Source organism: Cyrtonyx montezumae, unplaced genomic scaffold (genome assembly GCF_038088225.1).
Source record: "Cyrtonyx montezumae isolate F1298 unplaced genomic scaffold, pur_monq_1.0 scaffold_6, whole genome shotgun sequence".
Lineage (NCBI taxonomy): Eukaryota > Metazoa > Chordata > Aves > Galliformes > Odontophoridae > Cyrtonyx > Cyrtonyx montezumae.
This window is the reverse complement of record NW_027072067.1, coordinates 6,847,450-6,991,628: the sequence shown is the minus strand read 5'-3', so window position 1 is coordinate 6,991,628 and position 144,179 is coordinate 6,847,450. Positions and strand designations below refer to the sequence as shown.

The window sequence follows — 144,179 nt, the reverse complement described above, 5'->3', positions numbered from 1 at the left end:
AGCCCTGCAAGCCTGCTGTGAAGGCTGTGTGAAGATGGAGTAATGTGTACCCCGAGCAGCCAGGGAGAGGATGGTGCTTCGGCAAAGCAATCGCTACACCAGCAGAACAGCAAAACATGAAACTTGAGGTTGTGCTTAGAGACAAACCTGCTGGGGACAGACATCCAGCAAACCATAATATCACTGCAGCAAACCTGTGGGGCAAGCCAATGACTGGCAGCAAGTCCCCAGAGTGTATGGGAAAGGCGGCCGCACAGGGAGGGGGCATGGGACGCCGGCTGGAAGAATTCCTCCTTTCAGAGAACAAGCAGTGCTTTCACATCCATGGCGCACGCTATACAGATTACATCAGGTCCATTTGCCTGCTTTAATTATTTTAAAAACAAAAGCATGAACATTTTCAGGTCTAAATTTGAATTTTCAAGAGTAAAAGTATAAATAATAAAGGCGTTGTAGAGCCGGCAACAGGAGCTGGTGGAGAGCAATAGTATTAGTTCTTAGAAAACCTGGAACAGTAGCATGCTGTTCCCTTGGTATTAATGACTACTTGTGTGAGACACACAAAAAGCCAGTATTTGAAGTATATTCTACAGTGCTTTATGCAGGGGAATCAGTAGCACAGCTACTAACACGTTACTATAGCTAGATACTACAAGAAATACGATACCTTTGCAAGTGGTGTAATCAGAAGAGATTGTAGAAGCTAAAAATATATACTTCGACCATTTCAGAAGAGCAACTCTAACACTTCAAAACATGTCTTTTCTGATGACGTTTATGCAATTAACACAAGTATATAAAGCACGTGAGTGACAGATTTCGCTACCTAAACATGAGGTAAGGATGCTAGGTTCAGGAACACCATCCAAGCCAGACCTTGTTTTTCAGTCTGCTACAGTACTTCAATTCTTCATCTTACCCAGACCAGTCAATGAAGCCTTCCAGTGTGCCATCCCTTCCACCGAGGGATGCAGCTGGCTTAGCTATTGGCTTCACCACATACTGCCCTTAGATTCCAGAGTGTCACCCCTGAGATCCTTGCCACAGAAGCTTCGCTGCTGCAAAAAGCCAAGTGCTCTATAAGTCGAGCAAAAAAAAAGAATTAAAAAAGAAAAAATATTTTGAATCATGGAGTATAAAGTGGTGGAGCAGTGTGTGCTCCGATCTGCATGCACACTCCCAGCAGCTCTCAGAAATCCCCACGTTCTGACACGATAGGCAGGACACAAGGGGTGCTTTGTGCCCTGCCCTCAGCCAAGCTCCATGCAGGGCCACAGCGGGCACGGGCTGAGGAGAGGCAGCACTGTCCCCCTGCTGCCCTGCAGCCCCATTAGCTTGCTCTGAGCTGCAGCACACCGATCAGAGGGCTGCTAATTGTGTCCTAATGACAGCCTAAATGACACTGCTGATCATTTCAGAAACATCCAGATCACTAATCACTAGCGGTCTATGTGGTGCTTTAAGCACTAGGAGCACTGTGAAAACATCAAGTGCCATAATTAACATCCACGGTGGCCCTCAGCACCTTCCAGGTTCCAAGCCTGTGACCCCATACTCCTCACCCAACCTCTTCCCTGTCTGCAGTCTGCTACCACAGGTGTTCTGCAGCACCCGAGCAAGACAAGAAAGAGCAGTGATTAAAGATCTGACATTTGTTAACCAAAACCCTACGAATATTAATAAAATCTGCTAGTAACAAAAATAAACTAAAATCCTCAAGACGTACCCAACGTAGAGTATTTTACTATAAATGCAAGACCAGACTGGGTCTCAAACAAACCTCAGTCAGCAGTGCCAACAGCATCCAGGTGCGTGCCTGTCACAGTGGGCATAATTTCTGCCCCAGCTCTGTGGGACCCACGGGTACCCAGTTTCAGTTCCCCAGGCTGGCATGTCGGCACCCGCCAGCAGCATGCTGCTCCTCCTGGAATGCTCACTGGAATTCCCTACAAGATGCCCACAGTCTGTTGAGGAAGCCATTCTCCAGAAAAAATATTTAAAGTGCACGTTGCAGTTTTCCCCTTCAGAAATTCAGCCAAAACACACTGAATCTGCTAACCGCTGACAACACAGTGCTGGTCAAGATGTTTATACATAAAACAGTGTATCAGTGAGAGGAAAGTACGCATCTCGCCCCTGTAACAGATATCCAGTAATGAAATGGAAAGGCTGGCTAAGCTCTTTTCTGAAATACGTGCTTTTAGCTTTTTATTTGAGCTCAAGAATATAGGTTAACTGTAGTGCAGGGATTTCAAATGCAAAACCAAAGTCATTAGAATTTTGAAAAGACTTTTACTGTTGCAAGAGAAAAGGAGGCTTGTTTTCTCCTCGAAATTTAAAATGGATGTAAATAAATACTTTTCTTTTTTTTTTTTTTTGAAGATTTATGTGAGATTAATCCCTTTACAGTCCTAGAGCGTATTAGGTTTCTCTAATCTACCCTCAGTTTATGTGAGATTGCAGGCACAGCAGGGAGCAAGGAGCAGGCTCTGCTCGGTGAGCAGGCACGTTGCATGGATGACGTGGGTACATGTTGCACCCGGAGCCAGAGAGTTTATGCCTGCAGTTGGTGAATGAGCCCTGAAACTGCTTTAGAAGAGACAGTTGGCTATGTGGGTAAGGTGGCTGGTCACAAAACAAGATTGGCACTGGGAAATAATTTTGCATGTAATTTTTAAGGTACCTTTTTTCAGTCCTGGCAGTTTTGCTTGCCATTCAAATGATCTGTCTGGCCTGCTCAGGTAGTGCTGTCAGCACGTTATTTGGGCTCTTTTCCCTTCTCTGTAAGGCTGTGTAATCATGGTGTCTTCAGAAATGAGAGTCTTGCACATTGGTGCTCAGTGCTTGTTGGCTTTTTCTTGGTTTGTTTGTCTTTTGTTTTTTTTTCCCCTTTTTACCACATTGATGATTTTTCAACCTGAAAAGATACAAGACCAAGCCATTCCTGCCTTTTCTGTTTCACAAAGTGCTTACAGAGCTGCCAGTATGCTCCTAGAGACTCCACAGCCTGTTCAGAGCAGCAGAGCCAAGCAGGTGCCAGGTAAGTGCTGCTCTGGCAAGTGGTAACATTTACACCTATATGTACACCCACATTTTTTAATTAATGATTTTTCTTTATTATTATTATTATTATTTTTATAGAAGGGCCTGAAATATCTGTGCCCTGGCTTTTCTGCCTGACAGAAGGAATAGTGATTTACACAGATGATTTTCTTTTCATTTATCCCTTTAAAGATGTATCCCTTTAAAGATGTATCCCAGCGTTTACCCCGTGATTTCCTCAACTGTAATGTAAGTCAGAAAAACAACTGAAATGTATAAATTAAGTATTTACTTAAGAATACAAGAAATGAAGACTTATCAAGTTTTTTCCCTGGATTACAGAAAACCCCACTTATGAAACTTGTACAAATTTGTATCTTAGTTTTGAAACAAAAAAACCCAAAAAAAGTAAATATTACATAGTAATAGTAATATAATAGTAATCTCATAGTAATGAGAGCATTTGTACTTTCCAGAAGGCAGTTTAATTCCCTCTGCATATAGAGTGACTTTTGATCTCCCCTGTACAATTCAGCACGGGAGAGTGCCTCTGTAAGTTCCCCGGCGGTTCAGGGCTGTGTGTGCCTTTGATGTGCTCCTCTCCCTGCACAGGGGTGAGTGGATGTGGTAGCAGTGTGGACAGGATGGTGGTCCAGGCCAGGCTGACTTGCCAGCACGTGGCTGCTGAGCTGCTTGCCCAACTTGCCGACCGCACCCCCAACTTCTGCTCTATTAATAGCTGTGTTACAGCCACATCAGAATGTAAGTTCTGGGATGGGCAGCGCGTGCTGAAATAGCTTCAGGACTGGGCTGCAGTCAAAGGGAGTCTGTGGTTTTATTTTTAAACCAGTTAAGCGTATTTTAAATGGAATAAGCATTGTCAGAACTAATGATATCTCATACCCAACGTTCCTCTGAACACTTCAAATATATTTCTCATAGAGTCTCAACCCGGCCTGCAGCTGAGTGGCTTTTGTGCCACTGCGCTGACCGACTCAGTGAGGGCCACCCGCTTACCTGCTGGGGAGAAAAAGCCTGTATCTGCCTGAGTGATTACCAGGCTCTGGTAACCAGGTAACAGCTTAGCAACTTCGAAAAAAAATATCAGCAGAGTAACTTTGCATGGAAGTAGACAAGCAGTGCTCAGACAGCCTCCCCCATCCCCCAGCCATACACCCAAAGGAGGAGCTGCAGGGGTACAGCTCACCCACCACAGCCATGAGTCCGACCAGGCCTGTCCCAGGGCAGCCCTCCTGCTTCTGTTCCCTTTGTACCGTATAACACCAAACCCCGCAGCGTGTCTGCAGAGCATCGTGCCCACCCGCTGACCGAACAAGGACCAGAGCTGAAAGTCAGCACCAGTGTGATGTGCCATCCACTGCGAGGAGCAGCACCAGGCAGCGTGCTCCACAGAGGGCTGCTCTGCCTGCGGGAAGGGGACTGCTGCACAGAGCTGCTGTGCCTGAGAACGGTGGCATTGGTGTAAGTGCTGTTCACTTCATTTCATTGCACACAGCTGAAAAATACTTCAGTTTAATTGTTTTGCTTAGGTCTTATATTAGCATTCTTAAAGATTATTATTATTTAATTTTTATGCCACTTCTTTGTCCACACAACCTGTGCCTTACTGCTGAACCATATCACTGTGCAGTTAAGGAGCCCCTAAGTGCCAACGGCACGCAATGCTCCCTGAACTCTTTACAGGCAGTTCTCAAATTGTGCAGCAAAGCTGCAGATTATTAGAACAAATGCCTACCTTCACAGACTATCTGAACCAGCATCTATTGTGTACTCCAGCAATTACAAACATACTTGAAACTAGACATGTTTGAAATCTGAAGGAAGATTTATCTAGTCACAAAAGTAAGAAATGACAGCCTGGAGCTCATTAAAATAAAAGTTTTTTAAACTAATGTACCTAAGGTCCTGTGTACTGAATAACAAACTGATTTTTAATACCAGTATATAGAAAGAAGTACAGAGTGAAGAGTAAAATGCTGCCTCCAGTGAGTGCTGTAGTAATTATGTAGTAAGAGTATAGTAATTTCACTAGTTAGTGCAGGGGCACCTGGACTCTACCCACACTCTCTGAAAGGGTGCTTTTTGTATTGGCTAATGTAATATGTTTCTCTGGCAAAGTTTAATTAAAGAGAAATGTGTAAAGCACTTGGCATGAAGCGGTCAAAGTTTGTTAACGTGCACTATTTAGAAGGAAATCTAACTTGGAAGTAAGTAACGCTAACTGAACTATGTGCATTTCAGTAAGAACCGCTTCGTGGAGAAGCATTTTCACTTTTAACAAGTATTTTCTATAAGATTTCTTTTTTAAGATCCTAACCAATTTAAAGGCTTTATTTAAAATGTTGCAAGCTGAAGCAAACTTCATTGACTTGACTTTATCTTCGCTCTCAATTATACTAGAGTCAACAATTCTTTACTGTAACTTAATACTGAGTAAGTGTTCTTGCTGACTGCTGAGATCGAGTGGGAGGAGGAGTCCGGCAACAGTGGGACTCTGTTACTCGTGCTTTGATTTACAGCAGCAGTTCATATACTCAGTGGTTTTTATTTTTAGGCAGGAGAAATATAAAATATCCGTGAGGGTAAGATTATTGCGTTTCAAGATTTTGGGTCTAAAAAGCTCTGTGATTCCTCTCACAGAGAGCATCTGCTTCTCAAACAAGGCCGCAGACTTTCTGAGGCGGATAGTTTTAAGGCACGTGTTTTGGACTGCGCTAACTTAAAAACATGTACAATTAACATAGCTTTCTTGTTATGGCATTCGAGTTAGCAGATCAGGATGATACATTAAAAAAGCATGCAGATAAGGCATCATTTGCCCAAACATGTCATCAGGAACTGCCTTTCTGAAGGTATGTCTCAAGCAGAAGAAGGAAAACAGATATATGATATGTCTGTGTTTCAGAGCAGTTGTAATACCACTGTGATGCAGACTGCCTTCTTGACTTCCTAAACTCAGTACTGACAGAAGGAGACTAATCTGAGCTCTCAGAAGTATCATACTGAACTCTGAGTTTAGCACAAAAAATCTTGAAAATATTTTTGGTGGAGAACTGAGCCCAACTGACATTACTGGGGATAATAAGGTTTTCTTTGGCATGGGACACTGCACCGTGACAGCCGCTGTTCTTTGGAAATGTCTCTACAATATATCAGATTATTTCTCTCCATTATAATCTCTTTCTAAATAAAAATAGAATTATTCAGCTTCTTCACAATGCCCAGAAAAAAAATGAAGTTAAAAATAAATCTCAGCTGTCTTTTTACCTTTAAGGATAAAGCACGCTGGTCCCATTGCCCTCTTCAAAGCAGTAGGATCATCACAGGAAGTTTTTTTGCTGTTGGAGGGGCAGTTCCTAATCATCAGGACTTACAGCAAGGAGAACTGCAGCAGTGGCAGTGAAGCTGGGCATCTTTGCTGCTTGCAGGACTACCACAGCATGTCTGACTCCATCACCAGAGAGTTGGCATATAAATGGAATGAAAAATTCACTGAAATGCTTTGATGTTGCTTATGAATCTGAAAGGAATAGGAGAGTTTGTTTTTAAAAGGAAATTAATGAAAGACATAAAAATATGCAAAACAGTGGGTGGTATAAAGGAAGATTGGGGAATTCTTGTTTTGCTCTCAAGGTAAGGAACATGGGCATTCACAAACGGAGGGATATTTTGCTAAAAACAAAGCAAAACACAAAAGAACTCATTCCCTGTTTGATTTCATGTTGTTCTGTTGCTGCCAAGCCACCTGACTGGGCACAGCTGCGTTAGGGACACCAGACCAGCTCTGCTCGCTGCTGCCTGCTCTCAGTCACCACAGGTCTCATCCATGAGATGTTGCAGTGCTGAAAGCTCACGACTAGAAGTGAAGGATTTTGCGGGAGATAAAGAAAACAGTGCAGAGAGGTCCTTGTCATCAGGAAGCCTGCTGAAACCGTACCATTTTCCTTGGAGAAAGTCCTGCGTGCATGAGGAATTTACACCCACCAATGGCCATGGCAGAATATTTCTGAGGAAGCCCCTTGATAATATTTCGGCAGCATGAGAGTGTTTTGTTTTGCTTTGTGTTTTCCTGATTGCAAACACTGCTCCTTCTGCCACAAAGCCAACGGTTCCAGCAGCCTGTCTGTGGGTCCCAGGGCACCGCGTAGCATGGTGTGTGGTGCTGGGGTGATCACCTTCCATTCCAGGCACAAATCAAACCTACCCACTGTGCCCCTGGGGGCGAGCAGCTGGGTGAGCCCTAGTGCCATCCTGTCTCCCCGCCTTGGTTCAGCTCCTCTGCACAGCTGATTTTTCTTTTCCGTTCTTTTTACCTTTTATTTTCTTTTGTAATCCATTGCAAGTACAAGAGAAAAGAAACACGGTTCCTTAAAACCAAAAGATGCAACCAGTGGAAAAAAACAAATTCAATTCTAAAATGACTATTCCAGCGATGACTTGTAATCTGTGCAGTTTCATCTATTTGATAATACCCAGCTTAGCGTTAGATCTAAAAAAAGAATGAAATGAGAAAATCATTCCTTTGATATGCATTAAATTATTCAGTTAGGAAATTAGTGAATCTTATTCTGAGTGTTATTAGCTATTAGCATGTTACACTTCTTGATGTTGTTTATGAAGAATGCATATGAAAATGAGGAAAAGATTTCCCTTTTGAAGTTGCTGGCACTTGAGTTGTTGACATTTCTCTTAATTGGTGGCTGTCCTCTTCAATGCAGTATTCTGCTGTCTGTTTTTGTGAGATTCCTAATTTTTAATTTCTCCTCTCATTGAGTATACTTCTTTTTTTTTTTTCTTTTTGAATGAGTAACTATCAAAATAATTAGTCTTTTTCAAGGGAACCATGTTCTCCTAAGATATTCATTAATGAGTGTTTTCCCCACTTGGTATACTTAGGCTTTTTTCATGAGGAGAATTCCAAGGTCACATCTGGGCTGGTCACACCACACCTGGTACCACTGCAGGCAGTGGGAACCTTGCTGTAGATTTTCAGGATGAAATAAATTAGCCTATAGAAATTAAAAAAGAGCTTGGCCTTAAGTTTGTATTAGAAATACCAGGAAAACCTACAAACATTTCTTCAGGCTCCAGTGTAGGGTTGAGGAGAAAGTGAAAGTTGGGGAAGGACAGCAAGGTAAATCCATCTGAACGAGGACACCATCCTCAAAGGAGCTACTGATTTCAGCCAGAGGGCCAGTGAGTCCCCATCACACTGCTGGCTCTCCAGCACTAGAGATGTGTGCCTCTCTTTTATTTAAAGTCAGTGCAGATTAGATAAAATTGAATCCACTCAGAATATCATTCTGCACATGAAGTTGTTTTCCACTTTAGAACTAAAGAACTTCAATAACAATATATTTTGTTTTAGAAATTACTGACCATCTTACACTTGCAATTAAGGAACACAGCAGATAATAATGCTCTCTAGCATGTTATATGTTGCTGCAGTGATCTAATCCCACTCTGTTCCTGTTTGGCTTCTATAAACCTTCTTTCCTCTCTCCTTGCTTATCTTTAACCTCAAAATCTGCCTTGCACACAGCTGTTCTCTTCCTGCTGAAATGCAATCTCATTTTGCCATGTTAGACTCTCTCCTGTCTAGTTGCTCTTTCAGAACAGACTGAACATCATCACCCTTTTGCTTCCCCTGCCTCCTCCTGGCCTCTCTCCCTGTTTCCTTGACCATTCATCTCTAAGGAGCCTCCAACATGAATGTGAATTCATCCACCATTCCTAGACAGATTTGTCTTCTATCACAACTAAAACCTCAGCTCATGTCCTAGCATTTCTTCTTGCTACTCTCTTCAACCTTCTTTTGGTTTGTACTCCTCTGTCACCTGAACAAATTCCATTTTTTGCTTTTCCAGCAAGACCAGGCTCCTCCAGCTCCCTCTTGCCCTGGTAGCAGTTCGCACTATTTCCAGCCTGAGAGCTCATATCAGCCATGAAGCTGCCTCCTGGTCTTCCTCAAACACATCAGCATCACCTTTCAGACTGAAAATCAATATGAAAATAAGAAAAAAAGAGGAAAAAACGGCACCGAGCCAACCAACCAATAAATAAAACAAACAAACAAGCAAACAAACAAAAAAGAAACAAAAAACATACATACAAACAAACAAACAAAAAAGCAAGGTGATCCAGCATGGGTGGTAATATATAGAGTCGTTCTTACAGGGAAGCTTCACTTGGGTGAGGAGCAATGTTTGTAAAGAATAATTGCATTTTATATGATACTATTAAGGTACCCATTAAAACTTATATGTTGTAGTCTAAAGTACTGCAGTGCGGCTCACAGAAGAGCCAGCACGGACTGTGAAGTGGCCTTACATGGTGATCTATTTCTGCCAGAATATAATATAAGCTATTTCAAGAACCCATTTACAAGAAAGCTGCCTGGGTAGAGCCCTGCCTCACTGAAATCAATAGGAGTTTTGCCAGTGACATCAGTGGAATGAGGTTTTCCTCTCAGTTTTAGCTTGTGCAAAATTAAATGTTGGGTCAGGAAAACAGCGATAGTTCTGTTGCATGCAAATGCCAGTGATTTTAAATGCAGCATTTGCTTAGGAGGATTACTGAATGGAATTTGCAAAGTGATTTGTTAATGGAAATTATTTTGTTAATTCATCCAGATTCCCTCCTTGGTTGAAGTGCTTCAGCATACCTCTGCTGTGCCAGTAAGAGCTGTGTGCTCCAACTGCTGGCCTGCAGCTGAGAGAGTGCCATGCTTCCCTTCCGAATGGAAAAGCAACAAAAGTGGCCATTAGCAGTACGAATTCATGGCTTAGGAGGTTTGCAAGCATCTAAGTGCTGCATGTGCTATGTTAATTTATCTTTGAACTTGTTAGTAACAATGCATAATTAACAAGTAAGCTGTAGGAACATGCAATTGCTGTGTATTTACATGGTATGTGCCAGGCATTGTGCTGTAATTAGAGTTTTTACCTGCTCTTTAGAACGAGGTACATGGTGCACAGTGTGCTCTATGTTATCTCCCACACCCAGCCCAGTGAAGCAGAGCACAGCATAGTGAGGTTTAACAACACGCATTGCTCCAGTGGAGGCAATCCATGAGGACAGAGCTACACAGACCTGCACCCAGCACTGGCATTTCGGCGTCACCACATGTCCTGCTCACTTGGGTGGCAATGCACGTGGAGTTCAGGTTACTTATGCTTTGGATTGCTGCCCTTTTGGTGATATAAATGGAGTTGGCTACACCATGAATTTTTTGCATATAATATGATGCATCTCTGTAGTAATTACAGGTAAAAGAATGCGTGAAAAGAAACTATTTTCTATGAAGTTAAAAAAAAACCCACACATAGCAGCAGGTGACAGCTGCTTTGCCCTAAAATTCATTAGGATCAGAATACCAAATGTGAAATTGCATATCATAGGCACCAGGGGAAAAGAAGAAAAAACATCTAGTGGTGAAAAGTGCAAAGAAATCTGATGCATCGCCAAGCTAGTCATCTTGACATTGATTCAGCATAAACTACTTGTAAAAATAAATTAAAATATTACAGTTGAGATTCACTTTTGTCAGGAAAAGGAATACTGTGCTTGTCAAAGTGACACAAGAATTTCTGTGCCCAGTTTCTAAAATGGTGTCATCATAAGTTCATAAGTTCATAAGGTTGGAAAGGACCTATAAGATCATCTAGTCCAACCATCCTCCTAGAACTCAGACATGAAGTATTACCCATTCTGAGCAGAAAATAGAGACCGTGGTGGGCAGTAAACACAACACTACTCTGGATATAGAGCGGGCTTGATAGAAACGTCGATGTACCTGTTGATGCTTATGAAATAAAATTTAACTTCAGCATACAAGGAGGCAACTTACGAGTGGCCTAGTCTCCTCCGAGTGGAAGAAAAAGCTTCTGTCAGCAGCAGACCAAGTAATCCAGAATAAATGAGTCCTAAGTCACTTATCAGCACCAAGAGTTAAAATTTCAGTCCATCTCAGATTATATAGTTCAGGAACAGTGGTAAGGTGCACTAAGTCCTTCCTACACTGATGGATTTGAAGATAATTTCAGAAGAAGCTGGTTTGGAAGGAAAACGCAACCTCCTTTCGGAAAATTTGTATCTGGAAAAAATGTTAATTGTTTTATGACTTGCATTCCTCAGTATCTCTAGACAGTTGTTGTTTTTTTTTTAGTAATTATTTTTCAAGATTTTCATAAAGTGTACCTTTTGCAAAAGATCAGGGAAGAGATGTGAACACATGTCCTAGGTACAAACGCAGACATCAAGATTTCATGACTTTTTAATTTCCACTTCTCCTATGTAAAATCATGAAGTGCCTGGGTGACAGTTGCAGCAACTGTTTACATTATCTAAAATACCAGCACAGTGTTTTCACTGCATACCAACAAGAGTCGAGGCCCATATTCTATGAACGTTTTCAAAGGAAATATTTGAGGCAGGCTGCCAGCCTTGAGTTTGAAATTCTCACTGTGGTTAAAGGTGGCACGCAGGGTTGGGGTTGACTTTTACCTACTTTTCAATATTGCATATGCATTCCAGTACTTTCTTTGTATGAGGACACACAGTAAATACTCAAATCCCTCCAAACAGTGAATTCTTTTGAACTTTTATCTGAAAAGATGCTATTTTTCAAGCTGAGAAGGGCAGATTCCTCCATCTGTTCAGTGTCAGATAATTTCAAAATGAGTTCTTTCCACTGGCTTCAGTAGGGTCTGGATCAGACACCTCAGCCAGCGCTTTGATAGAGTTATTTTTCATTAAGGTGCAACAATAGCCAGAAGAATCCCATCATTATTTCTGGAGAATTAATAAATATTTTTCTCTGTGGTGAAATTGTGCACACTCTCAGTCATTGTTTGGAGCCCAACCACTCTGTATGCCATTGAAGGCCTCGTTTCACACAGGGGATGCTTTGTGAGACAAATTGGAATGATGCCATTCAAAAACTCTGGCTAGGAGCAGATCCTGGTTGTGAAGTGTGCAAATTATGTTCTCATCAGGGCTAGAAAAGCTATCTGCCAGCCGGTGTGAAAATTACAGATGCTGATAGACTGTGAGCCTCTCGGTGAATGTGTGTGCCTAAGACTGAAATAATTTTCTTTAATTTCTGCTTTTTGGACAAGTTTTTTAGGGAGGAGCATCAAAAGTGAGATTTTTCCCAAGGGAAGTACTCAGTGGAAACCTGGCTCTTTGATGTGGCCATGGATCTGAGGAGTGGACACCATGAGATGCAAGTTCATGGAGGGTGAGCAGAATTAGGGTGAGTGTTTGAACGGTTCTCAGCAAATCACTCACACATGATTTATGGAGGGAATTACTTGCAGAAGGATTACAGCACATGTTTTTCCAAAAACATAAATCTGGGAAAAATCAATCTGCTCATGGACAAATAATGAAAAGAAGAAAGTATTCTCAAACAAATCTGAAGCTGGAAATTATTCACTCAGCTCAGTTTACAGTGACCAATTTTTTATGGTAGTAGGAGCTTGTGGAGTAGGAGGTAACTGCAAGAAGACTGATTGATTCAGTGTCTTATATTGCAATTCTGGAAGGGGTTCAACATCTAATTTAAAAGCCATTTTCTTGCTGTTACCCAGTAAAGAAATCAAAATAATAGTCAGTGACTGTGAGTTTTGGGCAGATAGCATCTATTTTGTGTCCCTGCCGTCCTGTGGTCACTGACACGGGCTGGTTCATAACAAAGAGCAGTTACTTATTATGAAAGGCCTCTCTTGCCTGAAAATAAACCTGCTCGAGGACAGATATTTCTGTCATAATCCCCTTCACATCTTCCCATTAGAGAGGAAAATGCTTGCCCTTCCAGAAGGGACTCAGAATCGTTTACAAACTAGGTGCTTTTCTTCAGAACTGCATCTTCTCCAGCACATATTCGTTCCTTCACAGTAATTAAGAGAGCAGTGATTTATTTCCCCCTAGGCAGAAGACAAAGCACACTTTGGGCATTGCTCTCCCCCGGCCTAGCGACACTCACCTGGCACAGAGGTAGCTCGAAGTGTCCTGCTTATGCCAGGGGCACGGTGAGTGTGCAGCCAGCAGTAGATCTCCTTAACTCCTTGCTCTTTCTTCCTGATTCCATATTTGATTCCTGATTTAATTCCTGAGCAGGCAGTGCTATCTTTCACAGGGATAGCAGATAGGAAGGAGTCTGCTTGAGCCCTACAACTCAATACTGCTAATATGTCAACTTCAACAATTTATCTACACAAGAGCTTTAACTCTGACAACAATCTGAATGCAAACAGATTGCAGCCTCTGTAGGATGTTTGAATCACATCAAAGCCTACCTCTACCCTTTGCCTTTACCCTTCCCAGAATCCCCCAATCCATTTGCATTTGGGAAGCTGGGCTAGAGAGGGTAATGAAGATATTCTGCCGCTGCAGCCCCCCAGTCCTGCTAGCTTTTTTGGCTATTGTTTAATTTGCTACACATGATTAACTCCTCTGTGTTTCTGCCTGGCAGAATCCGTGACTAAAAATATCCTGTGAGTATACGGTGCATGCTGCAACACTGGCAGAAAGTAAATAAGACCATAGCCCTCATAATCACTGTTTTTGCTAAGAACTACTGCTCCCAGCAGACTGGCTATTTTAGACTGTAAATGGAAAGCTGAAAATGAGATTTGCTTTCCCTGCCAGTTCTTCTGCTGGGAATTCTATTGCTTTCTGCTCTGCACCTACTCTGGATGTTGATGGCAGCACACTGCTAACACTAATCTCACAGGGGGTGGATCGCTGGAGCTGGTTCTGAGGTATACCAGTGAACACAGGAAATAATTTCCACTAATATCATCATATCATTTGAATGAAGTGTTTGATCAAAAGTGGACGGGGATATTCTGATTTACTTCATGAGTCAGGTGGTAGTTCACTCAGATTCAGTTTGCCAAGTCAGAAAGGCATCCTTTAGCTGTCTGCACTTTCTGTTCCAATACTGGTAAATGTATTTGCCTCTCTCTCAGTTTTGCAGACCGCCTTTTAACCTCTTATTTGATGATCTAAACACGGACACTCTTGATTTGATACCAGTGATGCCTAGCCTTGTCTCCATGACATAGCACCTAGAGCATACATATCATACAGATCTAATGAAAGATCTTTGCACGGTGTGCAAATCTGAGAAGCACTAATTATCATTCTTAGACTTCATGCATTATGCATTTTCTGCTGGAAAAAAATCTTTGCATTTTTAGGAATTCAAAAGGTTAGGCTTTGCTACAGCAACATGCAAATCTAAGAACTTGAGAACAAGTCATAATCTTTAGCATTAGCTGTACCTTTCTGATGGCTCAAATGTTGTTTAGAAGGATTTTCTAGGAAGGATTTTCCTGGAAACACCCTAGCTATTTCATGGCATGGACACTGCTATTGTTTCAGGTCTGTATTTTCCCATTTGTGGAATACCACTCAAGAGCATCCTTTGAGTTGCTGAGTAGCTGCTGATTTCTCTTAATCAGTTGCAGTACTACTGTGATACTGTGAGGTAGTCTCTGCATATATACAAAAAAAAAAACCCACAACAAACAAAAACCCAGAAACTTTCAACTGTAGAAAAGCATCAGCCAAGCTATTTTCTGCACTGAGGGAGGAGTGGGTTTTTCTGGGAGCAAACCTATGGAATGAAAGAGTACCTCTGTCAACAAGGGCCAGCCCTGGCACGGAGCAGATGAAGGAATTTTAGACAACATCAGAAAAATAACCAACAGGCAATAGAATGTTTTAAAGAAATAAATAGAAAAAAAAACCAACACTTTGCGTTGTGCCCAGACATCACATGTGATAATCAGACATCACTAATTGTTGTCATAACTATGATCTGTTCTCATGCTATTCTGTTTTGCTTTGTCATTTTCAGCGATCAAGTGCTTGTCTTCAAGCAGCCTGATACTGTTGACTGCTTGGTTTGTTAGACCTTAAAAACATCATTAACTTTTCAAAACATTTGGAAAGTTGGAGAACTATTACCCAAGGAAAATTCTTTGAGCACAAAAGATGACAAGTGATTGAACAAACTACTCTTGATTTACTCTGTTTGAAAAGGCCCCGGCTCTCTGCATTTCCTTACACAACACAAGTAGCTGCCTTTTCTAATGCTGATGCTTCTCTACTTTTTTTGTCAGGCTCTTTCACCCTTAAACAACTGCTTCAGTCATTGCCTTCAGCCTCATCTGTTTCTAGTTTTTCTTCCAAAACAACACCCACCTCCTGCTTGCTGCCCTCTCTTTTGCCCGATTGTCAGCTCCAGACTTCCTCTAGAATGTGAGTCGTAGTTACTCTTGTCACTTGTTCTTTCCTCGCCTGACACAGGAGAGGGCACCACCCTTTTGGTCCCAGGGATGCTCAAGGCACCTTTCCCTTCCAGGACCTTGCCTCTCACGCTGCAGACTCACCTTTTTGCCTCCTTCCTTTGCAGCCTCTGTCGGAGGAAAGAGGAGAATAGCGTCCCTGTTATTGCCAGTTCTGACAATAACTATTGAAGTAAAGAGACTGTAGAATAGGGAGTCACAAAATAAAAGAGGAAATAGTTCATTTGCTGGGAAACAACAAAAAATAAAACCAAAGGCTTGTTCTTTCTGCTCAAAATTATAACAGAAAAAGAAGGGCTGAATTCGAGACAAGTAGATGAATCAGAATCTACCAAATTCAAGAATTAGGAGTTTCCTTTTCATAGAAATATCTAACATGGAAGAACAATTCTGGTGGTAAAGTGCAAACAAAAGTTGGGGCTTTACAAAATCAAGCGGTGAAAAGGTGACAGTCAATACAGTAGGAATAAAAGAATATAGTATTTCACAAAAGGATTTCCAAGAGAGCTGGATGTGTGCAGTTTGTTACAAATCAAATCCAAAGGATGCAGTTGCCTTTCAGTTTACTGTTTTCTCAGCCAATATAAAAAGTCTTTCAAATAGATTTTTTTCCCCACAATAGGAGGCACCAATTTGCAACATGAAGATGTAATTAAATAGCTTGACAAATTGCTTTAGGTTCCTTCAGTTCTTTCGAGGATTTCATATCACTCATCTTCTGCCTGGACTGTGAACTGCAATTTTACTCACATTGCACAAGTAAAGAATTGCTGTCCATGAAATAGGAGATGCTCAGCTGGGTATATCATAATGGTACACCTTAAACTGACCTCCAGGTTGAGCACCCTAAAAACGTGTGATCCAAAACAGATACCCACAAAAGCTTTCCATCCCACACAAATATCAGCCAGCAGCATTCTGACATTCAGTAAAGTCTGCAGTTCTAAGAGTTACTGAAACTTTTCAAAGTTACACCTAAGTAGAGGCAATTATATGTCCATACCTGTATTTGCAGCATTCTTACAGCGTTCTATTTTTTTCAAGATCCTATTGACTTTTCAGTTCATGTGGCATGATATAGCAAAAGATCACTGAGCACAGAGCTGGACTACCAGCAGGCATTCTGCTCTGCCTGCTGTACTTATGTGGCATGAAGTCCCAGAGAAACGAGGTTGTGGTCACAGTGAGGCTCCTGCAACTCCCTTTCACCAGGTGAGGGATCATAGGATGGCTTGTATTGGAAGGGTTCCTTCATGTCCATTCATTTCCAACCCCTCTGCTGTGGGCTGGGACATCTCCCACTAGATCACATTGCCTGATGACCCATTCAGCCTTGTCTAGAATGCCTCCAGGGATTGGGCATCCACAACCTCTCAGGGCAACCTGAGCCTGTGCCTCACCACCTTCTGAGAAAAGAATTTCTTCCTAATGTCTAACCCAAATCTCATGTCTTTTAGTTTGAAACCATTCCCCTTTGTTCTATTACTATCTTGTGTAAAAAGTTGGTCTCAATCTAGCTTATAGCCCTCTCTAAGTACCAGCAGGCCACAACAAGGTCTCCCTGGAGCCTCCTCCAAGCAAAACAAGCCCAACTCCCTCAGCCTTTCTTCATAGTTGAAGTGCTCCAGTTCTGTGATCATCTTAGTGTCCCTTCCTCTGAACTTGCCTACACAAGAGCTCCACAACCTTCTTGTGCTGGGTGCCCCAGACCTGGACACAGTCAGATGGGAAGCAGTAGTCAGCACTACAAATTCCCAAGGATGCCCCACCTGTAAGTGATATTCTGCCCTCAGGGATATCTGTTGGGTGGCACAACCCTTCTGTGGGTTCCTCAGGTCTTTCCCAGTTGCAGACTTTTGCTCCTCATGTTACTGTGAACAGTCTTCTCATCTTCAGTCTGCACTTATTCATGACTAATTCATACCCACATGATCCTAGGCTAACATTAACCTTTAACTCCAGCAGTTCTTCCTGCTTGATATTCACCCCTTAGGGTATTTATAAATAGTTACAGTCTCATGCTTAATTTGCTGTGCTAAAAAAGATGTACTGATGTTTATCAGCAATGGAATCCTTCCTTCAGAATCATAAGTGTGTTCCTTCATCCTGAAGATTAGCTCCAAACAAGCCCCTGCTTAGCAAAAACACAGCATTCCCAGTCACATGTAGAAGCTGATCACATTTTGCTGGCAGTGAGATCTCCCCTGTATCCCCATCAATGGTGAATCAACATGGCTCCTGGCTTGTCACACCTGAGTGAGGCCTGGTGGCACCACACTGTTCCCAGCATCCGTTCCACCTCAGGCTGCTCAGAAATGAGGTGGCAGCCTCCAAAACACTTATAACTGATCCCAAATGATCCCAAAGCGTGTCTGAGAGCAGCCCCCTGGCATGGTGCGCTCCTGCTGGCAGCACCGGGCTGCTGAGGTTGGCCCAGCCTCAGCTGAGCATCTGAGGCATGCTGTGTGAACAGCCCCTTGACAAAAGAAAATTATTAACTGCCCTAATTGGCACCTCCTTTGTTAGCAAATTGTTACTCGGAAAAGAAAAAAGAAAGTGTTATCCTGGCAGAAGGTGTCTACCAAAGTGCTGAACTTTGGTGTAGGCTACGCCGTGTCACCACCTGCATCTTCCCCACAGGCCACACACTCCTTGTCACCTTTTCCTCTTCCTTTCCTTCCCCCAGTTCCCTCTCTCCCAGCACCTGCCCCTCACTGATGCATGGCATGGCTGCCAAGAGGAGAGGCTCCCTTACAGAGCAGGGGATGCCCCACATGGCGGCACGGTGCTGCCCTTCCCCATGCACACCACCTTGGAGGGCACTTTTCACAGGTAAAACCTTCCCCTGTGCTGAGCTGCACCATCTGGAGGAAACGTTTCTACAAAGTGTCTACTGACCTGTTACAGAGCGATGCTCTTCTTCCATTTTTGCTGCATTTGTGTTCTGCAATACAATCCCGTAGGTTGAGCTCAGAAGTGCCTGGACCTGGTGCTTCACATGCCTAGCAAATGGCAAGGTGAAGATGTTCCTGAAGTGCTTACTGTCTCATTTTTTATAGTTAAAGCCCATAGTGTTACTGGCCTTCCAAGCATGCAGAATGGCAAACATCAGTGCAATCAGGCTCCTATAAAAGAAACAAGCACTCTGACCAAATATTGAGCTCTGTGAAGGAGTGGCAAAAAATTATTCAGAAACTCTTGACATCTCCTGAAGGTAAGCTCCCTGCTACAGAGCTGCTTTTTAGATCATCATGCTGAAAATAGTAGTGATGAGAGTGTTTCTAGCCATCATTTACAGAAAGGAAAAAGAGTCTTCACTCTGAGGTATTTATAGCAGCATATTTGAATACAGGGGATTTAGTAAATTCAGAATTTTCAGTGCTGAACTTTACTGAGAAACTGGCTTTGCAGAGATGAAGTTATACCTCATCAGGCTGCCTTCCTTTGATGATTAACTTACTTAAAGCGCAGCATTGAAAAAATTATCTGCTTTGAGATGAAATATTTCACGTGGTCACTGCTCTCATCAGGCAGGAGCTCAGAGGTTACAGACTGGCTGCCTCTTGGAGGGCATCACCCAGCATACAGCACCTCGGTGTGCGAGGTGGCTGTTGTCACTGCTTCACTGCCAGCCTGCAGGCATGGCCTGGTGCAGGGCAGGAGATCCATCTCTGCTCGTGCAAAAGGAAAAGCAGGCATTGCAGGATGAGGCTGCACACTCAGGGCACAACAAGCTGCAGCAACAAGGCACTGCAACACCACTTTACTGAATTAAAAAAATAAGCATCAGAAGAAACGGTCAATAATACAACCGTGGCAGTGATGCAGACCGGGCTAGGTGAACCTGCATTCCCAGCTGTACTGATGCTGCTGTTACAATGGCTCCCACTGCTCCGTGCACAGGGCAGGGATGGCACTCATGGAAATGCTCCCATGCTTTCCACTGTGGAAACCTCATGCAAGGGCTGGCCTTGTCCTGAGGCAGCGAGAGGCAAAGGGATAGGTTTTATTTATTGATGTTTTTGCTTTGCATTCAAGCAGCCAGCCTCAGCAGTGTCCACCTAGGGGCTGGGGTACACAGGGGCAGATTTTGGTACAGCCTATCAGTGCTGCCCAGGGCAGCAGAGCCCCAGCACCCACCAGCCCCCGTCCCATGCTCCCCTGTATAGTAGGATGAGCTGCTCAGCACAGTGTCCCCAGCACAGCGTAACTGCAGGACAGGAAACAATTCCCACTGCGTGCTGAGGACGAGGTCTGGAGGAAAGAAGGGTGACCCCACAACAGCACTGTTCTCCAGGGATGAGATGCCAGAGCAAGTGCATCATCACGGAGAGATACCCAGCGAACGCAGAAACACAGCTAATTTTAGCAGGAAATAGGTTTCTGTTCTGTTTCAATTTATCCTTAAATTCCCCCTTGCCCAGAGCTCACAAGGATGACTGCCAAGGGCAGAGCAGCAGCTGATCAGCAAACAGGGCACCAATCCGGGACACTAAATCTTCCAACTCATTCCCTGACAAAGGCAAATGCCAGAGCAACCGTTCCCATCTCACGCAGAAACCACCGCCGTTCCCCTCATTGCTCTCAGGGGTTGCAAATGGACTCCGTGCTTACATGACCATAACAAAAACATGATTGCAAGAGACCCTGTTTGCAGCCACGGAGGGCATTTTGTGCACAGCCCACCCTGCCACCCCTGGGCAGAACTCCCCCAAATCATTCTGCCAGCAGAACACAGTACACAGCAAAGCATGAACTCAGAAACCAAACATTTTGATTGGGTTTCTGCCACGAGCAGAGCAGCGATAAGGAATGCAGCTCGGTTGGAACACGCCGGCTCCCATCTCCGGCCTCGCTGCTCAAAAGAGGTTTTCAGAGACCCTCGCAGCTTTGAGAGAATGCTTCTGGGTGATTCAATGATCAGTGAACTCTGCCCACCTCTAAATTCATCCGAGGAGACGAAGCACTAGTCAGGTTTTTGATATTTGGAAGGATGGCAAAAATAGAGCCCATCTGATGCTGAGTATTACAAAAACAAGGCTCAGGGAAGAGGCTGCTGCTCTCAGTTTACTTAATTAGTTTATACACTGAAACTATGAATAAAAGGGCTGTGCAATTGCTTTGGCTTCAGTAGTAGCCCCGCAACCATGACAACGGTGAAGCATTACTGAATCACCATGACAAAGAGCTGAGACAAGGCTGCTGCTGCAGGAAAGGAACTCGGGCCAATCAGAAGTGGCGCCCGCGTGGAAAACGCGGCCCGCACGAGTGGAACTTCAACGCTCGGTTCTTAGCTCCGTACGGAAATAAAGAGCTGGGAGTGGCTCTCGGGCAGCTCGAAGCATCCATGGGGTTCACCACAGACTGGCCCCACCGAGCTGCCCCATGCTGCTGCCAGAGCCCACCCCTTGGGGCAGCAGGCACGGCCCCAGCAGCGCACCTCTCGCGGGGGCAGGGGCCTGGGGAGCTGCTCAGGCCTGCTCGAGGCGGGAGGCAGAGGGGCTTTTAAAACTCCACATCCTTAGGTTCTCTGCTCACGGTGTTATTATGCTCTTTCACGGAGTCATCACTCCTGCTGATGGTCCACTTACCTCAGGGGACTCATCCGGTCCTTACACAGCAAAAGGGGAAAGTCTGTTTGGAAAGCAGTGATGATGCCTCCGCACCAGCACAGAGATGTCAAACCACACCGGCTTTCACAGCCTGCACGGCCATCCCAGAGCGCACAGGGCAGGCGGAGCTGTGCTGAGGCTGCTGCCCCTGCTGCAGATGGTGTCGGCATTACAGCGAGGTGCGCTGAGCTTTTTTTAGAGGGCTGAAACAATAGGAGGCATCACCCAAAAATAGCCGAGGGAGGTCAGGAGCCGAGCTCGGTGGCGGGAAGGCTTCCCTGTCTGCAAGCATTGAGCTGGGGTGCGGGCACTGGCTGCTTGGAGGGCCTCAGCCCCATGGGGCAGCTGAGGGCTGAGTGCCCAGAGCAGCAGCCAGGACAGGGGAGCTGCCGCCTGCTCTGTGCTCGCTCAGGGAAGCTGAGCTCTGTGCAGCCTCTCGAAATAAACAGCGCTGCCTCAGATTAAAAAGGACAACAAAGACATGCGGCCAATCCATCTTCCCTGCAGAAAGAGCTCTGCAAAGGTGGGCGAGGCGCTCGAGTCAAGGGAGGTAACCAAACAGTGCTGCTGCTCATTGAGCAGCTACGGGGCACTGCCCCACAGAGGGCCTGCTCCTGCTCCTTGTGTCAGAACACACCGCGGGACTGCGGGAACCTGGCTGCATTGGCACTGGGGTCACACTGGGGTCTCAGGGGAACCTGCAGCACCCCCACACAGCACCCACACCTCCTGAGGGCTCCAAAAGCCTCTGGGCAGGTGGTGGAGCTCCTCCTGTGCTTGTGCCTCTCTCACCTTCCTTGTGCTGCCAGCATGCTCAGCATCATTACCTCTGGGCTGGAGATGGGACCCCTGTTAACAGCCACAGCTCTAACTGAAAGAGAGCATTCAGTTTTGATTTTCTAGCACTCACATTTTTCCATTGAAGAACCACCCAGAGAGTTAATCTTCAAATAGTTTTCCTTGCCTAGTTTTATAATAACTGATGTTAGAAAGCAGTGAAGAATAATAGCAGGCAGGAGCACAAAGAAAGAGCTCTGAGCAGTTGGCTCTACCAGACTTGTATCCCTTGTGTCAGCAAACAGGAACATTTTACACATCACAGTGCTAATTGCATTCTTCCTTTCATATCGTCCCTCAGTGATGAATGTTCATCAGAAAAAATACGTGGAAATACATGCCTATATTCCTACTGCAGTGCAACCACTGACTGACCTTGCACCAGCATGAGCCGATGGTTTTGGTGCACTAGAAGAAGGATGTCCTCCTCCCCTCCCTGCTCCCCCAGTACCAGGCAGCACCGCCAGGTACACAAAAACGAAGGTTCATTCTGCCACCAATTGGCAGGCACAGCGCTGCTGAGCTTTCACCACTCATGTTTATGGGTTTTCTTTTTTAAACCAACGCAGACCTCAGATTAAAAAGGACAACAAAGCCAGGTGAAGCTGGACAATAACTCCTCCAAGCATCACATTTCAGGCTGTGAAGTCTCCAAACACACACCTACGTCCCAAGCACTCCCCACGTCAGCTGCTGCCAAAGCCCTGGCAGCCCGAGTTCTCACATGCAACAGCAAATATTTGAGAACTATTTTGCTATGTTTGATGTTTTTAGCTGACTCTCGATTCCTGTGACTATGCTAACAGCCCTTGGAATCCTCGTTAAACACCTCATAGCCTCACATATCTCCATGTGTCCCCAGCATCAGATCAGCATCTCGCCAAATTTATTCCTCCCTTTTTCTTTCCAGAGATTCAGCTCCAAGTGCTGAAGTGCCAAGAAACCGAGGACAGAAAATAAACCGTTCACACATGCTCTCAAATCTCACTGCAACTGTTAGATGCCGGGGAGGATTTGAAAACTTTTCAACATTTTTTCCCGGAGTCATTAGCAGTTAGAATACTTTTCTGCTTCAAAAATCACCGTTGCAGGAAGTTAAGCTGCATTTTTAACATTTTGCAATTATTTCCTTCAGTCGCTGTAATCGTATTTCTTTTTGTCCAAATTAAACTGTGTTTCCTAGGTGCACAGTCATGCTGACATACCGAGCATTTGCACTCTGTGCTCCGACAGCAGCAAGGCTGTCAGGGAGAAATGCAGCATCTTCCACAGCTCCTGTTGCTAAGCACCCTTGTCTACCAGCACTGCGTGCTTCTCCGGGCTCTCCTGCCTTGGAGTGCTGCCCAAGCCCTGGCAACACCACTGCCCTATGGGTCGCATTGGTCTGGCTGGGGGGAGGTGGGCACAGGCCCCATCAGCTGCATGTAGGATCCCTAGAGCCATGCAAGCACTGACCATTCCCTGCACCAGGCCAGGCAAGGCAGCAGCAGGAGGCCCAGGCCCAAGGCTGCCAGTCCGTGGGGGCCTTGCAGCAACCTACACCTTGCTATGCTTTACCCAGCGTGCCCAAGAGGAGATGAGCTGCTGTCAGCGCAGCCAAATAACACCCTGGTACTTAACTCTGCACCTTCTGAGCGGATCTGAGAGGAGTCTGACATAAATCCCATCGTCTTTCTGCATGATTTAGCTAGGGTACAGAAGTGTGATTCTCTGTCGTACCTGCTCCGTTAGGTTTTGGGAAGCCTCATCTCTTCAGCCAATCAGCCCCAAAGCCAGGCTACTTTGGCCATCATTTCATCTCAGCTAAGTAATCACCACGCTCCCTGCAGTTACGAGGCAGCCCAGCTGCCATCTGTGCTCAAGTCTTCGCTGAGAGAGCCTTCCTGAAGCCCGACTAGCTGACACCTCCAGCCTGCCCTCCCTGGTGGTGATCAACTTCACATTGATTAACATCTCTTAGGATGTTCCCAGGGACAGACTGAGCATCACCAGATGCCCCCACAATAATCCAGAAATCACTGCAAATTATTCCGAGACCTGAGCAGGTGACAGGGACGGAAGCAGCAGGAAGAACAACCTCTGGGAGCCTGCCTACAATGGAGCTAACTAGAAAGCAAATTTTACCTTAACTCTTGTACACCCCAAACCTCACAGCTACATGACCAGTAGTGAGATTGCAAGAAGTAGTTCACTTATTCTTAAACCCTTGTTTTACACTTAAAGGGATTTCAGAATAACTGACAAACACTGAGGAGTCCCATAACATTGAGCATGGCTATGCCTACAGCAGAAGTGTTAGATTGCTTTCATAGCACCCAGCACCAAACGGAAGGATTTGTTTCTCTGTTCTAAGAGCTGTTTTCCCAGGAGGCAGCACAGGCCTGTATGAGCTGGAGGGACTGAGAGGTGGCATGGAAGAATACTTCCCAAGGGTCAGCATCAGGCAGCAGCTTGCTGGCACGTGGCAACGCCAGAATGGAGCCCTGGGGCTGCCCACAAAGCCAGGCCAAGCCCATAGGAAGCATCAGGAGTGCTGCAAGCTCTCAAGTAACATAGGCATGCGGGATGCATGGCAAGGACCAAGCGTCAGGGTCCCAGGGCAGTGAGGATTCAGCCTCCTGCTCACACCACACATAGGACTGCCCGTGTGGGGGTTCCAGCCCCACCAAGAGAGAGCTTTGCTGTCCCAGTCCTTGCTCGCACTTTCACACATCATAGAGCTCCTGTTACTGCCTCTTTGAGGCTGCTTCTTCCAAGTTCTACTAATACACAGTGCTGCACCTCACAGTGGCTTCTTCCCTTGCAGCCCCAAAGTCATCAGCTGAGATCTAACACTTCAGCACAGTCAGCAGAAGGTAATTCTGATTTAACTCTAAACCGTAACACTAGCTTTGCACTAAGCTGACAGGAGCACACTTGTTACTGCCCTGAGGAACAGGGGCTGGAGGCAGTAGGGATGGAGCAGCACCTGAGGCTATGCTGAGCAATACAAGCACCTCAGTGCACTTTGGGCTGAGCTCAGAGTGCAGCACAAGCAGTAAAGTACACGGGCTGCAGCCAGGAACTGAGCAGAGGAGCTGGATTAAAGGTGACTACCCTTTACAGAAGTGGGGGCAACGAACATCCTACATGCTACAGCTTTCAGTCCTGATACTAACACCTATATTTATTCTGAATACTCACAGATGGTTTTTAAAATACTTATCTGGAGATGGGAGGCCTTCAGCTTCTTGAAGTCGTGGCCATGAAGGAGCCCAAGGGTTTGCATGAGCATCAGTAGGAATGGGCATCAGAAAGGCAGGGCAAGGCCATGAGAGGCAGCAGGCAGTGCCTGCAGCAAGCAGCCTACAGGGCTGCTTGGGAGCAAAACGCCAGGTAGTGGCAGAGCACGGTGTTGCTGTGCTTGATGGCACAGTGCTCATCCCCAGAGAAGACAACAGGGCCATGGCACTGCTGTCCCCACACAGAGCTGTGGGACAGGGAGCACTCCAAGCAGACTGGAGAGACCAGCAATGTGAGGGGAAGGAGCACTGTGCAGTGGGTCCCCGGGCATCCTCTGCTCCAAAGGGAATGGAACACTCCTGCAGTGGGAGCAAGCAATACTTTACCAACAGCCCTCAGCACCTGCCCTCTGCCAGGAGGTTATTTCCATTTCCTTAGACATGAGCAGGACAGGAGGCGACAAAGAGAAGCACAGAGTTAGTGCAAACATCTATTTCACTACTGGGGCTTCCATTTTGGATTTCCTGGGCGTTTATCAGCACCTTGCTTCAGACCCCCAAGACCCAGCTGGCTCTGGGTCAGACTCACAGGCAGATCAGAGGTGCAGTGGTAAGGAAATAGTGACCAGCGGCATCAAAATAAGATTTATTGTTTTGAACTGAGAGCTGGATGAGACAAACATGGCAGACAACAACGAACAATATGCCAGGCTCCGGATGCGAGAAGGGATGATATGGAAAGGCTATGGGCAACTAGAAACTTATATTTCCCTGGTACCAGAAAAAGAGTGAACAGAACGTGGGGTCTGACCCTGCCGAGGGGAAGCCACTGAAGTCTGAGTGCATGGCAGTGGGCTGGAAGAGTTTGGGGCCAGAATGCAACAGCAAAAACAGCACTCATACTCCTTGGGAACTGCACTAAAACCCACTGCTCTAAAAAAAATGCCAAAAAGGAGTAGTCCTTTGTAATAAATGATTACTCGTGAGATTATTGCTACAAATGGCTCTGCACATCGCCCCAGCCCAGCAGACAGCTGAAGCCTATTGTCAGTGAATCAAGGAAAGAAATCTCCCACCACCATAATTTCAGCTTGTTGAAGGCACTTGAAAGTCTTTTAAAATTTGCTCCAATTACTGACTCGTCTGCAGGAGGATTTCAGGCTCACATTTAAAATTAGAAGTTACTTGAGAACTGTATTTAACTCCAGCAAGAAAATGTGGCCAGTCTCAGAGAAAGAGCTAAAAAAAAGGAAGCGACAAGTACAGTTACTCTCAGTGAGGTCACCGTCGGTTCCTTCTCTTGATTTGACCAGATTTTAAATATTCTCTTTACAAAAGAACAGCTCTGACTGCGAGAAATTCAAACAGACTTGGAACTTCTGTATTTTTTAGTGGAACCTGAATGCATGTGCCTAGCTTATCTCTTGGATAATTACTTAAATTACAATTAACTGCGTGAAACAAAAAGCATTTGAAAGAATGCCTCCTCCTCCTCCTCCTCCCTCTCCTTCAGAAGCTGCTCACAGGAACCTGGCTCACAACAGAAGGGAACGATTTGGAACAAAGTCCTTTTTCCCCCAAAATAATTTTGCTTTATTTTTTGCATAACATTTTTGTATTTCCAACTATAAATTAAAAAAAAAAAAAAAGGATTAGAAAGAAGTTACAAAATTGTGTAGGATGGACCAGAACGGCACAGAATTTCTCACACACGACAAATCATTTCCCATCTTCCTCTTCCTCCTCTTTAGCTGCAGCGGGACCTGGCGCTTGGCACCGTAGCTGTGGGGGCCACGTGTCAGTCGCTGGCGGTCGCATTTTCAGAATCTAAAAGACAAAATGGCCACGTGAGATCACAGACCGCAGCGTGCCGAAGGCGCTTCCACGAGAGCCAGCTCAGGCACTGCACAAGAACAGAACCCAGAATCTTCACAGAGTACCACGTGTGTCATTCTGAGAACGTGGTGGCAGAAACACTCCTAAAACCCGATGCCAGGGGCTGCTGCGGCAGAACCAGAGCTCCTCACCCATTCCTTCAGAGAGAGGTCCCTATCTGGGGGCAAGATGCAACACAGACTCCAGGGCTCGTAATGGAGTTGGAAGGGAATGCACTGAGCACTGGCTGTGAGCAGCAGCACAGGGCAGGCACACGGCCTGCTGGTGTGCACCCACTGCACCATGACATGCACCGAGGTCCCTTGGGCCCTTCACTACAAGAAGGACATTGAGGCCCTGGAGCGTGTTCAGAGAAGGGCAACGAAACTGGTGAGGGGTCTGGAGCACAAGTCTTATGAGGAGCGGCTGAGGGAGCTGGGATTGTTTAGTCTGGAGAAGAGGAGGCTCAGAGGAGACCTTATTGCAGTCTATCACTTCCTGAAGGGGGGTTGTGGTGAGGAGGGGGTGGGCCTCTTCTCCCTGATAAATAACAACAGGATGAGAGGGAATGGCCACAAGTTGCACCGGGGAAGATTTAGATTAGATTTGAGGAAAAATTTTTTCTCTGAAAGAGTGGTCAGGCACTGGGATGGCCTGCCTAGGGAGGTGGTTGAGGCACCATCCCTAGCGCTGATCAAGAAGCATTTAGATGAGGTCCTAAGGGATTTGATTTAGTAGTTCAGTGGGTAGGGATGGTGATAGGAGGATGGTTGGTCTAGATGATCTTGTAGGTCCTTTCCAACCTAATGAACCTATGAACCTATGAGGTCCTTCACCCTACATCCCAGCAACATGCACACCATGTATGTTTTTATACAGCATAAAGCTTGCTAGATTGATAAAAAAAATTAATAAATGCAGTGAGTACTTCAGGGCAGAAGGGAATACATGGGATATGGGAGAAAAGTGTGCTATGCAAACAGACGATGTGTTTGGCATAGCTCCTGGGGGGATTCCCTGGTTTGGGCTTTGCTCTCATTTGCAGTCCCAGTTTTCTCCCTCCCATCTTTCTCGCTCTGTCTGTTCACAGGAAGAATTGCTTCAGTAATACTCTGTCTTGGTTGTTCCGCAAGTTTCTGCTCAACATCAGTTCTACAGATCCACTTGGACCTACCACAGTTCTCACCATTTGCCCACTAATAACAACTAGAGCATGAAGTTCATCCAGGAAAAACAGACAAAATTAATGATCTCCAGGGAATTGGGAAAAACCTGAAGACAGCAACAGGATGTACCTCAGCCTATGCAGATGACTCAGTTACAGGTAATCTATTTAGTGACAAAGCTAACGTCAGCACCGCAGTACATCCAAGTCAATTTGAGCAAGAAATTCTTTCATAATGCAGAATTTGTAACCTGACAGCTCCTAAAATCCATTTTATTACGGTGCACTTCTGCAGCTTATCTGCCTTAACGAAGGAATGCGGAGCCAGGGTCAGAACACTGCCTTCCTGCTGTACATGCAGGGACAGCTCCACAAACAGACCTTGGGAAAAAGCAAGTCCTGCTCAGGTAAACATCACCAACACGTCAGCCACAGCACAGTCCACATCTGCTCAGCAGGTAGTTTCAGCAATATAGACAGGAAGATAACTGTATTTACCAGGTTCATTCAAGAGAAACAACAATCAGCACAGCAGTCAGCCTGCACAAATACCCAGCTGAATCTCAGCTCACATCTGCATTGGTACGGCTGCATAAGTACAAGTCAGTCCCACTAAAACACACACACAGAAAAAGAAAAAAAAAATGACAAAAAAAACCCTCTCATTCAAGGATTCAGTGAATAACCATGTCAAGAGATTCCACGTGATCACGTCATTGCTCTTTCATAAATTCAATCCTATAGCAAGATAGTCATCTGTCTGTGACCACAGCTCTCAACTTGTGATATTCTATGATTCTGTAATTCTAATGAAGCACCAGCCAGTGAACTCTGCAGAGATCTTGCCCCCATTCAGCAGGCCCACCTCTTCAGCACAGCCATCCTTTCCCACAAACAGCACCAAAAATCAGGGATTGACAACAGCAGAAGAGGAACCAGAATACAAAAAACTTCACAAAGGTATCAAACAGACACAAACTATTGCATCTCCAAGCCAACACCCTCAGTAACTTTACAGAAAGTCAGGTTTGGGGTCCTCGTCAGCAATGCAGAACACTAAGCAGGTTTTTCCCATATTGGCTGACTTGTGAGATGCCAACCTTGCCCACAAGTCTTGAAATCTTTGCCATTTTTTCAGGCAGGATGAGGAAAGCAATGCTGAGGTCAAGTAATTTCAGAATAGAGACTCTGGATAAAAACTCTCCACAGCTGTCTTTCAAAGAATGTAGAAGGATGTATTTACCACTTAAATGATGCCCACAACAAACTCTTGCTTATTTAGAGCATTGAATACTCTGAATGCTAAGTCTTCTCTGAACTGCACGAGGGCCACAGAAATGCTTCAAGAGAAGCAGCAACTACTGAAAAAGCCAAGTTAACTTAAGGAGTGACACAGAGGTATTAGTGATTTTCTTCCCTAAATACCAAATGGCAAAACCCTCATCTTGATTAAGAAGTCCGTTTCAGAAATAGTGGCATTCAGCACTACCACCTCTTTCCAAACAGGAATCAATTTTCAGAAGTGCACAGGCTGCCACGCTTGGTCGGACAACCGGCCCGTTCCATTCATCAGATTGTTTTTGATAACCACCAGTGTCAGAGAAATAACTCAGAGAATAACTCAGAGAAAAATGACAGAAGCTGCATCAGACAGCAGAGGGATAGGTGTAGAGTAACAGCTAAATAACATTTACTCTAAGTTATAGAACGAAGACCAGAGTTATGCCAGGCAAATTTTTGCATCACTCATTGAACACACGTGCCACAGAGGTCAAGCCAGGATATGCAAGTGTGCCTTGAAGTGTGCAGGGTCCCCTCCTATGCTGCCCTGCTGATGGATGCACTCCCAACACAAGGCTGGTCCCACTCCATTTCCTTACCACCAGGTGTGTGACTTAGCAGCTGGAAGCCCTCTTTCAATATCTTGCCCCCCACCAACACTGCAGCACCAGCCCCACGGTGCCTTCAGTGCCAGGCTCAGGCTGGATGACAGCACTCAGCACAAGCTGGTTAAATCCAGCAAAATGCACAGGTCACCAGGAGCCAGCCCACAGCACGCCAGGCAGCGCTGATGCCTGCTAGCACACATCTGGTGCTTTTAGAAGGCTTCGTATAAAGCACAGGCGCATAGCTAACAGTCAAGTACCTGCCCACTGGCCCTGTTTAAGTGGACTTCCTAGAAATAGTTCAGCTTTGAAGAAACAAAAATTGTTTCTTAAAACACAAAAACATCCAATGACCAGCAGCCCCCTGGAGCAGAGCATTTTCTCCTTCCAAAGATGCAGGCAGAGCACTTTTGCTCACATTTTTCTTAAGAAGTTGCCCCATTTGTTCCATTGCAAATCATTTGCTTAATTACTATCAAAGGTCAAAGCATCCTTTAGCATGATCAAGGACAACAAAACGTAGCAGGAAGTTTGCGGCCAGATGAACTGAAGCCAAGATGGCTATCGCAAAATTCAAGTCACAAACACTGCAAGGAAAGCATCAACCTCTGGCCCCACCTCTAGCTTAAGATGCCCAGCTTAGGAAAGCAGACACTAAAAAGCTGAAAACTTCATTTCAAAAGACAAAATGAACATGGTTAGCTCTGGACCAAACCCGGCGCCAGGCAGCCCTGTGTGCTCCCACAGCTTTGGCTGTGCCTGGGTGGAAGGAGGGATGGCTCCAGCAAGCAGCAATGCAGGGCCGGCACCTGACACGCACGCAAGCACCCACAGCAAAGCTGCACATGTCAGATATACGAGAGTGCAGAAGCAGAAGTACCAGACCTCTTCCTGCACATCCCTTCCTCATTTCTACTGCAGCCTACACCAACATCAGCAACTGCCAAGAGCGTGCACACACCACAAACTTGTACTGGGGCCAAGTTTCTTAGATACCCCTCCCTCACATTTAAATCATGCCAGGATCACGCTAATGGGGCTTCCCTGGTGCTTGCAGTGTGAGATATGCACGGTCCAAACGCCTCATTTACCACCTACCCAACTGCAGTATCACTGGCAGTACAAATGAGATGCTAAAGATACCATCTCCTAAAATAACCCATGTAATGTTCCAGCCCGGCCTGCTTTGCAGCAGCGGAGCACCAGAAATGCTGCAGCAGCAGTGAGGTTCTGTGGGGTGGCACTACATTGCTTCTGGAGCACCACTTCACATCTGCAGCTGCAAGAGGTGAGACGCAGCTCCGGGCAGGCACCGAGGTGCAGTGGAGGCACGGCATCTAATCCTTCACACAGAAGGCTGCAAAACAGGCGCAGAGTTACCCAGGAGAGTGGGGAATTGACACGCTTCTGTTTTCAGAAAAACGCTGGGTTTTTCACACAGTTTTCAAGCACAAAATGTTTATTTTTTCTTCTTTTTAATCTATACAATTTCTTGGGGCTTTTAGTGTCACTGACTCTGTCAGTATACAAGGGATGGACTATACAACAGGCAATAGCGACAAACTGTAGGATTCAGTGCAAGCTGAAGGAAAACTGGTGTGAGAACATATTTTCCATGTTTGCTCATGAAGCATACAGACATGAATCTAAAAAACCCAAACAAATTAAAGACACATGTTACAGAGAACAGAAATCTCTTACTGCAGTAAGTATTTTGCCCAGGCAGAAGACTCTGCGTAATTGTCTATAAAATTCAATTCTAACTGAATTGATGGAATAATATATTCAAAGGGTACAAACGAAATAATTTAGACAGGATAATGTTCAAAGTACAATAGAACTATACAATTCACAGCTTGGCAGCACAAGACATCTCTGCCCATCAGCAGACAGTATAGAATGTCACTGCAATACAGAGCAACGCGCCTTCGGGTCTGACCGCTCGCTTGGTTCCCTGTGCCTGTAGGGGTGGCCCTTACTATAGAAATGGAACTTACCATCAGCAAATCAGTGTCAGTGGTTACCTTGTGCCTTGAGACTGAGAGGTGCAGATGCAGACTCTAAGCACAGTAAAAGAGGCAAAAAGCAACTCGCAAACGGGAGGGAGGTGTCCGTGCCACCTACGGTGCTAACTTGATTAAAAAAAAAAGAAAAAAAGAGGGAAAAAAATTCAAGTGAAAGGTGGTGAGATTCCAAAGCTTTTCATTGCTCACAGAGAAAAAAAACAAAAGTAAGAGCTTCACATTTTCATTTCATTTCAACGTGAACACCGTTAGCACTTGAGTGGCAGAACATGTTCTCAGCCTGTGCTGCGGAACTGAAGGCGGAGCACACGCATGCGTGGACTGACACGGCTCTGACACCGACCTGCGGACGTGCTCCCGCGACCAAGACTTGCATTGCACTTTTCACTTACGGAACACGCATGGGTTTGTAATTTAACTAAATTATAAAAGCCCGGTAGGGAAAGAAAATGTAATCCAATTTGCTGCTGTGATCATGAAGAAAGCAGTACTCGCGTGCCCACGCCGGCAGCAGGCTGCCATCTGCAGCAGCTCTACCAAAGGCTGGAAGGAATGAATTGCACTGCCCGAAGCTATTACCTGTTCTGATAAACAACCTACTAGGATCGCTCTGTAAATGCTCCTGTTTTAAAATGTGCATTTCACTACTTACACGAACACATTAAGTTTCAATCAGTATCTCAAACAAACTTCACCTCACTTTTTTTTTTAAAGCCTCAGAAATGAAAATTCAACACATCAATTAAAATTAAAGCATTTACAGCAGAATGAAACCAGTAACGAGCTTCGACTGTAAACCTTCAATATCTTTGCAAAGGAAAAGAACTCTACTCACAAGCAAATCATAAATAAAATACACCTTTCAAATATTTTTACATCTCTTTCCAGCTGGAACTGAAAAGCTGATATTCAAGGCACTGTACTCCTGCAGGTTAGTACAATTTCTAGTCATCAATTCAAGTACATCAACTTCAAGGATTGCAAGTGTAAAAACATCAGAACACAACATAATAAAGTGTCTTTAGCAGTGACATAGATGCAGATATTGCCATAACAAACAATCCACCTCTTGTGAAACCCTTCACAGTGATTGCTGGATGCGGTGTATGGCTGTGTAGGCTGGCAGGCCTGCTGCGGGCCGGCGGCAGACCCGCACCTCTCCGACACGTATGGCATCTACAGATCGACACGAGGTCGCTATCACCGTCACCTACTGGAGCACACCAAGCTATGTCATCCTCATGTGCGGGCCGGGCGGGTCGGCCGTGGGCTGCTGCAACGGCACAGGGTACATCTGCAAGCAAGCTTTGCCAAGAGCTGAGAAATGAGCAATGCTCTGCCCTCCTACCAGCCCTGGCCGCGCTGCCGGCCCCGACCACTGCACTCCATAAAGCGGCGTAGGGAAAACTCCTCCGTACTGACAGAGAGGCATCACACAGGGCGTTACTGAGCCAGAAAGGGTAGTACCTGGCATAGGCACTGGCATGGATGGTGAAACTCCAGGAGTTAGTGCAGCTGACATGGGACAAGACACTGGAACAATGCACCTTTTCCCCAATCCTGTTCTTACTGAATTAACCTACAAAAAGAAAAATAAAAAAGCATGGCTATTAAGTGTCTATCTTCCCACTGGTGGGACGCAGGGCGGCATGCACAGGAGGATGGCCCAGCTCTCGGCCTCCTCACACCTTTTACTTCGTATTCTTTTTTGGAAATTAGTAGCAAAGTTGACACAGGGAAGGGGGGAAGGGATGTCTCAATATAATCTTACTGTTTAAGGAGCCAGGAAACATTACAGAATAGGTAAGAATGCAATGCCACAAAATCCCTGGAAAACCTCCATCATGCAAAGTAAGCCTGTTGTCCCCCATTGCTTCCAGATCTTGTGCACAGAAGTAAATAAATTAAGCCAAATGCAGAATGAAAACACTGCACTTCTTATCACAGAATCACAGAACTGTAGGGGTTGGAAGGGACCTCCAGAGATCATCAAGTCCAACCCCCTGCCAAAGCAGCTCCCAGCCCAGGTTGCACAGGTAGGCATCCAGGAGGGTCTTCAACATCTCCAGAGAAGGAGACCCCACCACCTCTCTGTGCAGCTCCAGTGCTCTGTCACTGCACTGTGAAGAAGTTCCCAGGCACATTTGTGTGGAACTTCCTATGCTTCAGTTTGTGGTCATAATAGCCATAATAACGTATAGCCCTTCACAAAAGCAGGTTTTCAAAGCTTCAGCTGTTACTGCCATAGAAAGGTATTGGTGCTGGGCCATTTGCCCAAACCGAACCATGGGGGACAAAGAAGGGAAGACTTTGTGTGGAGGTTTGCTACCCAGCACTGGGGCTGTGGGATCAGGTCAGGTAAACCAGAAAGACACAGCAGGAGCTGATCCTGCCCAGGGGCTGCTGGAGTCAGTCCCGCTGTTTTGCTGAGATTCAATTAGCATTCACTTCAATTACTCTGTTTTTGCATGCTAAGCTCAGAGAAAGAGCTCGTCTTCCTAAACACGGGGATGGCAGGGCTATCCAAATTACATGCTTCATAATGCACAATGCCACAGAAACAATAATTATACAAAAAAACTGCCTGGTCTCTCTCTGGATGAGATGTACAGTGTTTCTTTTTAGATTTCACATAATTTACAGCTCCCTGCCATGGCTCCTATCAAGACAGCACCTATGCATGACATGAGAAAAAACAATACTCTACCAGTTTGAGAGCGTCCCATTAATGTCAAAATATTTCACACTAAACTGATAGAATTAGTGTGAAGCTGAAAATTCAGAGGAAACAAATGTATGTATAGAACTGCATGGAACACTTACTCTAGTCTCTGGTTTTAGACTTCCCTCAGCTAAAAATAAAATCAGCAATGACACTCTGATGCACTGCTCTGGGGCACTCACCAGTGCTCCAAAGCAAATTTTAGAAGCGCACAAGCATCCGATACCTTCCACTGCTTCACCATCTCCCGTTCTAATCTGAAACGTGACCACGAACACCAAACTAAGAAATAGTTGCTTTGGTAGAATGAATTTAAAATCACTCATCCATAAGGATGCACCAAAACTCACAGCAGAGAGCAAAGGACAACAAACGAAGCGACTGGGGACGTATACATTTACACAACATGAAGACTTCTTATGGCTGTTATTAGAGCCACGCTTGGCATCCTCAGAACGATGGCTTCCACCTCACTGCATGGCTGTGGGTGAAGTGGTTGACAAAGAGTGCTGGTGGAGGTACCTAACCAATACAGGGAATTTCTTCTAAAAGTGATAGATTTTCTCAAGTGGCACTGAAAATGCAATGTGACATTTTAGCAAGTTTAAAACTTATAACTGAAAAAAACCACCTTATTTTCAGATCTTTTCAAATGCTAAGCAATCTACTTTACCCGATTTATGCAGCTTTACCTTTTCTTTCTAAACGACTCAGTGAAGTAGCAGCTATATTTGAAGCTATGCATGTCAGCCAGGAATAAATACCATCATGCTGCAAACCCAAACGATCCACATACACATTGACACCTGTTTGTGTGGTGACAAAAACACGTTTACAATGTAAGGTTGTGTCCTCTGCCTTGTCACATGCTTCAAACAAGCAAAGCCCATGCTGTTAGCAGCAAAAACAGCCAGCTCGTGACTCCTCCTGTATTACACATCTTAGACAAACTCATCTACTAAACCACAATCTTTGGACAACCTATAATGAATCAACACCAATGAAGGCTGAAACAATCCTTCCTCCAGCACGCAAAAACTGAAACGTTGAGATGAGCAAGCAGAGGTACAGTCCTCAAAACAGCTTTAGCAAAGCCACAGAGACTGCAAGGCACCTTGCTGACAACATTCACAATGAGGTTATCTTGGGGACTGAAAGCAGGCGGCACAAGATGCAAATCCCATACCAACTCAAGGAGCCCACATTTAGAGCATGCTGAAAACAGATCTAACAACAGCCCGCACTCAAACAGGACAAGAGGCTTCTGCTTGTTTGTTTTTAAGCCTCTAGTTCTCTAGTTGGTTTTTATCCCTCCTTTATCAGTGTACTGAAAACCCAAAGTTAAGAGGTGCTACTGAAGGTCTGTGTTTGTGTTCTTTAAGATCTTGGAAAGCTGTTCTGACATTCAGAACGAGCAGGCAGTGCTGAACAGCTTCAGCGAAGCACAGACACATCAAATTTGTAACATTCTTCCAATCCAAAAGACATGGAAAACACAGTAAAAGGTGTTAATAATCCTTCTGTTCCATTCTTGCATCTGCAGCTATCTCCAGAGTGCATGCTTCCCAGGCAAGTGGCTCATTAAAATGAGGATGCTCTGAATGCAAACAGATGTGCAGCGATTACTAATAGTGCCTACACCACCACACACGTCACCGACTGACACGGACTGGCACACCTCACAGATACAACCATAGCACGGATTCAGAGCATATTTACAGCTTTTCTTTTTTGGTAATAGTTTTTCTTTAACACTCATACAGTCATGTAACAGTACAAAGGGACAAAATGTCTTCAGTACACTCTTTATTCCCAGACATCTTCCCAGACACCTGTAGCCACACAACATCCAGTGCTTTGCACACAGAAAGCAGCTCAGGTTCTGAGATCTATTCCCCTGCTGGTAGTAACCACAATTACCTGTTACAAAGGATTACTTCATCATGCCTTCAAAAATGGATGGATAAGCATGAGAGAAATAGTGATTTTCAGGCAGTCTGACTTAATTCTGCCTAGTATCTCCTACTCCCTTTCATATTACTGACAGTAAGAATTCATGCATACTTCTCTGTTCAAATAAAAACCTCTGAAAAGGAACACTTCACTGCTCTAGTAATGCAACTGGAAGCCTACAGGTCTCCTCACAAGCTTCTAATATGCATTAACTGAGATCTGCAGCCAAACCAACAGGCAACTTTTTTTGCTGGTGGAATTGTCACTTTCATGGAAACGAAGCAGAATTTTAAGTCCTCCTTTGCACCCAAACTATTGCTTTCTGTGCTTGTAACGATAGAAAGGAAGAAAATAAAACCCCCAAACTCTTTAGGCAGCTTATTAAACAATTCACAGATTTCTCTTCTGAGCTAATTTCCACCTTAAAGAGTAGCTTTCACTTAATTAAACAAAAATACATCGATAACATATTGTATTCACGTAGCAAACAAATTTGCTGCCGTTGGTTAGAAGCATCTTACAGTAATAGAATCATTAGGGTTAGAAAAGATCTCCAAGATCACCAGAAGTCCAACCGTTAAGCCATCACCAACACATCCACTGAAAGGGCATCTTGAAGGGGAGTGGGGGGAAAACTAATGCCAGGGTGAAAGAGAAGACTTGAAATGAGCCACACTAGCTTATATATAAATGGCAGTATGCGGACAGGAAGAGAGAATTAAAATAATGGTACCCCCACCAATGACTTACTGCAGTTTTACTTTGGGAAAAAATAGACATAGATTAGAAGGGGGCCATCTGGTTTGATGTCTTCTTTGCATACCTCATGTGACACGTGCCCTAGACTTGCACCCCTGGAGGATGCTCACTGGCTGCATGGAAGAGCTCTGCCTGGTGCTGATCCCTGGGGCTGACCTTACAGCCAACAAAACACCACAGGACAACTCACACAGCTCCTACTCCTGTCTAAGAACTCTTTAAGGAGACACCTTCCTTTCCCATAAACTCCAAAGGAAATTTAGAAATGCCCTGCCCTGCATTTCCAATTGTCACAATGGGCCAATGTTAGTTCCTCCCACAACAAAATACTCAGTTGGACTACATGAGACAGCTAGCTTGATCACTTTCCTTCTGGTTTGTTCCAATGTTTCATCATTGGCACCATCAAAGATAAAAAGAATGATAATCATCACCGTGCTTCCAATTTATCTAGCTTTTATTTCCAACATCAAACCTTATTAAAAATTTCTCTGATGAGCTGGGTATCTGTTTAGTGCTCCTAAGTTCTTTTATTGCAAAGGTAATTTTGCATTTAATCAAAAAAGACAAAAAGATAGTGCTAACAGATGGCTGGAAGAAGTACAGCCTGAACTTTACATGCTCCCTGTTAGAAAGCTATTTTTTTTCAGCCCTTTGTGATTTCTTGAGTGCTTTTTGTCTCATATAGTTTTGAAGTTTGGACTCTACACTGATTTACTGCAAGTAGAGCATCTCCCCAAATAACTCCAAGAACGAGTGTCACTGGTTCACACGCCTGGCTGCCCAGGCTAAGAATCCTCTCTGCTTCCTCCCTCATCTCCTGGCAGTTTTTTCTCCCAACATCACAAAGTGTTTTTCTCCCTTCACTTCAGATCCCCTTTAAGTTGAATCTGAAAAGGTACTCAACTTCTACATCTGCCCCCGGACTGCTTAAAAAGGTTCTTTCATCACATTTGTGCTCCTATTTTCTGCTTCCTCTGGCCCAGGAGGGCGGGCGGATGCAGCGCAGTGGCAGCTCCTGCTCCCGGCTCAGAAATGCAATTCAGCATTGCTGTGCCATATTGGAAGGTCTGAAGTAGTCTGTGGCATGCTGTGCCACTCCTGCAAACAAAACACCTTAAGGACGACCCTAACAGATGAGCCATCCACATTTACATCCCTTCTGCAGCTCACACTCCTGCTAGGACTGGTGCATGAAGTCACCTGCCACCAACTGGCACAGAGCTCACAGCCCCCAGCTACGAGTGTTCCAAGCAGCAAGTGACTATGTGAACCAAAGAGCAGGGAATCTCAACCTTTCTACCCTCTTTGTAAATAATCTGAGTTACTTCAGCCTCGTTAAATCCTTGGAACAGACATACTCTATAAAAGCAAACCCTCTAAAATCACCACGTTAAGACAGCACATAGCAGAAGGCAAAGATCAATCCTAAATTGATGTTTACATCATTAAGATAAGAAGACTTCCCCCCACATCTCTTTTCCAGAGTTGTAAGCAGGCAGAGAATCCCACCAGATACTTCCATCTAGCACAGGAGTCCCTTGGAAAAGACAACAAGCTGCAAAAAGCACATCAAAAAGAGTACGTGACAACAAAGGAACAGAGCCTGTACCCTCACCATCACTTCCTAGAGCATCTCCAGAGACGTTCTATTTGTGTTTACTGGCACCTTCATGACTTGTTTTCTGAGAACTAACAGGGTCTTGACGTCACTTCTACTCCAGAACATGTTTACGCTGTTTAAACCATCGCTATGGAGAGAGATTATTTACTCTCCAGTTTTTGTTCATTAACGTCCACCAGGAATCGATGCAAAACTGCTTAATAAGCTTACACAAGTGCTTTTCCCTGGGAAATCAGTGATCTCCTGAGACCAGCAGGTAGCAAAACACACACATCAGCAAGTTCCTGCTTCAGCAGGTCCCACCTGAACAGCTACCGGGCTGCCACTGCTGCATCCAAGCTTCTTCCCCTCTACATACCGAAAAGGCAATGGTTTCGTACCCAAGTCCAATTATCTTGTTTTTAAGGGATTACTATGAAATCCTTCACTAGTTCTACTCTCATAATTTCTTTGCCTTTATAAATAATCTATTTTCCTCTATTTGGTTCTATTTCCGCTCCTCCAAAATAATATATCCAGCAAAAATAATCAGTTGAGGAACCATCTGCCTGATGGTTCTCATCTGAGGATGAGAAAGGGATCAGGAAAACCAGACCTGGGTGGGAGAGAATTCTGAATTGGGATTCTGGCTGTATCCTCAACACCGTCATGCAGTGACAGAAACAAGCACCGAACACAGACACAAACACACGGTACTGTTTGCCTGCTACGGAAATTAAGAGAGGACAAATGGGCACCACCAGTTCCTGCTCAGTTGTACTTCACTTAGATGGAATTCCTGAGGATGGTGTTTCCACGAGACAGAGGGCCTTACAGATGCACGAGATCAGTGCTGCACAGTGCGGGACATGAAACAAGGGTCAGAACAACATTGAGCAGTGCCCTGTCTCAGTGCAGTACCAAACATTGCTTTTGCTAAGACAAAAGCTTGCTGCCAGCAGGCTGCTAGCACAGGCACTGCCTGCCTGAGGAAGATCTGTGTTAAATGTCAAAAAGAAGAAAATGTTAGCAATAGTAAAAACTTAAGTCAAAGAACATACAGTTAGTGATATAAGTACTGCTGCATATTACTATTAATGAGCAGCCTGCAATTTAAAAATATAAATTTTTAAATATATATATTTTGCAGCCCATATATCTCCCAAGATTATTCCAAAAGACAATTAAAAAAATGAAGTTTTAGTATTTAATGAATAGAGTTGGACATTTATACGAAGCAGCAGTCTGAAGTAATTTAGTTTATTTCCTCCTCCAAATCTGAGTTCTGCAAAGGCTGTCAGAAACATAGCAAAAGGTACGTTCTTCAAGGAGTGCCACTTACTCCACATGTCTCATTCTGCGTTTGCATGGGATTTGCCTTTGGCTCCATGTCCTGCCTTTTTTGGTTCTGCTTCAGTTGGTTTAAAGAGGGTTTTGCCTGTGCAGCTCCAACAGTTTTGCTTGTCCACTGGTCAACCAGCTTGTGAAGATCATCGGTGAATGTTCCCTTCTTGTTGTTACTGTTGTTGGCCTGAACCTGCAGAGTTGATTGCGGGAGGGGCTCAGGACACGTTACGAGACTGTTGGTGGAGGATCCTGGAAAATCACACACAAAGAAAGTTGACAATGGCATCTCCATTTCACCACCTAGCTGTTCACATAGCTTCCCACACACTGCAATTCAAACAGTGGCTTTCCTGACTTTGCCCTCCCCCATCTTTCCACAGAACTCCTTTGCTTAAAGAAATGGTCCAAGTCCAACGCATCCAGATTACATCTCATAGTGTTCCCTGCCCAGAACTGCTCTCAACTGAAATTTGCAACCAAGAGAGAAGGAATAAATGCACAGATGCATTCCCAGTGCCACCGATGCTGCCAGGCTTGCAAAGTCTCTCTACAGAAGACTGCCATGGGCATGTGAGGCACAGCTTCATGCATTTTAAAAGCATATTTCACTTGCAAAAGTGCACTGCCCTCCTGGAAAAAAATTAATTAGCACGTATGTTAAGAGTTGGCCTCAGTGTCTCAAAGGCTCCGGGACCCACAGCCTCCCTCTGCCACCTTCATATTTTGGGAGAAAAAAAATAACATTGAAACCTTGAATGTACAGAAGAAAAAGGAGAAAGGAGGACACAAGTGAGCATGTGAGTTTCTGACACAGAGGTACAGAACTTCTGGGAAAGATTAATGTAGATGGGAAGAGCACTAACAGAAATTTAATTTTATAGGCTCATATGTCTCTAGGAAGAGATCTGACCTATTTATTGGTTGGTAACTACAAGTCTGACACAGCAAGACCAGCAGCAAACTGGAAGAAACTTACTACAAACAGATTTACTCTCTAAATATTTTAAATAAAGACCATCTCTCCAAGCAAAAAGTTCACAGAACAGCAGTAAAATTATTACATAAGCAAACACAAACATTCAGTTTTCCATTTCCTGTTATCAGCTACCAGTCAATGAAACTGAATAGACTTAGCACTCCTATGGTTACATAAAATAAATTAATAACCTTTAAATGATCATGCATTCAACCTGCAACACAACTTGTAAGTGAACACTGCTCATTTCCTTTTCCTTTTCTCGAGTGAAAGGGACCAGTGAGAAAATAAGTATTTGGACAGGAAAGCTCTTCAATTAGTGTTTAACATTTCATGCATCTCCACAGGAACAAGAGAGTTTAAGCTATAAAGTCCTCCAGCAGAAAACTGCAGTCATACAGAGGTGTGTATTTAAGGAAAACAAACACACAATCCAGTTTTCTGGCTGCATGCGTGCACAATCTCACACACAAAGAATACCACGACTGTCTTGCAGCATGCGTAGTTCCCAAACATCACAGCACATGCATTACTAGGAAAGTATCACAATAAATATAGTCTAATTGCATACCAGTATAAGTGCATCAGCTCTATTCATTAAACAACTAGCTTTTAGTAAAAATAAGGAACAAAACTCAAAGAAAAAGCATCCCATGCCATGAAGGAAATACTGAGAAACAAAAATGGGATAGTTACTACTACTGTGATCTTTGCCTAGACATAGTCGTTTCAAGGTGGACCCTACAAGGTAAAACAATACAAGACATACAGAATTAGGTAAGACTAAACATAGCAAATCTGACGGACAAGCTTCTGTACTTTTAAGCAATCAGAGAGTAGTTATTATGCAAGAAAGGACAGACAAAGTCAGCAGTTCAGGTGAGTAAAGGAAGTCTAAGTAACTGGACAGCTCAAACCTTTATTAATGTGCAGCCATTCAGAAGCTTTGAGAAGTACGACAGCATGCCAAAAGCAAGGTCCCATGACTTAAAGATGCATTTTTTTTTTTGTTTCAAATTGCCTTGGCTTCCTAATAGGAGATTTTGATTCCTATTTATGCAGGAAATGATGTCAATTCAGTTTGTGATAGGAGGCCAAAAATGCTTTCAGGAACAAGTAACGCTAGTCTGGCTGCAAAGACGAACTGTACAATAACCCTAAAACATCCCGTTTTACAAGTCCAAAAAGATACATTGTTCTGCAGGTCTGAGGCCAATTTTCTCAAATATTTATTAGTATGATTGGTGTTTAAATGTGAGATTCTGAACTTTTAATTAAAAGTAACTGTAAATGAGTTTCCCTTATGTCTTGTCCAAGTGCAGAAAAACAATCCAGCTGTGTAGCTGAGTTCTCATTTAACCAAACTGCATGGTTTTTCATTATTATATCTTGTTAGAGCCTTCATTATTTTACATATTCTGTTGGACATTTATCTACAGTGCCAGATGTGTTTAGAGAACCCTATTTGACAGTTAGATCTCGCCAGACATTGGCACCATTTCCATTAGAGTGCCAAATTTCCTGAAAGGTATTTTGGACATGATAAGAAGAATATCATTATGGTATGGGAGGAGATGAATATCTGATATGGGGCATGGTAAGTTTATTGTGAAGAAGCACTTGAACACATGAGTAAAATCAGAAGGCTGGGCAGAAAGCAAGATACAGAACGTATGTGCTCTTCTTTGTGGTAAACTGGTGCCACTGTTTTATTTTACTGTGCAAGAAATGCAGCTTTAAACTCAGAGATTGCAGGTCCAGGTTGACATGGGCTCTGAATGAGTCTTCAAAGGAGAAAGGAGAGACATCACTCAGAGACTGGAGAAGAGAAAATAAAGAAAAGAGGGAGGAAAAAAGGGAGAAGAAATGTTTGTGTTCTGATATGGGTGGCATGAGGAGGAACAGAACGATTGGCTTGAAACTTGCTTGTTATTTCCTATAGTTTAATGAAGTTTCTATTCCAGGAAAATCAGAAGGGTATGACTACAGTAATGTCTTATGCAAGCATGACCAAAAGCTTAGTTTCTCAACTCAAAGCTTGGATGAAAAGTACAAGTCACATTCACAATTGAACACGGTGTTGCATTTTTTCCCTCTTTTCCCTCATGTTTTACAATGCCTATCTTTTAAAGTGGGATAGCAGTCCCCATTATAGAAACATCAGCGGTAGTAACATAATAATATAATGTTAATTTCTTAACTATCAGGTAGAAGTTGGCATAATCTGTATGCAAATGAAAAATGCCCACAATAACTAGAAGTGGGCAGCGGACTGCAGTACATGCTCAAATGCATATAAAAATGCTTAATCACCAACCCTGCTGCTTCCTGAGCACCAAGTCATGAGCTCACGTGCACCCTGGGTGCCAACGCAAACCTGCGGCTCCAAAACACGTGGGGAAGTGACAGATAGCACTGATACCAGGCACGTGCACGAGGTACCCACACGAAGGGAGCCTGCTTTAAGAGAAGTGCTACAAAAAGGTGAATCACCAAAAAGAGCTGCTTCTTCCCAACTGCACCATTCCAGCACTCTGCCTGGGAGATGGGAACGTTACCTAGCAGGGAGCGATGATCATCAGCTAAGATTTGATTTAAATTCAAATTCAATTAAAAGTGCACTTGGTAAACCTAATTCACCAGATTAATTGTATTACTTCCACAATAAAGGTGTTTAATGGCTGGAAGAAAAGGAGATGAACCCTAATTAATTGAGATTTAATCTTAGACTGTAAAAGTTAAGCTAAGTGCTTTATTTCCAATTCCAGAGGTAACATATGAGAAATTAAGGAGCTATTGTATCTTACAGGACAAAAAAAAACAAAACACTACTGCCCTATATTTGTACTGTAACAGCTGCCAAAAAGCTTGAAAGCTACAACAAAATTGAAGTGGCAGTAAGTTGTCAGATCATTTCCATAATCCCATTCAAATACAATATATTAATTGCTACAGACCTGACAAAAATAGCTTTGCATGAGATTACAAGTCTAAGCTAAGTGGAGCTTTTGAAAACCCCACTCACAATCAGTGCAAACTCCTCTCTGTGATGCCCTTGCAATTTAACCCACAGAAGAATCTTGGGCTAAAACTATGCTGGAGACCATCAAAAACATTTCACTCCATGAGAAGTTGAAGGAAAAGGCAATACTGGACAAGAGGACAGATCAAAAAGCAGTTCTGGGAGAACCCAAAAGGGTTCAAGCTTGATAGGTGTAGCCAGGTACCTGTAAGCCTGGTAAAACTGTCTTTAAAGCACCTGAACACTCCTTTATGGAAGCATGCTGCTAATGTATTTACTAATACAATACATGCCTCGCTCCAGAACATGTGAGCTCCCCAGAGTGCTGTTATTCCTAAGTCAAATGTGTAGATGCAGAGCATCTGCAGCACAGATCCTCCCAGCAGTTCTCGAATAACAAAACAAAGCCTTGATTTGTGGGACAGATCCAGCTGAACTGCCAAGTCCCACCAAACAGCTACCTGCATCCAAAGGTCACAGCTCAGGCCCACATGCATGCTCCCAGTGTTTCAAACCCACTCTTGGTGCTCCTGCATGCAGAGATGCTCACACAGAGCACACACAGGAGCTGCTGCAAACCCTCAGGTCTCCTTTGCACCATGCAGCCCATCTCCCTGGCAGAGAAGAAGGGCCACGAGCCAGCTGACCCTCTTCTTACCATCACCATCACTTCACACGGTTCCCTGAGGCCCACAGCTGCTCTGGACACCCACTAGATGGAACCACCAGACCCGTCTGCAGGCTCTGGCTGCTTAGCCCCAGCTTCCTCACAGATCCCCAGTTCAGTTCTGCTATGACTCAGAAACAGGGGAGTGCACATCTCTGAATACTTTGCCCAAAGAAACAGAGAAGATAACATATGGGCTGAGAACATAAACCAATTTGTAGTGCTGCTGATTGTTTAAAGTTATTGGGAAGCTTGATAATTTGAAGAATTCACATATTCCCTCGGTTTCATTCACAATATCCATGCACCCAAGCTTCTTTAATACGCTGTTTGTGAATCACCACCTCCCAGTCTTTTTGCAACCTCCTGAATGGTGGTTTTGTGAAAGATAAATTAAACCACTCCCAAGATTTACGCATGCAGAAGAAGAAGCTACTACATCCATTATAACACCAAATGGCAAAAATCACTAACAGAATTTCCCTCAGGTACTTGGAAAATTGTCTCAGAGCTTCAACAGTTGTTAAAAACTGATGTGAAAACAAACGCAGTGTGCTTAAGCACTAAACATCAGTTTTCAAGAACCTGAATGCCTAGATTTTAGGGACCTCAAACAAAATCAAGGTTATTCTTAAAGTTATTGTTTATTCATAGTATTAGAGGGAGTGTTTTTGAGTGGTCTTGTGCCTTGGATCTATACTGCGTGGGTAATGATGAGCAACATTGCACTCCAGCGGGAGCCTTGGTATCAATGCAAACAAACACTGGGTTAACCAAATGTTTTCTCCAGAACATTATCAGCCTTCCTAATTTTATATGTAAGTGGCCTATAGTACCTGGTCAGCCCAACATATCTTTATTGTACAAGCAAAATCTGTTTGCCTAAAGGGCAGCAAATACTGTTAGGTAAAAAAGGTTTGCACTTTTTAATTAAATAGCTTGATATCGTTTGGTTGAATTGCCAATTACTTTCAAAGTCATACAAATAAGGTATAAATAGTAGGTGCACAATTATCTGAATTGAGAAATACTGGATCCTAGCAATCCATTTCAGAGTATCATATAAAAATCTGATACTGCTTTTTACTTATTTCTGCTTTGATGAACTGCTAATTGACTTCATCTCAGAGGTCACATAAGGTCATAAGAAAATAAACTGAGCGCAGTGCTTCAGCCAGATCAGTTTACACAAAAAGTCAACGGCACTCTCCTTTGGAGTAACTGGATCTTCCCGCCACTTAGGAGTATATAAAAATTGCTCACTTAAACAAATTGAAGTGAAAACATGGGGAAAAGCCCACCTAGAAAAGACATTTTGAAAGAACTAGCTGGAGCACTATCGTCTCAGCATTTCCACATGCAAAGAGCGGGGGGAAAAAAATTAAAGAAAATAGAGTGGATATAAACAGTACTGTAGGTCGTGTTAATACAGCCCTTGTATGGAAGTTATACCCTTCAGTGACCTTCTAGTATTGTATCAGCTTGCTACATGCATGTCTTCATAGTCCAAACATGTGTGAAAGAGACCATTCGTCTACAGAAGGATGGATTTCTTTTTGTTGTCGCTGGAACCGGGACAGCAGACATATATATTTGCCACATTGCAAATAAAAAAATTACTTCAACATAAATCACATAAAGTACAAAAGCTTTGATAAGTCCAGGATAAAATTTACCATTAAGCTATATCATAAATGATGAGATCTTCCACACATGCTTTTGGTGCCCAGGCATGAGCCAAAAGCAGTGCAAAAAAAGCTTTCATATGAAAAATTAATATAAATAAGGTGTGTTCACGATGATTACTTAAAAGAAAGATAAAAAAGAAAGATAAGATGGCTCAGAAAAAGGGGCATCCTGCCAAACATATTAGAGATATAAAACATGAAATTGGAAAAAGGGGTAAAAGAAAGATGGACTGTGATAAAATACAAAAGAACAAATACAAACAGATGGACAAAGACACAGGTCCACTGAGGAATCTGGTACGAGGTTTGCTACTAGATTTATAGGTCACTCTCTCAGACGTTTGGTGGAAAACCGTCCAGCCTGTAAATGAATATAAAGGGAAGAAAACAAAGACACTTATAAAGTACAAGTAGCTGTGATCAGATGTCCTATACCATCAGTCAAATCAGCTTTGTTAAACATCCACATCTCCATTTTAACTTTGCCAAAGAGGATTAAGTTAATTGACCATACACAAAGGATGCAATAACAGTAAAAGAGAACAGATAGATATTTTGTAGATTAGTTTGGCAGGATGTGCAATGAGAGGAAGGTATTTTAATCATCATTATAACTTCCACTATGCATGGCAACAAGATCAGTCAAAGCCTACAGAGGTATGCACTACACAGAAGTACCAGAAGTCAGGACTGGGGAACAGCCAATCTGCTCTACAGTCATTCAGGTGGGATTGAGAAGCATGCACAACCTTAACCCCTTAGATAAAGGGAACATAACTTGGTTCTATTTTTTTTCCACACCTGAGAAGGATTAGTACTTTATAATGAGAATCTCCAGGTCTACCCACATCAAGGGGCTAAAACAGAAGCCCAACATGAACCAAGGGAAACAATCTCCTATCCATCTTCATATGTTACTATTTTTTTCTTCTCTTTTTTTTTTTTCACTCTAAGAAATCCATAAGGCAGACTCCAGAAAAAAAGTGTCAGTACAAAGCCACTGCTGGCAAAGGTAAAAGGCATTTCCTTCCTAAAAATCTAGCGTGCCTTCTTGAGCGTTGACTCTTAATACTTTGTGAGATACTTTATTTTTGTTCTCCTGACAATACTGCAGTGATATTTTTAAAGATAAGCCTGTAATTTGGATTGCCAATCCACTCCTAAAGGTTCAAGCGTAAGGGAAACAAATTGATTTTAGCACGTGCTGGAGCTTTTAGCACTGAACAGCTGGTATAAAAAAAATCACCTTGGCCAGAGCTTGTGTTCACATCGCCTCCTTCGGGGCCTAAGCCAGAGCAGATGTCAGAAGACAAAGAGGCTTTGACAGAGCACGGCTGCTGTGTCTGAACAGACTTCCCAAATGTGGCTGACACAGAGGAAGTTACTCCTGTTGTTTCGGGAGATCCAGGCTGAGCTTTAGTTGTTTCTTTGTGGGGTGAGTCCTTAGGATCTGAAACATTACCTGAAAGAACAAACACAAAATACAAGCAACGGCAAATGCTGCGAAACTACTGAAGAAATGCTGAAAAAAAAATGACTTTTCATTTGCCACCAAGAACAGCAGTCTACAATTCTGAAGTACTACAGGAAGCACAGACTACATCCAGCACCACAAAAAAAAAAAATCTACACACACTATAACCACTCCTGATTCTCCAAGAAGTTTGTGGGGCAATTTTGATTTATACTTTCTTCTCTGCGTTTTTCAGAAGGACTGGAGTCAAGAACTCAAAGAGCACTGTTTAGAGTTGCAGGAGTGCCTCATTAGGACAACAGAAGCATAAGATGACTGAGCAGAATAAGCAGGTTTGCACTCAAACCTGAGCTGAAAGCAACTAAGTGGAGAAAAATAAAAGGTTGCTGAAAGGACATGATGATTTTTTTCTTTATAACTGTATATATAGATATAAATTTTTGTATAGAGGTGTATATATCTGTATACCTATCAATATAGGTATCTCAGGCAAAGAAACCTTCAGCAACAGAGTAGCTTTGTAATCATTTGTGATATGGATTTAACAGCAAAAGCAACTAACAGAGGCAATGCTAAATAGCATACATTCATAACTGCATGGGACTGCCTGCCCTTCATCCCTGAGAAATGACCTTGGAAAGCCCCAGAAATGAGGAGAGTAACTAGGCGAGGGTGAGGAGACTCAGGCGTGAATGCAGGTTCTCAGAGTAATAAGAACTTCACGCAGTGCCTCAGAATAGTAAACAAATAAATAAATGCACAAAGGAAGGCATGCACCAAAGAAGTAACAAAACTGAGCAGATCGCTGTTCTCTAATTTAAAGTGGTGGCGAATATGCAGAAATAGACTGAAACTCTTTGCGCTACAGTAACATGCTGATATCAGCCAAAGTCCACGAGCAGAGGCAGAGATATGGGTTCTCTGTGTAGACAGCAAATGGCTTCAGACAACAAACTGGCACATGGATGGACAAAGATCACAGGCATTCACAGCATCTCGCCACAAGGAATGGAGGCTAAACCTACACAGATTAGCCAAGAAGCAGCAAAATAATTATGAAAGATTGAACGCTGCTTCAGATCCTGGATGTGAAAATACTCAGATTCAAGATGGATCGTAGAATGTCTTACCTCTGAATCTGTCTTACATCTGAAGAAAAACAGTCTTATAATAATTTTTTTGCATCAATCTTGCTGTAACAGTGACCCTGAAAACACGGCCTACCAGATTTGAAATACAGAATCAACTCTGGATGTGAAGGACTAGACTACGTAGGACTGTAACAGAAGATGTGACCATTGGGGTAGGATGAAGGTCAGAAGACATCAGGGGAGACAGCAGCTGGGAGTCTGGATGAACGGAGAAGGGTTGGACGGATGAGAAGGAACAAGGAAGAGTGAAGCAATCATTCAGAAGCAGCCACTTAGCTGACATGGCCCAATCTGAAGTTGTTTATCACAAGAGTTGTCCATATATACTGTTCGTGTTTGGAATGAAGTGTCTTCATATTATGGCCATTGTTTTCTTCCTGCAATCGGTGACCCCAACATGATTGGAGGTGGGTGCGGGAAAAGCCCCGATTGGAGATACTGACCTGGTGGGACTGAAGGCAGGGAGGTACTGTCTGAAGGGACAGGGAAAGTCGCTGTGTGGCATAAGAGTCACCCAGAGAGGTGAGGAGTTGGGGCAGGATGGGGGCGAATGCATCTGCAGAAGCAGCAGCAATTGGCGAACCCCTCCTGCGTACTCTAAGAGAGCGCATATGCCCTCAACAAGAGGGCAAAAAACTAATGACGCTACATGAAAACAACTTCTACAGTGGTGTAAAAGTCAAGGGTTTCAAGTTGATGTGGTTAACACCTTTGATCCAGAAGCGTGGACCAGAGTGGGTACAGCTCTGTGGGATGCAATAACTGATGGTGATCAGCATGCATATGAACTCATCAGTACCTGGCGGGTGGTACACTAGTGTATTCAGTCAGAGGGAAGAGAGGAAAGTTGTAAACAAAGCAATTTATACTTTGTCCACAGAGCGACCACAGTCGAAATTTAAGCCCGTGGGGGATGTAGGAGTAGAAGCAGTTTGTTCTAGTGAGGATTCTGACTCCTCTGAGGAAGTTTCTGAGCTTAATCTAGTCCCTCCTGAACGAGACAATTCACAGAGGTGATGCCTTTAAAACCATCTGCACCACCACTTCACCACCACTTGTTCCTTGCTACTCTGGAAGTATGCTACTCTTCCACACAACAGTATGAACTAACCTGAAGGAAAATTACTCTATTCTACATTCTGCTGAAGAAATAGGCACCAGAGTATACTACATTAGTTATCTGTAATGTCATCTTCCTACTTTCCAAAGAGATAATGAATCAAGACTGTCATATTGTTTGAGAGCATTTGAGAAAATCTCAAAGTACTTCAGATGGTCAAAGCATCCATCACAGCTTTTATTAACTATTTTCTTATCCCCTGCCCTTGGGGGAGCAAATATAAACCCATCTTATTTATATACCATCTTGTAGGAAAAAATAAGCAACAAGATACAGCACCCAATCAATAGAGGAAAACAGCTCCTAAGAAGTAAATACAAACATCAATAAATCACATTTGGAGAAAAGATGAGAAAATGTAACCAGGCTGTATTCCAAATTCAAGTAGGATAATGTTTCTCTGCAAAGCACTGTCAACAGTGCAGAGAAGGTACAGCTCAGCATGGGGCACTGTAACAAGACTGTCTCAAGGGAAGTCCACCTCAAAAATGGTTCACAGCATGCAAGCTTAAGACACTGTATTAAGAAAAAAAAAATCAGCATCTTCTATCCAGTCCATGCAATTATACAGCAAAACCATAACAGCTAAAAACAACAAGGAAATGGGAAGTAATCTAGTGCACCTACTTGTGCTTGATGTTTCACTCCTGAGCTGCTGAACTAGAGGGTTTAATAGCTTTCCACCTTTCAATTTATTCTTGCTGGTTCTTCGGCGACGGCCGCTTGGCGGGGCTGAGTGAAGGAAGCCCATGTTGGGAGGAAGGGGCTTCCCTAACCGAATGTACAGCGCCTCTATCTCATTCTTCTGCTGAGTCTGAAGTTCAGCAATTTCTTTCATATGCCTAAATACAAAAACAAAAGTCTGCTAGCATGTGTTTGACAAAGTACTGGATGTTGGCAGCAGGGCTAGTTGTAAGATGAAACAAAACAACCTTCAGTCACAAAAGCAGCACATGAAGACTAAACCATCTACCTAGCAAAGGCGGTGGCTGACTTCTCATACAATGATATGACAAAGAAGGAAAATCAAAAGCACCTCCCGTATAATAAGAGCACACGAACCACTACCTTATTCATGCAGATTTAACAATGCCACATAGTCAGATTTAAAGTATTTGTATTAGTGTAGTTCTATATCAAAAATGTGTAGCCTTGACATTCAGACTACTGAGTCTCTGCCAGACTTCCCTGAGAAGAGTGGGCAGATGGCAGAGGTTTAGCTATGGTGAAGCAAGGGTTTTAATCCAGTATCTGTTAGCAGATATCTATTGTAAGAGTGAGGTCAGGAACAGTGATGGCTCTGTAAGTCTGCTAGTCTGAAGTGCTCTTGCAGAGAAGGACATGAAGAGAACACCTTACAGCTCTCTATGCACACATCCATTTTACATTTATGTGGCCCTGCACAGCAAATACACCGGAACCTTGCACACAAACACATTACAAATGCTATTGCTTGCTACCAAATCAGTGCAGTTTTTAACCAGGGAAACTGATATCACAGCAGAAATTCTCTGACATTAAAAAAAAAAGTTTTTATTCTACTTATTATTCTACTTCCAAATGGAATTGGGAAATCAAAGTGTGGCATAAAATGATGCAGTATGACATACAAGGGGAGGTCTCAGCGATGCCTAATTTGCTCAGGAGCAGTTTACTCACTGCAGCTACGCAAGAAACATTTGCTTAGCACGAGCAGAGATGCTGCCCGGGTATCTGAACGCATTCTACCCCAGCCCTGTTTGCAAACCCAACATACTTTTCTCTCAAGTTCTGCAACTCTTTCTTCATATCTGCATCTTCAAACTCGGAGTCGTTGTCACTGCTCATGTACGATGACTGCGAGTGGAAGGACGTTATGTTGATGGTAGGAATCTTTGTTCCTTGCCCATTTGGGGAATCGGGGCCTTGGGAGCCCGCTTTGCCAGTCCTCTGCAGAAAAGCTGCTGCTTTTTTAATCAAGTCGGAGGCTGCACTGCTGCTCGGAGAGAACAGCTGAGCTGCAGCAGCCTGCCGATGGAGGGGTTCCTCGGCAGAATCACTCGAGCCCTGCTCACAAAGGACATCCACAGAGGAGGCCGTCTGCACCCGCCGGACAGCTGCCTTCTGGTCGGGGCTGGAAGGGAACTCATCCAAATAGACGTCCGGGGGCGCGGAGAATCTTAAGCAATGCGGTGCTGCTGGAGTTAATTCATCTTGTACGATCCTTACTGAAAACCTGCCAATGGTTTTGGATGGTGTACCGCTATCATGAGCTCCAGCCTGTTTTCCATAGGAACCCAAGTCTAGAGAGTCATCCCTTTGAAGGTTATTTATCACCCCATCTGCTGTCGATAGATGCGTTACATTATCTGTGTGCGTGGATGAAGTTGTAGCCTTTGCCTTCTCGTTCATTCTAGAAGTTTCCATCTGTTTAGCTATGCTCGATGATGTAGGTGCAACCTGGAGAAAATAACAGAGTTATAATAAGTAAAATATCTTGAAAGTAAAGGTAACATTCAAATACAGAACTACACGTGGTTTCTGGTTACCTGAAGGAGGCCCTTTGCTGGAGTCACAGGAGCTGCAGTGATGCTTGCAGCTGATCCTGTTTTACAATTTGGGGAAACAAAAAAACACAAATTAATGGCCAGAACGATTTTACATAAAGCAAGCCAATGGTAAACTCAAGTGTGACAGCACAGCACTGAAGAACGATATAAATACCAATTCCTTGTAATACAGGGCCTAGGATTTCTTTTCTTTACTTTTTTATTTTTATAAATGCGGGAGACTTAATGATACCAGTACAACTTATCTGCAGGTGGACACTACCTTCAGTCTATTCATTTGGGGAATTCAAATAATAAAAAGAGTGTGAAATTTTGTAAGCCAACTGGAAAATTTTAGAGAGGAAGTAGAGTGAAATTTGCATGGTACACTGAACCTGTATGACCAAGGTATTCTTCATGTCTCGGAAAAATAAATAATTGCTCTCAGATATTCATGAACATAAAATGCTGCAGTTGACCACAAACGGACCATTACTTCACACCTTTCATTTGACAGATACCTATGGCTGAAATGAAGTTAAACACCACATTGCTGAAAGCAAAAATTACCAGCTCAGAAAATGACCACTTAGACCACAAAAATATGTGAGAAGTGGAATGTCATTGGAATAATCTAGACAACACTATTGTACCCCTGGACCACTGCTTTTGAAGTTAAAGCAGTGTACACAGGCTTTTTAGAAAGCTGCTTTCTCATGGCACACTGCACAGAGTGAACACAGAGTGAACACAAGGTAGGAAACTGTCACTTTCAAACTCCTGAAGTGGTGAAATATATTCTTGCTTTATGATAATCAGGATACATTAATTCTACCACACAGTGCTACATTTCACCTGCACATGCTCTTCTCTGCCTTTAATGAGACAAATTAACACATGAGACCCAGAGCTCCCCTCTTGCACTGACCTATGCAGTGGATTCCAATGAGCCACAAACATTTTTGGCAATTTATATGACTTGAGGTCCCTCTTACTTAATTCTGGGAGAAATGTACTTCCATACATCTTGAAGAGGCAGCGCATGAGCTGCAGCTCTGAACCAGCCAGAGGTGCTGCAGGTGGCTCCAGGTGTGTCACCAAAGAACTGTCACTCATCACACAAACCTGGCACCACTTTGCCATGACAGTCCCGGAAAAGAAATCACTACCCCTCCCTGACCCCCCTACCTGTGACAGGGGTAGGAGTTTCAGGCTCCTCAATGCTTTTAAGACTTCCTATGACTTACAAGACAGGTAAATGGAGCATTACAACTGCTCAGTTTCTTACTGGCTCAACTGTTTTATTATGGAAATTGCCATTATATCTGCAAATACTTAATGAAAAGAACTTCTTCCTAGCTCTCCATGGGACTCTCAAACATCTTACAAGCTTCTCCCCAGAGATGCTACATTCAACCACAGGATTTTCATCAACTCCTATTTATGCAGCCCCAGAAATCCAAGGGACTTCCTGCTCAAGCATTTTAATTGTACCAGAAATTTACTGTTGAGATCGTAGACTTCCACATGAACACCTTATACCACAGGCATACATTACCTACTTAAGGTTTAAAATAAATCTGCCTGCAAGGCAGTTTATTTCTAGGAAGCTTGACAGGAGTGAGCTATTTAATACTGGTTATATTACAGCAGGGTCAGCAACGTGCTGGGTACTGCTGGGCAGTTAACCAAGAGCTAGCAGCAAGGAGACACGGGAGAGGACCAGGCTGTACAGATCAAGTACAGATCCACTGCTGCAGTTCAGCACTGAAAGGAGCATTACCTCTTTTGCTTGCTGACCCACCTCTTGCTTCCAAGGACTCAGCCCCGACGCCAGTGACCTCAGACTTTTCAAGCTTTCAGTGAAAAGAAAAAAGAGAAGCATTTCAGTCACTAGCAGAAAGCCAAAGCATTCTCATTCTCTCTCCCACTATCCATCTATACTCACACTATTGTGGAGTACAAAACTATTTTATACTGCTTGTGGAGGTGGCCTCCTAGCTTTTCCTTTAACTCCTCCATTTTTTCTCCCTTGAAAGACAAAGAGGTAGCAGTGTCACAGAGGAGACTGCAACCTATGTTATGATAACACAGGCACTGAATTATATATGAATTTTGGTTTTGTTCTGTTTTGTTTTTCCTGCCAAACCACATATTTTGCATGAAATGTGGTGTCTCTCCAGTAGAGAGCAGACAGAGCATTGTAACTGCAGCAGGTGGTCATTTATCACCAAAAAGTTGGAACCAGTTGCTCAAGTACAGCCATATTTCCATGAAATACAGCATCTCTCCAACAGTTCATCCATCTGACACTGTATGGAACAGCCTCATTCTTGGTAGTGGTGATGTGATTATCTCCAGAAGCCTTTTCAAAGAAGGTATACATCGATCTTCTAGCCAAAAAAGCTGCAAGTCTTTTCAATTTCATGACCTCAGCATTTCATTTGAGAGACTGCAACACACAGCCACAGAGTGAATAATGATCCAAGGCACCTACTACAGTAAACAAAGTAAAATTAAAAACACAACAAAACCAAAACACAAAAGCTCAGCTTTCCTCACCTGCTTCCCAGGGAAGTCTTACTCTGCTAAGTTCAGAGCAAGTCAAAAGAGATTGCTCCTGAAAACTGAGCAATCATCTACCCATGGAGTCCTCTCCCAGCTGTAGCGTTTGTGCAAAGGGTCCTGTGCTTATTTTATTCTGACTGACTTAGAAAACAGGTATTGTAATCCCTGCCAATAACTTACAACAACAATAATAATAAAACCCATAAATATTTAATGCTCAGTGCTACTGTATTTCATTTTCAAAGAAGCAGAGATAAGGCTGTGTTTGGAGTCTATGCTATTTCAGTAACTTACTACATATTCTAAAAATGGTCATAAATGAATAGTATGCAAATTAAACATTTATTACTAACATTGTGATAACAATACAAAGCAAAACTCAGACCATAATAATTCTTTAGAGGAGGTCTGTGAAATGGTTCTGATTCCACCTCATCCACAAGTGGGACACTCTCTACCACCTCCCTGCTGCTATGTGCATTTGCTGTGGTGTGAGGCAAGGGTGAAGGAGAACATCCCCATGTAACCAACTATACGTGCAAATAAGGCACAGACAACACCATGTCAGAGCCAGCTGACCAAACACTATCTTCCTCTTCAGAACTTAATGAATATACCCATGATGCACGTTATCTTAAACTACAAAAATTCACATTTCTGCCTGCTTTAGAAAAAAAAAAAGACACACTGAGAAGACTGAAATAAGATATCACTTAAAAGCCCAAAGGAATAATTTGTCTTTCACTAATAAATGTTCGTGTAAAGTGACTGAAGTTCTAACTTCATGAGATGCACTCTAAGAGAACATTCACAATGGAAAGCAGGCAGGACGAAAGGTAATCAGCAAGGAGCAGATGTAAAATGTTTAGAGAAGCAAGAAGCCCATACACATATTACACTACAGACTGTTTCTGAGCTCTATTCCGTGCTGTCCATGTCAGCTGGATTTAGAGATAAGAAGGGCGAAATAACCGCTGCACTAACCAGTACTGGGTAAGGTGTGATCTCAGGTGGTACAGCTGGTACAAACTGAGCCTCAGCAGCTTTCACCTCCTGGCAGGTATCTGTGGCATTGTGGCCTGGTTCTCTCAAATCCAACACCATCTTGGGAACTTGATCTTCGGTAAACGGTGGTGAGTTGAACTCACTGTCAGCCTGTTCCAATGGCACAAAAGCATCTGGAGTTCCTGCGGATGCTGAAGAAGTTGGGACATATTCCTGGTAAAGTAAGTTGCGCAGCTTCTCATCGAGGCTTTTTATTGTGTTGTCAACAAAATCCACCCGGGGTGGCCCCTCTCCATCAGACTCCACCGTGCATGGCTGCTGCTGCTGCTGCAGCAGGCTGATCCCCACGCTGGCACAGGGCTGTGTCTGGGACATCATCATGTGCTGCTGGGATGCGGCCATGGACACGTGAGTGGGGCTCTGAAGTTGAGATCCTGCCAGACTGAGAGACTCAGATGCAACAGACGCAGGAAACACTTGGTTCACAAAGGAGTGCTGCACCACACCGGGCTGGCCGGCCTCTGGCAGGTGAGGGATCTGGGCCGCAGGCTGCCGCTCCAAAACAACAGCATCTGAGAGCACAGGGAGCGGGCAGAGCTCCGCTGCCTTGGCAGGAGCTGGTGGGACTGCTTTGGGAGGCCCGACACTGCAACATGCTATCTCCACGTCAGGGATACACATGGACTCATCTGCCTGCTGCTGCACGTGCTGAGTAGGCTGAGCAGCCAGGGGAGCATCAGAGGGCTCCTCCGGCAGGGCAGCACCTGGGGCTGGAGTGCCAGGCGTGGTGGGCAATGCTGCTATCAGTAGAGGACATTCCGGCTGGCCTCCATTAGCAGCTGCCTGCTCCAGGATGTTTGGAGCAGGTCCCGTTGGTGCTGGGGCTGAGAGCTCTGCCTGGCTTGGCAAGCCAGCTGAAGATGCTGCAGCAGGAATTTGTGCCAAAGATGGAGTGGCCCCAATGGGGCTGTCACAGACACTTGCTTGTAGAGGAAGTTGCTGACAAGCTACGACACCAGGCCCATCCGGCACTGCAGAGTTTGCTTGCTGATCATCTGACTGCTCCAGGTCTAGGAAGGACATAAACAGCATTTGAACTTCTGATGGGCTGTACAGAGTGAAACAAAGCCACTGCAGAGCTTTCTGGATAGCTACAGTGACAACCACACCTCGCCTGAACCGATCTGTGCTGCCTAACAGAAAAAATTAAGGCTGCAGTGACCCATCTGGATGCTTTCCTGTACAACCTACTCTAGGGAACCTGCTTTAGCAGGGGGATGATCTCCAGAGGTACTTCCCAACCCCTATGATCCTGTGATTACAATCTCAGCCATACTATAGCGTAAGGCAGACACTTAAAAAACTGGAACATCCCCCCAAACTCAGATAAACATTTCTAATTTGGTTCAGTATTATAAACACACTAAAAATGCATGACTTAATGAAGGCTCTTCATTAAAAAAGATGTGCACTAATTTTGTGTGATAACTGTTTCCTAATCAACAGGAACGTTACTCTGAAATATTTCACTTCAGCACTTGAACAAGGACAGGATGGCACAGGTTGTTCAAACTATGTGATGTCTCTAGCATGTAGAAGTGTCTTCAACTTCGATTGTTAAACAAAGACAATGAGGCCTAGGCTTCATAAAGTACACATTCTAAAGGGTAAGGAAGCAGAGCCCTTCTAGAGCTCAGGAACTTTTCTTTATCATCTTGGAACAAGAGACTGGTGAGTACAGCTCTAAGCCAAGGCAGACATACATGAGGGTCCATTCCTCCCTCCTTGCCTTCCCAAAGCCCCCAGAGTTTCCTGAGGGACTGGGGTACTGAGGATCAAAGCCAAGGGACTTCTTTCCCTTCTGAGACAACATTTTCTAAAAAAATCTAAGGTTTGTAAATACCTGGACCTTCAGATTGTTGTGCACTCTGAGGAACTGGTGGAGAAAATTCTGGTGCATCAGTAGTAGGGTTTTCCACCACAGGACATATAATAAACCACCTTTTTCCAGTATGCAAAACTAGATAAGAAGATAAAAAGTAAAGCAATAGTTTTGATTTATTCCAGATCACACACCATAAGTTAGTTTTAATTTTTATATTTAGATAGAAAATCTGAATTCCTGTAGTAATAACCAAGATTAAAAACAGGGGCTCCTATCTGATTCTCACCCTTGAGAAGCCAGTTTCTGCAAGGGAGACTGACACCTTCTGATTCTGCCACACGTTTATAGTAAGTTTATTTTCAAGTGCTCATTATCCTTAGAATGTTAATAATTACATACATAACAGATTTATTAATGGTTTTGCAAATAGTCATCTTACTATGGAAAAAAAAAATCAGTTTTGTAACGTTTATCCACTTTAACTTTTCTAAGTAGGAAGTATTACAGCTAACATTTCAAGTCTCATCTCAAGGTCTGACATATGTAAGTGGCAAGCCAGAATTATACGCACTCAGTAACATCCAGCATAAGTATAAATGTTATGTTAAAAAGTGTTTAAAAAATGAGATTACTTTTACAGGCAAAAATAAACCAGATATTTTGAGCAGAAAATCTAATTAGTGAAGATCATCCAGTTTCTGCACTTGTTAAAGAAGTTCTATTTTATCCTTCCTTCCCTGCAATTAAGAATTTTGTAAACAACGCTTCCTCCATTGCAGATTTTGCTTTTTTTCCACCACAGTACACTTACATAGAGAAAATAGGACCATTTCCTTCCCTTCCACTTGGCTAAAAAACCCATGAGATGCAGTGACATTCAGAAGCCCAACACTCCCCTCAATAATATTGAGGAAGCTGAAAATGTATGGTTTGCAAATGTCAATTAAATGGCCAGTGCAAACACATCTTTTAACTATTCCCTGCAAATGTAGTTATGAAAAGAGTGCGTGCCTTGACTTTTGCACCACTGATTATCAGTAATTCAGGGCTTCTCTAGATGTCCCAGGTGTCAGCCAGCTCAGACATATGACTGTCAAGGTTGCTAACAGCAGGGATCACTGATATACCGTTCTTTCTAGTCACAACCATCAGTAGAACTGTTGACGACTTCCTGAACCTAGCAAACTTCTGCATAAGCTAATGACCAACTTAAAGCTAAAGATTAACTTCATACTCAAAGGCACTTTTACCGTTTTGTTGATACACGGGTGTCTTCACTTGAGATTGCCGCTTCTCCTATTAAAAGGAACAAAACAAAAAAAACAGTCTTAGCATCAATGCAAAAGCAGCATTATCCCAAGGAATATTTATATTGTAAGTTTTAACTGAGTAAATTTAGTGTGGAATGTGAAACTTACAGTAACTGTATGTTAACAAAAACTATCAACCAAGATCTCGAACATCTCTTACCTCATTCATTTCTGTCCCATCAGTATCCTGCTGGGGACTTGTTCCCTGATCAGAACTTCGCTCTCCTTCTGTATCTTCACTGAGCATATCTTCTGCTTTATCGATAATATCTTTCATTTGTTCAATAAATGTCTCTTTCTCGCTCTGCAATATGAATTCATTCTCTACCTACAAAGTCACATCAAAACAAAGAAAACAACAGTAACTTTCTGGCTAGTGTGCTATTCCACTTGCAGCAAGCACACATGAGAATAAACTGGTTAAGGCAACTAGTCGGATCAAGAGACTGTGCGCAGCTCCATCACCAAGTCTTACCATGTAAGTAGCAATTTCCTCTGGTGCATCACCATCCAAATCGAACTTAAAAGTCACCATTTTGTGATTGTGTGTTTCAAGCTGGCACTCCACCATCTTATCCCCTGTGTTACAAACCTGCAAACAAAGATGAACAACAATTATTTCTGGCACAACCAAACTAACCCTGAATTTACACTTAAATAAAGTGCACTTGCATTTAATATGGTCAGCTTGGGTCTGTTGGTCTTCTCCTGGCGGGAACGAGCACGTGTGGATTTCTTATGTTTCTTTGAAGACTTTCCTTCTTGTTTCCCACTTCCTATTGCTCCTTCAAAGCTGTCACTCATTTCTTTACCTGAAGCAACATCTGGATTCATGTAGCTTTGCAGGAGAAAGGAAGAACCCCCCCCAAAAGCGAAACTGTCATCACACACAGTTATGTATAGATAAGATAGAGGAAAAACAGGCTATAAAAAAACATATATTCTGGCCCAAATTGAGCCAGCTCCTGAGGGAGTAAGTGAAAGGAGCTTCTCCAAGTAGTCAGGCAAGTACTCTGCCTATCACACCTAACAAGAAATGACCTATCAAGGTTTCTGACAGTATCAGAAGGAAGTGCTACCATTACTTCTGTAATCAGTGCATTACTAGGTTTGAGTTTAAACTTGTGCACTGTAAAACCACAGAACAAGTTCTGGCTACGTGTTTTAATTTTTGTTATATTGACACATTTGAGTGGCTTAATATACGACTCTCACCAATACACCATCCCAGTGTTACACCTGGGGATGGATCATTACAAAAGGTGTTATAGATACACCCATTCCAAAGGGAAAATAAGCTACATACCCAACTATACTAACATGAGATGTCTTTGTACAGATTCAACAGCATCAAAACCAGGGATCATACCACTTATTTTAACAAAAATAAATTACTTGCTGAACTGAAATTGTTGTACACACATCAAGGTTAGGATGCAATACCCAATAAAAGCTTGAAAAGGGATGGGAGAACCAAAACAGACACTCTGCACACAGAATAGCTGTGTCTTTCTCCCTGCATTTGCACCCTTACACCATCTTCCCACTCAGCTCCCACTGCTCCCTCATAGGCATTTGATTTAGCCTTGTAAAGATAGAAAAATCACCCTCCAGAAAGAAAACATTTCTTTTGCCGAAATGATTGCAATGATACCTTTCACAGCTCTGTGACATAGTTTGAAGTTTGTCCTGCATTGCCTGCTCCTAAAACATAAGAAAAAGTCATTTAAGTAAATGTATTGCACTGTTAGACAAAAAAACCCTTAAGAAAGGTTTGTTGTTGATACACTAACAATATACTAAATCAAAATTCTGTTTAACCTATCCATTGATTCTGAAAATGCCCCACTTCACCCTCCCATCATCATTTGCACCCAGCCGTTCTTAGGACAGAGCCACCAATCTGCCAGCCCCCATCCCTGCTGCTGTTGCTAAAGCAGGAGAGGCAGTGAAAGAAATAAGCACTCCTCACCACAATGGAAATTTTGACTGAAGAACAAATCCACATCAGCACCCGATTTTATATTTTTGAAAGAGCATGTTATACACTAACATGTTTTATTGCTTTGTATAGTTTCCTGAAATATGTTAAGTATTTCCAGCGTGCTTGGCTTGCTGTGAGAATTTCTGATGAACTTCCAAATAAAAGTCAAAAGTTCCTTTCTTAAAAATACAGTCCTCATACGATGTCCTCTTGGTCTCGGCACAACAGAAATCGTCCCTACAAGCTTCCCTCTTCCCTGATCCAATGCTAGCCCAGGCAACTGTGGTCTTTCACCATGCACAGACCTGACAGGATGATGCCATTACTGCCATATTATTACGGCCTCATTACATGTGTAGTTAACAGACACACACACACCTGTGTTTGTACATAGCAGTACATGTATATACACACATCAAGTTTTTAATAAATATATATTGTTATATATATTTATTAACATATATAAAACTCTTCCATAGACACAGTTACAAACAATCCCCTGGACTGTCGTCGCTATGTCTTCATACCAGAAGAGTTTGTAGACTGTAGTTAAAAGCTTCAAGGTTAACCAGTCCACATCCCTCATTGCATGTAACACCACTCATTGTCATGACAAAATTGACCACAGTTTCTATAAAACTGCAAAAATAATGAGCAGTGAGAACACAGACATAACATATCTAGATTTTAGTAATGCACTTCATCAAGTGCCTCACAAAATCTCATTTGCCTGATCAATCCAAATTGGATTGAATATGAGTACTGCAACACAATTCAATGAAAGACAGATAAAAGCATCACAGCAGAGCAGCAACAAAACACGATGTTTTGAGTATCTACAGATATGAAACTCCTCTTACACCTAAGAAAACTTTAGAAAAATATGTCATAAAATCAGCATGGGGAGTACTTGGAATATTGTGACTTTTGCACGGAGAGTCACAATGTGATGTTCATGTGCTTTGCACAGGAGCTGGCTGCGATGTTCAGCACTTCCAGCTCATTACAGCAGCAAGATTCCAGTGTCCCACATAAAGAAGAGCACCAGAGGCCAGCACCTGCACTCTGAACTTGGCTCTGACTGGAGATTTCACAGGCATGAGTGGAGGGAGGGAAGCTTCAAAATAAAAAAATACATCTGGATATCATTTGCTGCTTGCAATTTTATTATTATTTTTAAATCACACCTACTCAGTGCCTTTTCTGCACTCCAGGAAAGGACAAAATTGTGACATTGGATTGATTTCTCAAACTGCACAAGGGACTTAATTTACAGGTGAAACACGAGAATTAAGTTAACAAAACAGCTGTTAATTGTTCCTAAGGAACAAATGTCAGGACAGACATGTGCCCTTGAGGGCACTGATTTCTCAGCTAACATGGGACAACTTGCATCCCCCTGTATCGTACTGAACCACAGCAATAAAATCTGCTCATTATTTCCAGAAGCTCATAACAGGACGGGTCCTGCATTCAAGGCTGCAGCTTTGGCTTCAGCATGGATTCTGACAAGACCTGTGCACAGAGATAATAGGTGGGTTGGAGGAGAAACAGCTGGAGTAAGGGATGTAAGGAATAAGGCCAGACACAGCCAGGTTTTACTCAGAGACTGTGCATGTGAAGTGTCCCAGGATAGTCCTGCTGATTCTGCTATTGATATCTAACCTACAGAATTTCACCAAGAAATGTTAGAAATTGTGCATGCTGTGCTGTCGGACAAGAACTAGACTGTTACTGCATAGAAGGGCGGGCAAGATGAGGAACTGGAATCCCGTCCTAGAATAAGCCTCATTCATACTCAACAATTTTGGGAAGATCTAATAGAATTGTTAGGCTGTACTGTGGAGGAAAGGGTTGCAACAAATGCACTGGCTAAAAAATAAAAATAGTTTGAACAGTTGGAAATGGTTATTTTGGGAGGAAAAGCCTCAGAATAGAGCCTCAAGAGAAAGCAGAGACAGGAGAGCAGAATTGTTGAGGGACACTTCCATTCAGAAGTGGAGAACTTATTCACTAAAACCTTAAATGCCTGAACCTTTGTTTTGCTTTACTTATGGGTATCTATTAAAGAACTGAAGAGAAGGGAATGTTCTGTGACATTCTGTCAAGACTGAAGCTAAAACAATCATGGGAATGGGAAGAAAAGCCAAGAGTCAGACAGGGCGAGCTGACAGTTTCAAAAGAAAACATAAAATCTATCTTGCTTATATGACCATTGAGAATTGATAATGTCTGTGAGTACTTGGAAAAAAAAATCCCAGGGCCAGGCTAGAACTAAGGCAATACAGGAATGTAAATTACTAGACAAAATACAAATAAGACTCAAGTTGAGGACCATGAAGGATGAAGAATTGGGTTATGAAATAATTTCTTAAGGCAAATGATGACTGGTTGCACAATTGCTTGAGACATTTAAAACAAGACTGGACAAAACATGGATTAAACTCTATAGAACAGCTTCTTACTGACCCACAGCTCTTAAAGAGAGTCATTTAAATTCTGCTTGTGCCCAACTACTGACTAAGAGGTGTTTTGTAGCTGACTTGTCCTACTGCCTGATCACTTCAAGATGTTTCACAAGCAGTTAGGGTGCAGCACACAGTTGGAAATGGCCTATTATTTGCTGAATTAGCATCTAGAGCTGTCTCTCTATCATGAGAGTGGAGAAACTCCCTCATGAACTAAGCCCACGGCCATCCAGGAGGTTAAGGGCAGGCTGGTGAGTTACAGAGGAGGAGACGTCTCTACCTCTTGCGATGTCTCTGCCACTGCCTGCACGACTGAGCCAGGAGCGGGGAGCTGCTGAGCCAGGGGCTGGGAAAGGTCTGGCTGAAGCTGCAGAACACCCGAAGGCTGGAGAGGCAGACAGTGATCTACGGGCACTGGTGGACTAGCTGTAGCAAGGCTGCCATGAATCTGTGAAATGCTTTCTGGAGCGACGCGGGGAGGCAAGAGTTCAGGTTGCAACTGCAAAGGCGGTGACATGACTAGCGAAGGCTGCACTGGGAGTACCGGCACCTGGGCTCCAGTTTCCAAACCATACTGAGTATGTCCAGTAACCTGCTGCAACACAACAGACACCTAATTAGAACACAGCTCTACTTAGAGTGCTCCTGACTTATATATCAAAGTGCTAAAGACGCTAGTTTATGGAAAAAGGATTTTAATTCTGCGCTGAGAATGCCTATGGGTGGTCTCCAACTGAAAGGGCAACTATTAAAACAATCAAATGAAATCAAAGGATTCTTCCTAAATAATCATGACAGTGTGTGTACAAGAGCTAGTTAATGCACAGAAACAAAACCAGCTCTTTCTATGAAAGTAAAATCTTAAGTTATGAATTGATTGCCGTTTGCTGTTTCCAATACCACAACATCCTTGCAGAGAAATATATACTCTATCCATAATTTAAATCAGCACTTTTAAAATCTGTTATATATAAACCACCAGTGGACAGAGGCAACGTGATTAACTCTTTTTACACCAAGTATCTGCCAGAGTCTTGCAGAACTCATTGTCTTCCACTTAAACATTTCAGACAGAATTTCAATCTTGGCACATTAAACACTAAGGCCCTGATCCTGCAAACACTTCCTTGTGTAACTTTGCACAGAGGAAGTCACATTTATCTCAGTGGATTTCTTCAGTGCATTAAAATAACTTGTGTGCGTAAGCGCTTTGTGGGAACAGGACCGACACAACTAGATGCCAACTACCTTAGAGACCATATTGTTATTCTGCATAACAGTTCTTTGAGTTGTATATTTAAGAACAGAACATTCTCCTTTTAGGAATGTTATGTATTTTTCCAAGGGGACCAAGCTTGTAGGAGGAGGAAAAATGAAAGAAAAAATAGGGAAGAAAGAAAGCTTTTCAAGTACTAGGTAAAACTGCATAATTTTTATTTGCTTGTGAGGTATCTGTCATCACCAAGAGATTCAGAGCATCGGATAATAGAAATAAATAAGTAAATCGAGACTCAGATGAGAAGTAGGGCACACAATTTCATCACCGCCTGCTCTGTGCAGAACATAGATAGGAGCTCACATTACGATCCCAGGTTTTAAGTGGATAAAAATAAGATGCAGTGTGCCTTGCAACTCACAGCAGTTACAAGACTGTCTAAGTGGAGGTTGTTAGAACAGTAACTGCGGTGCTGGAGCAGAAAAACAGTGACAATTTTCTTTCCATCTTTACATAACTAGAACAATTCACAATGTCTCCAAGTATCATTTACCTGTGTAAAACTGAACATAGAGACACTTGGCATCAACTGCAAATATAGCTCTGCATTGGAGTGCCTTTGTTTACAGAAGTACTTCTCTATTCAAAGCGTTTCAGAAGATAGAACAATGTATTTTTGAACGTCCCTATGTTCTTGTTCGTATTTTTGGTACTATTTCCTAAATCCTAAAAAGCTTAACGGAAGCCTTGTGCTTATGTGTTTGGTCAGCACTGACAGCACTCTGAGAATACTGCTTGTTTGGTTTTGGTGTTTGCTGTGCCCAATTCAGCTCTTTCTAAAGCCTCTGGAAAAGCTGTGGCTAATGAGTTCAGTGGGAACCACCTCGGGCTCCACATTGCCTACGTTTCCACAAACAATATTACTGTGCCAAATATATGGCTAAAGAAATTTTAAAATGATGTAGTGCTTTGAAGATGCCGTGACACGGCAGGTTGAAATGGGATGTTATGAATATGAATCAGTATGTTACAGCAAAGTGATGTAGTAGAACAGAAATTTTCAAGAACGCTATTATTAACTGATTTACTGCTCTCTCCTGCTTGGGTCGGGCTGCATTTCATGTTGTCGTATCACTGATGTGGCAATGAACGTGTTTACAGACTCTTAACAAATCCTGAATCAGCTCACTTGTAAGCAGTGCTATCATCAGAAGCTTCATGTTATGCTTCATTTCCTCTAAGGGGGAGAAAGGGTCTGCAGCTTGTGTTTGTTCCCATCTGATAAACCTCTTCCATGGAGTTTTCTGGAGTTCTTATCAAATGGACATTTCTCTTGGCTTTACAAAGCAAACTTTTAAAGCAGTTCTTGATCAAAACACCTCTCAGTTCACTCGCTTCCGCCAGCTCATCTGTATAAAACATCTCTGCACCGTGAGCATACCAGCAGAAAGACATCAGCATCAGCAGTGCCATGTAGCTACTGCCCGGGCTTAGTCACTCCTCCCACCCAGGAGAACAGCTCACGCTTCCCTGCCACTCCATTATAGCTGAGATGGGAGAAGGAAGGGGGAGTTCAGAAGCGAGCACTTCTCTGCCCACTTTTCAGTCCTTAAACCCACAACATTCATCTGCCATCACATAAAGACCTCAAACCAAGCAGAAGGAATTAACAAAACACCTTGATACAGAAAACCAATTCCCCAGTTGCATTTAGAGTGGAACGAGTCTCCAGCATGTTCAAGAACCACCCTACAGCCTAGCACCCACACAGCCCAGCGCCGGGCGGATTACCTGGCTTCCAGCCCCAGGGGCAGACAGCGCCGGCTCTGAAGGATGAATTACACCTGGCTGAAGTGACTGAGGAGGTGGAGGCTGCTGCGGCTGGGAAACGGCTTGTGTGCTCTGAGTGTGATGGGGAGAGGGAGCTTCGCTCTGGATTATCTGCTGGAAGGTGGTCGGGTACATCTGCTGCTGGGGCAGCTGGGACACCGCGTGGTGCGGCGGCAGCGCTGGCACTCCCGGCGGAGCCACAGCAAGCAGTGGTATTGTAGCAGCTGACATATTTGGCACTATTGTTTGGCAGGGCAAGACCAGAGAAGCCACAGTCGTATGAGGAAGGTTCACTGCCTGCATGGGGAGGGCAGGGGAGTTTGGTGCCATGGGCAAAGTGGGGTTCATGGGGAGGCTCGGTAAAATCACAGCTGGAGCAAAATACTGAGAAGGAGCAGGTATGGGGGGCACGTTTGCAGCAGGTATATCAGAGAGGTTTGGAGGAAGGTTGTCAAGTCCTGCCAGAGGAGTAATTGCAGGAATGACAGGAAACTGAGGAATCTGAAAGAAATATAACATCACGTAAATTGCAAGAGCTTTCATTGGTGGTATAAAGCAGTTTCATTTGCCATAAAAGTGCATACAGGTCACCTGTGCCATGATAATTATGTCTGTTTGTTAATCACTTCCATTTATTTCCCGAGGTTTATGAACAGTAATAAAAATTTAATTATTAAACCATTTGGGGGAAAAAAAATAAAGTTTCATTTTAAAAGGATATTTTTGGGAGTTTAAAACGATTTCTCATGATAGTTCGAAGCCTCCAAGCAAGATCCTAGTTAACAAACAATTTGTTTCCATATTAACATAAATGAAATGGAATCAGACCAGATAAAATACTATACTCTTTCATGCAAAATATAAAGCAGAGACTATAAGTCGTTGTCTTCATAAGGTCTGTCTGCAACATAGGCAGCAGTGGAAATGCTGTAAAATGGTTTTTAAACCCCAAACCTCCCAGTGACATGGCCGTTGTGATAACTACCCCATTAACATGGAGGCAGCTTGCTTCTTCCCCTTGAGGTAAGATGTTTCACATCACAATGGCTACCACCAGCAAACAGGCCACAGGAAGGCTTCGTCCCTGACACTGAACCTGGAAACAGAGCTGGGAGGGAGGTAGGGATGGTGGGGAAGCCAAGAGCTCTAAAACAAAAAAAGGGCAACTTCTCATGCACTAAAGCCTAGAATGGGGAAGAGTATGCTATGGGAAAAGGTGCAAAAAAAGCAGTTATTGCAATTTTGTAATTATCTGGACTACACAGGCATGGCACAGGATTATTCCCAGAGTATATTTTTGATTCCCCAAATAAAAACAAATAATAAAGAAAAATAAAGGGATTTGGGAAATGCTGTAATCGTATGGACTGAATTACATGCATTTAAAATAGCCACACACACACACACAAAAACCCCAACAACTACAAATCATGTTAATTATTAGCTGTAAAGCTTTCCTCAAACAACATACACAGTTTTCAAGAGATATTACCTGGGAAGGGGCAACTGGAGGAAGCTGTGGCACAGTTGAAATCTGAAGGGGTTTCAATGGTGTACTACTGGCTGCCACCTGAGAGGTCTGGGGCTGGTACTGGGGCAGGAGATGGGGGGCAGGCTGGATGGGGCAAACTGGCTGGCTGGCAAGCACCTGCTGCAGAGGAGTTTGCTGTGATATGGGTTGCTGCCAGGAAAGAAGGGGAAAAAAAAAGAACAAAGAAGGTTATAACAGGTATTTTATGAATGAATCAGTTCACTGGACACAACCATGCATTTCTCTTTTTAGTTATAGCTGCACAGTCAGAACAGAACAGTCACTCGGGAAAAATGCTTTATAAAAAGGAAGGGCGCTCCTAATTTAAACAGTGTACAGGAGCCTGTGTTTAAAACACAGTTAAACTTAAGATACATTACCTGAAAAGACAAGCTCTAACTATTTTGGAAAGGTTATTTTTAATGACTCAATCTTTAAATCCCAGAGATTGTTCTGGTTGGCCTTGTAAAATCCCCACCTACTGGCTTCAAAGAGTCCCACTATGCAGATTACGCCCCGTTAATCTTGGCATTCAAGAGCTGACTATGTAATGCATCAGACACTGAAATATACAACACATTATCTGAGATGTGAACAAAACAGTAATTATTGTAAAAGCTCCAGCTAGATCCCAGTTATGTGCAAGGTGCTGCAGTAAGAATGTGGCGGCCAAAAAGGCAATTTTACCATTACCTGGGGAATGGTGTTCCACTGCTCTGCCAGATTTTATACAGCAGAGCAGGAAAAAAAAAACAACCCTGCATTAAAGCTGAAAATAATTAATAAAAAAGTTTCACATTTTCTGTGGTACTGACGTCTCCTTCACTTCTGTTAATGATGAAAATACAAAATCATAATAATAAAATCTTCTTTCAGAAGTATGGCATTGAGGCACCAAGCTGGCTCTGGTTATACTTGGGCCCCAAGGATGCATCCATCAGCTCCAGCTCCACAGCACATGCAATCTAATACCATGTCTGGTGTTCAAAGGTAACTTCAAAATGAATAGCCAAGCAGCATTATCTTTCACTTTTGCCACTTCCACTGTAAGTCAGTAATGCAAGATTTTGCTCTGCACTTCCTCAGTAGCAGCACTTGTCAACCAGAATTTTTAGATACTTTAGTACAAGAGAACTGTACAAGATGTATCAAGGGAGCCAGATGCCACACGCCCTTCATCAGCTGAAACTCAGCCACAACTGCTAAGATTCCAATAGTGGGATCAGTGAACAAAAGACTATTTGGCTCCTGGCACGCCGTGTCTGGGGCTGAATGCCCTGAATGCCACAAGCAGCACTGGAGATGGCACTGAACAGGTGCTGACTGACACTGCACAGCACTAGCTCATCTCCTGCAACGCTTCCCAGTCCCAGCAGAGCATTCCTCTCGCACCTCCACACGGCATATGCTTGGGCTGATAAATCTCAGCAGCACAAAGCCAGCTCAGGTATCTGAGCATCTGCAGCTGGGTTAATCTGCAGCTCAGACAGGCTGCCAGCAGCTAACTGGGAATTGAGTACACTGACCATGGCTGCTCGACCCGCCTGTGCTCGAGGGGGACACTGTGCTGAAGGCAGAAAAACTATGCTCACAGAACTAAGGTAACTTCCTAAAGCCTCCATCTTTAGTTTACAAAATGCGTGTGCACTGGATGAAGCGTAGCAAGTGGAAAAAATCCAAATGAACTGCACTAATTTTGGCTCGCTTTAACCTTAGTGCTATAAGTGGACAGATACCCAAACTGAAAAAAATAAAATACTGAGGATATGCAATATTGATCTCCCCCATCTGAGTCATCAGCACATATTCATAAACAATCAATACATTTCACTCTTTTATAGGGATGAATTTATCACCCTGACTTCGCATACTTGGGCTGAGATGCTTTACTATCCTACAAAAACCTGCAGTTCTCTGCTGCTAAGAGTAGAAGGAAGATTCTGTACTCACAGTAGGTCTTCCTAAAGGGAACCAAGAGCGACACAAATGTTTAAAAGTTCCTATAATTGGTAAACGCCAGTTATCAAAAGCTGAACAGTCACTGAGCTGCATCTCCCACAGTATTGTGAGATGGAGTCAGGTGTTCTTACATTGCAAACTGTAATAAAAGCTGGAAACTGGATGTGCTTTCTTCACACTTCTCCGCTCCTTTGAACTATCCTGAGAAATTTAAGAATTAAAAAATAACAAAACTGTGCAAGTCTAGCCTTGATCTGGGATTGCATCCAGATTTATCCTTAGGGTGATTCCATTTAATGAAACAAATGGCCTCGGGGATGAATTTTGTCCCAGAGCTTACATCACGATGCATCTTCTATCAGTGTCCAAAGGAAATATATATGGGCACAAAAAGAGAAAGGGAACTATGCACCCCAACTCACTAAAAACAAAGACAGAGCATCGCTGTATTCATTTACTAACAAGGATGGAATTATTGCAAGAAACAGCAATGCTAGGAAGGAAGAGTATATAAAAGAAATCAAGTTACGTAAATATTCTATCCCAAAACTGCCTTTGCCAGGGGAACAACATGTTTTAATCCATCAGCATAAAGCTCCAGAGGCCACTAAAAAGATCACTGCGATCAGAAAGGTCCTCAGTGTGCTTGAGAAAGCATACAGTTTTTGGCACAAAGAACCATACCATCATCACTGCCCATTAGAAAAAAAAACCTAATGCATCATGAAGTTTCACATAAGCAGGCATTCTTCAAGGACACCAAATTACATTGGTTTTATACTGATTCTTTCCAAAGAGTAGAGCACGTTAAAAAATATAAATGACACCAACACATTTTGTTAACTAGAAAAGTATGAAGAGATACAATATGTGCCAGACACAAAGCAGGCAGGCATTCCCCAGCCTCATCAGCAGTTTCTACCCAAGGAAGCCAATGTTTTGGTATGATCACAAAGGTGAGCCACAGATCAGCACACTATGCAGGTCTGTGGCTGCGTTCCTTACCAGCTGACACCACCTTTGTACAAGGAAGCAACTGCAGCCTTCACAGCTGTCCTTGCTTGAAAGCTGTGTTGTGTAAACACCATTAGGGAACAGGACTTTTGGGGGGAATTTGATAATCCAAAATGCACTGGGAGTTACTATCTGGAGACAACTCAGATTCTTTTCTTAGAAGATAGAGGCATTTGATGGATGTTTATACTGAATTACAACTAAAAGGCACAAGTCAAAAAGCAGCATTCTCCCGAGTACCTGAAAAACAACTGATCCCAGCATCAAAATTGCTTTCTCATCTTTCAGAAATATTTTGAACACAAGTTGCAAAATAATGAAGCAAAATTAGTAAAAGCTATTATGAAAAAACCCCCAAAAGAACCCCACAAACAATGAAATACTACACTGAAAGCAATGTAAGTGTTCAAGAGCTCAAACTTATCACAGGTTTCTTCTTGAGTACAGCACAGGTGAGGCATGGGGTGAAGTCCCCCAGCAGCAGCTCCTCACCTGCTGGCTGGCCAGCACTGGCTGCGACTGCCCCAGCTGCATGGAGGCCACGGTGGTCGGCTGCACCACTGGGAACGTCATCGCTGGCTCCTGGTAGTGCTGGGGCCTCTGGGGCACCACTGCAGGTGGAGCCTGAACCACAGGCAGGGGAGGCTGCAGCAAGGAGAAGGCAACGTCAGGGAAAAGAGAAGGCTTCCTGATGAAGGAGTCCCTGCGACTGCTAAGAGTATGCAGCAAATGGTCAGCTTAACACGTAGGTCAAAACAGAGGAAAAAGACAATGAAATTATCTGCAAGGAATGGAAAGATCGTTAATCTATAAACATGGGGAAAAAAAAGTCATTCCAAAGGCCAATACGACAACCACATTGCATTGCATTTCCTCTGGAAGCAAGCATGCAAGCTGGTAAAACCACTGAAAGCATATACATAGTGACAGAGAATATATCAACAAGCAGCCACTAATGGAGTAAAGCAGTAACTTCACAAAGATATTTATAATTTCATACAGAATCTTAATCTTTGAAAGAAACAGGTAATTTCCTTGAGATGGTGGCCAAGAAAATAAATAGAAAAATGAAAAAAAATCAAAACCTTGAGTGAAATTAAGACAAAAAACCAGTTTAAATAAGGCTTGTATGAGCGACAGTTCTGATACTTCAGCTCAGAGTAGGCAAATATGTTAAAGCTAAACAGTTTGTCAGACTGATGTTTAAAAGCCTAAAACAAAAAAGCAACTACAGCTCCAGTTCTGAGCTGGTGTTATCGTGGTAAATGACCTCCCAGGAAAAATACAATGATAATTCTTCTTTCTTTAAAAAATCACAGAATTATGGAAAGTTCCAAGTCAGATTTTTGCTCGTGAATAAAAGTTATTATTCTTCCAAATCTTCAATAAAGAAAAAGTAATGCACTTATGTCCAAATTAGAGACCTACCAATGGAAAGAATGAATCTGCTCTAAAACAGTATGCTGCACGGCATAATGTAATAACAGAATAAATTTAAAAGATGTGCCTTTTGAGTGTTATATTTAGAGCTAAGTTAATGCTTCATGTGAACAAGAAACGAGGAAGGATGTGTCTCAGCAGAAGTATGCACATGGGAAAGGTGGTTTCCACAGTGGAGGGATCTGGCTACGGGATTTTCCTTGAGGTAAATGGAGTCATGTTTCAGTGCATTCACAAAATACAGTTCACAATTTCTTGCAGGCATTTTGGAAAACATAAGGTAAAACCAGGGAAAATGAAGCACTTCCAAAGTAGGCTGGGTAAATCTGGATCAAGCAGGGAACAACCACTGGTCCCGGATCTGACTTTTCTTCTCTTAAGTCAAATAGCACGAAACAAAGAATTAACCTACCACATCATTACTGTCATTTTTACTGGGTAGGCTGCTTCCACTGCTTGGGGTAGCTGCAGTCACCCAATTGCTCTTCTCTGCCAGCAGCGTTTTGCCAGTGCAAGTTTCGTGACAGGGCTGGAACAGTCCAGGCATGTTGGCTTCTCCATAATCACAGGATTCAAAAGGCAGAATGTTTTCTGCAACCCTTGCAGATCTCATGGGAGAAGAACTGGTCTTCTGGCTAATTATGTATTGTAAAGATTCATGTAACAAAGGCAGGTCTAAACTTCTGCCACACGGCCCGCTGGTCTGGGGAAGAGGTTGAGATACTGACTTGTCTGGGAGTTGGCTGCACAGGGAGTGAGCACATTCAGCAGGCATCAACACTTTTGATGTGCTTTGGTCTTTACTGGACTGAAATAAGCAGGCCAGGCACATCTGACAAGCCTGCTGGAGAAACATCAGCTCAGTGGGGTTCACCGAGATCCCCAGTGCCATCAGCGGCGACGTGCCTGCTTCCCCTTCTCCGGTCTGCAGGTCAGAGCTCCCTTCCTTTAATTCCTGGGGACAGGGCATCGCATCCAGGGTCAAACTCACAACCGAGTCACTGTGGCGACGAAAAGCACATGGAGCATCGCCCGCCACGTGCAGCAAGCGCGGGCTGCAGCACAAACACGGGGCAGCTGCGGCTTCCGAAGGCAACAGCACGCTGCGCCTCTCGCCGGAATCACCTGAAGGTTTATGTTCGCTCACATGTGTTTGTTCTTGCACCAGTAGTTCCATTAACTGCTTTTGGTCAAGGTCACGACAGCGTGAAAGCCTGACTGGGCTACCAGTCCTCGACTTTGGAGCCTCAATAACGGAAGTACTTCGCCGTCTCTGTGCAATATTAAATCCAGAGCCAGAAAGGCAGTGAACAGATGTTTGACCTTTGTCGCAATGGGGAGAAACATCATACCCAAGAAGGTCTTGAACAAGTGAAGGAGCAATAATGTGTGGCTATATTGACAGTAAATGAAAACAAACAAAAGTTCTCAAATTTATGCATGAGCTTAAAACTAATAATTTAAAAGCTGTAACAACAGCAATGCTGTTACTGTAGCTTAGTGAAAACAGACTGATGAGAAGCTCTTTAGTTGGGAAAAAATAAAAAAGACAGCTGCCAGTGAAGCACATCTTAAGAACAGCATGATGAACTAGAAGTACACTAGTACTCTCAATGCACATTTCCAATCAACTAGAGACATATGTACTAAGCAAGTCAACACTGGTAGAAACAAGCGAGAATTATACAAAGCAAGCCCTACTGAAAACAACATAAAGTAGTAGTTAAGTATGATCTAGGCTACAGCACAGCTTTAAGAAGCTTCAGACTTACTGCTGAGGGCTGCTGGTAGTGCCCCAGCTGTGGAAGGCTGTGGGGCAGCGCCTGGCTCTCACTGAGGGGTGGGCTGTACACCCGTTGGATTGCAGGCGGCACGGCGTCGGGCAGAGATGAGTAGATGACGCTTTGCTGGCTGCTCTGCGAGTCTGAATAAACAGTGGACCCCTGACCACTGTCAAACGTGCTGTCAGCTGGAATAAGAATTATATATATATTTATTTTGAGCTCAGCAACTCAAAGTGTTTAAGTAATGATTTCAAAGCAAGGTCAACATTCGTTTGCGTAATTTGCATTTTTACTACCTTAGCCCTTTCCCTTCTATAAATAAATTATACAACACAATTGTTATTTTCTACAAAGGGCACATACTGCTCCTTCTAAGCCAAAAACCATGGATTTCTATGCACAATGAAATATCAGTGTGCTGAAAATATCCTTTAAAGGGTGTACGGTTCATAGCAAGAACTGCAGACTTTCGTGGATTTTCTAGGATGAAAGGATAGAAAACTCCAATCATAATGTTCACAGCAGATCATGGCGTCCTGGAGTCAGTTCTGCAGAGGCACTGATTTTAACACCTTTTTGATTATCAGTATTGAAAAATACACCATCCTTTATATGCTTTGTATTAGGCTCCTCAAATAACCACCAACATGAGTATAAAACAGTACCTCAAGATGAAGAATAAGTAAAATAATTCAATTGGATTAAGGGAAAACATACCATGAAGAAGTCACAGGAAAGTGTATTATGGATCTTTTGACTGATGTATGTGACAGAAGGTACAGGAGCATTATTTAAGCAAGTCTATAACATGAGGCCCTGCATTAGGCTGTAAGCAGGCTATGCAGCAGTACAAGAGCACACGCTAGAGGAATTATAACCAAAATTCATCCTGATTTTGTTATTTGTAAGTGGAAAGCTTTCAGCCACCTTTACATAAAAACAAAATCAGAGAGTGAAACGGATCAGCTACCTCAGTTCAGTTTTGTGGTAATTTAGAAGGGCAATTCAGAGCTCCACCAGTGTTTCTTATGCCAAGCATTAGCCCAGCTAGTCTGCAGAATCACACAACTTGATATTGGGCAAGCATGGTATCTTCTATTGTAGAAAAATAAATCTTCTAACTGTACCATTGAGTATTACTGGTTTAAAAAGATCTTTTCATGGTGTTTGAAGCCTGTGAAGTGCAGGTGCTCAGTACTTGAGTATAAGCTACCATTTTTGTTTCCATGGGAAAAATAACAAAAGACAATTGAGAAGGTAGTTGAAAGCATCCAAAAGGCAAAGAGCTTGTAACAGAAATTTAAAACTCAACTACAGCAGTATAGGATTAATTATTACAAAGGCTGTGAATCACTTTGGTTCTATAGAACAATGTGCATTACACATTACATTATTAACCTACATTTTTACATTTGATCTCAGGTTGTTATTTGAATTGGTATAAAAGTAATTGATAGAGCCCTTTGGCACTAGGAAAGCGTTGAAGACGTCTGAGAGTGAGTTGTCAAGTAATCCAAAATATTAGGAGTTGAGGAGTAGTAAATAAAAAAGGGAAGTTATATTTAGTATAAATTATCACCATTTCACAACCAACAAAACCATGAGAAGCACAGTGTCATTATACCAACAGAACCAAAGAATCATAATCAGTGTGCCTCAAAAGATCAGTATAAAGTAGGTACGTTATCTAAAAGAAATATAATGACAGCAATACGACTTGAAAAAAGTCTTGTAAATACTCCAGTATTCTGGAAAGTTAAGCAAATATTGCATTTCTCACATCTGGTAAAGATTTATTTTCTCATTGAGATGTGATAAGTTATTTTAGTATTCAAAGCAGGCCTTCATATGGCAATTTACACAATACCTGCATTAAAGTAGCAGCTGTCTCTTCGCTAAAGTACCTTGAATTTAAATATGCTTACATAAAAGTCTGAGACAGCAGAACAAAACCATTGTGATGATAGTTTAGAAACAAAATATGTACATCAGATTTTAATCAGAAGAAATGGCTAGAAAAGAACTCTCACAAAAATTCAAATATTCTAATCCAAAATTATCTGGCAATATTTCCTTCAAGATGTTTAAAGGTATAAATAAAGATTTCAGCAGCAGAGCCTGACTTGTTAACAAAGAATGACTTAGGAGACACACAAGGCCAAGTTATTTTAGGCAATTACAAACACTACTTCCTCATGCCTTGCTGTTTGCTGGAGACAAGTCTGATGCTCAGAAGTAAAATGAAACACAAGCTCTGCAAGGCCAGGTAGCTCCTTATTCACAGAGAGACCAAAAGCAGTACTTGGATTTATATCAGTAGACATAAATCCACCTGTCTTCAAATAGCCTGGTGATTAATATTTTCAAATCAACCGCCATCAACCAACATAAAGAGTAGGTAGATCACTGGTTTGTGGCTACCAGTGCCTGGAGGAATGCAAGCAACTGCCTTCTTGGACCCTCCATAACACAGACAAAGCTACTACTTCATTTCAGGTCCACAAGCTCAGGAGCCTGGATGGACAGAGAAAGCACTTGAATCCTGACTTAGGAGCCCAACAAACATTGTCAGCCCACAAGATTTGATGTTGTCAACAAGTACGTGCAAACCACAGTTATCTCATATAGAAAGGGGAAATTTTGAGTTATACCACATAACATTCAGAGAGCATTTTTTCCCTGCTCTATGTCATTGCACAGACTCACAAAACCATCATATAAGCCATCAAGAGTAATGTACAAAATGCAAACAGCTGCAGCATCTTGGTTTCAGTAAGATCTGGCTTCGGATAAACACCTCCACGTTACAAAAACCACTTAAAAAAAGTGAACGATGAACACCACTAGCCATTGCAACCACCTTGGTGCGAGTTCACGTTCTGTCATTGTTTCACACAAACTTAGTAGTGTTCCATTTAAAAATGGATTCATCTTTTCTGCATTTATTTTTAAAGACAGCTCCTTCTTCAGTAGCAATGTTTTTTCTTGGAACTTTTTCTTTCAAGTGTTCTGCACTTGCTGGAGTCACTTGCAGCCCATGAACTGACATGCAAAAGCTGCATGGTATCCAGCTGCTGAGTTCACACAATTGTTGATTTATATACTGGGACATTCACCATCATGCATACACAGAGAAAACCTGAGACTTACATGCAACAGAAGTGACGCTGGTGGGTAGGTTTTGCTGGAAGGGATGCTGGTCTGCCTCGGGCTCCTCTGATTCGGACAGGATGTGATGACCGGTGTGGGAAAGGTATGTGACTTGAACCTGTTGTGGATGTGGTGCCTTCGACTTCTCCAAGCATTCAGAATCACGACGTTCCTCTGACTGTATTCTAGGCCAAATTCTCTCTCTTCTCCATAGTATTAATGCTACTCTGTCACGTATTGACTTTGCAACTATCTTGAGATCGTTTTCATGAAAAAATCCAGAGTCAATCTACAGAAGAGGCACAAACTTAGCAAGATCACACAAGCACACGTATTACCTGAATCTCTTCCTAACAGAAAGCATCAGTTTGAATTAAAACCCAACCAGTTACATACTCATTCCTCACAAGAACAGGAACTCAGGAGCTTGATGGGTTGTTATTTATTTATTGGGAGTGGGGTTCTTTGCTTTTTGAGGGGATTAAAACTTTGCCCCTAGTGCAGAGTTGACTACTCATCTGCTTGATTTATTAGGTAGTTAATCTCCAATGATGAGAAGAGAATATGCTTAACTGCAGTTGGTTTGTTGTTGTTTTTGTTTTGCAATGACTGACAAAATAGTCAAAAGAAAAAAGCATCTTTGAAAAATGGTATTTCAACAGTGCAATTGGAGTAAACCTTATTACCTCTAATCAGAATTTATTGCCTTAACCTTTCTAGCATACAAAGTTCCCCAAATTGCTGTGTCTGATAACATAGCAAGTCATTTCAGAAAATGCATTTACAGAATTTAGACCCAAATTAACTTCTAAGGCAGTATTGACTGAGTTTTATAAGATTTTTCTTAAACTGAACTCAGACTGTTCACATTTGACTGAAAAGGGGAGCAACATTTCTCAGAATTCAGCTCCTCAGAATATAACATGGAAAATGTGTCTTTATGCTCCCTGCATGAACTTTCTAGACAATCTCCTACCCTTTGTTAGTCTAATAACGAGCTGCCAGAGAACTGTCTGTTAAAATCTGCATCTTCTGAAAGATGCACATTCTACAAATTTATCTATGTGAAGGAAATCTAGGAGTTCTCCATTTTCCTCTTGCCCGAACAAGACAGTTCTACAGCCTAGAATTGTTGATGTTTAAAATAAATAGGCACAAAGGAACTTAGAATACAGTTTCAAATGGATGTGGGTATTTTCCACTGCAAATGTCCTCAGACCATACTGACAATCCTGAACAGAGAATCAGTAAATACTAACACGGGGTGCAAGTTACTGTACAGATGAACCACACGGGTCCAGAAAGCCTTGTATGGCATTAACTGAGGACAACAGTAGATTTTTCTTTGCAAGGCTTACCAGGAAGGAACTAAAAACCTGACATATCAGCAAGTTTCTAAACAACTCCTATTCCTATATCTCTACTTAGGGAACGATCAACATTTAATGAAGACATGATTTTATCATACAACTGGCTGTGAAACATGTTAGGCTGCAAACCCAGCCACAAGTTTCAAGTTTTTTGCTTACACCATTCGGACAAGCTAGAATGTCTGACTACAAAAAACCCATCAATAATGATAAATAAATCCCTGTACTCAAGAAATCTCCTGCATTTTTCACTACCACAGCACGCAAAGCAATATGAACTGATGAAAATACATAATTTTGGTGTTTCACAATTCACTTGGGCTAGAAAAAAAGATCTAAGAATGCTCGTTCCACCAACAGATTCAAGTTTGAAAGTAATTAATTTGGGAAAGGGTATGGTATCACAGTAGTTAGATATCTTGTAAGTATACTCACACTACAAGAATTTCCCACAAGAAACACAATACCTACTTCAGAACTTCAGAACTCCAAATACTTCCATAGACATTTAATATAGATGTAAAATACTACAGTAAGCAAACGTAGTAGAGCAACTTTTAAATGAAGCTCTGTTACAATATACTGCAGAAAACATATTGGGCCTACTGCAAACAAGTGACAGAGGAGCTTGATGTTCTTATTAATTTTGGGATACATGGGGTAATGACTCCAAACAGTAAGGTAATGTTATCAAAGTGACTGCTTCATAAGCAGAAGAGGAGTGTTGATGACAACATCAATAAACAGGATGCCTTGGGATTTGGCATGTAATAATAGGAACACATTTGCAAGCACAAGAAAATGCAGACCCTCAACGAAGAGCTTACTTGCACTTTGTTTCCATGACATTAAAAAACCTAAACCGCATTAAATATATGTCAATAGATTTGAAACAAATTTAGAGATATCAACAGCCAAGATAAACTAGCAAGAGAGTTTTCAAAATATAAGAGTAGAAGAGACCTCTTTGATCCCTAAGTGACTCGCTGTTTTGAAACAGCATTTCATGCACCTGATTCCACATCCTTTTCCAGTTTTTAGGTCTTCCCAGTTTACCCTTTTTCCTTTAGAAATCAGTCTCAAGATCAACGCAAATTGCTTAATCAAGAATGGTTTAAACCAAAGTTACTTTACCAGACTTGCTCCCGCAATCCTTTGAGATTTATGCACTAACTATACATATATTCATCAGGAGAAGTTTATTTTACCATTTCTTGTGCAACATCATCAGGAGTTTCCTTCTCCAGATCAAAAGTAAACTCAATGGCTCCATTATCTTTGGGTTTTCCTTTCAGTTTCTTAGGATCTTCTACCCAGAGTCTTAAGGCAATAGAGGATTTCCTACCATGGTCTTCTTCTGCAAGTTCCACTCTTACCCCAGTATCTTCAGCAAAAAAGGCATGGCTTAATAAATCTTTAATTTCATATCTGCAATGGATGTAAACAATAGTCAAACACTGCAAATATTAAGGACATTCTGAGAAAGTTCTGACAATAAATTTTTACTAGAGGAAAAAACATTTACAGCTCTCTTGGTGCTTATCCATAACAAACTTGTATTCTTAGCAGAAAGAGGCAATATTTCTAGTGCTGCTGAGGACCGCTGAGTTTCCTGTTTAACAAAGCTTCTTCAATATTCATGCATCATAAAAATACTCAGAAATGGAGATTACAGCCTCGTTCAACGTTCCCGGAGTATCTGATCTTAATGAGTTCTAAAATAAGGTTCCCTCTAGACAGTCACCTGAGGTTCCCAGGAAACGCAGTTGTGAAAGTCATGAAATACACAAACACTCCAGGAGAGACTAGAAGAGTGGTTTCTAAACTTAAAGCTGAAAACAAGTTCACAACTTTGCTTTTTTACATTATTCTCTGAAGTTGAGAGAGACACAGCAATTGAATTTATTATCTTGACATTACATAGCAGGAATTACATAGTCATTAATATTTCCATTCTGTATTTTCTCCTGCTCAGAGGAGACACAGAGGCTAGATCAGGAACCCACACAGATTCAAAGTCTGTGCATACGCATTACTTGAACTAAACTTAATTATGTGATACAAACCTTTCTTCCTTATTTTTGCAAATGCACTCCCCAATTATCTCCTTAATTTCAGGGTCTGTAACTTTCTCAAAGCTTGCTGGCTTTATACCCTAAAACAACAGAGGAAAATAATTCAGTCTGAAATAAATATTACATATATATATGTTCTATATCTTAAGTAAGGATGTTTTTACTATACTATGCAGTCAGTTCAACTACTTTGAAGACGATAGTCTTAATTTAGTGCCGCTGCACTTTCAGCACATTGGCTTGTACGTTAACTCAGCCTTACATCACGCACACATCCTTTTTCTTTACCAACAATCGCAGACTTTACTTCTCCATCCTGTGGACTGAGGCCATTATTTAAGAAAAAGTCTTATCCCTCAAAAAAAAAACCTAAAAACATAAAGTGGAGTAGTTGTGTCTTTCTTCAGATAAACAGTTTCAAGAATTAGTCAAAAATACCTTCGAAGAACCATGCAGTCCTCCAGATCTGTTTCCCATTATTCTTTTGCTTTTCTACATCCTCCAGTACTCAGTAGCTCCTTTCCTTCCCTCAAAACAACCTAAACAAAGTGGGGCAGAGGGAGAACATGCCCAACAGCCCTACGTTGCTCCTGCATTTCCCAATACATTGTCAGAATCTTACTGGGTACAAGTGGAAGGGCAGCAATAGCTTGTGTTGCTTCATAGGTTAAGTTAAATTTCCATCAAAAACTAATTTCTTTTTTCCTGGGAATATGGTTCACTTCTAGATTTGGAAGCATTAACCTATGAGGTTGTCCTTTCAAGGAAAAAGGCCAACTGTTTTGTCACAGAAGAAAGCTTACAGAAGCAGAACTTCATTTCCCATGTAGGGAGATTTGGCTCTATGCAGATGTAAGAGGAACAATTTGTATTTCTTTCAGGTTAGGTGGGGCTGTTTTAAGAAGACAGAGAGGATTAGAAGAAACACACACACTTGTAGGGTAGTCAAAGGTCACTTCTCTCTACTCTAATATTTCAGGACAAATATCTTCACTCAGCATGATCCTCCTTGGGGTACTGAACTTCTTAATTAAAAAAACATACATCTTACCAACATAAAGAGAAACTGTAGGAGAAGCAGTATGCAAGAACTCAAACTAAATAACAGTTTATATATCATGTCATCTCTGTACATACAATCAAAATGTACTGTAAAAATAATTACCAAAGGGACCTGGGAAGTTAACTGACATGTCTAGCTGTGCATTTTCAAAGCTCAGGCTGATGTTTTCCTGATGTGAGGTTTTGGAGAGGGAAGAAAGGAGGTTCACTTTGGAAAACAGCAGCCACCCCGCTGTGCTCCTGGCCAGCTGAGGCAGGAGGAGCTACCAGAAGCCCACCTTTGGTAACACGTAACTCACTTCCATTCCATTCAGCAGAAATATTCATTTCCTATGAATACTTTCCATCTATGTATTCAGTTGAGGAGAATAACAGCGTTAACACCAGAAGTTATCTTTTTTATTTGTGATGTTCAGCTTAAATTGGAAACAAAGCTTCCTTGAAAATCTCATATACACCTACTAAACCAAGGTGTGCATGGACAATAATTCAGACATGAATTTTGAAATAGGTTTTGCAGCTAGACTGTGACTTAAGGACTCTTCCAACCTTGGTGATTCTGCGATTCTGTGATGCTATTACTCGCAGTAAAGTCAATAAGCAGGGAAAAAAATACAAGGAAACGTGATTTCCTCCATCTTAATAAAAACAGAACCTAATTAAGCACATGGTCGAATGGGTTTTAGACATATAACTCCATTCAAACCCTTTTAATGTTTCATCCTGAAAGGTCAGTAACTGTGATGGTACAGTGGCAGGGCAAGGAGGCCTGATGTCCCAAGAAGTGGACTCTGGGCTCATCTAGCCTTGTCTGCTGCCATTTAAGCCTTAGATTTGAGATTCCAGCTGACTTATTTTAATTTCATGTCAATCACTCTCTTTATGTCGTAAGGTTCAGAAGAGTAAAATATATCATTCATAAATTTTGAAAAATTCACAGATTAGTGGCAGGCTCTGCTTCCCAGCTCTGCTGAGACACAGAGGTGCTGTGGAAAAAAAAAGATTCTCAAGAGTGCAGAAAAATCCATGCACATGGCTGACTATTGTGACCAGCTAAAAAGAGTACTGGATGAAGCAAACTCAAATCTTGCTTACAAGATGTGTGTTCAATTTCTACACGTATGTAAATTGTGTCAAAATGACAGGGAAAGTCTTGCTGACTGAAGCCTAGACTTGCCTAAAACAAGTAAGAGTGCACCACAGCGCACCAAGATTGCTTCCCAAAAGAGCTCCAGTACCTGAATTAGAAATGGAAGAAAACAAAGGACCACCAAAAGAACAGGTAAAGCTGCAGGAGGTGATCTTCTCCGAGGGGGAGGACTTACAAAGAAATCTTTGCAAATGTTCAACAGAACAAATCTCAACATATTTTCAGATGCTCCAGTTTGCTATAGGAAATCATCTATTTCTTATCTTAATGACACTTGTGCAGAAGAATGGATAATAGGGGTCAACATCTGCTATAGCCCCATGTTTACTGAAAAATAACCCCCCAAATGTACAAAGGTATCAATGTAACTGCAGGAAAATAAAAAAGAAAACAGCAGCAGAGACAGATTTTACCACTACCTAAGGAGCTTTCAACTCCCTGGAGAAACACACTGCTCCTATGCGTGTGCTCACAGGAGCCTGCCAATTGCTTTTAAAACTGCAGTGTGCTCCACGGGTATTTTGGCACAACCTGAGCTTATGAGAGGCAGGAACAGTATAAGGCATATCACTGCATCTCTTGACTTAATTTTTCCAGATTCTATATACTGTACTCATTTAAGTGGTCTGATGAAGTCCAGCATGGCTTGGATGGAGCAGAGCAGGATGTGCTGGGCACCTAGGAATTACATTTGTCTATTATGTTCTTTTGACATGATGACTGATCCTGATTTTTTATCTTACAAATCCCTTTCTCTCCTACAAATACCATTTTACTTTCCACATCTTTTGAAAGAATGCTGACTCCTCTTTGCACACCAGCTATATTAATCAGCCTAATACCTAAGCTACAAATAGATGACTAAAACAAACAAGGACAGAAGATGCACAGTAAAGTACCACACAGAACTGCTTTTCCAAAGTGTTTTCTCAATGCCCATATGCTACAGAATGCATTAGCTCATTACTCTTCATTAAAGTCTCCAAGGCCATCTCATTGTAATGCTGAAAATCCTCCCTGCAGCACCATGCCCTGATGCTTACAAGCCTTCCAACAATGGAGGGGGTTGGTGTGAAACAAAGGTTTTCAGTTGAAATCAAAGGATCCATCTCATTCGTTTATTCAAAAACCATCTGTCTCTCCGGAGCATTCCCAAGGAAACATGGCATCAAAATCCAAAGTATATTGGCTAAGGAATTATCCACAGCAGTAGGAAAACTGTATGAATGTCTCAAGCAGATGTAAATTCAACATTCACACCTCTGAAATGGAGGGTTAATTAAATGACATAAGATGGATAGGAAGAATTTCATATAAATTGTTTAAATACAAACAAAAATTAAAAAAAAAAATTAAAAAAAAAATATCAAGTCCAAGAGGAAATCCCTGCCACCTCCTGAATATCCTCCTCCTTTTCTTCCAAAAGTAACTAGAGTTGAAAGACATTCATGTATAAGACAGGCGAGTCTCCAGACAGGTACATACAGGACATAAGAAGTTCAGTCTCCACGTTGGGGTGAAGAAGGGAAGAAATTAAAGCTTATTTTTCAGAGTTGTACAAGCAGGTATTTTTATATTTCCATCAGTATAGTACACCTCTGAAAAAAAGTCACATGCAATGCTTCATAAAATGCACAGCTTATGCCAGACAAGTCACTCCTAAGTCTGACCCATGTCTGTCAGTAACTTTCCTAAGAGCTTTCCCTGCCCTGGAGTGTGCCCTCCTTGACTGGGTACAGTCTTCTTTGAGTTCAACTTCCACATGTGCATTCAGTACAGCATACTGCCTAGAATCAGGTAGTTCCTGAAAGGCACAAGAACTCCTCTTACAGAAAGGCTGAAACCCTGTGTCCAACTGAAATGCCACTCTACCACACCGTCTCCAAACACAGTAAGGTGAAGGCAAAGTTCTCAGTTCTGTCAAGATTTCGTTCCAGGACATTCAGCAGTAAGATCACTGTGTGCAATTATAAATCCATCTCCATTTCACTCCCAAACTGTACTCAGTCCTAAGGCTGATCTAAGCAGATTAACTGCAGGTCTAAGAAGGTGTCTGGAATACACAAATCAATGAGTAATGTTCGTAACAGCGATGTGGAAATTACCTCATCTGTATAAGCAATATGTAACCTACAAATACAGAGAATACATTTGATACATTTATATAAAAGAAACAATATGAAATGTAACACGCTAGACAGAGCACTATAGACATTTGGGTTGTTTTAAAGCGTGAGTTTGTGTAGCTAAACCCATCAACACTGCTAGCAAACACAACTGGTCTACACTGAATTCTGCAGGGCATCAGTAAAACAACACTGGTCTGGAAGGTCACAGGCTCTGATGTTTCATCACTAAATATGCCTATTGTCCACATACAAATCTCTTGGCAGAATGTTTAAACACACACACAAAAAATCAGGCTAAGAAAAACCATCAAGTTATGCATGAAAAATGAGATTATGGCATCAGAAGGAAGGTCACTGCAAATATGCTGACCAGGAAATCACTTCAAAGTTAACTGTAGTAAACATGGCCTTGACCTGTTGCGTGAAAAACATGTTACATATATTCTCTTATCACACGTAACTGAAAAAAGCCAACAAAAATCTTATTTCTATTATCTCTTGCCTCTCATTTACCCTGTTGGATAAACTGTTGCAATGAGACCTAATGAGATCAAGATCTTTAATAGCAATTTCCATTTCTCATTGCAGACTCAAAGTTTTGGTTCCACTGGCTGTTATTTAGGATGTGACAAAAAAAAAAAAAAAAAAAAAACCATAAGAAATCACCAGGAGAGGACCAGAAAAATGAGATGAATTTAAGCACATTGATTTACACTGCAGATCTCTGGCTGAAAAGGTGGAGAGAAAGGTTGTAACTACCATGCCTTCTTGAGCACAACAACAACCCCCTCCATACATTTGGGCCTGGACTATTATATACTCTCAGTTGCACATACATAAATGCAACAGCAGAAAATTAAAGCAGCAACTGAACTATGAATCTACAGGCAGGGAGAATAAAAGATAAGTGAAGTTAAAAGTATAGTAATCTTTCACTATAAACAGGTATAATGTTTAATATCTTACAATAATAATGTTTATAAAATGAATCAGTTTCTATATCAATATGGGTTACCAATGCATGTGACTTTATAAAAGCTATGACTTCAGATGTCTCTCACAACCTAATAGCAGGTTAGAATTTGATGCAGTGTTAGGATGCAGAGTGGGAGCGAAGATTACAGTGGCAAAACTGAGCTAACACGCTGAGTGTCTCAGTGCAAACCCAACTAAGGTTAGAGCAGGCAGAAGAATAAGGGAGTTATTGCACTTCTGTTGCAAGCAATCACCTGCACAATTCAAATATGAGCAAGCAATGTCATCAGTATCACTTGGTGGTTGCCACTGATATAAGCTGCTTTAGCAATAGGGATCAGTTTATTAGTGGGTTTTCCTCTTGGATGTCGGATGACAATACCATGACTCTCAACCCAAGGCAGGAAAAGTTACTGTATTTTATCATCTAGAAAGAAAAGCATCAAGAAACAAATGTAAAAAAATGAATGCTATGTTTAATGTTCAGCCTCAGTTTAACAGTGAGAACGTTTACACTTCTGGCACAAAGTTTCATCAAAAACAAAGTACATCTCTCACTGAGGAGCTGCGATACCAGCAGTGTGCAGAAGCAATTCACTGCTGATCCTGCCCATCTGAGAATCTCAGCAACACGTTCCGCCCTAGTGAGAAGCTCAAACCTCAGGTAGGTGGGAATAAGACCACGTACTTCAGCCTCTCGATTTTCATCTACGCTCTATTTCTATACCGATGCCAGTAACGGGTACTGCACAATAATGGCTACCCCAATTCTCCACGAGAAGTATTTGTAAAGCTCTCCCTCCAGGTGCTCCCTGGCTCAGCAGAGAGGGCAGAGCCAACTGCTCTGTGACAGCTCGTGCCATGGGCATGGCATGCTCCCCACACCCAGGTTTCTGCATCTGAGCACAGAGGCAGTGTCCCCCAGCCCCAGCAGCGAGCCGTGGCTGACTCACATGGCTCCAAGCGGGGTCCCCGTCTGCCGCCAGCTCTTCTGCAGACACAGCTTCAGGCAGAAGCTGCTGAGCCCCCAGGAGCTGTTCCCTGTGGGACCAAGGATCTTCTGTGGGGCTCTGCTGTTCCTCTCGCACCCTTGCCTCAGAGGTCCTCCCCCTGCTCCTCCTCCATATCTGACAGTCCATGCAGCTCATGGCATGTGACAGGGCATTTTCCTCTCCACAGGGAGAGGTTAACTCTTTCCTTGTAATGACAGCAATGTCATTTTGTCCTTCAAAGGAATCCTGGCCTTTGCTCCTGCTGCTCTTGCCTGGAGTTCAGCAGAACAGAGCAGTATCAGTGTCTGTACATGATGCATGCAGCTTGTCTCATTAGTCAGACTGGTATCCAAAACACCTCTTACAAGTGAAGCAACCTTTTAAGACTTATCCACAACAAACACTATTTTCTATCTCTCTTAAGTTGCAAGTATAAGACCACTCTTACCAAGTTACAGCTTACTAGCTGTGTAAAGACTATTGCCACAGAAAATAAGTTGGCTCAGACTTTCCTCAGTGCTTAAAAATGACTACTCAGGTCTGCAAACTGTTATGTAGTGTCTAAATAGGCATCCTCTGATTAATCTTTATTCTTTGCCATTTGGATACTGCGTTGATGAATGAGGCTTAGGAGTCTTATCAAGTCTTAATCACCAATATTCCAGATGGCTAAGAGTTGTGCACAAAATTCTTCTGAGAACATGGAGCAGCAGAAGACACCTATATCACTTGTGGCTCAAAATCCCTATGCACATACGCAGATGAGCTTAAAAGGAGCCAACCACTAACAAACTCAGCATAATGCTCACACAAACTTCTGCCCTCTGCAGCAGGTAACACATCAAACAGTCCTCTGAAAAACTATTACCAAGTGCCTGGAATGACCAGTCCAAGAGGGTGTCCACTGCTGCATTCAGGAGATGAGAGCCCCGTGACCTAAAGCTAAAATAGTCTTCTACTATCACCATGTGAAGCATCAAAGCATAAGGAGATCTTTCCTCAGATATACGCAGAGATGGCATTTCGAGCAGATCCTAAAGGACCACATACCAAAATTAAGCCAAGAAGCCATTGTGCCAAACAAAAAGATCTTTTCCTTGTAGGGGAGGAGTGAGCAGAAAAGAAATGCAATACAAGCAGCTATCCTCATAAGGATTCAAGGCAAGCAACTGTACCAAGCCATCAGCTGTATTTCACTTCTTTGAAAATACGCAGCACTCATTTCCAGCCAGCTCATACTGCAGAGCAGGGGGCAGTCAGCAAACCTGATGACCCATCTTTGCCTCAGTCCCTTCCCTACTGAGCTGGCCCAGCCATTAGTGCAGCAGCGAGCAACAAAGCTAGCTGCACTGCAGAACAGCTTCTGATGTCTTTTTTGCCTCCCTGAGAAGCAATGGGTTGAAATCAGCACTCTAAGAAGGATTAAACTAGCCAAAATCAGGGCTGCAAGTCCATTGGGAAAGATTCAGCTTTGCCAAGATACAAATGTCAGCTTGCAACAATTTACATAGAAATGAGATAAAGCTGTTTCACTCTTCAGATGCATCTTCCTACTTTCAGCAAGTCGTGACATCTCTTTCATTTCCAGCAGGGACACCCTCCTGTTTCTTGTGATAGCGACTTAAACTTCTAAACAGACTCCTCAATCATTTGCATCCTCCCTCTCCTGTCAAGGTTAGTAACACCACAGCTGGTTAGCACAGCAACCCACAACAAGAGCACTGGATTCAGTCTTGATTAACATCTTCATCAGTGCTCTGGATGAAGGGACAGAACGCACCCTCAGCAAGTTTGCTGGCAACAAAAAGCAGAGAAGAGTGGCTGACACTCAGAGGGCTGCGCTGCCATTCAGTGAGACCTGGACAGGCTGAGAGCTGGGCACGGGATACTTAGGAGTTTCAACAAGGGCAAGTGCAGAGTCCTGCACCTGGGGAGGAACAAGCACATGAATCAGTACAGGTTAGTAGCTGACCTTCTGGAGAGGAGTTCTTTAGAGAAGGACCTGAGGATCCCAGTGGACAATACACTGACCATAAGCCAGTTGTATCCAAGAAAGCCTGGGGTGTATTAAAAAGACTGTGGCCAGCAGGTCAAGGGAGGTGATTCTCCCCCTCTACTCTGCCCTGGCGAGGGACATCTGGAATATTAGGTCCAGTTCTGGTCTCCTCAGTTCAAGAAAGACAGGGAACTGCTAGTGAGAGTCCAGCAAAAGGCCACAGAGCCCTGGAGCATTTCCCACATGATGAAAGACTGAGAGACCTGGGGCTGTTCAGCCTGGAGAAGAAAGGCTGAGTGGGGATCTTATCACATTGCTTCTAAGTATCTAAAAGCCAGAAGCCAAATGCATAGGGCTAGGCTCACTTGGTGGTGCCCAGCTACAGGACAAGGGACAACGTGGACAAACTGGAACACAGGAAGTCCCATCTGAACATGAGGAAAACCTTCTTTACTTTGAGGGTAATGCAGCACTGGAACAGGCTACATGGAGGGGTTGTGCAGTCCCCTTCTCCAGAGATATTAAAAACCCATCTGGATGCTTTCCTGTACAGCCTGCTGTAGGGAACCTGCTTTAGCAGAGGGGTTGGACTACATGACCTCCAGAGGTCCATCCAATCCCTACAATTCTGTGACTTCTTGGTAGACTGGTTCTCAGTGATATTAGCAGAAAATATGCACTTTAATGTTCATAGGTATATCATCTGGCACATGCAAATGTTTGGGTATTGACAAAAACATCTTTATAACCTGTGCTCACCAAGTCAGAAACTGCAGTTTTTAGCTCAAGCAATTTTAGCTGATTGCAGTATTTTATAAGACTTTATTTGTACTAGCATGATTCACTAAACTAAATGGAGGAGGCAAATGGTCCTAAGTACATCTCAAAATTGACCAGCTTTTACCACATCACATTTGTGAAAATTTTTGCTCGTTACAAGCAGTGGGTTAAGAGGAATACTAATTTTAGGATCGTGCTTCTGGAGGCTGAGATGGATTCACTTACTGCATCTACAATATGCAAGTCTAACCACTCTTTTCTACCTTGTAAGTGAAAGATATTAAAGCCACCTTATCTTAAGCTATTTTTGCAAATTTTAGTGCAGCTTCACAGAACTAAGTTCTTCACATCCTGAGTGTGCAATCTGCATCTTTTGCTGATAGGGATGTGCAAGGGCCAAGGCACATAGCTCACTATGTCCTTTTGTACAAACTGTATGGAAAGAAGTACCTGGAAAAACCTTTGACAAACCAGTCTTTTTAGCATAACCTATGGGGCAGAAACTCCTGTATTCTTGTTCTTACTTATCCAAACAGAGCAGAATACAACCACTGTTGCCAAAGCATTTGGTAAGTCCTGTTTCTCTGCAGTGATTCCTTCACTGATTTGCAAGCTGACAGCATCATACAGAGTCAGATTTTTCAGCATTCACAGCGCAGCTCATGTAGACAAATATATTTATCATATGGGGGTGAGAGTGCTAGGAGGGATATTTTTCTTTCAGGATAGAAATCATTTTAGATTGGCTACGGCCTGATTTCACCTGAGAATGCAGAAAAGGCATTTCCATGGTTCCAGTCTGGGAATTAACAGAGCTTGCAGAACTGATAAGCTCAAACTTAAAGATCCTCTGCCTCATTCCAAAACAAAACATTGCTGTACTTTCCCTTCTATATTTTCAGACAGTTTGTTATATACCGCATGAATCTGTGCTGGAAATCTGAATCAAACATCCTACACCACATAAACATTTAGTTTCCAATCTAAAAGTTAGGGGTTTTTGTTGTTGATTTTTTTTTGCTTTGTGGGAAATTTGATCAATTCTGAGCAATCCCTATTTAGGAGGCAAGACTATAGCAGAGATCCTTCCATGCTCATATTTCCTATGTCTCATGCACCTCCGACTGAGTGAGACAAAATGGGCAAAGATTACTGAAAATACCATATGCAACTGCAGTATAGGCAAACAATCCTACCACGGAACTGCAAGCTTTCTGAAGAAACCTGCAACACAGAACTGAGACACCTCCATTTCTACAACAAAATGCACACAACACAATACTGACATCTCATTTTTAAACTTCCGGATCACCCAATCCCAAGTGACAGATGTAACTACAATTAAGGAAGTTTACTCACACAGGTTACTTTCCGGTAAATTTGAGCAGCATTCTGGCACTCTGAGTAAGGGTATTCTGAGGTAGCCATTTCCAACATGCACATTCCAAACGCATAGACATCAACGGATTCATCGTAGTGTTCCTCATACATTTCTGGGGCCATAAATTCTGGTGTACCTGCATGAAAAAAAAAGGTTGTAAATAATTCATTAAATCTGAAAGGTTTCAATCACAGTCCTGTTCTGCCTACAGAAATGTGCCTGTTACAGCTGTGCAAGGGGGCATGCAAGATTATTTCAAAACAGGGAAGTAACTAGAATAAGCTCAAGCATCCTCCAGGGAAGAAACCTGAAGTCAGCACACACACAGAGCTCACTGATAGTAAACACAGAGAGGGAAAAACGTATCAAAGTTTCAAAAGAGAATACCGAAATGAGATATGGCGTGGTGCCTGAACACTTTGAAAGATACAAAATGGTTTCCTTCTCTGGATGGAGAGAGGGACACGCAGTCTGTGGTGGTGAAAAGGACAAAAGAAACAAGAAGCCTCGGCCCTGTTTTTGTCAATGCAAATTTGCATTTTGTCCTCCAGGGAGATGCACAGCAACCACCGAGCAGACGAGACAGCACTTTGAAAGCAAGTGGTATCACAAATTCATCTAGGAAGTCATGCACAAAGCATTAAACATGATTCTGCTGCTGGTTCAGTGGTACAAATCAATGCGACTACTTGCAGAATAAGGTCCCGCTCCAAAGGGATTAGGGTGTCAGGAAACTGATAAAACTGGATAAATAAAGGGAAACATTTGTACTTACTGCTTCATAATGGGAAGTTGCAGCGTTATGACAAGTGGCAAATTACAATGCCTGCAAAAGTTCTCTTTTATATAGGAAAAAAATTGAATGAATACAAAACATGTCATCAACAACTGCAGAGTAACTCCTACGCTTCACACAGATTAGGAAGCTGAGCCTCAAGAGCGGCTCAGCCTTTGTCAAAAAAATCTCTGCACCAAAAAGGTGTGGTCTTGCAGAGCAAAATTAACACTTAGGTAATTTATTCCAGGAACTTTATCTCCTAAAGTAGTTCACGCCTGGGAGTCAAGAGCGATTTTTATTTTCACATATAGAAAAGATGAAGGAAGGAGATTAACACAGTTGTCTCCTCTGGGAGAAGGCTGTTCCCACCAGTGAGCAGCAGGCTGCCAAAAGAAAGGTGAGCAATCCCACACCCATAGCCTGGCCTTCAGCACAGCAGGATCTGCCTCAGCACCCACATCCCCTCCCAGAGCCCTCCACCAGCTGACATGCAGTAGCAGCTTTGGTTTTTGGCAAGGACATCTCCACCATTGGCACAGCTGTGATTAAAGAGCAGACGTCAGGAAAAACAGTTCCCAAATTCATGTATGATTGGTGACTCGATGCAAGTTGTTTTTCCTAATGGTAGCATAAACTACATCTCTCAGAATTAGGGTTTGTCTCTGAAACTGCCTACGCATGCTTCCCAAAGTAGATTGGCCTAACTCGTTAAATAAGCCTCAGTTCAGGCACTGCTGTAATGTTCACAGAACTCCAGATCACTCTTTCCCCTTGCTGCCACTCCTTAAACCTTAAGGACATTCTTTCCCTCAGCCTTCATAAATCAGCTGGATCCCTGTTGTGAGAACTTAGCAGCCATGCTCTGAGTTCAGCTCTGACCCCAGGCCTTTTCTTCCAGCTGTCACAAAGGCTGTGGCTGCTGCTCTGAAATGGTTAACAGCTGTCAGAGCCTTTCCCAGAGATGCTATGTTGCTTGAGAATGAACAAGACTCAGACACAGGAGTGAATCTCATGAATTATGGAGCATTTAAAGTTCCTTGCACATCTGAAAAAGTGATAGCAGTAGTCTAAGAAGCAAATGATATTCTTGACAGTAGTCCAAATCACCATGAAAATGACATTCTCCACCTAACTCTTATGAGCAGGAATGAATACATAGAAGTACTCCTAACAAAGCAGACCACCCAAATGTGAAGCTGCTGAACATCTACTCAGCTGCTCTCTGCAGCACAAGCTTGGCCCTGGCTGGATTCCCTGAGGAGACACCGCAAGGTCAGGCAGGAATCAGTGGTGGCACAAATGAAGCAAGGGAAAACCTGGACTTCGGCCACACTGACTTCACCATTAAAAATGATGTAGAATTGCAGCTACTAATATCCATTTAGAGCTACTCCATCTAGGAAGATGAGGTGAGCAGTGAGGACAGGAGGGTGCACATAGCTCTGGGATGTGCAGTAGGCAGGGGAGGCCAGACCCTGGGGCTGACACCTCTGAGATTCCATCTCTCCTCTGCCTTCTCTTTTTCAGCCATCCCACATTCCTGCCTGCACTCCCAAGCCTCAGCTTCCCACTCCAGGGAGGGGGGGAATTACATTTTATTCTACCCTGCCTTTAAGGTGGGAGCTGACCCAGCATCACCAGCACAGCCACCAGTGTTTGCAATCCCTCAGTTCCTTCCTTGGAGCAGCACAACTCATGAAAAAGATGGAGTTTGGTCATTTTGCCAAAAAGAATATAGACAGCTTGCCAGCAAACTGCAGCCCTTTCCATCATCAAATTTGTCCTACACAGCTATGGTTTGACAGAGCTGTTATAAGAACTCATTTTGCAAAAATTAAGATCAATACTTCTGATATCATTCCCAGCCCACGAACAACAGCTACACTGCAAAATAATCTATGTGAAGGAATACTGCCTCTTAAAACAAAGAAACAGAAATACGATATTACAAAGTAAAAGCCAGATAATCTTAACAGATACAAACTAATGTGATTTCACTGAGATCAGCAGCATTCAGCAGTCCCACAGCAGCCAAGCCTATATCCACAACTTCAATCTTATTGCAACTTCAACAGTATTGGGCTCTCAAAGTATTAAGGCTGAAACTTTCACAGAAGTAGTAATAAATATAATCCCCAAACATGCGAGGTGCTATAATTACTTTGGGAACTACTACTTTAAAGATAGCATGCCATGTTCTTTATAGTTAGGGAACAGCGTCTGTCACCAGCAGCTTGCTAATTCTAGTCATCTCAAATCTTAATTCTATTTCCATAGGGGCTGAAATATATCTATGGGCACAGTAACTTCCCTCATCCTTCCTCAAGGATTTATAACTTTCTAGAACCATCACCTACAGACCTGAAGAAGGTAGATTTGCTGAGAAAGATTAAAAAGATACAAAAAAAAAGTTTGAGAACTCAGGAAAAAGATATCCCATTTGGGTTTTTCACAGAGAAGGCATTACATTTCACTTTTGCAAAGGAATGACATCCTTTGACAACCATTCAGAACACAGCCCCTCAGCTCAAGTAAAATCAAGTTTGACTACATCTTCACGTGGTACCCACATGAATCAGCTATTTGTGTACCCTAGTGGGAATTTCTTTCAATTCTGTAGCTACTGACTTTTAATAAACTGCAGCTGTTCCAGTAGAACTCTGTCAGGATCACACTGAGGCATGGACAAGCTCTGCAGATGCCTGCAGAAGCAACTTATTTTGCTGATGCCCAGTGACAGGGGATAAGCTGTTCCAGTCAGGGTAGCTCTCCTGTGACCTCCCTGCAAAGACAAGAAGCCTGGCTCTGCACGGCACTGCTCAGAGGATGGGCTGCCTCTCCCTTCAGCTGAAACAGCCGTACCTATCCCCGCTCACTGGAAGCAAAAGACTTCCCAGCATCACCTCGTTGGTGAGACAGCAAGGCAGCCTGTGGCTTTCCTCCTCCATCCCTTTTCTTTTCTGTCCTGAACAGATGCTGAGCCTGTTCTCAGGGGGATGGGATGCACAAGCTGTTGGAAACTGTTGCTGCTTCTCTTGGAAGAGAAAGGAGAAGGATTTGTGGATGCAAAGTAAGATTTCAATTAAACTGCAATGGAAGGACAAGACAAGGCCAAGATAACAATTCCTAGATATGTTCTACAGATTGATATTTTTATAATGGTATAAAGGGAACGGTCACAAAACCACTTCAATCTCCACCATCAGCCCACATGCAAAAAGCAAAGCACTGCTGTGAAGTGTGAAAGGCAGACAAATTATAAAGCCAACCATCACACCAACAGAAGGAAGCCAAAGAGAACAGACTGATTACCTATGACACTTTTGGCAAACGAAGCTCTCTTGAGGGTTGCCAGACCTAAGTCTCCTATTTTCACAGATCCAGTTGGTCCAGTAATAAAAATATTGTCACATTTTAAGTCTCTGTGAATTATTGGTGGAGTTCTCGTGTGCAAGAAAAGAAGACCCTTCAGGATTTGCCGGCACCAACTACGCAGGACTTTTGGTTTCATCACTTTAAATCTCTTCAGATACCTACAGAACAAACAGGCAGAGAAGCTGGTTATAAAGAAAGCAAAGTGTTACTAAAGATTCTAGGAGCTTTAGCAGCTGAAATTCATTTTGGATAAAAGCCTCTTATTAGATGCCATAATAGCAGCTCAGAAATATCACCAAATTGGAAAAGATCTTTTTTAAAGGAGGAATTAGAGTATTCATTTTGGGGGAGGAAGATAATAAGCATTTTTGGTGCAAATACAACCAAATATTTGCAAGTCTAATAGCAAAGCAATTCACTTCATGCAGAGAAGCGGTTTGGAATATATGCTTTATGTATCCAGAGCAGAATAATACTGAAAATTAATTTTAACCACAAGACTTTGACCTCTGCATCACAAACCTGCACTTTTACTATTTGTCTAGAACACTGAGAAGGGGGAGGGTACATTTTGGAAAAACATAAAACCTGCCAATGCATTAGCAGAGCAGCACACTGGATATACGCAGTGATGAGCATTGCTCCCATTGGGGCTGAAAATCTGCTCCAGAATTCATGCCAACTGCTTTATATCAACCTTAACAAGATTGTCAGTACCAAAGCTATTAATATTGCTTAGTATATAACCTAGAGCACCTCATGCTTCAAAAGGAGATTTTACCATTCAAGTGCTATTCTGACTTTGATAACAAAGCACACAAATACAAGCACAGAAGTGACCACAGAAACACACACTGACAAATGGCAACGTCACACACACACACACAACGAAGCAAGGCAGAGAACTGCTGCCAGTTACATAAGTAAAGCAGAAGATCGGGGAAAGGGAGATGGAGGCCAAAATTCTTCCTGTCAAGTCAGTGCAGTTCAAGCACAGGGACTAATGACAGACACCAGAGAACAGCTCCATTTTTATCTTTTATCTTGAGGTGCCTTCTTTCAGAATGTGAAAGTAGGATTTTTCTAAAAATTTCCAGAGCTATTCTTAGGCTGCTCACCAGGAGCACAGTACTTACGTCTTCAGTGTTCCAGAGGTCATCAGTTCGGTAACCAGCACGATGCACCTTTTTCCTTTTACACAGGATTCCCAGAAGTCATAAAACCTTACAATGTTTGGGTGCTGTAGACCTTTCAACATTTCTGCTTCCTCTTTAAATCTCTGCCTCTCTACTTTTGTTAATTTTCTGTCCTATAATCCAAAATAAAACACTATTAGTATGGAATGGACAAAAAACAAAGCCACCATGCTGCTACAACAGTCAGAATTCTTGTTTTATGCTTGTATCAAGAACACTTACAAAATCTTTTACATAACAGATGAGCAATGTGTATGAACTAGGGCACTCGCCTTAAACCCAGTGTCAAGAAGACAAAGACTTGCCTCAGAACAAAGAGATGTCTGTGCTAAGCTACATGACAGCATTAATATTTCAAGCAACACAAACATACCAGCGTCCTGATGTATCAACACACAGCTGTTTACTTCTTGCTTTTGTGAGGATCACTATCCGAGAGATTAATAAACGTGGAGTTTCACTTCCAGGTGTGCAACGCAGTCAATAGCAATGCTGCTGCTTGCTTTTACAGCCCTGAATCCTGGACCCAGTAAATGACTGCACCTGTGAACGTATGGCGAGGGCTCCCAGGTGAGGTCCCCTGAGTAACCCTGCTGCCTGTGCAGCCCCTTCTGTTTCTCCAGGGATGAATTAAGACAATACCACCACAAAAAAAAAAAAAAAACAACTTTATTTTTCCCCTCCTATTCTTTGCTTGCAGCCCTGCTAAATTTCAGAGCTCTCTTTAAAATTGAGTCAAAACTTTTCCTCATGATTTTCTTTGGGTTGCACATCAACCAAGTCCCCCCCAGTCACCACCTTGCTTCTCATCCTCAGCTCTGCATCCCGCAGGCTTGGGACAGGATGGCTGCAGGGGCAGATGTCCCAGCTGACACTGCCTGGCCAGTAAAAGCCTTCCTGCTCTAATTAGCACCACCAAACCTGACAGCAGGATCCCTGTTCCACACGGCCCCGCAGAGGAGTTTCACTGAGGGCCGTGCAGCCGCTGCGGACAGCACAATGAGCCAGGAGCACTGCAGTCCACTGCCCTAGAAATGAAGCGTTTTAGTTCTCTAAAAGGCACAATTGTGTAACTGTTCTTACTTACAGGAATGCAGGCTCACAAATCACTGAAATTAATTAGTTCATATAGTAACCTCGGATATTCACTTTTTCCCAGTTAACCCGGGATGCCTGTAGCAGCACACACTTAGCAAATTAAATTGGCAGCCCACTCGTTTGTAACCAAGCTCCAGAGTGGCAAGGTCACTGCCATTTTTGATGCAGCCTGCCCTCATCTGTGATTGCAAAGAGCTCAGTTGTAGCCATGAGAATTCACAGGCCTGCAAACAAGCTGGCTTTACACTGAGATCTCACTCAGGAAGACCTGGGTAGCAATGACGACGTTTTAGCTGGGCTCAGCAAACAGAAGCTGCTTCTCCATGGGCACAGGGTAGTATTGCCCTTGGTGAACCTGAGGACTCGGCCCCATTGCCAGGGCAGTGGGGAGCCCCCAGCCTAGTGGTTCTCAGCATGCTGCTGCTCCTGCCTCATGGGCTTGCTGCATTCTCTGTAAGCATTAAAAAAATAACAAAAAGGCTGTCTAATGAACCAGCATAGGAGAGCCTGAGAATTGCTTTCGAATCCATCGCTCCTTCCCCTACTGCTGAGTTTCCTCTTAATTTAAGCCCTGTAGAATAAATCAGACACCGCTGTTAAGGAGAAAAAGGAACGAGCCCTTGTGTGAGACAGGAAGAGCTCAACCAGGGCCAGCAGGGAAAGGGAAAGGAGGCAACACAGATCTAGCAAGTTTTGAAAAACCTTCTAATTAAAAGAAGGAATACTGAAACCCTCCACTCTCGTTTCCAGAATTCTGAGCACTGGGAGAAATTTTCCACTGCCACATTATGGGCAACACTTAAAATACCACTCAGACTTTACAGACCATCATATTCTATATATTCTACATATTAGGAGCATTTAGACTGACAACAAAATATAAAGTGCTTAAACAGCAAGCGGAGCAACTAAGTGATTTCAGAAGACATATTTTGAATACAGATACAGTATTTCCCCAACCAAAAACCAGCTGAGCTAACACTCCTCAGGAGGCAGCTAGGGCCCATTTCTGACACAGAGGAGGTCAGGATGAGGCTGTGGGCACAGCAGCTGCACAGGCACCAGGGTGTCCCCAGCACAGAGGTGCTGTAAGGGCACAAACCAAGCTCTGTGAATTCCACAGGGCCGTGCCTGACACGAGCTGTTTGCCAAAACATAAGCTGTTCCTGAAAGGGCTTAGCACTTCAACTGCTAGCTACTCTGGAGCAGCAAAACCTGGGTGACTCACTCAGCATTTAGTCCAAAACCCAAAAGCCTTCACTGGAGTCACTGATCCTTATTTCCTATCATACAGCCCCTGCAAAGAGGAAAGTTTTTACACTGGACACAAGGATATCAGCCCAAAACTTTAGGACATGCAGCTTTAAGATGGCAACAGGATTTTCTGGAAAGGCCATGCCAAAGATAGCAAACCCACAGAGCTGGATATAAGGCACCACCATTCATAATCCAAATTCAAACAAAATCTATGAAAAATTGGGGGAGTGAAGAGAGTTTCCAGATTCACTCACTGAGTCACCAGCTGTCACACTGCTTGCACAGAGGGGGTTTGCAACCCCACGCAGCCAAACAGGCAGCTCTTGGGGATGCCACTGCACATGACACTCCTCCACTCATCAACAAGCCCTGCTTGGAGCTGCCCAGCAAGCTCGTGGTCTGTCTGCTGCACCATGCTGATGGCACCACTTCTATTCTGAGCTTCCTCAAGACATGAGGCTTGAACAGAAAATTGCAATCTGAGAGATATCAGCCAGCAGATACCCATTCATTTTGTCTCCTTTTAAGGTACCCCAGCTGCTTGGCTCTTTTGCCCTCATGGGGATGCAGCCTTGGCTCAGGAGGCTGCATTGTACTCCCTTTTAAAATAACTAACGGCTTCTAAGTCTACTACATAGCACCAAGGTTTCTAAAATAAACTTCAACCTTCAAAAGTGATCACACTGAGCTGGTTCAGCTCTTCCAGACTAAGCGACTTCAAACAGAACCAGGCACAAATCAAGCCAGCTGCACAGTGTGCATTATCCCTAAGAAGGAATCCGTGAATTTAACCTGTTCTTCCACCTTAATAAACTCTGAGGAACAGTCAGTTCAGAAGGATTCAGCAAAGATTTGTCTATTGCACCATCAGAACGAGAGCAACGGTGAGACCAGCTAAAAGCAGCTTTCTCACAGAGGTGCTTCAATTTTGCACATTCACACACAGTGCAAACTCGTGCATTCAGCCTGTTATTTTACTGCAGTGACAGCATAATTGCAAGCATAACTAGAAGCAAGGAAAGCACTAAGCTACAAGAAGAAATTCATTCTTCTAAGCAAATAAGGGGCTGCATCCACAGGATGGCTGGCAAACCCATTGTCAAAAGTGCAGCGCTGACAGTCCATGGCCAGCTGCCCTAGCCAATGTTCAGAATTTCCCATTTCATTATTTCAGCTATTCCAGGCTCCTGCAATTACCTATCTACTGTGTGCTCCTGCAGGAGCAAGGCACGGCAGCATGCATGGCTGGTGCAGGCAGGCACAGTATCAGCAGGTGCACAGGCACTGCCCAGTCACACATTTATGCCTCCATAATTTAACTTTGCACATCAATAAACAGGCATTAATTTGTTCAGAGCTGCACAGCGTATCCTTCACTATGAAAGACAGTTTGTAACAGACAGATAGAAAGCATCAAAATAAGGCTATAAATCATAAACCACCTTCTCTACGTTAATGTTCTTAGCATTCAAATTGTTCCCTTTGCAAACCAGATGATAGTGTTAAGCATCAGACTGTTGAAAGCTATTCCCTTGTTTTTTTGGAAGGCAGAAAATTACGTATCAATTCACAGTCTTGAGGAATGTGGTATTTGTAGCAGGATGATGCATTTAACTGAATTCCCTATCTGTAACTCATATTTTTGCTAACCAGACACCATCCTAGCATACATGCTCTCTGCTTCTCCCTGTTATTTCCAGGCAGAGCTACTAAAGCCTTCTCTTCGTTAATATAAAAATCTATCCCTTCATTAATTTCCTTGGTTAAGTACGGTAGCAAAGACTGGCATTAGTACATAAATGTGCTAATAAAATCAAAGAGAAGGCTACAAATTACGTTTCTGGAATGACACCCAAATTAACAGCAGGAACATGTTCTGTTAGTCATCCCCAAGCATAATTTCCTCCCGGCTGTAACATATGGGCTCTGACTAACTCTTTGAAAGTTATACAAGCATGAGACTGGCTTTCACCTGAGCTTTTGGAAGATTCCTAAGAAAGATTAAGAGGTCAAGTTTCTTGCCTCCTACCTGCTAGAGGCTAACGGATTTGGGAAGGAACTATGTTACCACACAGTAAAAAAAGGTTATGAAATGGAAGAAAAAATAAGACCATACCAAGCTGTATTTTTTACACAGTAATGCCTAATGATGCTTAGAATTACAGAGTTGTACTTACTGCTAGCTATTTGGTTTTGCCTAAACAAGAGCAAGCCCGCAGACTGGAACATACTTTGGTCAGCCTGGTGAGGACAGAGGTGAGCAGGAGCACCAGGCAGCAGATGAGGGCAGGGCTCACCTCCAGCATGCAGACCATTACATCAGCTACACTCCTGTTCAGGGCTGTTTTCATCTTTTATCCATGCTAGCAATGAAGAAAAGGAAGCTGAAGAGGCACTTCAAATGTGGGAACAGAAATGAGATAGCTAAATCAGCAGAACAAACATCTGTTTCAGACTGTTCGATTTTTATACTTGTGCGCCAGATCTGCTCATGTTCTCTGAGCAGAGATCACCTTGAGATATCAATCAGCAGCATGATTCATTGACAGCTCTCCTACACAGCTATAAACTGTTTTATTGAGAACTTATGACCAAAAGCGCAGTTCTGGTCTGCCCTACAAGTGTGAGAGCCAGGCGTGGTGGGAACACAGCACAAACCAGACATTGCTTGCTTTGCTCTTGCTGTGATCTTGGGACATATCAGCTGGTACCTGCATATCATCATTATTTCCTTCAATTCTGTACTAGCAGTACTGTCTTTTTCTGAGAAACATCTTGACTTGGGAGAAGTTTTCAAAGTAACTAGCAAAATTTAAATATCAGCAAGTACCAGAGCTTATACCTGTGCAAGGTAGGTGCTGCAGGGTCTGGATAGTGTTACAGAAGGTAACCAGACTTCTCCCTTCAGGTCATGGCTGAAGGCAGGGTCTGACACAAGGGGAATTATGCAGTTTGTGAAAAGTGTTAGTTTCAGAATCATCCTGTGCTTGGCAGAGAAACCAACAGTACCCAGATGCTCCATCCCATTAAATGGGTCCCCTCTTTCTCCATCGATACTTCACAGTTCTAGAAATGAATCTTCCAATTTCTGAAGAACTCAATTTCAAAACCTTTCACCAATGCCATAGAAGACTGTCAAGAGAGTTTTCCAACAGATAAACCTCTTTTTTTTTTGTTATTCCTTATTAAGAACACTATATTAAATAATTTTTGAGAAATACTGGTAGAAATATACTTATTGGCTACTGAGCAAGATACAGAGTACAATAAAATCTGATCTCTTCCATCTTCATAAATTTTTGCAAGTTCTGTAAGAAACAACTTCAACAAGGAATAAATCTGGCTTACTTTTAATTACCTTTTAATACTGTAATTCAGAAGATTTTAAAAATTCAAAGACCTTTGGAAATAATGACGAACACTAGCACATTGAAGAAGGAAACTTAAAAGCAATTTTGTATTTAAAATGAAAAATTCACTCCTGTAGTACAATCTCTTCTCGCTTTTAAGACTTGTCTCATTCCACTATCAGAAGAATCTAGGATTTCTCCCAAAGACAACTTGGAGCACAGGCAGGCTTAGACACGCAGCACTTTGGACTGTGAAGAGCTCAAGATGTTACCAAAGTATCTGCTCTCATGTACTAGGTTTATGCCCTTGTTATTATCTGCCTATATCAATTTTTAATATATTTCTGGACCCTTTAATCCCACTCCCCATGCATCCAGTTATAAATGTGTCATTTCAAGCAGTTCAGAAGTAGAAAATCTCCTTTCTGCAAATGGACAACAGATGCCATTAGACAACTTGCAAATCAGGAAAGATTTTTACAGCTTCATTGCACATCAGCTTTCAGCCAACATTTTTCTTCACTAAGTCACCCTCTGTGAAATTACAGCCTACTATTTGTTAGCTCTATTAGTGAAGCACAGGGAGGTTTCCCAGCGGTAGCTCATTTTCCAAATGCATAAAAAGCAGTCCTTGCCCAAAAGGATGCTCATAATTCAGTGAGCAGGACCTACAGTAAAGGCAGCAAGAAATTAAATTTATTTTTCTTAGTTGTAGCTAGAAAGCTACAGAAAATTAGGAGCTGAATTCAAAAGTTTACAGTTAAATCTGGCACTCTAAAAAGTCTGAGCAAGTACAGTTTTGTATTTTTTAAACTGCTTAAGGGACATGTCCCATGGCAGAGTGAGAATGAAACTCACCTCTTATGCTGAACTCAGAAGTTAGAAAACTTGTCCTGCAAGGTGCAGGAGGAAGATGAATCAACACCTCAAATCAGAGCTGTATTCAAGGGTCACGAAAATACATAAGAAACACAATATCCAGGGCAGAGACTGTTTTACAGATCAAAACCTCCAAACCCAACTATGGTATGATAACCTATGGTCTAAGAAGAAAAAAAATTAAAAAGAGAAATTAGTGTCGCAAGCAATTGAACTAACTGCAGGCAGCACTTCATTAACTCTCTTAATTACCAGTGCTTCACAGGTACCACATAAGCTTATAAATCTAGATGAAATACCAGAAACAGTTCAGGCACGCCTCACAAAATGACTTTTTCAAATGAAACTGAAATAAATGTGTGTGGGAAAAAAGAAAACATCAGCCAACAGATAAATCTTGTGACATGAGATCACCAAAGTACAACCTCTGCTTGTCAGTGAACACAGAAATAAAATAAAAAACAACAAACAAAACAGAGAGGAAAAAAAAACACCGAACATTTCAGACCTGTCATGAGATTTGATATTTTGCTGTTTTCTGGAGTTCACTTCTGAACTAGCATTCATTAAAGTTTATGCAACAGTTCACGCCGCTTTTGAAAAATCTTTTGCTTCACTTACTTCACGTCATCCATAAACACAGTATTTGGACACGTAAAATGTCTAATACCACCAGACAGCATCTCAAAGAGACGAAGCCGAACTCCCATGTGCCTATGGTCTCATTCTGTGACTCAGTCTTAGCAGGCTGAGCACAGGAAAAACTATCCCGACTTCCACTTTCATTTCCAAGAGTTTTTAAAGAGTACCAGCTGCAAGTTGGAAGACCCAGAAAGATGGTGCAAATAGATGGAGTTACACTGGCTGGTGTCTGGTACTTCTAACGGCTGTGGTCACAAAGTACCCTTCTGTCAGTGCTGGGCTCTGCCACACAAAGGCAGATATCAGTGGCTGCAGCCATCCCCTGGAGAGGACATTTCTGTGGGACTCCTGGCCTTGGTTGCCAAAGCAGGAACGGAAAGAAATGTCTGAGTGCAGCTGCTGCCCCAAACCCATCTTCAGGTGTCTGAAAAGGAACAACAGAGAGATGCCACTGCCCACAGATGGCTGCCATCTCCCCAGCCTAGTAAGAAGAGAGAGAAGCCAGGCTGCCCATAGCAGTGAGCACCTATCCATGCTGTTTCTTCAAGCTTCTCTCCTTAATACAAGGCAATTTGCTAATTAGCTAACTTTATGGGCATGAAACAACCTTCTGTTTCTCTCTTCCACGCACAACTCTGTGCTTTCCATAGGGCTGGCTAGGAGATGTGCGTTCCCTCCCTAAAGGCTGCGGTGCCAATCTGTGCTGTGAGGAGCCCCAACTGAGCCACTGCCAGCTGCCCCACACCGAGCAAAAACTGCTAGCTGTCCCACATTACCATTCAGCTTGTCAAGGGCAACGCTCATTTGGACAATTAACTTTGCTGGTGAAATTAACCAGAAAAAAAAAAAAGGCAGAATAAGTCAATTTTTATTGAGATTTGCCCTGGCCAACATAATTTAGCTGTCTCTCATAGCATGTGGTTTTGCTTTTCTAACAGCAGATTTCATTTTCCTTTCAATTTCATCCCATTATTGTTACCGGTTCCCATCTTGCTGTAATATATCAGTTTGGGATTTCAGTTTGAAAACACATTCACTTTTGTCAAGTGGCTGGTCCTACAAGTAAACCTGCTATGCACAGATATGCTCTCATGGGTTTGCAGCTTCATTAAAGTATTTTGAAAATGATTACAACATCCTTTGCATTAGTAGCAAAGGTAAGAACCAGCTAAAACACATTCATTTCTATTTAGTGACACATGGAGAAGGTATAATATATAATAATCTATATAATGATTTTCATATAAACCTCTACATGCTTTCAATATTTATTAGTTTTTATATTCCCATTTAGAAAAGTCCCTTAAAATAAGCCACAATCTGTAGAACTTGCATCAAATCAGAAATGCACTGAGAGGAAACACATTTAACCTATTTAGAATGTTACATTTAATTGTTAAATGGGAACACATTTTCTATCTCCAAACTTAAGCCTTTCAACTGTGCTGTAGTCACAAGGCATGGGCTTAGGCAGCCTCATCAATGTTAAAGGCACCCACTGAGCATGCCTTCAGGCCTGGGCTATAATTGCAGAGTACAACTATTACTCAGTACTTTTTTTCTTTTCGAGTTAGTTGTAACTCAAAAATTTTCAAATTAGCAGAAAAACACAAAGCACCCCCAAACTCCTCAGCAAAGCAGACAGATGGACTGCAAAACATTTAACAGCCTTGGATGTAGGAGGTCAGAGAAGCATTCACAAGTTCTCCAAATCTCTTATCCTATGCAGTGATGAATGCACCTTATGTCCAATTGTACTTGTCACAAAAACTGGCTCAAATCACACAAATGTGGAGCTGAAACGTGTCTCCCACTAATTGCAGCACAGCAGGGTACTCCAAGATGTGAAGACCTGCCTGCATCGAGAGGCCTCTCTCACCATCAGGAGGCACCTTTCAGCCGAGAAAGGTACTCTGCAGACTGCTCCTGAGCACTCACACAATCGTTTATGTGGTGTTTGGAAACATCTTGGGAAAAATTTTACATGCTAAAGAGAGCTGTCGCTTTTCCTGCATAGCTAACACCACTTGACAACCTGCTAGAAAACACTCAAAGGCAAATGCCATGCTCCTGGCCAGGATATATTAATCAAAGTCTGCCACAATGGTTAAGAACTAAACTGAGAGCATCACATACATATCCAAATGTTTTTTTGTTGTTGTTGTTTTTTCTTTTCCTTTTTTGCAGACCCTTCTGCAAAGCATGGCGTTCTATAACTCTGCCCCCAAAAAATAATACTAGCCTGTCAGATAAAACATACTAACAGCTAAAAATTCAACTTCACATCCCTTCAACAGCAAAGCATGAAGGAGTAACATCAACACAGTTTTATGAGAAACAGATCCTGGCTTCTTTCCAATGAGATTATGTTTGGGTTGATAAAGATAATAGCATTGACATAATAAACTCAGATGTCTCTAACACATTTGTTTCATGTTAAGTAAAAAAAGAAAATACAGAAAGCATCCATTTGCATAATTGTTTAAAAACAAGGTAATCGTTCAAAACAAAAATTATACACATAAAAACCATGCACCCTGGCTGACATTCAGGAGGTTCTACAGGGCCGAGGTCTTTTTCTAATGAAGTGATTTGTATTTTTTAATAAACCGTGGAGAAAGCACAATTACTACGACATTTTACACCTCAAAATGAGTTAAGAGTGTTGAAGCATAAAGATGAGAGGTCACAGAGAGACTCAGATGCTTGCATAAGCTGGGCACAAGCACTGCCAGCACTCCACCGATCCTGGGTTGTGTAACTCGGGCCGCAGGCTGCAGAGGCAGCCTCGAGCAGGACAGCCAGCCTGGCACGGCTGGGACAGACACAACAGCATCACCAGCCAGCACAGCCTCTGGGGCTTGAGGCTCAAGTGGGAGCATGGAGCAAGAAGGGTCTTAGCATTTTCCCCATCATGAAGAGCATCTCCATCACAAAGCACACTCTTCAATATGCACCTTTATGTGGGTCTAGATAAGGATGGCCCATGAGCATCACTACAGAACTGGGCTAGACTGACCATGACTCCAAGGAGGTCAATCTGCACAATGTGTGTCAGAGAGGGAAAGGAATTATCTGATGACCATCTGCAAACAAAATAAAGTTCAGTGTGGGAAAACTCTTCTATCAAATAGAGGACTGTTCTGCAAGCTGAGATTCTCATTGCCAAAAAGGCACGCTTTCCATAAAGCATGTGAAGCACAGTAAGGTGGCCAGCAGCCTCCATTACTGCTGCCCATACCTCAGGGCTGGGTGTTCTCCTAAGCAACATGCTTCATTCACTTAGCAGGCCCGACCTTGAATCAGAGATTAATCTGATCTAAAACATGTATGAACCAAGGTCCACAGGAGAACCGATGAGATGATCACAGTGCTACTTTCTGACTTGAAACCTCTGCAACCATACTACAATCAGTTGCTCTTGGCCAAAGTCCTGGAATACTAATTTGAATGCAGGTTATCGAACACGATCAGGAGCACTCAAATCTTGGCTAGATAAGACACATGAAAACATGAAGTCAGCAGCACCAAGTCTCAACAAATTTGAGCTGTGCTAAGTGATCGGAGCTCTTGCAGCCAATCATGACAGCTGGAAGACTGGACAAGCAAAAGAACCCCAAAACAAAGAAAAAAAATATTTATTCATCTATATCTTGTGCTAGCACATTCACAATTGGTGGGCATAGATAGGCTTTTTACACGTCAGTGTGTTCAGGCCTCTTGAAGGCAGTTGTTCAGTTAGCTAAAAATATCAAGACTACATAAGTGTGCATTTTAGAATGCAATGCAAGTAATGTTTGATGTACTGGATTTAACAAGTGGCATTAGACATCCAGAGGCATTAGACATCCAGAGACTGCAGAAAGTCAGAATCAATCAGAAATCTGAGGACAAAATAAATAATTTATTAAAGATTTCAAGAACAGTATATTTCAAATACTTTTAAATGAGAAAAATCAAACTACGGAAAGGAAAGTAACAGCCTGGTAGCTTGTTCTTCAATCTCAGATTTCATGAGTAGAGCAGATAGAAGATATTCTTGTTAAAGAAAGATTATTTGTTAAAAAAACCCTTAAATATGTATGATGAATGACATGTCATTTTCTCCATTTCTAAAACCCAATAATAAACATAACTAGAAAATCAAATTATCCAAACCAATCTATTCTCCAAGGCAATCATTTACTTATTTTTTTTTAATATCACAACAGGCAAGATGCTTGATCACACTAAATAGTGGTATTTAATAAAATATTTATTCCCATTAAAAGGAAATACTTATATTTCCTTCCTAAACTTCTACTGACTTCTTTCACCAAGATAGCAGTACTACCTACATTAGATTATTTTGTTTTGAAGACACAAAAGCTATCAGAAAACTCCTTTCAGTTCGGCCAGCGGTTGACTTCAAGTGCACTAACAAGGCACTACAGAAGAGAAGAACCCAGCCACAGAGAACTAAGCCAATGGAAGTACTTGTTCTCCACTATTAATTAATAAAAAATGAAAGAACCAAAGAAAGACTGTGTCATATTAATTTGAACAACACCACATGGACTTTGTTTCTTACTTTTTTTTTTAAAGACAAATTTGCAACACCTGCAAAATTTAGGATTGAAGAACCATTTTGTTCAACACACATTAAACAAAACAGCTGTGTATTCAACAGATGAATAATATCAACAGTAAACGGTTTCACTAAGGTGCTATAAAGACTATTTTCCCCCCACACAGAGACCTCTCTACTCTGTACCTGTTAAAAATAAAGAACAGCAAAAAAGTTTACTACAGGTTTGGATAAATTACCTAGGAACTCTGCCTAGTGTTCATGCAGTTTAAAAATGCACTATGAATATTCTTTAAACTTTCCAAAATTCAAGTATTTCATCTCTCCTTAGAGATCCTCCTATTAATAAGGCCAATCAATATGCCCTCATAAGATGGAAAGTGCTGGTCTCTCTGAAGTCCCTGTGGCTCGCACAGCATGAAAGCTTTTTCCTAGTATGAAACAGCAGCTTAATTACTAGTGATAGAGAACCAGCAATTCAAGCAAGACTTATTTGAATCACCAGTAGTAATGGACACTCGCTGCAAAGAACGCAAATCCTGTAATTCTATTTTCCACTGCCACCAGCATAAGTGGCAGGTGAGTACATAGGAAGTTTCAGTGGTCAACAAGTTACTGTTCAGTCACAGGGAAAATGGTACTCATACAGAAAAAATGAAAGCACAGATACCCACAGAGTCAACAGATAAAGAATGAAGAATGCAGTATTCAACCACATCAGGAGACATACTACCAACTGCCCTGGGTCAAAGGGCCACAGGATACAGCCTTGCAGGAAGATGTACAACACTCAGTGAAACTAAAAGCAAACCAAATGCCCTCAAGTTATCCTATTTGCCTTTGATTTCTGTTTCAGTCAGATCACTGTTCCCATACAGCACCACGAGCCTAGAGGGCACCCAGCACCTGCTTCCCCCAGTGCTCACCCCACAGCACCGTGCTGCAGGGCTCCACGCCCTGAGCAACAGCAGTTTGTAAGTGGTTAGGGATGCAGCCACGTGAGGCTTGGTACAAGTATGGGGAATTATCAACAACAATCCTTTCTAAGAAATTTTCTTGGGAGTCCAAAAAACCAGTAGGAATGTTTCACATAAAATGCTCATGCTTGGGACTTCTGAACCAAAACCACCTCTCCCCTGAGAAACAGCACTAACAATTGGTTTCCATGCTTCCACACGTGCATTCATGACCCTCACTTTTAATATCTTCATCTTTTTAAACACAGTATTTATTAATATCCAGCTTTACATTAAACTGCTTTATTTTTTTAATAGTTCTTCCTTATAGAACTATAGTTTCCTATAGAGATTTTATCAAAACTTGGATTCATGCAAGGCACGACAGACTGATAACTTGCAGTCTGATTCAAGACATCAGTAGAGTGGTCAGAAAGGCCCTGCCTCCATTCTAGCCCAGTAACTGGCCAACTTGGCACAGACCTGCCAGTCACCCAGTATCCAGAGATGGCTCAGCAGGAAGCTTGCAAGGTGCAAGCATTTGCTACTTGTGCCAAACAGCAAAAGGTCACACCTATTCTTTAGCCATCCACGTCAATCAAATGGGATTCTGTTTTTAGGTTCTCCTCTCTGATTTATGTTTCAGGTGGGGGTCATTTAATGAAAGCTCGTGAGAAAGAGGCAGCTCGTCCTGCAGAGTGGAATTCATAGTGCTTCCCTAGAGAACAACGACCCAGTGCAGCCATGCCACCTGCCTGCTCTTGGGGAAGAAGCAGCAGACCTTCTTCCTAAGCCCTCTCAAAATATGCTTTTCATCACACCTAACCTCCCAGCAGTTCCACTCCCTGCTCTTCTGCCACTGCCAACCTGGTGCCAAAAACAGAGCTGGCTGCCGGTCTGCATAGCTCCTGGGGTTAGCAGGAAGTGGCAGGGCTCAAACACCCCCACGTCATCAAAATATGCTTGCTGCACACTGCTCTTCCACTGTCCTACAGCAAACAGATCCTACAACAAAGCTTGAAGAAAAGAGGAGGGAAGACAGAAATACTGTTTCCCAGCTCCACAGACCAGCTCTCTCAGCTGATACCCACTGAGTCATTATCTGTCTGCTACTCTACTGCAGTCTGAAGCACTGGTGTTACCTGCATTTGGAATTCTGAAAACTTATTAGGTATCAAGACTTACATCTCCTGCAACAAATTGTCTCTCTTCAACCAAATCATTTCCCTTGGGCACTGCTGACTATTTTAAATCAGTGTACCTAGACAAATACCTGCATACTAAATTCAGGTAAGACACCATGATGAATAGCACAAATAAGGCACTGAGGTATCTTGAATGCGTATATAAGAGGACAGGGCTGTCCTCAAAACCCATCATGACATTAAGGTCCATGGCAGTGCACTCACTCACAGCTGGCCATGCATGAGCCCAAAACATGCTGCAATCGCAGTCCCCATGGCTGCACACAGGAACAGCAGCTTGCCCCTTTAGTTACAGCTCACACTGATGTGCAGGATAGGATGGGAGTTATGAACAGAAGTCTGGGAAGACATGAAAAGAATATGAAAAAAAACCTAAAAATCACAGTGCAAGTGAAGGTTGACTTTGAAATTGAGAAAAAAAAAGCATGCAAACAGATCCCTACCAGTGAGCTTTACCCTCACTGAAAGCTGTAAGGGATTTTTGAGCCTTCGTACTATTTCTAAATTAAGCTTCGTTATAAATACCACACAGTGCATTAGTGTACACTTCTCAAGCACTCAAGGACCACAGAATGCTTCAAAATGCTAATTACACCTGATAGATCACGATTTGTCAGGAGTCAGATGCAGCAAGAATGCAGAGGTGTCTCAGAAATCACAGCAAGTACGAGGTGAGTTGGGCTGCCCTTTAGTCAAGAAAGTTTCTCTCTAAAAACTGGGGCTTCTGTTTATCCAACCAGGCAGAGCTTACTGACACAAAAAGGGGCACATCCCAGGAAACCTGGGCACCTGACAGCACCACTGATCTGCAGAAAGGGGCTCAGAAGCCCTTCCTTCTTCCTCCCTGTGGCAACTGTAGTTAGAGCTCCCAATCCTATAAATTATTATCCTGTTAGTATGCCAAGCAGCACCAGCTTGGACATATGCTTATCTGATTTATTTAACACCATCTGCCTTCATGTGTGAAAGAACAGTTCAAGTCACATAGATGCTGAGTTAGTTTCCAGAAGAGCACTAGTGGAAGTGATTCATGCCTTCACTAAATAATACTACATATGACTGTTAACAGGGGCACAAAGACTCATTTTTGAGTAAGAAAACACCGTCAAGGTCCATTGGCCTAATTCTACCCTGATATGGAAAATCAGCCCAAAGGGATTGGTGGTATTCTCCTAAACAGATGTTCTTGCCATAGGAAACATTTAGAAGGGAAGCAGGTGTGATTTGTGAGATGGCCCACAAACATAACCCTTTGCCATAACAAGAATGCCATTTCCATTCAATCCTTGCTCCATGCCAAGGCTTTGGAAGAGAGAAGGATGGTCACACAACGCTGACAGAAAGACCAGGATGAGGAATGGCAAACACTGGTTCTGCTCTCATAGAATAAATGTCATGTGTTAAAATGACACCCAGTAAACACAGCAATCTTTCCCATTAATTAATTTTAATTTTATTTTAATAACACATTAATTTTCATGCTATTGCACAAAAAGATACTTCAACTTGAAGATACTGTTGTAACCAATTTAGAGCTGATTTGCTACCAATTGGATTAGTGTCTCTTGCTATTACTACTCCCTCTCAACTACCCTGCAGTTAATAACCAGTGATTTCCTCTGGTCTATTTACTGGGCTGCTCCACGACCCACACACTACTCAGCAATGCCCTACTCAGAGAGATGAGGCTTTGTGGAAACTGTTAGCTTCTGCATTTCAGCCTCAGCCAAAACTTCATTTCTTTTGACTTCAAGCGTGTGTTCTTCTCAACTACTACCAAAAGCCATCATGTATATTCTGAGAGAACAGACACCAGCTGTACGTGTTCAGATTGCCCTGAGCACACTGGTAAGCTGCTTGGGACACCATCCTCAGCAAGGCTGGAGCCTTGCAAACAGCAATCTTGAACAAGATTCAAACGCTTCAAGAAATTGTCAAGAAAAGGCTCATTCATTCTGCAGGCCCTCTGTGCACACTTTCAAAAAGAAGTCAGACAGATTGAAAATCTCCCCCGCCCTGAACCGCCCCCCCCCCCCCCCCCCCCGCAGTCTTGGCACTTAAAATAAAAAGAAAAAAATATTAGTGAAAACAACACCAGTCTGCTATTTAAAATAAAAATCAGGAAGATAGCATCCGCTCCAGGGAGCCCCCGTCACCACTGCCAGCTGTGGAAGTCAGACTGCTGGTTTGCCCAGACCACTGTTCTGCTTAAAAATAGAATTCATGTGTTCTGTACTAGACAAGTAGCCATCAGATTACATCAGTTCATCTGAGCGCTCAAGTTCAAGGTTCCACTGCCATCATTTGGGTTAGTTTTCTGACTCTGAGCCTCTAGCTACTGCCACAAATGCACACAAAACCAAATTTATAAGCAAAAATGTAAATGCATCAGATGGGCTGAGAAGCATCATGGCTCACAAGCAGAATGAGAGCCTTCCTTCCTGCTTTTACATTGGAAGCACCATAAGGAAAACAAAAATCTGTATTTTCACTGGTATATTGATTCATGCAGTTGTAAGCCTGACTAACTCCAGACTTAGAAATAAAAAAAAAGGATTTACTAATTAACATCTCATTTCTATGTTCTTCTATTCAAATTTTCTGCTTTATGCTATGGCGTTGCAGGTGCTGGATGAAACCTGAAAACTGTAAGCACGGCTCCAAGGTCAATTCCAGGACACGTCATATAATCCTGTTCAACAGTTCAGCAACAGTCATTTTAGAACAATCAGAATTTTTGTCACGCCTTTCCTAAAGCCCAGTCATGTTAAAACTCTATTCCACCTCTTCATTCTGCTTATTCACAACCAGCTTAGACATACTGCTTCTTGGGTCAGTTTCATCCTTCAGTCTTCCTTCTATTGAGACTTCTCCTTTTGCAGCCCACCCTTGGCTTGGGTTTTCAGCTTGACAGGCTAACCAGGCTAAGGTCTAGCATCCCTTTATAAGCAGTTACCCTTCACATAGTCCCTCTGGTAGTCCTGCATGATGTGTTTTTCCTTCCTGAAGACAACGACCACAGCTGCAGTACTCTGCTCCCAGACCCAGTACACTGCTCCTCATGTGCTTTATCCATCTGGATGCGAAATGAGCACAGTTTTTGTTGGCTTGGCTTTTATTTGAAGTTGCACCATAACCCTTGCACTGTCTGAAACCAGTTCAACACACTCTTATTTTAATTAATGCAAACATAATTTGCCAGCAGCTCAATTTAAGGATGACTTATGACTGTTCAATTTATGTTGGCTCCTTCCCAAACTAAACCAAACTTACGTAAAGCATGTGTTGACTGAAATAACAGTGCTCACAGGACCCATCAAATCAATATGGATGCAAACAATCTTGAATATATAGCCAATGCCATAGCATAGAATAAATGAATAAGGCTTAAGACAGGAGCAGTAGTTCCTAAATGATTCCTGACAGACCTGTACATCAGCTCCAGTGAATCTCCCTAGGCAGTATTTGTCAATACTTAAATGCTCTAAGTTGGAAAGTTCTCTTCCACCCAACCTACATCTCCATAGCTTCAATTTACACCCCTTAATTATTTTCTTCAACATAGTGAGCACGAAGAATCACTTATTCAGCACAGTCTGAGCGCAGGCTTTGGGGATTTTCCTTAGACATATTTGAAGAATAATATCCAATGTCAGTTGTTTCTCCCCTCCAGCACCCCAAGCTTTGACCAACCCACTCCATCTCTCAATGGGAATCTCTCAACTCCATCTCACTTAGGTTATCTCAGTGCACTCACTCAGCATCAGAACAGTGTGACAGGGCACCCCAGCTAGAGGAAAAACCCAAAGAAGCCTACAGGCTTTGCAGTACTTGCAATATTAATCTTCAACAGAAGCAGATTTCAGAAAGGTTTGAAGAGGCTCACACATCTCAGATACTTTTCTGAAACAATACCTTAGAGAGGATTGTGCTGCTTGTCATCATCAGGCTCCTTCCCTCCCAGTGACCACACTCACACTCATGCCAACTAGGCAGGCTCACTGCCCTTCCCCAGACCACCACTGTGTACATAATCCCTGCCCTCAGCACCCCAAGGAGACGCATTTCAGCTGTGCTGCAATTTGCAGGCAGACAGTGGCAGCTGTTGCCCTCTATATCCATGTTACATAACTGTACCTCTGCATGTCGACAAATTCTTCCACTATCAGCCCTAACCACGTTTTCCAATGTATGTTCACAGCAATTCTGAGAGGAAGGAACAGTAGGAACTCACTCCTGTGAATCATCATCTTGCTTTAATGCCGCATGTGGCTACAATCGTCAGTCTACCCACCAAGAAAGCCTCTGAAGAAACACCCCTGTAGGAAAGGTACCCATGGCAATGTGACCTGTAAGAGGACCCAAGCAGTGAGGGCCCAGCCTGACTCCTCCAGCACCCAACTCAATGAGCTCTCTGTTATCTGCACCTGAGGGAAGAATCCAGACCACTTTCCCTCACCAGGTTTTGTTATCTGCCTTCACAGTCAGGATGCCAAGAGCACTTATCTGCAGATCTATTTTTGAAGCCTGTTTCTGAATTGTAGTTAATGCAGCTCAAATCCATGCAAAATCTTCTCTCTGCCATGTTTCCAGCTTTGGCTCCTTCTGACATTCACCCTTGCTTTGCCTTCCTCCTCCCAGGACAGAGCAGCTCTAGAAAACACAGAAAGGTTCATGCTCCAGTCAGCGCTGCAAAGGCACCTATAGGAACCCCTCTGCCAGACCCCACTCAGTGATCTGCAGAATATTTCTGCAGGATCCAATGGGAGTTCAGGCACTGCTGCCAGAAAGCTTTTGTGTCCTGGGGATGCAGACTACCCCAGCACCTGCTGAAAGCCTGCCTTTCTTTGAGCTTTGATTTGAAAACCTGTGATGCTTTTGGTTATGAGGTTATCATCGGTTTCACTGAATGGTGAGAATATCATTTCAAAGTGGGTTTTCTCTGTGCTCCCTTACACAACACAGGGCCATAGGTGCCTGTGGTGTTCAGACTGTGTTCCAACTGCTGCACATACAGTGCTCAGTGTCAGCTGACAGAGGCTCTATTTCTGAGCACAAAAAGGATACCTGAATACATTCTAAGTTGGCACCTCCAACTGCAACAATTCACAAATGCTGTTGTTCTTTTATCATAGAAAAATAGAATTTTTCAAATTGGTGACTTCATATTGGAAACTTTTAATGAGCTGGAGAGCATTATACAGCACAGCCAAGTGCTACTGCACATGTTGCCCTCCTCACTGTAAGAAGCTGGAGTTGAGATGTACCATTTATTACAGGTAAAGAGAGGAAAGATTTCCTCGCACAATTAAATTTATAGGTAAATGAGAAAGGAATTCTGAAACATTTCAGCAGAAACACTGATGGGGAAAAGATACAGAGAAAATACGACAGTTAAAAAAAAAAAGCAGTGATGGACCTAAATTCAGAAAAAAACATTTAAGCTCTGTTCAAATGAACTGGATTGAAACAGGACTTGGAGGAAGTTATACGTCTCTAGAGAATTCAGATAACACATCGATATTCTCTGTGAGCCCAGTGGATTGTGCTTTACAACAGATACCCACACAGAGGAGCAGATTTGGGAACCTCCAACTGCAAATAGTGGGAGGAAGCAGAGCCAGTTAAACCAGGACAGCCTCGAATCCAGCTCCCTATAATCGCTTCCACAGCTAAGACTGAGCATCACTGACCTGATCCTGACAATCTCACGCAGCAACACAGACAACCAGGCACCCAGGCAAGGAGCAGCTCAAGCCCCAGTGAGAGAAACAAACAGGAGCTGCAAGGCAGAGCCAGGTGCCTGGCACCATGCAGTTGTTGGACAACTGCTGTCATCACCTGAAAGCTGAGGCATCTAGCTTGGAGCTCTCCAGCAAAAGAAAAACTGCATTTATAAAAAGGCACTGCCAGCCCTTAAGCATTAGCTCAGAGGACATTTCAGTTAGACTGCGAAGAGGATGTAACTGATCATTGTCTTGTTATAGCTTTTATATGTTGGCTGCTGTTCCGAAGAAAGATGGATTAAATACCATGTCTGTTTGGTTGGACTCCAAATTAAAAGCTCTGTGATGGCCTTTCATTCCTAATAGTAGTTTTGGATTTGCTGTTGTTGTCCCCCTCCCCCTTATACATATATATATAAATAAGTGTGTGTGTATATACATGTATGTATTTTAAAGGTCTTGGTCCTCCATAACAACAGCTTGAAAATTATATGGCCTAAAGTATAGGGGACAGAAGTAGGACAGGACATGTCTCTGTCAAAAAAGAACGTTCACCTACAAATCCACACAGCCAAATGCTGCAGCTTTCTACTCTCCATGCCCCGAGGGGAGCCCTGGGAAGCACAGCAGAGCTGCAGCAGGAGCTGCTGGGCTCCACACAGTCCCAGCACCGCAGTCCCTGCAGGGCTGGGCCACGAGCAGGTAGGGCAGTAAGCTGGCAAAGGAAGCCAGTAAGCCCCTGTAACATCGTGTTAAGAAGTTTCACAGAGAGATAAAATGTTGCAACTCATTAAACACACAACCCATATTTTCAAAAACTGCCACAGGCTCAGCCTCTAATAGGATTTAATATTTCCTACTTTCGGATACCCAGGCACACCATGTGAAAGGACTCGCCATAATCCAGGGCTTCTGAGAGGAGCCAGGAAATACAGCTGTAGGAAATGAAATGCCCTTACCTACTAAAAAAAGAATTAAAAGCTGGGGTCATTCTTTCACCCAAATATTATATTAAATCTGGAAAATTTATCTCTTTCCACTCTTTCAATTAACCCAATTCCAGAAATGTGACCTCTTAACAATTGGTTTTACCTTTCCTAAGCTCCTGCTAGCTTCATTTCTGCACGCAGCTTGTTTGTGCTGAGGTTCTTAAGAAATGAAGTGTCTGCATGCTGCCAGTCTGCTGCATCTCTGGCTTGCCAAATGCTCTGCAGTAACAAGATGCAAGGACAAGCAAACAAATTTCTGTTCAAGTAGCAGCACGGCCTTTCCCTACTGCAAACAAGGCACGAGTGGAGCTCTCACCACCTCCCATCTCTCTGAATTGTTTAACCTCACTTGAGGGTAGTAGGGATGTATTGCTGCCCCTTCCAAAGCAGGACACTGATCTGCAACAATGCAAGGGAGCACAGCCAACAGGCAGCTTTCATGAGAATTAATTGCTCTCAGCATACCACACTGAGCTTTTTATTTTGACGAAAGCTTGGTTTTTAATCAAGCTGCAGATGAAAAAGTTTTCAAAGCACACTCATTCTTTACTAACAGTCTTAAAACCAACCTGATCAGATTTCCTGCAAATAGCACTTAAGGAAAAAAAAAGGGGGGGAGGGGCTAGAAATGTAAAAGTTGGAACTCAGAGCCTCCAAATAGCTGTAGTGAAATTCTAGGTATCTTAAAAGAGATGGCTAGATCTTCAGCAAACGACTTCTTGCAGGAGGAAGCTGGATTAGTTGCGCCAGCACTTGCCCAATGGCCAAGATCACAAAACACTCAATGTTTGGAGCATCAGAACCTAACGACGGAACAACTCTCCAGCATCTTCTGACATTGTTACAGGCAATCAGCACTATCTCACTCAAGAAGCTGATATATCAGTGGCAATGTAAAGAGGCAGTTAAAATGTAGTAAGAGCAAGCCTTCTATTGCTCCTAGGCAAACTTGTAAAGTAGCGAGCTTGCAACCCACCCAAACCATTCCAAGTACTTTTTAAAGCAAGTGCTTGAGAATTCACGACCTAAAGATGACTTCTTAGAAGTCATTTAGGCACGCTTTGCCTGCCAGAAGTGCATTTTATATCCTGCACTGCTACAATTATTGCAGTCACATGCTGCAATTTATTTTAAAAACCTGCCTACTTCAAAGGGTCTTTAAAAAAAAATATATCCTTGTGAGATCTTATCTAACTGCTGCTAAATTTAAAGGGGACATTGAGAACTTTAAAATCTTGAATCTATGTCACCTGTACAAAGATTTTATTCTTCATCAATATTATTGCACATAACTCACATCCATCTCAGCTATGCAATGGGCAAAGATCAAGCACCCAAACAGTAAATCATTGCTATGAAAGCAAACAGCAACTCAACAGGTTGGAGAAAGGTTATTTAAATCAAGTGAAAAAAGCCATTACTTAATGAATTCTCCGATCTATTCGTGCCATTGTTACTAGACATATCACATCACCTACTTACTAAGGCTTAACACTATAAAGTGTTGATAGATCACAAGCATAACGTTCTGTAAAAGAGAAAGGCAGAAGTACTGGATTGAAGACAAGGAAGGCAACATTTGAGCATATACTTTCAACTGCACATCGACAACTAAGGAGAAGTCAATCAGCTGAAATGCTTCTTCTAGATATGTTTAGCTAAATATATACATTTAGGTATGTTTAAACGTGTGAAAACATATACTCAGATACTTGTATTTATTTTCAAATACTCTGCTTTGCCGTTGTGTTCTCCTTTGTGCTGATTACAGTTCCACTACAGCCCCATATCCAGCTGCTGTGCACCATGTATCACTGCCTTCATTATCTCTGATAAAAAATTGTTTGTTCACTTACATAGGTATTTTAATCTTTCAAGATAAGTCCTATTCCAAAGACCTGCTTTCATCACATCACTATCAGCACAGAGAATTATTTTCAAATCAAATTTGCATAGCAATCTGGGGCAAACATAATAAAAACTGCTGCTCTAGGAATGCTCCTGCATTTCAAAATACAGAGCATCACTAATACAGCTGGAATATAACACTTGTTGCAACACATGTATAAGCCACAACTCAGCAGTTTTAAAACTGCTACTCATTTGATTGCTCTATGGGCATTTTAAAAAAAGTATGCAGCTATTTCTTTTTAATTAATACATTAAAACAGATGCACAGGCTTCATTAACAACTTTTCATCTCACTGTCTTAAACTTCAAAAGGTAAGTAACATTTCATCACATTTAACATCTTCTAAATAAACTGGTCCTTCCCTTTTTCCATTCACACAATTGAACAGACTGCTTTGGCATGGACTAGGGTTAATGCTGACCTCTATGTGTGCATCCTGGGAAAAATACAGACACAATGGCACTAAGGTGAAGAAAAATTGACTTTTTCAGAACCGATGCAATAAACGATAAGCAACGAGTGTGTTTCACTTCATTCACCCAGGCTGGGTATTACTATAGAACACATGAGAAGCATTCCACTGCATCCTCCACATGGGCTGCAAAATAATCCATCTTTATGATGTCTTAAATAACACACATCTCCACTGAATGGCACAGATCAGAGCGCAGCAATGCAGTGGGTGCTCCCAGGCAGCACTTCCCCAAACCCCAAACCAGCAGCAGCACCCTGGGGCTTGGCACCACCACTATCCTCATCTTCATCCTCATCAATATCCACATCCTCACCCACCCCAGGACAGCCAGGAAATCACCATACTGAATCGGGACATTACGAAGCGACGCCCCACATTCAGGAATGCTGATATAAGAGGTAAAGGAATTCTTCTGCTGCTCCCAGTGAAGGAAAAACTGTGGAAAAAGCATGACCCCAGGAGCTGTCCCCTGACAAGCACATTTATAAATAATCCAACTGTGAGAAGCAGCTTCAGCAGGAGCTTGCATCTCATTAGGAGCCAAGGACTCCAAGACGACTCCATCAGCTCACAGAAACCCACTTCCAAGTATATGCTCTATGTCTCTTAAGGTGCAAAGGTCACCACTCAATGGAAATTATAGTTTTCCTACTCATATAAATCAGCTTATTAGAAATGTTTTGATGGTGGTTTTTTTTGTTGTTTTTTTGTTTTGTTTTTTCCTCCTTTCTCTAACAGACACCTCGTATATTTCAGCTTCAGCTCTGAAAAAACAGAGGTATCACAACAAGGAAGGTAACACAACAAGGACAGTGAATACTCTGGCATAAATAAAATACTTACTACATAAGTTTCGTGATTTATTTTTACTTTAAAAAAGCAAGCAAGCAACCAACCATGCACATCACATGTACTGTCAAGTTAATTGCAACATCTGAACGAGTGGAGCTGCAATTATCACTGCTCACTGATCAGCAGCTAGCAGCGTGCAAGAGGTTATGAAATGCCTTCTCCCCTCTTCACAGTGGTTTCTACTTCATTTTCCATTGCTCCTCTGCCAACTCTGATTTCACTTTCAGGCTGAACTATCACACCATAGATTCTTAAAACGGTAGTAAGTGCCCCCTGAGGCCCCGCAGTGCAAACCCCAGCCACACAGGCTGCACTGGGGACAGAGTCTCAGCTGAAGCCCTCAATAAGAAAGCATCAGAGCACACTGAGCTGCTGTTGATTTACAGGCTCAACACTGCACAGAGAAGTTGTCTAGCAAAACACTTCAGAGGGATGGTTAGTTACAGTGAACAGCATCTTATTAATCAAGGAAGAGGATTTCATGTGACAGAAGGCCAGGCACATGCACATACACCCTGCAGTGCGGGAGGTGCTGCAGACCAGGACCATGCCACTATTTGTGTATGGACAGGGGTACAGCAAAAGTAAATGAAAGGGAAGATATTAAACTCTTATCTTTTGTTTAAAAAAAAAAAGCCTACTGGAAAGTTTTCATGAAGCACCATCCATTTTTAATGAACCCTCCCTAAAGGTGCACAAAGGAAGGCAGGAACCGGCCAGTGAGTCACTGTAATCCTCCCCTCAGCTGAAACAAAACCAGATCAGCACCAGTCACACCTCTCACACAGATTATCCAGGATTTAGCAGCCACACCGATTTCATCTTCAGGTCCCAGGTCAGGAAGCTACATACTTCGTTATGGCCTCTTCCTACAAAGCTCGTTTCCCCAGCCACGGAGCCTGCAGCTCCAGCGATTCTCCATCACCACCCACATGCCAAGACTCCTTCCCCACCCGGACTGCTCCGCAGAGCAGCACTTTGTATATACATCGAGCCCTCGTTCAGCAACAGCAGGAAAACAAAAGAAGAAAAGCGAGGACAGGAACGTATTTGCGTGGCAGAAGTTGACAAACAGCCCCAGTCCCCTTCTTTGCAGCAGTTACTTCCGAATGCAAACAGACACCACTGTTCTCCAAGTATCTCATTTCAAGCATAAGAGATCACTGCCACAAAACAACTATTTAGAGGAAAAGCGTCCTTTGAAGCCCGCATGCCAGTGAACAAGAGCCTGTTCTGAAGGAGAAAAAGAACACCTGAGAGATAGCTCTCAAAGAAATACGCATCCTTTAATAAATGAAGCTCTGTATTTCACACCGGCAGGCAGAGTTTCCAGTAACTTCGTAGCCTCAGCAGTTACAAACTTATAACAGCGGCTTCGTTTAAGTAAACTGGCAACAGATGAACGGCTGGAAGTATCGGCTACTCTCACGTCTTGTTACTTATTGCCACTTTTCTCCCCCAGCTCAGGGAGCCTTCCTCGGGAACTGCCCAGCAGCATTGCTGCGCGGCCGCTGGCAGGGGTAGGGATGGCTTGCTCTGCACCCTGCCCACAAGTGATACAGCAGTGAAAGAAATCCCACAGAACATTCACCATTCAGTTATTGTTTCCACCCACTAACACACAACCACAGATATGCCTGCTGGTTTCTCTCCTGTTTTTTCCTGGTAGATTGAAAAGGGGGATTAATCCTCTTCCACATACAGGGGACTCGTGGAGGTGTCTTCAGCATAGAGGAAACCACAGGGTGCCTTCATAGGAGTATCTTGTGTCAGGTAGGAATCTATCCCAGTTGGCTCAATTTAACACGAGACTATAAAAACAAGGCATAAAATTGACCCCAGGCCAAGTAGGCTCTTCTGAAATCACTGCTGCTCCACCACCCAGCCCAGCAGCTGCCAGGGAACTGAAGGCAGCATGCTTTTCCTTGAGACTGAAAAGGTGAGGGACTCAGCTGCAGGCTCCCCTCCTCCAGGACTGCAACACATGCTCAGAGAGGTAAACCTGAATGCAAACGCAGAGGCCCTATGGCAGGACTCAGCCACAGCAAGAAGTGTGGGGCTGTGGCAGAGGGCTTGCTGCTGTGGGGCACAGCCTCCAGGCCTGAAACACAGACTCTGAAGTGAGGCTTCTATTTAAAGACAAAGCAGTGTCGGCTACTTGACACCAATGGGCTCAGCAGCTACTGGCAGCCAGGGGAATTTATAGCTCCAACTTGCTTTAGTCCAGTTCAAGGGTCGCTGTGCATCTGAGGATGTGCAGGTTGACAGCAGAAACTTTCCTTGCACTTTGCACATTTTCCTAAGGAGTAAGTTACAGAAAATTCCTTCATCTCCTACAGCAGCACTAAGAGAACTTGAAGTTAACAGCAAAATAACCCAGTATCTCCTGATGTTTTCCCCTACTAACCCCAGTTCTCCAAACTGGAAGTCCCTGGAGTTTAGAGGCTTCAGTCAGGCTGAACTGCCACAAGGACTACTTAAACTCATTGAGGCCAACAAAAGTTGAGAGAAGTTAGTATAACTCCCACAAGAAGCTGAAGAACAGCAGGGCTGATGCTACAACCCCAGCAGCAGCATGTGCCAAAACCACACATAAAGGAGAAACCTGACCAGGGGATTCCAGATGGGCTGTAAGGGATCTTTCTAGCTCATTATCAGCTCATTTCACTTAATACACAGCCACCTGTGTGAAGCAACAGGTAATTTTCTTCTGATTTCTATACATAAGCACTGAAGTTCATCCCAAAACACCTGTGTTCATTACAGTCACACTATTTGCCATAGGACAACATATTCTCATCCTTCATCAGTAGCTGCAGACATAAGTTTCCTACTGCAACTGAGAGAAAAACAAGTCTTCCATTGCTAATAAAGCCATGGCTGCATTAATGCCCAAAGCAAGTTCTAGTACTAAATAGAAACAAGTCAAAATCCACATAAATACGACAATTTCCTTTAGTTAATCAGTAAAACCTAGAATAATGCCAGTGTATTGAGTCAGTTTCACAGGAACTAGATATCAAGTACTTCAGCAAAGAGCTGTGCTGGTCTGCAGCAATTGGATACATCTGGAAATGTGATTTCCCCCTCCCTTCCGCACTGCTTCTATTTTAATAGACAAAATTGATTCAGTTCAGTCAACCACCACAGCTGTATTAGCTCTGGCAAGTACAATGGGTCACCCTAAATGTTCCTCTAACTGAAAAAAACCCAGACAGCCTCAGGAAAAGCAGCATTAAAATGCTGCTTGTTGTACAAAAACCTGGAATAGACACCATAATTTTAATTCTCAAAGCACGCATCAGAGAGAAAAATCCATTTCAGAAGCAGACTTAGGCAATACCTGTTTTGTACTTCTCTACATAGAATAACTCAATTCTCAATATATGAAGTGGCCAATTGCCATTTGTTTTAATAACACCATTATGAGATAGATATTTTCAATTATTAACTTTCCCCCATCTGTTTGGTCTTGCTAAGTCTTAAAAAGCTTTAAATGGCCAAAACAAACCAACTACACTATTTAGACAAGCACAGCCAATACCTACAGAGACTGCAGTACCACTGGGCTCTGTTCAGAACCACAGATTAGTCAGGTCCATACTTTGCTAAACAATTAAAAAAAAGACAGTTACCCCAAAACATGAACATAACTAGAACAGACAGCTGTTATCCATGCAGAGGCAAATTCAACTACTCTGGATTAAAATGAAAAAAAGAGCCTTTTCAATAGTTTTCCGGGGAGTTGGGCTAAAAGGACTTGGACTATCTCAAAGAATTGGTAGCTTTAGAAGTTAATATTTACAGCTTCCCCTCTCAGAAAAGCATTAAAAAAAGCAGCATGCAAACAAAAAAACACTTTTCTTAAGCTGTGGAGGGGTATTGCTGACTTTCTTTGAAACTACAATTCAGCACTATTTTAAGTTCGTTTACCTAACCAAAAATTGCATTCAAATTTAAATCAATTCTGGTAACGTGTGCTGAGTGATTTTTTTAATAGGATCAAAGACCACCTAAAGCATGTTTCATTTTCTCTTAAATTCAGGATGAAGATCAGATTTTATTTACAAGAAAAGGCCAAAGGAAAAAAATGCACATGTTATTTGAGCCTGTATTCTCCTATCTCTTCTCCTCAGTTCATGAATAGCGTTTTGTATTGCTCTGTGGCAAACAACTGAAGAACAGATGGCATTAAGTCTTACGTTACTTCTTCCTCAAGTAGTTCAATCAACATATATTCCTATACCATAGCACTTCAGTTTACCCATTACTCCCACAGCACATATAATCACCATACAGTTATACTGCATTAACACAGCACAGACTGTTTTCCAGTAAATAACTTACTAAACTTGGATTGAGTGGACTGCAACATGCAATATGAATTAAAACATATGTGCTCTTACACAGAAGGTTCTGGAATAAGTGGGACCGAGTTCCATCAGCTCCATGAATGTGCTCACTTAGAACAATGCTGCAGTTACGATGAGGTTACCAGCTATGCTGTATCTTGTGTACAGGGCTATAGGAATGTTTTAAGAAAACAACACTGAGGGTTCAGTAAATTGGAAACCCAGATAAGTCCTTTCAAGATTAAAATGGAGCATCTTTCAAAAAATAGTTTTGGAGGTGAGTACAACTGTATGTGCTTCTTTGGTTTATCCTCAACAGTTGAGCAGAATGGATACCATGAACCACTGTGATGCATATTTGAAGTCAAGTCAGCGCTAGCAAGCAAAACAGTCACTACAGAGAGGTTCTGGTAAAAGTTCATTGGCAACTGACTTACACCTCTAAGATCAATCTTGATGAAGGATTAGGAGTTGGCTCCTCCATTTCAGTCACAGAGAAGTAGTAAGATGTGAAATGAAGTGGTTCTTCATTGTATGAAGTCTCAACTCCACAGAAAAAAAACACCACACCAAAATACTAATTTCCACCCTCTTTGCCAAGCTAGGCTTCAGGCATGCTGAAATCAAGTCCCATCAGGACAGCATCTGTGTTTTCCAGTAGGCCAACATCACTTCAGGGAAACTATGCATTTCTAGATGTAACTTTAGTTCCGCACATACAAACTTAAGCAATTGGAAAACCTGTTCTGCTTCTGCGTAACTGTTTCAGATATTCTCCAAGCATCATTTGCATAAATTACTCATTTCAGGGCAATGGAGATGTCTCTTCCAATAGCAGTGCCAATCCCCATACAGCTCACACAGTGTGTGTTCGGCTGGGTTCTTACACCCACAGGCTGTTTGGGTATCACATATCAGCGCTTATCCTGGCCTGAAAGCACCACTGTAAACCTACCACAGACCCCATTGAAGCTGTAGGTTGGTACCCTGCTGCTTGTAACAAACAGATGTGAAGTGGCAAGCCTAAAAACAGATCTTCTAACCAGACAGCTGTTAACACCTATCACAAAGCCACCCCTCCAGCTGGGCTCCTAGGATGCAGATCCATCCACTCCTCCAAAACAGCCCCTTCACACCCAGCAATCCACCCTCCCAACCCCTGCCTATGATACCTTGGAGCATGGAGAAGCCCTGCTCAGCTGCTCTGCCATCCTTCTTTCAGCACATCACCATCAGCACTGCTTAATTCTCTCTTCAGCCCTCTGCTATGCCCTAACCACAAAGCAAAGCAACCACCAGACCACAAAAGCAAAGCATGTTTCGCACACACAAGTCAGACTGCGTATCAACTGCAAACATTATTAAGATGACAGCTTACAAAATCAGGCTCCTCCCCCCCATCAGCTGCAGGCAGGTGGTGACTAAAGGGACCAGAAATATCCTTTGCACCAAGAGCTGATTTTATTTGCAGGCTTTCCCTCTTACTCTAACAGGACCACACACGTTTACAGAGAACAGCTTAAATGGGACTTAGGGAGCATAATGCCAACCTTTAGGGAAAACATACTCAAAAGCAGAAGAAAGGAGTCTCATTTCATTCAAAGGAATGAATCTGAAGCCTGACCCAACCCTATTTCATATAATGATTTGAGAAGCAGTCTATTAATAGTTCACTACCATGCTCCTATTTCTGCTTTGCGATGTCATAAAGAGAGTTCTACTAACAAACACCAGTAATACAGACACGCTTTCATATGGTCACTATGAAACAGAGCTAAACCAGTTGTTCAAATTTATATAGCAGTACCTCAGAAGTTGACTTGAGATGGTTGAAATTGGTCTTGGAGATAATGTAATGAGCACATAGTAATGTCAGATTCAAGCTTCCAGAGACATTCTCCCTCCTTTCCTCTTCCACAAAAGTCTTTCTAAATTGTTCTGTTCATTTACACTACAAAGTTCACCCATCCAATAAATTAACAGCCCGGATAGTAACAATCTGCTCCTCTGACATCAAATGAATGCTGTCAGCCAACAAGGACATCATAAAAATCAACAAAATGTTACTTCATCCTTAAAGAAATCTCCTGAATGCTCAACACAGGGTCTCCAGACATCCTCCTTCCACTGCCAGAAGTGGCTCGTCAGCTGGTGTGAAAACCTGCTGTAACACTGCCCATTCCATGGGTCCCTGCTTTTAACAAGCCCAGTATTTTATTCACACAGGAACATCCAAGCCATCCATCTTTTGAGGCATAGAAAAGAAGCGCTACAGAAGTACAAAGCCCAACGCTCACCTTGTTGAGATTCAGGCTCTCCCTGCAGAGCTGTACCATCAGAAGCTTGTCAGGAAAGCTGCAGGAGGATGAGGGGTGGCAAAATATATACACACAATCTCCCTGCCACATCTGTTTGTGTTTGGCCATTTCAGCACCCTGCATTTGGTAGCTTTGCACAATCAGAGCTATTTGAGCACCTTGATTTCTAATTTCACATGGTGAAAGGGAAATCCACCTCTTTCTCCTTCACTCCCCCACAGCTTCCCAAACACCCCCAGTGCCAACCCCGGTAGTAAGAACTCACACAGAGCACCCCAGTATCCAAAGAATAAACTGAAACATAAAATGAGGTCTCTGCATTTGAGACAGCACTGTGTTAGACTGTTCTGCAGCTTCCCCATATGCTCCCAAAGGAGAACGGGATGGGGATGCTGGATGCTGTTCATCTAACTAGAAAAGGACATTTGGCTTGTCAGCAGCAGGTTGGCAAAGGCCTGTAGTCCTTATTCATGACCTAACATTTTACTTAGAACACTTGAAATGCTGTTACCAATGCCTCACCACAGAGCAACTGTATGACACCAATTAAAATTAATTATAACTGTTGACAACCTTAGAATGCAAATCCTTCCAGACTGCAAGACACACTAATCCCATTCCAATAGTTCAGTTTCAGGAAGGAACAATAAACTTATTTTCTCACTAGAATCTGACTAAAGCTTTCACATCTTGCCAGACAGGTCTAAAACCCAGATTTCACTCGGTTATCACTTGGATCCAGCTGTAATTCTAGCCATGATTTCACTTCTGAATCCTAGAGCCATCTTTTCACTGAAATAAAAGCACCGATCAGGACTGGCTCACGAAGTGTCTGTACATATGGACAGAAAGAGGCAGGCACCAGGCAGCAGTACCACCAGGCTGAAAGAGCTGCTGAGCCAGGGCAGGGGATTAATGCCTGCCTGGAACCTCAACTGCTCACTTTTAAGAGTCTGAGAGTTAGAAACAAGAGGCACATGTGCACCTGCAGGAGGAAGACAAATAACACCACCAAACAATTCTCTTGCAAAAAGGTCCTCTGATTCTGTGAGACTGTAAAGGAAGTCATTTTGACTCCAGCAGCACAGCAGTCATGGCTTCTCTCAGCTTACTGTTAAATATGTCTGAGCACAGCACTCTACAGACAGGAGCTTATCAAAACAGCACAGCATACAGAGGAGCATCCCAAAGGCCATGACCAAAGCCATTCCTTTGCAGCACTCTGATGCGCACAATCAAAATCCCAAGCTAAAGTAAGTGCCCTACAAGTCAAAAGGCTCCAGACAACACAGAGCTACTCACACCTATCAACTGCTTCCCTCTTCCAGCAAACCAGGCAAAGGCCTCATATGCCAATGGCAGACACGTGCACATTCTCACTGCAGACCACAATTCACATACCCCACACACAGTACCCAGCCTCCAGCATCACCTGCACCCTGAGAAACACCCATCTTTAAAAAGACACTGCAACACTTCTGGGGAGTTGAACCCATTCCTTTAAACTAGCTTAATAATAAATGCAGATCCTTTCCACAGTTAGAGGCCTAAACCAAGCTCTGTGCTGCATTTAGACCGCCCAGCAGCAAGACCTGGTTTAGGCTGAAGCACAGTCTGTAACTGAAACACACTGGAATTGTGGAATTATTACAGCTGATTTCTCTACAAAGAGTGGGCTCAGGCACTCCTAAAAGAGTGCAATGAAGAATTAAAACAGAAATTAAACCTCACACTGCACTGCAAACTTCCCTTCCCAATCTCCTCCTTTGGTTTAAGTGATCCAAACAGGGGAATTTGAATAGAATGGGTTTTTCAATGCACCAGGTAGTCCCCTGTAGCTGAAGCTACTCTGTTATGGAAAATATGTTGAAAAATCTCTATTCTAATTCCCCAACTGAGGATACTGAGAAAACCTGGCAGCAAAATGAATTCCTGCTGTGTGCGATGGCTCTGTTTGTGACAGAGCTCACATGCACCGGTCAGAGCAGACAGCTCAGCAGCCTCAGCCCTTTCCTGCACACATTCCCCCAGAGGGGATCTGAATTACTGCCCTAAATGAATTTCAGGAGTAAAAGCTTCGCACATCAGGGCTCAGTCCCTGGCAGCAGCCAAATAGAGATGAGGCCCTTCCTTGAAGCCCTTTGGCAATCCTAGAGCCTTCCCACCCAGACCCCCACTGCTGGGAGTGGAAATTGGGCTCAGCCCTTCCTGTTCCAGGCCTCCATGCACCTCACAGCTCTGTCTAATGACAACCAACGAGAGCAGAGGTGGCGAGAGCTGAAGAGTGCTGCCCATGCTTCCTAGCAGGGAGCAGCACTGCAGTGAATCACAACCATATTGTGCAAGGAAGCCATTGGGGAATAGGGATGTGGCTGCACATCCATCCCTTCCCATCCCATCAGGTTAGGGGTAATTTACACAGTCTGTGCTGGCCCTAATAATATAGGCAGCTCAAGCTGAAGGTATTACAGTATTCACACTTGAATAAGCATGGTGTAACACAGTATTAATGTGCTGTTCACATGCTCCCATGGCCCATAATACTGTCACCACACAGCGGGACCAAGAGGGTCCAGGGTCAGAAGTCAGAGCTTGATTCCCACCCAAATCACAGAGCGAACACTGGGTAATATTTAAAATGTCATTTTTCCCTTGATATATATATAGATTTTAGGCTTTCCCCACACAAAGTCCTATTCAAATCGATGTTAACTGTGAGTAACATCAGCGAGGTAAGGAAAAGACCCTAAAATATTTAGAAAGGAAATCGTATCTTACTTCATGCATATATTCTCACTTTGTGTGCTTCTGCCATGTTCGCTAAAGCCAAAAGTGAAAATAATGAAAACTGCTACATACAAAATAAATGGTAATAATCACGTCCTAGAACAGCACGAAGACACTACCCTGCATCTTCTCTCTAGGCTTCACCTGGTGACTTCACAGAACCAGAACCCAAAGCAGAGCTGCTTTTCTTAGCCTCACTTTTAGATCTATCAGGGCACCGTGCTGAACCACAACACAGGCTCACCCCACAAGGTGGGAGGGCAGGGCAAGGAAGGGCTGAGAGACAGCACAGCTTCCATCTCTAGTACAGCATCACACACCCATATTCACAGGGGAAGGACAGCAAGCTTCCGCAAGCGCTCTGGAGTCGGTGTATAAGCACTGAACGCCTCCAGCCCAGACCCTCCGCCAAACGCAGCTCCTGGCTCCCGCAGCACCAGCCCCAGTGCCGCGGTGGGGCCGGGGCTCGGCTCAGCTCCCTGCCGCCTCCGAGCACCGTGACAGCCCCGCCAGCAGCGCGGAGCGGAGGGGGTTAATGCGGGGAGGAGTGCGCATAAGGTGGTGGGTGCGGAGCCAATGAGGGCACTGCGCTATAGTTAGACGCTGGGTACCGAGCGGTGGGGGCCATAAAGGCTGCTCGGAGCCGAGCTGCTGGGGGCGACACCGGCACCGCTGCCCTTAACGCCGGGGCTTACAAAGCGAAAAAAATCCGAAAGCACACGGGAGGATGAGCTTACCTGAAGTTCGCACCAAGCGACTTCCACCCACGTCTCCGTGTCCAGTCCCTTATAGACCGTCTTGAAGGATCCCCTCCCGAGTTCAATATCAAACTTGAGGAACCTGCCATCCAGCGAGGTGGCGACCGCCTTCATGTCAGCCTCCTCCTCGGGCTCCTCTTTCTTGGCCTTGCCCTGCTCCCTGCCCGCGTCCGACGCCTCCTTCCTCTCCGCATCCCTGCCGGCCTCCCTCTGCTCCTCGGGCCCCGCCGCACCGCCGGGTGCCGGCCCAGCCCGCAGCGGCCCCGGAGGCTCGGCCTCCAGGCACACCTTCTCCGCCGCCCCGTGCCCTGCCTTCGCCCTCTCCGCGATTATCCTCCTGGTTTTGGGGAGCAGGATGATTTTCCTCTGATGCTCCGACTCGGGAAGGTCGAACGCGGGCTCCTCCTGGTCCGAGTCCACCACGCTCCGCCGCAGGAACCGCTGATGGACCATTTTGGGGTCCCTGGAGCACGGCGCTCGGGGCGGCGGCGCGGGCGCTCCCTCCGCTCCCGGCCCCGCAGCGGCGGCCGCTCCGCTCCTGCTCCCGCCGGGCCCATCCATGTTCACACCGCCGTCCGCAGCCGGGGGAGCTCCGGGCCGGGCAGCGCCCGGGATCCCGCCGCCTCCCCGCCGAGGTGCCGCTCCGGCATCGGCCCCGCTTTCCATCGGCTCTGAGGTCTCGGCGCCCGGCCTGGGGAAGTCACCGCGCTCCGTGTCCGCGCCGGGCCGCCCCGGGGCCACCTGCGCGGGGAATGCAGAACGCAGCGCCTTAACGGACCGCCGTGGGCCCGGCGGCCAACCTCCGCCCCAACCCCCCGGAGCCGCCTCGGAACCCCCCAGCGGTCCTCGCGTCCCCCAGACCGCCCCGCGGGGAGCCGGGAACGGCGGGGGCAGGTGCACCTGCAGTCACAAAGGCGCGGCGGTACCGCTTACTCACGTGCGGAGCGGGGGGCCGCCGTCCTCAGCGCCATGGACGGGGATGGGAAGAGGGGCGGGCACCGCCGCGTGCGCGCGTCGCCGTGCGCGGTGCGTGAGTGTGAGTGTGTGAGAGCGTGTGCGGGGAGCGCGGTGCCGGAGCCCCGCAGCCCGCCCCGCGCCGCAGCGCTCCCTGCCCGCAGTGCCGCCCCCGCGGCTCAGCCCTGCGGCAGCCCCCGCCGCGCCCCCATGGGCTCCGGCCGCCGCCGCCCCCCGCCCGCCCCGGCCCCGCTCCTCCGCCCCCACCCCGCGCCGCCGCCGCCGCTCCGCTTTTGTCAATGGGAAGCGCTCCGCGGAGAGCGCCCCATTTAACGCACCGGCGCTCGCGGGCCGCCAATGAGGCGGCGGAGGGCGGAACCCCCGGCACGGCCCGCCCCCGACCGCGAACAATGGGAGGGCCACGGCCCCGGCCCTCCGTCACCGCGCCCCGCTGCGCAGCGCGTTCAGCCGCCGTGCGGGGCCGGAGCGGGGGGAGCGCTCCCGCAGCGGCCCCGCGGGACAGTCCCAGCCGGCCGGGCTCCGCCGCCCCGGCGCAGTTTTGCGTGCACAGGTGACTGCGGCGAGCGGCCGCTGTGGCAGGTGCCGCGAGCCCGGCCCCGTTCCTGCTCGTAATTTTTCGTAAGCCATCGAACGACAAGCGTGGCTCATTCATAGGGTTTGATAATTCACCGCAGCACCTCCGGTGTCAGCGCTGCGGGTCTGAGCGCGCCGCATGGATGGGGATTTTCCTTTGTTTGCCTCTTCTCTCCATCCTCGGCGAGCGGCCCTGCGCCGGGCGGGGGACCCCGAGCTGCTGCGCGGGGCCGGGCCCGCACACGGGGATAGGGCCGTGCCCCCCGCAGCGGGACGGGGCTGCTCCGTGAATTATTGGGATGACCCTGCTTGCAGCCCCTGCCCGGCCCGCTGTCATTGGCATTAAGTTCGAACAAACACGCTCCATATGGTTTGGTAACTAAGACTGAACTAAATAAATCTGAAAGCTTATTATTATTACCTGAGATTGCTGAGTGCGAAGAAGGTGCCTGTGAAACGATCATAATCTTTTTTTTTTCTTTTAATTCTTTATTTTTGGATGGAACCACTAAAACCCAGCAACTTTAGCAAAGTTTTGTGCACTGTGTGGAGATACAGACTGCAGGTGTGTAACCCCCCCAGACAGGAGTCCTGTAGGCAGAATGCAGGAGGAAGGCACTAAGAGACAGGCAGGGAAGGGTGAGTGACCCTTTGCCTTCTCCAGCCCCTGGATTAACCTGATGTTAGAGCTCTTTCCACATAGAGAGACTCTCACCACTGCGCTGATAGAAGGATGAGGTTCGGGCCAATGAGGCAACTCAGGCAGCAGCCAGCATGTCACTCAGCAGGTACACAACACAGGGAATACCCTAGAACTGAATAGATATCAAAACCCTGGTTCACCATCAGGAAAGTATGGCAACAAGAGACTTGATACAGCCATTTCTGTTTCACTACAGGCCTTCCTGGGGGAAGGCACAGATCTGTGCATCCCAATGAAGACTGCCCCAAAAGCCAGGAGAGAAAGGAGTGGCTCTGACATGGGCACAGCTATGCTGGGGCTCCAGGAAGAAGTGTGCAGGTAGGGCCTCGTGCCCCTCTCAATGTCACAGCCCTGTGGGTGTGGGTCCTGCCAGCAGCAGCACCATAAGCTGTTCTAGGGTGCTGAGCACTGCTGGAATGCACCACCCACCCCTCACTGTTCCAGCATTCACTGTATGGTCTCCATAAATGTTCAGCAAGCATTGATGAATGTCAGTGGGTGCCATTTTTTTACACGTGGGGGAATCCATTTCCACCCCTTGGCTTCACACACACTTCTGTGTCAGACCTCATTCTATCAGGCTGTTCTTCTGCCACACAGAAACAAAATATAATGGAATACTGGTAGCAAGGTTCAGTCGTTACTGCCATACCACTAACATCCACCTCTGAAATTGTGGGCCAACACGATAAAATAGGAGGCATTACTTTCAGAGCAGCCATCATAGATAGGTAGATGGATATTTGTTTGGAGTAAGAGAGATAAGCCGAGCTCCCCGTGCTAACAGCCTGACCTCCCGGTGCTCAGATACTGAGAATTTTTTTATTTGTTGAAAATAAATGTTTGCAGTGCACTGTGGAAACATTTATATTGGCCTTTGGATTTCTATTAACTTGTTTTCTTTATAATTTATAACTTGTTTGAAAGTGGGTCAAATACTTATGGAGAGCCTTTGGTTCCCTTTTCAGGCAGCCATGCTATCACCTCCCCCACCCGAATCTGACCAAGGATGATTAACAGTTGTTCAAAAATTACTGCGTTAATTCAGAAGTTTCTATTTAATTATTTATCTGCTTTGATTTGCCAGGAAACAGTGGCGTTGAGCCTACAATAAACGCAAATGGACTGCCCAATTAATTTCCAGATACTTCTGTGTGACCACGAGGACTGCAGGAGTTCAGATAGCACAGCCGTGTTTTCGAAAACCTCTCTCCCTTTACTTGTGCCATATTGTTACGATCCCTGTCGTACTTTAACAATACAATCTATGGATAGAGCTAGAAGAGGAGTAGGGAAAGGTAAGAGATGGAGTAGAACAGGCAGAACCAACAGGCGTGCAACAGGCTTGTTTTACAGACAGGAGCAAGGAGCAGTGGTGGGGCTTGAGGCCGCAGGGGCTTGTAGCCACTCCCCTGCCTACCGACACTGAACCCCACTGTAAGCAGCAGCTAAACTCCTCAAGTGCTTCTGGTGCAGCAGTAAACTGAACTGAGAAAGCAGACACCAGGTAAACAACATAGGTAATGTAGAGGCTGTGGCTCACGCGGCTGAAAACAAACACCTTTTTCAGTGAGTGACCTAAGTATGGGATTTCTGGCCTTCCGTGGACACCAGGAGACCATCAGATAATAGGCAACAACCTGAGCAGGTGGGGTCCATCAGTGCAGGAGGGACACGTGCAAAGAGTGAGCCCTGTGCAAGGAAGTTCTGTGGGTGCTATGGGTCAGTTTGAGCTCTGTCCTCCTTTGGGGCAGAATGACTTACACTGCCCCTTTTTTTTGTGTGTGTGTGTAGTAAGTACTAATGGTCAGGCAGCAAACATTAGCCAATGGTACACGTGTTAGAGATGATCTCAGCCAGCTCTGGATGGCTCCCAGAGCTTCTGACAGCAGCCCGCTCATCCCTCGTCAGACACCACACCAGAAGAGCATTGATAGACTGTCATTTTCAGTATTTGATACATAGGTAGTGGTACATCACCATGTTGAAAGTTTCTGTCTCATCTTTCAGTACAGCAACACAACAAAAAGAACGTGGAAGTACTCCAGTGGAAAGATGCTGCACAGTTATTTCTTCCAGTTCCTATGGGGAAGCCAAAAACCTGTCCTGAGCTGTCTCCATAGGTGTCATACTCTTGGTTTCCAGATAGCTTTGAGCACAGGCACGTCAACTGGGCATGTAAATAGCCCACGCCCCAGGTCCAGTTTTATTACAGTGACTAGCTCCTGGTGCAGATGTAGGCAGAGTTGGGGTGCCATACAATCATCATGACAGGATGAGAGAGTGTGGCCTCAAGTTGCAGTTGAAGTTCAGGTTGGGAATTAGGAAAAACTTCTCTGAAAGAGTGGTCGGGCACTGGAATGGGCTGCCAGGGAGGTGGTGGGGTCACCGTTCAAGAAACATGTTCATGTGGCTCTGAGGGACATGGTCACTGGGCAGTACTGGTAGTAGGTGGATGGTTGGACTAGGTGACCTTAGAGATCTCTTCCAACCTTAATGATTCTGTGACTCTGTGGTTCCCGTTTAACCCCTGGTCTGCACTCTGTTAGCTGGGAAACACACACACTGGAACGAACGCAAGGTCCTTCACACAGATGCATGCACATATTGCCCTTACTATGGAAAAATTGTAAAGAAGGAATTTTAAAGGTGAATTTCCTAATGTTATTTTAAAGCTTAAAAATAAATAAAACATGACATAATTCAACACCTCCCTCCTCCTATATAACAAGAATGCCAAAGCCTTAAGCCAGCGCTTCAGATCCCTACTTTAAAAAAATCAAACACTGTATATTTTATTGCTTTCAGAAAGAGAAGTGATGACTTCCAATTTCAGCTGGAGTCAGTATCTTCTTCACTAGAACTTATGGTATACTTCTTCAGCGAGGATTGTGTCAGTTTTCAGGGTACACTGCCAACTGATTGTGTAACCAAAGAATAAGCACAAAACAATGTATGCGATAGCCGAAATCACTAAGCTCCACCAAGTGGCACGACGGAGAACACGTTGCCGCCAGGCGGGGAGGCTGTGCTTTGGAGTGGATTCAGAGGTGAATGTGATCTCTTAGCCTGCCTTCATTAAGCATTCAGCTATTTTTGTTTTCTAACTCCTACGAGGAAGATGAATAGGGCATTGCAGAAAGATGTTCTGCAATGTAATTATTACTTATGTAACGTTCAGCTCTTGATCCTACTCATCCATCCTGCTGGTTACGAGGTTAATTGTCCAAGTGTCATGCTCCTGTGCATTCTGCAGCAGTGTTTGCAGAATGAGTGCCTGTATGAACATACATGGGGGGGGGGACTCAAACATCTGTTGTTCCTCATTTATATTCCGTCAGTGCCTAAATAGCATCAGGCATTAAATGAATGGTGTTACCAGCACAGAAAACAAAGATGGCTCCCGCCTTGAAAGGTTTCCAACTGTTAAATTAATCCACATGCCCGTATGAAAACACTAGGAAAAGGAGCTTGCATGCAACATATGCTAACAAAGCCAATGGATACATAAGTTCAAGTTTACTTTTCTGCTCTGGCTCAGCAGACAACACTTAAGCCATGAATAGGTTGAGCTCTAAAGCTCATCTGCTTTTTCCAGTTTATGGCTGATGTGCTAAAAGAGCAGAAAAATCATCTCTGCCCAGAAGATGACCTTCACTGCACAGAACTCTTTTCTTCCTCGTAAAGGTACAAAGGATGATACTTGTATCTTCCTAACAGAGCATTTTCTCCTGTCAGTGAACCCACTGAGAATTGCAGGACTCGCCCAGAGCAGTGTTCTGACTCCTGGAGGTGCCAGACAGAAAGGAAGAGCTCTCTGTTCACATTAACACATGTGAGGAGGCTGAGGCTGAACATAGCATGGAAAAGCTCCCGCTACACTGGGGCACGTCACATAGGGATATAATTAATAAAAGCCTATTAACATGACTCCTAATGTTCTTATCTGTAGAGCCTTTCTTACGGAAAGGAACTACTAGAACCAGACTGGGGTGTCTCATTCTGCCAGAGAACACCCTGGATAGTTCCTCTCTTTTCTAAAGATTTCTCTGCTCAGGAAGTAGGTTTTTAACGTCAGCAAAAACAATACAAACTGGCCTCAGGAGATCTGATGCATGGGGATTTTTAAGAGAGTTTACATAAGCTACGAAGAAGTGTATACAGAATTTTTATAAAGCCAGGAAACAATGCCAGAAAGCCTGTGGATGAGAAGGCAATAGCCTGAAGGGATTTTATCAGCTGTCGTTCTCTCCAGATGGTATCCTGTTGAGTTTTGCCATAAGCCAAGTTATCTCCTGGTTGGACTAACTAAACCATGTTTTATGGAATGAGAATAGAGATACATCTTACCAAACAAAACATAGTCATCTTTGTTTATCAGTCTCTTTTCAGTCAAACCAGAATGCCTAAGGCTCAGTTAAATGTGGCAAGATATCTAAAAATAATCTTAGATTTTAATCTTTGCCCCAGACAATTCAAGACTTTTTTCTTCTTTCACATACTGCTTGTCTAAGTAACATTGGGACTGACATTCAAAGAACTTCCCCAGCATGGAGGACTAGCTGTTTCTGTGTTCCCAAGGTCTAAAGATGAATGCCTTTTAATATAAAAGTTTCCTAGCAACATGTGTTGTCAGCCTAAAATGTGTTCCAGAAACGGTGATGCTTTCAGTATTGCCTCTGTTCCTCTGTTTGAATACACTCACTGTGCTGTGTTGTTATCCCTGCCTTCACAGCCCATTGTGTCACTGAACAGCAGTCTTCCTTCCCCAGGTTCAGCTCCTCACCGTCTCCCGCTTTGGTCGCACACACAAAACCATCTGCCAGCCCTCGTCTAGCGATGGGTGCCCTCTGCCTTTTTCTATCGCTCAGTGGAAGCACCTCCTTTGTTTTTCGATGTGGTTGTGGAGGTTATCAGACTCCTGAATCTTTCTGGATCTTTTGTTGTTTAGACTGTAAGCTCAGCCAACCTCAGAGCTGTTTTATCTGTGTCTGCAGGGCTTTGAGCAGCACCACTGTTTGCATTTTCCAGTGTTCCCTATGGCCAGCAATACAAACAAGCAAGTGCACCTTCCACAGCAGGAGCTACACACTCAGTGCAGAGAAATAAGCATGGACAAACTTCTATCAAATCAGGTTTTCATGCACTCAGGGAAACAGTGAAGGAAAGGAAGAGGGGAGGGGCAGAATTTCCTAGAATGCAGTTTCCTCGTGTCCATGAATCAACAGAGAACATGACCATTGGTGACCCAAATCCTACACATCCATAGTCACTCTGTATTCACTCTGTGACAGAGCAAACATGGGCAGCACTTGTTCTATTGTGTGACACCGTGTCCTCACGTGTTTTTCTTCAGCTCTTTTGCAAGGAAGTCATAAAAGAAAATGTGTCAGGTCACTGAGCACTGAGGAAAACTGCTGGATTGCCGGGTGCACAGACCACACTGGTAGCAAATGGGTCGTGCATGGCAGGGATCACACCCTGTCCCAGGCCACTGCCCTTTCCGTGATGGGGCTTTGTGAGTGCTGAGAGAAATGGCAGTGTTCAGCTCAGGTACAGGGCTGGTTCTGGGGGATCACCTCGTGTCTGAGAGAAAAAGCATCCCACCCCTGGCTGCTCAAAGGCCTGCTTTGTAAAGCCCAGACAGGCTGCTGTCTCCCTGGCAACCAGAAACACAGCAGAAAGAGAAGTAGGTGTACTGATCCTCCTTGTGATAGGGCTGGAAGCAGAGTGATGCTCAGGGATTGAACAGAGGAAGCGTGCAGCCTTCAGCACAGGGCAGTGTGCCTCACACTGTGCTACGGCCAATCCTCAGCACTTCACAGGGGGCTGTAGTGCTCCTGGTGGGTGTCCTGGTGTCCCTGACTCCAGAGCACTCATGGACATGGGGCACTGAGCTCTGTAGGATGTGCAAAGGTGATTCCAAAGGGAAATCAACCTGCTCTAAGTACCTGGGGCTCAGTAACATGTGATCTCAGTGGAACATGAAGGCGAAATGATTCAGGACAGCTCCTTGTCAAAACCATCTTTTTCCAGCAATCATTTCTATGGGAAAAACTGTTAGAAAACTCAAGCTTGCTCTTTGCTTGGTTTTAATCTCAATTAATAGCTACAGGACACCTCCAACCTGACAAACCTAGGAGGCAGATATCTAGGAAATGCTCCTCAGAGAAGCGCACAGGAACAATATCCAATTTCCTATCATTCCCCTTTCTCACTTAATATACTGTAGAAACAGCATAGTAGTGAAGCAAAACCAAGGAGTTGTGCAGAAGCACAGCTTGTGCAGATGACAGTACCCTGCCAGTGTTGTGCCTTTTGCCCAGCCAGAAGCTGTGCCTTTCGCTCTGCCCCCCGAAATCTCCACTGTTTGTGAGCCAGCAGCTTTCTGAGCACTGATTCCTTGGTGCTGATTGTTACCAATCCAGCAACGTTCTCACAAGGGATAGACTTGGACTTGGCACACAGCAGGCATATCTTGGATTCCTTCACTGAATGTCAAGGGTGTCTCACCCTCTCCCTTTCTCTCCCAGGGGAATGAGCTGCAGAAGGACTCCTGCTGACTCTGTGGTTTTCTTTTTTTATTCTGTTAATTCTGGGATAAAAGGGGTATGTTTGCTTCTTGCCAGGCAAGGAAAACATTCAGATAACTTTCACAGTGATAACTGCACGGAACACAATCAAAGCTTAAGCCATATATTTTCATTTGGTTTACAGCGCTTATTTTTCATGCTGTCCTCTCCTTATCAGCTTTCACATTTTAGGTGCTTTATTTGTAGATATCTGCCTTTCCCCATACTTCAGTATCTTCAGCCCTCACCAGGCTTCTGCACTGCTATTTGCCACTTACCCTTATCAGTCATATATTTCACCTATCTATCATCACACTTCTCTTTCCAGCCATTCACAAAAGCCAATCCCAAGATGGCTGCTCCTAAACACATTTATTTTTGCCTTGAAGCTACAGACTAACCAGAGAGATCTGTAGTCCAAGCATGGTCTACAGACATGGTAAAACCCACAGCAACGAGCTGTGCTACAATTCCACTTCACCTGTGCAGTTCAGAGGTCCCAGTGACTTTTCTTCTTACTGTTTGGAGTGCTCTGATTTATATTTGACTTGTGTTTACTTCAGAGAATGCTGTTGGAGGGCAGCGTTTGCAGTTATTTCATGCTTTTTCTTTCTGGGATGAAGACAATAAGAAATGATGGGCAAACATATATTGGTGAGATATTGGATTTGTCACGCTTAGTTGATTAGTTACACTTCACAGTGTTTTTGACACTTAATAGGCTCTCTGCAGCCCCATGGTACAGGACATTTTGAATCATGTTGCTCTCAGAATCCAACTAAAGGAAAACATCCTTCTTCTCCTAAAATAAAAACCTGCCATTTCCACTCTGGACACAATTGCTTTGATATTAAGATGACAGGTGTCTTATCTAGATTCTATCTCCCCATGCAATTTTCACCCAGCAATAAGCCTTTAGGCTTCAGACTAGATCAGGCAACAACACAGTTAGAAACACAGGATATAAACCACACCATTGCTGATTACAGATTTCCCATTGCAAGCTTAGAAGCCCTCTTTTGTCATTATTTCCCTTACTCTTTACAAAGTCAATCAAATCCATGTGCCTCTCCTTTTCCATCTGATGCTGTGTCATGCCAGTAGTCACTTGCTCTGTGGCACAGAACACATCAGGACAGCGAAGCACTGGCAGATCCTGTTTTTAACCCCTACCTGTGATACCACCACACCATCTTCTCCAGGATACTAAGCACACAAGCATGCAAAACTAACCTTCAAACATGTACTTTACAAGGGGCAGGATGCAAGTACACATATGGGAAAATTAGGGGTTAAATGTGCTGCAGATAGCTCACAGTATTATAAGGTCAGTTTCTCCCTTTGGTTGGAGCCCACGTTTCCTCCAGTATCTACTTACTGTGAGCACAACTTTCATATGTTATCTATCTTGTGCCACACACAAAACAAGCAAATGAAAACCAGCGCTCCCTGCGCTCTTTATCAAAGCCAATGTACTATAACAGCCAGAACAAAAAGAATCATGGTCTACTCTAAACTCCTGTTCATTCTCTACTTCCTCAAGTGTGTAAGTACCTGCCCTCCTTCACTGACAGGCTTAAAGATCTTTCTTCATAAATCTTAGCTTCATAAAGTGATAACTGACTGTTGTTATACGTGCTACTAATTCTCTGCTCTAAACCCATCACCTGGATTTGAGCTGTGTATACAACGCTACCAATAACAAATCTTCCCCCAGATCCTGGCAACATTTGGTTCTCCTAAAATAAACTACTCAAGATAGGGCAGAACCTCCAGCTCCAACGCCAGCCCACGGCAGCATGGCAACGCGCTCCTGGTGCTTTGCAGTCTCAGTGCCATGGAGTCCCCAGTGCTGCTCAAGAAGGCCTTTGTCCTTAGCAGCTTGGGGGCTGCTCCAGCTCCAGACAGATTACATCATCTCAGTGCTGTCATGATCGTGGCAGGCCAAAAGTTGGTCACTTTTCTGTTGAGTCCTGTACTTGATATTGCTCTGACACAACAAAAAAGTTGCACTGAATGTCCAAGTGTATCCTTCCAAGCCTAATTTTGCTGACCAGGAGCACAGACTTAGCTCCTTGATCCTATTGTGTTTTTGTTGGTTTTTTTATAATAGAGATTCTTGTTCTTACTTAAGTTCGCACCTTAAGTCTTCATTCCTTATTATTTCTACTCTGTATCACTCTAAAAAACCTGTGTATTTAAAATAAAATCAGTAACGCATTCATAATTTCCCAATTCCTTTACAATTTCAGAGGATCACGTTAGAATTTTTGTTGGAACAGCTACTTAATGCTTTTTCTGCTCTGCATATCAATGAGATAACAGCAAAACAACACAGCACCTTCAGTGGGAGGAGGGCTGAGCACTGCCATCGCAACAAGGCTGCAGTTCTTGCTTTGCGTCGGGAGTGCACTGTGCCGTAGCAGGTAGAGAAACCATTTTGCTCATTTCAGCCGTCTGCATTTTCATTAGCAGTCAGTGTGGTTATTCCCTCCCCACGGGGCTGTATAACCATAAATAGCAAAAAGAATGAGAACAGGTAGTCAGCTGAATGACAGAATATTAAAAAGGTCATAAGTAGTATACAGAGCCAAAATAATTGAATGGATGTATTAGAAAGTAGAATTCCAATAATAGCCTCCCAGCTCCAAGATAATATCAATATGAAAAAATAGCACAGAACCTTTAATTCAAGTATCATTGAATTTGGAGATTAGTTTAAAATACATTTTTTTCCAACACTGAATTATTTTCCTGATATAAGCTAAGTTCTGTCAGCACAATCATCCTTTCACTGGGGGTTGTAATGACATTCCACTCTGTGAGGGTGAAGCAGAGATAGGAAGAGCCTCAGCTGCTCTCCTGGCCCTTCCATACCTGGTTTCTATGAAACGCACTTTCCTTTAAAGGCTAACATCCAGGCTCTGAGAAAGCTGGCAAGTGCCATGTGTCACTCACAAGCATGAAGATATGCATAGGGCAAATCTCCACGCTGGTATAGAATTGATGCATACTGATCATGGTGCAACCCCAGGGAAAGGGAGGAAGAGAGGGAAGATCGATGACGGGAGATCAATGCCTTGTGAGCCCATCGCCCTGGCACAGGCATCCCAAGCTGCTGAGTCACTGGTTATTGCAAATGAGGGGCAGGGTATTTTCCATCTCTGAGCACAGAATGGTTGCCTTTTAGACCAACTTAATGATTCCTGCTATTACCCTCCTGAAAACGAAGCCAGGTCTTCAAAGACTTCAGCATCTGCGCAACTGCCATAGCTGTAAGTATTGTTACACCTAGCACACTTTCATTTAAAATGATAGATAAGCTCTTAGGGCTTCTGTCAGGATATCGTAAGGGAGAAACCTGTGTTGCTACTGGAGACCAAAGTGAGGAGCAGATCAGGTTTTCTGACAGTACCAACTGAGAGCACACTGCAAACACAGTCCTAGGCTGAGAATTGACATAACCTGAAAATCACCTTTTTAACTTGGCAAAGTGGATTTCCATGGGGAAAACAAGTGGTGTGTAGCTCTTGCAGTCAGTTGCTTCTCAACATGCAGGAACCTGTGAGCTGGTTATTGAAAATTAACGTTGCATGGGAGGCAGAGAGGTGGTGGATGCCCTGTCCTTGGTTAGGTCAGGTTGGATGGGCTCTGGGCACCGGATGGAGCTGCAGGTGTCCCTGTTTGTTGCTGGAGAGTGGGACTTAATGACCTTTAAGGGTTTCTTCCAACTCAAATGATTTTATAATTCCATGATTTCTGTGCATACAGAAAAAAAATAATATCCAACTTTCATTGCATTAATATGTAATAACTT

At 43.4% G+C, this 144,179-nt stretch overlaps 1 protein-coding gene across 7 annotated transcripts; it reads right to left on the bottom strand.

Annotated features, from left to right (window-relative positions):
• Positions 1–25,682: 25,682 nt before the first annotated feature.
• On the bottom strand, positions 25,683–132,712 carry WNK2 (WNK lysine deficient protein kinase 2). 7 transcript variants are annotated; one of them, XM_065749757.1, is made up of 30 exons: positions 132,477–132,712; positions 131,519–132,280; positions 97,357–97,529; positions 96,158–96,378; positions 92,046–92,203; positions 81,594–81,682; positions 80,736–80,955; positions 78,158–78,446; positions 74,996–75,192; positions 72,276–72,428; positions 68,772–68,960; positions 67,241–67,780; positions 64,514–64,828; positions 61,436–61,485; positions 60,454–60,619; positions 60,257–60,373; positions 59,942–60,109; positions 59,722–59,767; positions 58,490–58,606; positions 56,566–57,656; positions 54,818–54,869; positions 53,014–53,069; positions 52,242–52,924; positions 51,113–51,327; positions 47,987–48,202; positions 47,003–47,101; positions 42,060–42,104; positions 40,383–40,636; positions 33,471–33,582; positions 25,683–26,880 (listed from the first exon to the last, which is right to left on the bottom strand). In XM_065749757.1, exons 2-30 carry the CDS (start codon positions 132,203–132,205, stop codon positions 26,852–26,854), a joined length of 6,747 nt encoding a protein of 2,248 aa, XP_065605829.1. In that variant the 5' UTR covers positions 132,206–132,280; positions 132,477–132,712; the 3' UTR covers positions 25,683–26,851. The 7 variants fall into 7 exon arrangements, with proteins under 7 accessions (XP_065605829.1, XP_065605830.1, XP_065605826.1 ...); XM_065749758.1 differs by lacking the exon at positions 33,471–33,582; XM_065749754.1 differs by lacking the exon at positions 25,683–26,880 and having other exon boundaries at positions 32,022–33,582.
• Positions 132,713–144,179: the final 11,467 nt, after the last annotated feature.

Coding starts and splice junctions, on each gene's coding strand:
- WNK2 (XM_065749754.1), bottom strand. CDS start 132,205: ATGGAAAGCGGGGCCGATGCCGGAGCGGCACCTCGGCGGGGAGGCGGC. Junction 72,429..74,995: donor ACTACCAGCAGCCCTCAGCA/GTAAGTCTGAAG, acceptor TCCTTGCTGCAG/CCTCCCCTGCCTGTGGTTCA. Junction 51,328..52,241: donor TTGCAGAACTTGAGAGAAAA/GTATGTTGGGTT, acceptor TTTTGTATTTAG/GCATATGAAAGAAATTGCTG.